We start from the raw sequence: 144,179 nt of genomic DNA, 5'->3' as shown, positions 1-144,179 counted from the left end.
AAATTGCATATGTGCTCGATTGGAGACAGATCTAGTATCGATCATCCCTATGCAAGGTATGTGGGCGAGCGTTATCCTGTTGGAGAACACCCTCTGGAATACTGTTCATGAACGGCACCATCAACAGATCGAATCACCAGCTTTACGGACAAATCTGCAGTATACAGGGTGTTACAAAAAGGTACGGCCAAACTTCAGGAAACATTCCTCACACAGAAATAAAGAAAACATGTTATGTGGACATGTGTCCGGAAACGCTTAATTTCCATGTTAGAGCTCATTTTAGTTTCGTCCACTTACGCTCAATGGAGCACCTTATCATGATTTCATACGGGATACTCTACCTGTGCTGCTAGAACATGTGCCTTTACAAGTACGACACAACATGTGGTTCATGCACGATGGAGCTCCTGCACATTTCAGTCGAAGTGTTCGTACGCTTCTCAACAACAGATTCGGTGACCGATGGATTGGTAGAGGCGGACCAATTCCATGGCCTCCACGCTCTCCTGACCTCAACCATCTTGACTTTCATTTATGAGGCGTTTGAGAGCTCTTGTCTACGCAACCCCGATACCAAATGTAGAGACTCTTCGTGCTCGTATTGTGGATGGCTATGATGCAATACGCTATTCTCCAGGGCTGCATCAGCGCATCAGGGATTCCATGCGACGGAGGGTGGATGCATGTATCCTCGCTAACGGAGTACATTTTGAACATTTCCTGTAACAAAGTGTTTGAAGTCACGCTGTTACGTTCTGTTGCTGTGTGTTTCCATTCCATGATTAATGTTATTTGAAGAGGAGTAATAAAATGAGCTCTAACATGGAAAGTATGCGTTTCCGGACACATGTCTACATAACATCTTTTCTTTATTTGTGTGTGAGGAATGTTTCCTGAAATTACAAATAAATATACTTTGTTAAACAATGGTCGTTTTCTTCCCCTTAGCCCTGCGATACAACGTGCAGTTACGTCAGCATTACACGTGCCTTTTCTATAAGATAGATGCATTTACACTTCATTAAAAGTGTTGAAATTTGGTCTCCCCACTTAGCATCAGACAGTGGAGTGGTCTCAGTGGTAGTTCTGTGGCCGTCGCAGCGGCTGGCTCTGCCCCGTATTTCACAGCGCAGTGCGGACGGGTGGCCGACGGGCTTAGTGTTGGACGCCTGTGCAGACGTTCTGACGGAGGAAGGGGGCTCTCCCACGCTTTTTCATCTAAATAAAGACATAAACATCCTTATCCTATTCCCATGACAAATGCTTACACAGGACAAGTGGGATGCGACGATGGAGGGTTGGGAAATTGTTTAAACTTTGGATAACTGCTGTCTTAGCACGATCTGTCTGTCATTTTTCGTCAGGACGTAATTCCAGACTTAGAAAATGAAAGCTGACAGCCATGCAGGCTGCACCAATATCCGTAGTACTGATATCTTGACTTCTGACGTCATACAGTGGGGCAAAAACAGGTAATCTGGAAACCAAGCTGGCTGCACCATTATTCTCAGGTCAGCCATCTTGGATTATACAGGGTGTTACAAAAAGGTACGACCAAACTTTCAGGAAACATTCTTCACACACAAAGAATGAAAATATGTTATGTCGACATGTGTCCGGAAACGCTTACTTTCCACGTTAGAGCTCATTTTATTACTTCTCTTCAAATCACATTAATCATGGAATGGAGACACACAGTAACAGAACGTAACAGCGTGACTTCAAACACTTTGTTACAGGAAATGTTCAAAATGTACTCCGTTAGCGAGGATATATGCATCCACCCTCCGTCGCATGGAATCCCTGATGCGCTCATGCAGCCCTGGAGAATGGCTTATTGTATCACAGCCGTTCACAATATGAGCACGAAGAGTCTCTACATTTGGTACCGGGGTTGCGTAGACAAGAGCTTTCAAATGCGCCCATAAATGAAAGTCAAGAGGGTTGAGGTCAGGAGAGCGCGGAGGCCATAGAATTGGCCCGCCTCTACCAATCCATCGGTCACCGAATCTGTTGTTGAGAAGCGTACGAACACTTCGACTGAAATGTGCAGGAGCTCCATCGTGCATTAACCACATGTTGTGTCGTACTTGTAAAGGCACATGTTCTAGCAGCACAGGTAGAGTATCGCATATGAAATCATGATAACGTGCTCCATTGAGCGTAGGTGGAAGAAACTAAAATGAGCTCTAACATGGAAATTAAGCGTTTCCGGACACATGTCCACATAACATCTTTTCTTTATTTCTGTGTGAGGAATGTTTCCTGAAAGTTTGGCCGTACCTTTTTGTAACACCCTATATAATCAGCACAAGTGACCTACTTCCACCAATAGGATGAGTGTCCATTTTGAATTTATCAGCAATTTATACCTAGAGCAATTGGACTCTGAGATATGATGTCACAGATGTGGGGGAAAACCTCCAGATATTTTGAGTTTACCGCCAGTTTTTCAATCTCCCGCCATTTTATACATAGGGCAACTGGCCAAAGTCAGAGGATTCACGGAGAGGAAGAGGACAAATTCTGACCACTGGTGATGTCATCAGAAATTTGACAACAATGAATGTAGCACATGTACCCCCACAGCTACACTACTTACAAAGATAACATTTCTCCTATTCGAACAAAGCATTCTCTTTTACATATACATTACATAAAGTGAAAATTACATGGAACGTAACATATTTACAGAATACATTCAATTTGTTCACGTTTATGTTTACAAAATTAATTATGTACAGATTATACTAAATCATTGCTACATATATCGTCTATCATTGAAAATACGCTGTGTTACTTTGGGGCAAAGAAAATGTCTGTTACGGTACGAAATGTTTCAGTGAGCTTTTCTTGTCCCAGATTGAGCCTTTTAGTGTTGCTGCTGGTGCTTAGCATTTATGAGTTATGACACCGGTACAATTCAGTCATTTTATGAGAATTAGTTTAAAATGTGTGTGAAATCTTATGGGACTTAACTGCTAAGGTCATCAGTTCCTAAGCGTACACAATACTTAATCTAAATTATCCTAAGGACAAACACACACACCCATGCCCGAGGGAGGACGCGAACCTCCGCCGGGACCAGCCGCACAGTCCACGACTGCAGCGCCTAAGACCACTCGGCTAATCCCACGCGGCGAGAATTAGTTACGACGAATGCTTTGGTGAGAATTGCGAGAATTAGTTACGACGACTGCTTCGGTGAGAATTACATATCATACATTAACTGTATATTATATTATGTGTATTTTAGTAGCTTTTAGACTAGCCTTTGTCTTATTGAACTGTTGGTTCAAAAATGTTCAAATATGTGTGAAATCTTATGGGACTTAACTGCTAAGATCATCAGTCGCTAAGCTTAAACACTAGTTAACCTAAATTATCCTAAGGACAAACACACACACCCATGCCCAAACTGTTGGTGACCTGAAGATATTTATGTAGAACAAACCCGGTTGTAACATTATAAACGTACCTAAAATACAGCTGTGGTGGTTTTTATGCATACGTATGGTTCAAATGGCTCTGAGCACTATGTGACTTAACTTCTAAGATCATCAGTCCCCTAGAACTTAGAACTACTTAAACCTAACTAACCTAAGGACATCACACACATCCATGCCTGAGGTAGGATTCGAACCTGCGACCGTAGCGGTCACGTGGTTCTAGACTGAAGCGCCTAGAACCGCACGGCCACTCCGGCCGGCGATGCATACGTATAATTTAATTTGTTTTACTGCATTTAATTTCACTATTAGTTCCAAACATACATTTATTCACACAATCTCAAACGCTTCAGCCAGCACAGCTGCAGTCAGAAGCTCAGAAAAGGGGTTTCTCACGCATAACAAATATCTGCGACAGAAGCAGATTCCTAGCATATCGGACGCTAGATGCTCCACGTTCCAAGGCAGGAACCATATAACCCGAAGGAGGGAATGGCGCGAAGCACTACACTGGCGCACCAAGAGATGAACTTTATGTATGCAGAAGGGAAACCCAGGAAGGAAACAACTTCATTGAAGCTGTTACTGAAATATCCCTTGCGCATTTTAACATCAAAGTTGTTCAAAACTGTTTATTAATAATTAATACCAGGAGAAATAAATAGTTGTTAGGACTGTGGCGATGACTGAAACTACTTTAACATGAATTGTGATAGTCTGAACACATGCAGTAAAATCTGAAGATCAAATATCATCTGATAATCAAGAAAAAATCGGTAGTGCATTGGGTGGGGGGGCGGGGGGGGGGGGGTGCGAAAGTATCCGTATTGTTACACAAGCATAGCATTTCAAGAATAAGGTCGTAGTCTGAAAGAAAGTAATATCTGAACTCCATAATTTTCGAAATGTTGAAAGTATTTCTGTGATTCACGGCAATATGACAGACATGTCAGCTCGCATACACAGAGTGCCCGGCCGAACGGCACTACGATAAGTAGCAACCCTGACAGAGCAGAACAAGTTTGGGTGTCAACGTGTGTTGTTTGCAAGCTGAATTGTGATATACTGCCTGTACAAGTTTGCAGCGAACCTTTTCGTAATAAATCTTCCGTACAAGGCTGCAGAACCAGTGCAATTTTAGCTGCATTCTCACGTAAATATTGGATGATGGGACGTACGCTGTGCTCGCAGTTGTGGCTTTCATATTTATCGCATCTGGGTGATTTCTTTGCGGAATTTTCAATATACGTACACTTATCAAATTTCATATTGTTATACCTTTCTCCTTAATGGCCGTGGAACGAGTTCACGCGTAAGGATAATAGCACACCAGTTTTCGAACGGCCGCACGCGTGCACAAATGGGAGATAATGAAATAAGCTCCCCCAGTATTGAAAACCAGTTACGGCTTCTCTGAGCGAACAAGGGAGCAGGCCGTGGTGAAACTGCTATTAGATTTCCCATCGAAAACGCTGCGGAAATAACGCTTTCTGTACTTAATATTTATCGAGAATCTCTCGTGCAATTAATAATTTTTAATCCGCCTTGTAGCTGCGGGGTCAGCTCGGCAGAGTGCTAACCCAGAGGGCCTGGGTTCAATTCCCGGGCGCGTTGGGGATTTTTTTCCGCTCAGGGACTGGGTGTTGTGTTGTACTTTCATTCGTACCTTCATTACTGACACGAAAGACGCCGTCCACATCGTCACGAATACAATGAAAATGACGCTCGTGCCCTTATCGTTCTCACCTGTGTTCAACTGATGCCGAAATTAGTAGTCGTACGATTCATAGAGAAACTGGAATACCGAAATCAACTGTTCTGAGGATTTTGAAGGCACATAAGTATCATGCGTATCATATCACACTGACATAGTCATTAACGCCGAAAAATATGCCAGTACGCGTGTGTTTCTGCCAGTGGGCCTTGGAAATGATAAGAGGGGACAATGATTTTTTTAAATACGTAATGTTCACCAATGAAGCCACGTTCAAAAGCAATGGCAAATTAAGTCGTCATGATTGTCATGATTGGTGCTCTTTCAATCCACACTGGCACAGACCCGTTAAGAATCAAGACAGGACCGTATTTTTTTTTTTTTTACCAAGATGTCACTACGGAATCTTATTTACAACTTCTCCACGATGATTTGTTGGAGCTAATGGAAGATGTTGATTTAGAAACTAGGCAACGAATGTGGTTCCAACAGGACGAATCAGCTCCCCATTATGCTAAAAATATGCGGAACGTTTTAAATTTACGGTGCCCTGGTCGGTGGATAGGACGCGGCAGGCCAATTCAGTGGCCTCCACGTTCACCAGATCTTATACCTCCTGATTTTTTCTTGTGGGGTTCTTTAAAAAATATTGTTTATGAAAGACAGCCCACAACCCGAAACGATATGAAGCAACGCACTCGAAGAGCGTGTGCAGTCATACCACGGGATGTGCTGCTCAAAACTGTGGACAACTTTCACAGACGATTGACTTTATGCATTGAAGCAAATGGGGATAATTTTGAACAATTTCTTCGAGACTGATTTCATTAATTAAGCACCCCAAATTGTGAGAGGCAAGGGGACTCACACTAATGAAGCACCCCAACATGTGAGAGGCAAGGGGACTCTCACTATTGAAGCACCCCATGGGAACATCATTCTACTACGTACTTACGTACATGTCGTTGTTCCTGGGTAACGCTAAAAGTAGGATACAGTACATTTTGCACAAAAATAGCTTAGTTTGGGGTAACGAAGGGATAGGAGTACATTTTTTATCGATTTGATGCACCTTTCTCAGATAATTTTAAGTAAATTAGAGTTCTTCCTCAATTTTACATTTTTCTCGATTTCAGCGCCATTTGTCAATGGCTTAAAAAAATGTTTCAGACAAAACTTGATTACTTTTTTTATGGATAATCCGAATCTGCAATAAAAAATGTGTGTTTCCATTTAAGATTTAAAAGTTGCACCCCGCCCCACCCAAGGGGGCGGGGGCTGGAGGTCACGTGTAGTATTATTTGATGACCCCCTTTGAGCTTACGAACTTGTCTTAACCACTATTTTTACCCGATGCATAGTTTTCGAGATAATCTCATCCGAAACTTCAGATGGACCACTATATATATATATATATATATATATATATATATATATATATATATATATAGGGGGAGTCACCTAACATTACCGCTGGATATATTTCGTAAACCACATCAAATACTGACGAATAGATTCCACAGACAGAACGTGAGGAGAGGGGCTAGTGTAATTGGTTAATACAAACCATAAAAAAAAATGCGCGGAAATACACTCCTGGAAATTGAAATAAGAACACCGTGAATTCATTGTCCCAGGAAGGGGAAACTTTATTGACACATTCCTGGGGTCAGATACATCACATGATCACACTAACAGAACCACAGGCACATAGACACAGGCAACAGAGCATGCACAATGTCGGCACTATTACAGTGTATATCCACCTTTCGCAGCAATGCAAGCTGCTATTCTCCCATGGAGACGATCGTAGAGATGCTGGATGTAGTCCTGTGGAACGGCTTGCCATGCCATTTCCACCTGGCGCCTCAGTTGGACCAGCGTTCGTGCTGGACGTGCAGACCGCGTGAGACGACGCTTCATCCAGTCCCAAACATGCTCAATGGGGGACAGATCCGGAGATCTTGCTGGCCAGGGTAGTTGACTTACACCTTCTAGAGCACGTTGGGTGGCATGGGATACATGCGGACGTGCATTGTCCTGTTGGAACAGCAAGTTCCCTTGCCGGTCTAGGAATGGTAGAACGATGGGTTCGATGACGGTTTGGATGTACTGTGCACTATTCAGTGTCCCCTCGACGATCACCAGTGGTGTACGGCCAGTGTAGGAGATCGCTCCCCACACCATGATGCCGGGTGTTGGCCCTGTGTGCCTCGGTCGTATGCAGTCCTGATTGTGGCGCTCACCTGCACGGCGCCAAACACGCATACGACCATCATTGGCACCAAGGCAGAAGCGACTCTCATCGCTGAAGACGACACGTCTCCATTCGTCCCTCCATTCACGCCTGTCGCGACACCACTGGAGGCGGGCTGCACGATGTTGGGGCGTGAGCGGAAGACGGCCTAACGGTGTGCGGGACCGTAGCTTCATGGAGACGGTTGCGAATGGTCCTCGCCGATACCCCAGGAGCAACAGTGTCCCTAATTTGCTGGGAAGTGGCGGTGCGGCCCCCTACGGCTCTGCGTAGGATCCTACGGTCTTGGCGTGCATCCGTGCGTCGCTGCGGTCCGGTCCCAGGTCGACGGGCACGTGCACCTTCCGCCGACCACTGGCGACAACATCGATGTACTGTGGAGACCTCACGCCCCACGTGTTGAGCAATTCGTCCACCCGGCCTCCCGCATGCCCACTATACGCCCTCGCTCAAAGTCCGTCAACTGCACATACGGTTCACGTCCACGCTGTCGCGGCATGCTACCAGTGTTAAAGACTGCGATGGAGCTCCGTATGCCACGGCAAACTGGCTGACACTGACGGCGGCGGTGCACAAATGCTGCGCAGCTAGCGCCATTCGACGGCCAACACCGCGGTTCCTGGTGTGTCCGCTGTGCCGTGCGTGTGATCATTGCTTGTACAGCCCTCTCGCAGTGTCCGGAGCAAGTATGGTGGGTCTGACACACCGGTGTCAATGTGTTCTTTTTTCCATTTCCAGGAGTGTATGTTTTTTAACACAAACCTACGTTTTTTTTTAAAATGGAACCCCGTTAGTTTTGTTAGCACATCTGAACATATAAACAAATACGTAATCAGTGCCGTTTGTTGCATTGTAAAATGTTAATTACATCCGGAGATATTGTAACCTAAAATTGACGCTTGAGTACCACTCCTCCGCTGTTCGATCGTGTGTATCGGAGAGCACCGAATTGCGTAGAGATCCAAAGGGGAACGGTGATGGACCTTAGGTACAGAAGAGACTGGAACAGCACGTTACGTCCAGATGCTAACACCTTTTTATTGGTCTTTTTCACTGACTCACATGTACATTACCATGAGGGGTGAGGTACACGTACACACGTGGTTTCCGTTTTCAATTACGGAGTGCAATAGAGTGCGTCCCGACATGTCAGGCTAATAGATGTTCAATGTGGTGGCCATCATTTGCTGCACACAATTGCAATCTCTGGCGTAATGAATGTCGTACACGCCGCAGTACATTTGGTGTAATGTCGCCGCAGGCTGCCACAATACGTTGTTTCATATCCTCTGGGGTTGTAAGCACATCACGGTACACATTCTCCTTTAACGTACCCCACAGAAAGAAGTCCAGAGGTGTAAGATCAGGAGAACGGGCTGGCCAATTTATGCGTCCTATTCGTCCTATGAAACGCCCGTCGGAGGTTTCAAGCGTCAACTTTAGGTTGCAATATCTCCGGATGTAATTAACATTTTACAATGCAACAAACGGCACTGATTACGTATTTGTTTATATGTTCAGATGTGCTAACAAAACTAACGTGGTTCAATTTAAGAAAACGTAGGTTTGTATTAAAAAACATACTTCCGTGCACTTTAGTATGGTTTTTATTAAACAATTACACTAGCCCCTCTCCTCACGTTCGGTCTGTGGAATCGGTTCGTCAGTATTTGATGTGGTTTACGAAACATATCCAGCGGTAACGTTAGGTGACTCACCCTGTATATATATATATATATATGTGTGTGTGTGTGTGTGTGTGTGTGTGTGTGTGTGTGTGTGTGTGTGTGTGTGTTTACGTACCGTAAATATTATAAGATATGTAACCGATGTCTGTCCAAACGTGTTTTAGAGTGTCGTATGAAAAATTTAAGGAAAATATTTTTGCTAAAATGCTTTCTCTTTTTAGATGGTATATACATAATGCGTACTCACAAAATGTGTAACTAATGTCCGTCCGAACCTTTATTAGAGAATCCTTAAAAATTTGAGTAAATCGCTTATGAATTTGTCATGATATTTGTTAACGAAGTGAAACTACGACTTGTCTATATATATAAATATACACATAGATGAAAAACGATGTTGTTCCCGTTATACCACTCTGAGGCACATCTTAAGTTATCTCGGTCTTTTTCAACGAGTCCTCAAGCAAGATAACAAAGATACTACGTCCAACCTACAAAAGAACAAAAAAAAAAACCTCAATACAGTCGAAAATTTCTTTCGATACCCCATACGATCGCACTATCGATGGTGAGATGCTTCTTTTCGGAAGTCAGTAAATACTACCATTTATTACATTTGTTTTGGTATCTCAAATTCCCAAAACACGTTGTAATGGTGTGTTAACGTTAGATGAGATACTCTATACACAGCCAGTATTTTAATTTTTAATAATATAATAAGAACTCAAGGATTTTGATTCCAGCTCCATGTCAAGAAGATCGTTGCAAGCTTTTCTATCTTTAAAATGGAAATAAGGGTTGCAGCTCGAAGGTCTGACATAGAAAATGAGAGGAGAAGGTATTTACCCCCTTTCGGGATCACCGGTCGTTTTAGCTTTTAAAACTCTGCCTAGTTAACTCTAAGCCATCCCTTGCGGCCTAATTAGGATCATTTCAAATGAACGTCTAATTTTCACTAGAGAAAGCTTATCGAAAAATCGCCTCCAAAGGGTGTATCTGAGTCTCGTTAGCAATGACGTATGGTAGCGGGGCACAACAAGGAAATTACACACGGCCGCACGGGGGCAGTATGTAATCAGGGCCGGCCTTGGCGTTCTTGATGTATGTTGCACATGATCCGCGCCGCACCTGCCGCTGATTACAACCCAGACCGCCTAATTACAGGCCCTCGCGCCGCCACCGCCGACGACTCGAATTATGGACACCGTGTCGTCCTCTGGCGCACTCCGCGCTCCACAAAAAAAAGAGAAAAAACAGGCCGGCTACTTGTGGCCAACAGACCTCGCGTGGGCGCCCTTCGCTATTGACTTAACGGCCTCAGCGTTTTTAATTACCAACATCGATACGGTGAGATCGGGGAGTCTAACGAAAATAGTAGGCAGAAAAGCAGGCAGCATACATTCCAGAATTCTCCACCAACATTCTCTGATGGGAAAAAATAAATCGCCCTACCTTTTAGAAGTTCGCTGCGTTTCGAAGTTACGAGGAGAACACGACAAGTGACATAACTCGATTTCGCGGAACCTTCACTCAGTGGAAGAGAAGCCAAAATAAGCGAACACAGATACACGACCGTTTCTGAGAAAATGATGGTCAAAATATTCTATGTTATTTGCAAGTCTTTTAGCTCTTGATTATCTCTGCCGAAATGATGGCACAGTAGCTACCGTCGCGGCGTCTAGCATTTTACGCCCCGTGTTCGAAACCCGATAGTTTTTATTTATTTACTAAGTTTTCTTCATTTATCTACCCTGATTCGTAGATGGTTACTAAACAAATGTTTCTTATGAAGTTATAGGATGCAAGGGCATTATATTAATTGTAAAATTACAGCTGGGTTTCGCAATAAGTGTCATACATTTATTATACAATGTATGCATGTGTGGTATTTTCAGGGGTCATCTTCTCTTTAAATTCTCATATTCTTATGCATTGAAGAGCAAAAGGAACGGGTGCACCTGCCTAGTAAGGCATCCCAGATATGCTCAAAAATATTCATGTCTGTGGAGCGTGGTGGGCAGCGGAAGTGTTTAAACTCAGAACAGTGTTTCCCTGTAGCAATTCTGGAGTGTGGGGGGTCGCATTGTCCTGCTGGAATTGCCCAAGACCGTCGGAATGCACAATGGACATGAATGGATGCAGATGATAAGACAGGATGTTTACGTACGTGTCACGTGTCAGAGTCGTATCCCATATCACTCCACCTGCACACGCCCCACGCCGATACAGAGCCTCCGCCAGCTTTAACAGTACCCTGCTGGCATGCACGGCCCATGGATTCATGAGGCTGTCTCCATACACGTACATGTCCATCCGCTCGATACAATTTGAAACTAGACTTGTCCGACCAGGCAATGTGTTTCCACTCATCAACAGTCCAATGTAGGTGTTGACGGGCCCAGGCGAGGCGTAAAGCTTTGTGTCGTGCAGTCATCAGGGGTACACGAGTGGGCCTTCGGTTCCGAAAGTCCATAACCATGATGTTTCGTTGAATGGTTCGCAAGCTGACACTTGTTGATGGCCCAGCATTGAAATCTGCAGCAATTTGCGGAAGTGTTGCACTTCTGTTATGTGGAACGATTCTCTTCAGTCGTCGTTGGCCCCGTTCTTTCAGGATAGTTTTCCGGCCGCAGTGATGTCGAAGATTTGATGTTTTACTGGGTTCCTGATATTCACGGTACACACTTGAAATGGTCGTACGGGAAAATCTCCACTCCATCGCTACTTCGGAGATGCTGTGTCCCATCGCTCGCGTGCCTACTACAACACCACGTTTAAACTCACTTAAATCCTGATAACCTGCCACTGTAGCAGCAGTAACCGATATGACAACTGCGCCAGGCACGTTTTGTCTTATATAGGCGTTACCGACCGCAGAGCTGCATTCTGACTTTACGTATCTCTTTATTTGAATACGCATGCCTATACCAGTTTCTTTGGCACTTCAGTGTATTTCATTCTTATCTAAATTCTTATACTGATTCTTGTGTTTATTCTATAGTAAGATTTGGTGCATTGCCTTGGATGATACCTGTCATAGAAAAGTTCGAAACATAGAAATTCCGAACAGCAGGAGCAATGTGCGAAGTACGGTTTGCCAGAGTGGCATTTCTTCGTATGAATCTCAGTTGTGAAATAAAACTCGTTAACGCTGCTGAAGATTTAACGCGTTGGCTATAATTTCGCGGCAAATCACGCATAACGAATCACTTTATCAAAAACTGACGCACACAGTTGATTATGAATCAAGATATACCTCTGGAATTTCAAATAAAACGATTTCAAATATTTTTTTGCATTCATATTTCTTTTTTTCCATTCATTCACCAGACATACAATCAGGAGACGAGTGTAGTAATCTTCTGCATGAAAAACAAAAGCTCTCTAAAAGACACATAGTTTACCTCGAAAACTTCGACCGTCACTTTTTCAGAATGTCTGAGAATCTACATATTAGCCGACACACGTGTTCACTTATTTTGACTCCTCTTCTACTGAGCACATTTTCTGGGAAATTGGGTTATGGCTTTTGCCTTGTTGTCAGCGCCAGAAGTGCGCGATGTGGCGTAAAGGTCAGCGCGGCAGTCTCATTCGATAGGACGGCTGTTCAAATATCCATTACGCTGCTGATCATTAACGTTGCAACTCCATGAGGAATAAAAAACAACTAAACTTAGCCTGTTGTGCTTCTACAGGGTGGTTTTGCTACATGGGGACAACTTCAGGGAACGATTTCTTAGGGTATAAGGAGCGAATATAGGTTGTATGGGAACATGGCCAGACATGCGTTCCAAGGAAGGTACACCCACTTGAAAGTGGAGATAAAAGATCTTTGAAAGTATAGGTTTCATTGGCTGAAAGCACATATGACAAAGATGACAACATCAGGCATGTAGGAACATCCTGTTTGTACTAGTGTGTTACTGGCATGGTGGCAGTCGACCATCAGTACCGTTTCATCATGACTGTGAGGGCGGGGATTACTGGCGAACGTCTCGAGGGATTGTCTATATCTACATCTACATACGTATTCCGCCGGCCAGTGTACGGTGCTTGGCGGAGGGAGCCCTGTATCATTACTAGTCATTTCCTTTTCAGTTCCACTAGCAAATACAGCGATCGCAAATACAGCGAGGGAAAAACGACTGTTAACATGCCTCTGTATGAGCCCTAATTTCTCGTATCTTATCTTCGTGGTCCTTACGCGAAATGTATGTTGGTGCAGTAGAATCATTCTGTCATCAGCCTCAAAGGCCGGTTCTCTGAATTTTCTCAATAGTGTTCCTCGAAAAGAACATCACCTTAACTCCCGGCATTCCCATTTGAGTCCCCGAATCATCTCTGTAACACTGGCGTGTTCTTCGAGCCTAAGGGTAACAAATCTAGCAGCCTGCATCTGAATTGCTTCGATGTCTTCCTTTAATCCGACCTGGTGCAGATCGCAAACACACGAGCAGTACTCAAGAATAGGTCGCACCAGAGTCCTATATGCGGTCTCCTGTACGGATGAAACAAACTTTCCCAAAATTCTCCCAGTAAACTGAAGTCGACCATTCACTTTCCCTCCAACAATCCTCACATGTTCGTTCCATTTCATATAGCTTGCAGATATTTAAACGACGTGACTGCCTCAAGTAGGACGCTACTAATGCTGTATTCAAACGTTAGGCATATTGAAACGTCCCCTTAGAAAAATTATACATGACTGTCCTTAAACTGACACACAATATTTTTTAGCGCAACGCAATCAGACTTTCAGTAATCCCTACAAAAGAATGGCCCTGACTAACATTAACCTATACCTTTCACAAATCACTTACCTCACCAAAAATCTTCGTTACTCGAACTACTGCAATACAGCGAGCGCCACTACTGCCAGCTAAATAAAAGATTCAAACTACTGAAGGCACTAACTACTGATAGGCATAGTTAGCAAATGAAAGATTTTGATAGAGAACAAACAATGTATTTACCTTAATAGTGTTGAAAAATCATAATATACATAGCAGTTCATGACATCCAGTCTTACAAATTTCAAAACTCCGCCATTTCTCTCCCCACATCCACCACTGCTGGCGGCTCACCTCCAACTGCGCAACGCTACGCGCTGTTCACATCCAGCTGCCCAACACTACAATGGCAGACAACAATGGAAACTAGCCACAGACTGCACACAGCACAGCCAGTGATTTTCATACACTACGCTACGTAACGTTGCCAATAAGAAAACATAAACAGCCTACTTACAATATCTCTAAAATACTAGTATAGATACGATATTCCCCATAGTCTGGTGTGTTTTCGTATGTGCTTTCAATCATTGAAACGTAAATTGTCGAAGGTATTTTATCTCCATCTTCAGTGCGATGCACCTCCTTCGAAATGCATTCCCGGTCATATGCCCGTATTACCTTTATTACTCCTTATTCTCCCATGGATCGCTTCCTGCAGTTTCTCCCCATTTATCAAAACTGTCTGGTATAATATGATAGGAAGAATACACGATTAAATTTTCAGGCAATTTAGGGGTAAACACGGTGAGAAATTTAGCACACATGACTCCCATACAGTATACTTGGAAGAATACACGATTAAACTTTCAGGCGACTTAGGGGTATACACAGTGAGGAATTTAGCATACCTGGCGGTAACAACATCTTTAATCCGGCTGGGCATCGAGTCTAACTGAACTTGCATACTAGGCTGCTTGCTACCTGCAGAAGAGCCAGAATTGCCTTTGCCTAGCCTTAAGTAAGTGGTACTGGATGTAGCAGAGCATAAAAAGTAGCTTATATTTGTTATTTATAGCTAGATTAACATAAAAAATATAGCCTGTGTTACAGTTGTTCAAAAAGTCAAGAACTATGTCGTAGGTTAAATGGAAACAATACAACCGTTTTTTCTGTCTTAGCCTAGCAAGCACAGATGTACCCCTGTCGCTTACCCCATGATGCCAACCGGATCTACAGAGTACACCGCATTTTTCTTCATCTGAAATCTGGTTACAGGGCTCGTATTTCTGACATTATATTAACTGAATGTTCGCTCTTTATGGAACCAATCATTTAAAAAAAAATTTCTCATTTCATTTTAAAACAGCTCTTCGCATTTTCCACCACTGTAAAACATTTAACGTATTTCTTATGTTTATCTCCCAAAAAACTCACCACTGTAAGCCAGTTTTTAGGCTCATCCGCATCTATCAGTGCATATTTAACGACTGGCAAGGACGGGCTACAATAAGCCTGAACCATAGGATACCAGTTACAATTTGACGCTGCCCCTGGTAAACATTCATCTCTTATCACTTTTTAGTTTTCTGTAGTTCATCGCTATGTGTTACGCAGTTTATTAATGTAGTAACATATTTTATTTTCTGTTTAGACAGTTCTTCCTATCTTATTTTCCTTTATTGGGCTGTTGACAATGAATATGAAGGCGGAAGCGATACAGTCACAAAAGTATTTTGCTAGTTGGTGGCTACGTCTACTTTTATTGTTCCAACTGTACTCAGTGTTACACTCACTTAACATGCAAAGCACGAGTACTATGCAAAGTGTCAGACATAATTTGGACTCGGCATATATTTGTTAGGGTCCGAGATATTGAAACAATGCTTTCGGCAAGTGACAGTGTACTGTGATGAATGACTAGCATAGGCGTACATAACCTTTCTGTTTATTGAGACAATGTACCAAAAATTTATAATGGAATGGTACATAATTTCAATGGCATTCTCTAGCTCTTTAAGTGTGAGTATAGTTGTACAATGCTTGCTAATATTTACTGTTAAATATTTCAAAAAAACTGCCGAGAAACGTACAAAATGTGAGGCGGAACGAGTTGTCTGTTGGACAGGTTATGTTTACACAGCGCTGGAGATGAAACAGCGCTGCGGATTTACATTTAGTACGCTTCCCGCTATTTTGGGCAAACATTAACAAGCGTTATATCGCTATGTTTCTTTGTTTTCAGCTCCATGGCTAATGTAAATTTCACACTCTGTAAATTTTATGTCTCAATTCTGATGAAAACCAAAGTCAACGTCTGATTTCCCGTTGCTTCTTGTATTTTTTAAAGGTAAATAACCTGCTATGACACTTTTCTTACATGACTTCCACTCCACAGCATGTAAATCTCAGAGCAGAGATAACATTTGTATTGAAAAAGAAAACAAGTACTAAAACGACAATACAGTCCGACTAAAGGGTGTAGGCTATCTATGGCTCTTACAGCAGTGAGACAGAAAACGTAACAAAATGATCGGGTTCTTTAAAAATCAATTATCGACGAGGAAGCACTGGAAAAACGTCAGACTTTCAGTAGCTTTCGTGTCACCTACAAAAATTACTTCATTAAGATTAACGCCTAAGATGCGATGTGTAGCACGATTGCAATAATTACCTAACGGAAACCTGGGAAAGAGATCCTAATAAAATTTTCTATAGTGAAATCAATTACTAGGTTGTTATGAGGTTCAGTGTCCTGTACCTCGAGAAAGAAGCGTCTTAAACTAATATCGACTATGGAAATGTATTTCTTTAAAAATATTAAAGGATACTGTGGTGTCACCGCCAGACACCACACTTGCTAGGTGGCAGCCTTTAAATGGCCGCGGTCCGTTAGTATACGTCGGACCCGCGTGTCGCCACTGTCAGTGTTGGCAGATGGCATCTACACAGGAGGACAATGCAACGTGCCACACAGCTTGCCATGTACGTGCATTGGTAAAAGAGCACCAACATGATTTTATAGTACTCCTCAGTCCATCAAACTCCCCGGATTTAAACCCAGTCGAGAATCTGTCGGACTACTTCAATCAGGCTGTTTGCGCCATGGATCGTCAATTGAGAAACCTAGTGCAGTTGGCAACGGCGCTAGAGTCGGTACCCTCCAGTACCTCACTGACTTTCTTCTTTCACGTCCCACAGAGATCTGCGCTGCAAATTTTGATTAATCACGCTTTCGCTGTTGGTCGCATTAATTTTACTGGATAGTGAACAATGAACGAGGAAAACAGTAGCAGATGAGAGGAGGTAATGGAAAGTCTAGATTTTAGACATTCCAGCAAGAGGAGCTGGGATCTGCTGCGAAAATAAGGTGGTACTACTGCTCCGCAAAGGCCGTACCTTTTTTCTAGTCCATCTTATATCCCAACTGTCCTGAAACAGAACTTCAAAATCTAACTAAAGACAGCTGAAAAGAAAGAGATTTCCAGAAACCTTTAACTATGTAGTACTTAATCATCCAACCAAAATGGACATTGTTAAGCAAAATTAATAGGTACATCGACTACAGCGTCATTAAAAGTAGTAGGTCAGACACAGAGGTCATGCGTTTACTCGGGGCGTCGAGCAGCTGTGTGTCTCTCGGACGTCGCGGAATGTCAGCTACTTCGGCAGTCTCACCGTGGTGAAAGTGCTATGGAAAACACCTCGAGCCAAATTAAAATACACAATATATTATCAAGTCCTGTGGCGACAAAAATTAGTCAGACAAGAAGATTCATTACCCTCACTTTGATTAATATAGCTTTCGGAAAGGTATTAAGAGATCGGGCATCAACAAGCTAATGAACACAGGAAAAGTGGCGGGACCTGAAGAGATCCTACCAGAATTCTTGAAGGTGGTGGTGGTAAGTTTCTATGGGACCAAACTGCTCAGGTCGGCGGTCCCTAGGCTTACACACTACTCAATCTAACTTAAACTAAATTACGCTAAGGACAACACACCCACAACCATGCCCGAGGGAGGACTCGAACCTCCGACGGGTGGAGCCGCGCGAACCGTAGTAAGGTTCCCATAGTCCGCACGGTTACCCCGCGCGGCAATTCTTGAAGGATGATGATGATGATGTTTGGTTTGTGGGGCGCGCAACTGCGCGGTTATCAGCGCCCGTACAAATTCCCAACCTCTGCTCAGTCCAATTTCGCCACTGTTATGAACGATGATGAAATGAGGAGGACAACACAAACACCTAGTCATCTCGAGGCAGGTGAAAATTCCTGACCCCGCCGGGAATCAAACCCGAGACCCCGTGCTCGGGAAGCAAGAACGCGACCGCGAAACCACGAGCTGCAGACAATTCTTGAAGGAACTGGAAATTTTAGGCAGAAGTAGGTTGGCCAAACTCTACTTCAGAACGGACGCATCCGCTAAGATCTTGAAAGAAGCAAATGTTATCGTGGTGCCGAAACCCGGATAGACAGGAGAATTTCAGATCGGTATCCCTGCTATGTACATCCTAAAAATTATTCTAGAGAATAGGATTGATATGACTAACTCCACACGTCGAAGCCATCTATCCTACACGACTAGTAGTTTTTAGAGTGGATATAAGTTGTTGTGATCAAGTTTTGTCCATCCCAACCTATACTGAGAAATACGATATTGGAGTTCCTGTGTTATTACAAATTACGATGCAATGTTCCTTCGGACATCGATGTGTGTCCGAAGGAAGAGGCACTGCGACGACTATAGCCATAATGAAATACAAGAAATGTGTGGTGTCAACGCTAGACACCACACTTGCTAGGTGGTAGCCTTTAAATCGGCCGCGGTCCGCTAGTATACGTCGGACCTGCGTATCGCCACTATCAGTGATTGCAGACCGAGCGCCGCCACACGGCAGGTCTAGAGAGACGTCCTAGCACCCGCCCCAGTTGTACAGCCGACTTTGCTAGAGATGGTCACTGACAAATTACGCTCTCATTTGCCGAGACGATAGTTAGCATAGCCTTCAGCTACGTCATTTGCTACGACCTAGCAAGGCGCCTTTATCAATTGCTGTTTATCTTGTGATGTATGTCCCGTCAAGAGAGATGTACACCAATTATGGATTAAAGTTAAGTATTCCAGCAGCAACGTACCTTATTGGCTATATTAATTATATTGTCCTGTTCCAGACCTCACGCCAGCCTGCGTGAGCTTAACGCATGCTTTTCGGCTACCAATCATAGTGGCTTGCCTGTCTTGCCAAGTCACAACAAAATGCATTCGCATTTGCGAATATGAAGAACCATCAGATGTATAATGGAATCACGGCAATGAAAATGCATGCATGTCCAAATGAACATTGCATAGTAATTTGGAATAAAACAGGCACTGCACATTCGTATTTATCCGCTGACACCAGGTAAGCGGCTATCAAGTAAAATGTCTTCCTTGTACAAGAATATACATAATGGATGTACGATGTACAGGTTGTAGACACATGGTTGACAATATATGGAAGTTTGGGTTTGGCCGTTAGTCGTGCTCTGATGGCCTAACGGTAAGGTGACCGCACTCGATAAGCGGGAAATCCGGGTTCGAGTCCCGGTCCGGCACAAACTTTCATTGTCGTCATTCCATTATACAGCTGATGGTTGTCCATATTCGTAATTACGTATACATTTCTTATACGGAGAAAGGTTTCCAACAAATAAATAAATAAATAAAAACCGGCCTGGTTCTCCATAGATCCTACTTTACTGTAAGATACAGTATGGACTGTTTCAGCTAACTGGAAGTATCAAATGCAGACAGACTTCCACCGTACTCAAAAGAATGTGAACACGCAAAAAAAACAAAGGTTTCACTTCCTGGCGTGAAGAGCAAGAGCCGGCCGCTGTGGCCGAGCGGTTCTATGCGCTTCAGTCAGGAACAGCGCTGCTGCTACGGTCGCAGGTGCGAATCCTGCCTCGGGCATGGATGTGTGTGATGTCCTTAGGTTAGTTAGGTTTAAGTTGTTCAAGTTCTAGGGGACTGATGACCTAAGATGTTAAGTCCCATAGTGCTCAGAGCCATTTGAACCATTTTTTGAACAGCAAGAGCAAGGTTCTGAATAACGGCCTGAGACAGAGTTCTGCACTAGCACTCATTCTTTTGGCCTTGTATATCTCTGGCATGAAAGAAACCAGTTCGAGTAAATTTGTGTATGCGGACGACCTATACATGCCATTTCAAAGTGAAAATTCTAACAAACCGGACAAAATACTGATTGGAAACTTCGAAATTCTGACCACCTGCTACTCTAAGTAGCATCTACATCCAAACATTAAAACAATGTCCAGCATCATAATTCATGTTAAGAACCGAGATATAAAAGGATAAACTGAAGTTCTCTATGAATGGCCAATGCATCAGGTATGAGGGTAAGGCTGATTACTGTGGAGTGAAATTTGATGGCACATTAATGTATAAGTAGAAGATACAAAACAGAAACTAAAATTCTGTTTTGTTATCCTGGCGAAACTGCAAGAAAGACATAGGGTTATGGAGCGAGCACATTGTGGAGTTCAGCACTAGCCCTTGCCACAGCATGTTTGAATACTATTCGGCTGTCTGGATGAAAAGTGCACACGTGGCTAAAGTGGAAGCCCAATTGAAGGAGACGATGCAGATGATCTCTAGAACACTCAGAACCATCATATGTGCTGGCTCCCACTCCTAACAAACATAGAGCCCTCTGAAATTAGGAAATAACAGTTAGCCACAAGAGCATATAGGAAAATCCTAGAGACCCAGAACTCCCCATACGCTATTATCTAACCTCTACAAACAGATTTAATTGTAGATTACTTTTATGGAAAATTTGGAGAAGGACTACAAGACGCCAACACACGGCAGCTTGGAAACAACCATGGACCTAAGTCTACATAAAAATCGAAATTCTTTGGACGACTCCAATGATGGATTCAGTCTTCCGAGGAAACGGTGGACAACTTTGAACCGTGTCACAACGAATGTCAGTAGATGTAAATAATTAATGAACAAATGGGTTCTATCAGACTGTCCTGAACGTGTTGTGAAATCCTATCAATGAACCATTCACTTGTATGTGAACTGTTTGGCTATGAAGGTAAATTGCAGGGCGTGCATACGCTCCCTGACTCAGCTATATATTGGCTCAAAAACATTAGTAATATTATATAGTATTATAATAATACAGGTAAAGAATATTGCTGTTCAGTACAGAGCTATAAGAATATTGTCATTAACACAGTATGTGATGACTGCCTTCCAAAACGCCAAATGAGTGAGTAGGTGGAACTGATATCTAACAGTTAGTGATTATGTAAGATGGCAAAAACTATGCCCCTTACGTGAAGTCATTAAAGATCACCTAACTCACGTTGAGCGAACAGTAGGGCTGAACAAAAATGACTGACAAGGCATAATGCATCTTGTAGAGGGTATAGTATGGACGTATTGGAGTAATTGATGTCGGGTGATGGTTTTAAAATAATTCACACGACATGAAAAATTTGTGGCAACGCGTCGATATACTGGATGCTAGTTTATCCCAGGGAAGTATTCAGAACTGACCGTGGCCGGCGGGGGAGCGGCGAAGGGAAGCGACTATAGGCAGCTTAGGGCGGCTCAAGCTCTGAGAAAGCGGTAACGGGGTGCGGCCTCCAGCTGCCTTAAGATGAGTGACAGTGAGTGGGTGGTTGACCCCATGCTGGTGTACCAGGAAGCAGACGGAGAACTTGTACGCCTGTTGATAAATGTCCGTCATCCCGTTTTCAGTGAAACATACGAGAAAGCCGCGCAAAGCTACCGTGGAGCCGTCAACGGAGGTCAAAATATGCATATTCGAGACTATAGCAAATTCACGCTGAATTCATGATCCAAAGAGTCTGAAGTAAATCAGGTGAAGAGTGACAGAATGAAATACGCCGGCCTCTGATGGGAACATAAGACCAAGGAATTTGAAGTACTCTCCTGGGAGTCAGAATTCCGGAAAAATTGGTGTTTCTGCAGATGCTAACCTTGATGGGTGGCCTGGGAGGAGCTAAATAGCAGAAGTTGAGAGGAAGGGAAATTTTCTGGGAATTTGTTCACTTCCCAGAGCAGGCATTGGTCGGCGCTAGGAAGCGACGCATAATTAACGCGACTTGCGCTGCAATTGGCGTAATTGATTTTGCTGGAGGGGAAACCAAAGCGAAGAGCGGACAGTGAGAAGTCTCCGTAGTGGTCTTCCATTCCCAGCTTGCCCAGAGTGCGGACGTGGCGTCCTTTACTCAACTTGCCTGAGAGAGAGTGAGCATCTCTGCAGTTTAGGACTTAGCAAACGGAACGATTGAGCTTGGAGATAGAAAGTTTTCGTTCAGCTATGTACTGAGCAAGATAGCTAGAAGTGAATAGATGAGCGCAGCCTTGCAGCACCACGAGGTCGGCCAACGTCCGCATAACGACGCCGCGCCGCCACGCTGAATTCGGTGATATTGCGCCCGCTCCAGCCACTGATTAATTTGTTGGATCACGTCAGCAAAGTTTCCACGAGGGTTTCATGGGCCGTGTATTGTAGAATTCTTCTCGCACTTTGCATTACGCCTGGGTCAGTCGATAGGAATTGCTTTTGATTTATCGCGCTTGACTCCATGCAAACGCAATTTATTACCACTGCCTGTTAGGAGAGTCATGTAATGTGATGATTGAAGGTCGTGAGTTAAAATAAATCTGTGCTAATCGACTGCATCTGTTATCAATCAAGTAGTTGAAATCCCAAGTCACTTTCTTAATTAATTTTATGTTCAACATTTGCATCTGGTGTTCAATAGCTGACTATAACATCAATGTGCACCCCTTTTTAATTAAAAGGATCAATTCTGAATCAATTAATGTCAACACTGCCACTGCAGTTCATTCAGGAGTCACAGGGCCTTATTACTTTCTCTGCGTTATCCGACATTGTGGCAGTTTTGCACTCTCTGTTGATCTGTTAGTCAATTACCTGGGGTGAACACACACCAAAACCAGATAAGTGATGGGTGGGGTGCCACATATGGCGACCCTGCCAGAATACGATACTTCGGGATTTGCTAGGAAGTAGTCTTAAAAAAGGAAATTTTTCCATGTGATCCATTGCTTAGCCATTTTTAATTGAAAAACGGTAGCATTAGTTACAATAAGTTACATTGTCTTCTTCATTTGCTGTCCTTTCTAATTGAAAATTTTAGGTGCCTGTTCATTGTATTTGTGATTTGTTGGAGTACTTATGATGTGCAGTGCTGTAATCAGCCGATACTGGTCACACAGAACACAATCATTGATACTTGCCTTTTTGCCTTTTGGGGGAATGCTTCATGAACTGTTTGTCAGGTCACTGCTCACACCCAGTGTATCAATTTGTGTCCTGACATATGTTTTGCGTTATCTAATTATTGAGAGTAAGGGGTACCTGGGTTTTGAGTTTTCATGTAACATAAAAGTGCATATGATAACGAGGGGAAAAGCCAAGAAAAACGAAGAATATAACCAGACTGTTACTCGGGAGAACATGGGTGATAGTAGGGAAAGCTCCAACGATGAGTGTGACGAACGCAAGTTGCAACTTCGTGAAACTGGGTCTCACGACTGGTTTAGTCCACTGAATAGCAATGACGTTGATTCAGGCAGTGATACTGAGGGCTCAGGTGACGCAGGGAGTACAGGATTAATCCAAAAGTATGGAAGATGCAGCCTAAGAAGCCAGAGTGTGTTGGAACAAAACGGTGTCCGGCCATTATCAAACGATTCATTCACAAGTGATCCGACGGGGGTGCGGAGACGGTACTTGTCTAGATATCGAAGGGTTCCTCAGAACAGAGGAGAAGAGTCGCATTTTCAACCACAAAAGAACGAGGATCAAAATGCGGCTACTCTCAAAAATATTATGGACCTGTTGCAACAGATGCAAACAGTGAACTTAGAGCAGAGCGCAAACCTTAATGCCGAAATTAAAAAGGCGAATTCGGAGTTGAAAGAGCAAGTAAAAGAGGACGTAAAGAATCTCGGCGTCAAAATAGAGAAAAAGATTGCCATCATCAAACGAACGGCAATTGAAGCCAAAATAATTGCGAAAGGTGCAAGGAAAATTGAGAGAGAAACTCGGGACTCCACGCAAAGCACGGCAAAAGTAGGAAGGGTCATGTTATCAAGGCTACAAAGCCGGAAAAAACGTGTCGAAGAAAAGCAACAAGAGCAACCGGACACAGGGCCTAACGAGATGTTGAAAGAGGAGGTGGCGATATTAAAAAGAAATTTAGAGGACGACGTAAAACGTCTCATTACAGAGACATCAGGAAAGGAGAAGGGTGTAATTACTGCGTCGACTGAACCGTCACTTGCCGGAACACAGATAACCGTTTCAAGGTGTGACAAAATTGACACTATAAGCAACGGGAGCCACGCCTTCATTCACAGCTCTGAGGAAACGACACAGGTAAACACGGACAGCGCGCAGCAGTCCAGTGAGCACAATTGCTGTCGGCTGATTAGATGTACCGAACAACTGTCGAACATACAGAGGGGGAGAGATGACGATAGCGTGTCGGAACGAATTAGTCCACGTCCCGAAGTTCATACAATTCGTTAAGAACGGGCGAAATGACAACTGGAATGATGACCAGTTTGACTACAAGCATTTTGTATCAGTCCGAAAGTTCCATCACTACAAGGACGAAGGTAATAGGTTGCATCCAAAAACTTTTATGGGACAATTCGAGTTATCTTTGCCCCCACACTGGCCATTGATGTACCAGCTGGATTTTGTGTGCTCCCATATGGAAGGCGCGACCGCTGAGTACATGAGAAATGTAGCGAAGACGAGCGTCTCGTTCGAAGAATTCAAAAATGCCTTCTTGGGCAAGTATTCGTCTAAATAAACCCAGGAAAGGATCAAACAAGAAATTATGATGTCCGGATATATGGAAGGGGCAGGGCACCGGAGTCCAGTCAATTTTTTTGAAAATATTACAAAAAGGAACCAGGACCTAGACAACCCATGTAGCAGTGCGGAAATCATCAGATTAAGCAACATGAAACTTCCCATCTCGTATCAAAAATTCCTGACCGGTCGTTGTGGTAGCGATACTGAGATATTTAAGGGCATTCTGCGCGAACTGGAATTCGCACTTCAAGAGGAGTAGGTGCGGGAGAAACGCCGACAGGGTGAACAAAATAACAACCGTCGCAATATTGGACCCCAGTGGGATAGTAGATGTACAAGACAACTTGCTTCACAGTCATTCACACACACACAATCAAGGGATAGGGAATCAAGATAATATGGACAGGATCCCATCACCATTCCTAACTACCAATTCCTACGACTAACGCGGTGTTGGCCAACCCGACTACATATTTACTATTTACTACTTTTTACCTCTAATCTTGTTTTTTCTTCTGAATTCCCTGTGTGGCAGACGTCCCTCTTATTATGCCTGCGAACATGTATAAAACACAACAAACTTAGACATCTGTAAGTCTTACCAAGATTTTTGTTGGAAGTTTGGATAGCGTCCTTTGTCGTGTTCTATTGCGACACCTCTTCTCTCGTCTATTTTCTTCCTGTTTTCTCCTTTTGTCACAAATGGTTTTATAAGGCCTGTGAACATGTTTCGGGTTAGCAATGTCACAATGGCACAACACAAATATAGCTCACTGCTCACACTCGCAGTTGTTACACTATCTTGGTATCAACAAGTATTCCTGGCGTATTAATGCTGTTGTTCGCTCTGTAGATGATTACATCCGGTTCATTTTAACATACACTGGGTGCGCTAATTCACGCAACTGCGCATACCTGTCCACCTCTTACGTATTCAGGAGCATACGAGATGCGTCGGTGCGTCCTCGTAACGACCTACTGGACTGACCACCTTAAATATGTTCTCCAATGACGGAGATACAATTACGGGGAACCTTTCTGTAATTTACAGAGTTCCTAATCTATCTTTTCCTAGGGGTATGCCCAGAAATACTTGTTTTCCATTCTTTAATCATGTGTTTTTACAAAATAATCTAGTGCACTTCGCTTTCACAACATCGAGAGGCGAGATATCGTTATTAATAATAAAAACACAAAATATAGGCACATATAAACGACACATTCTACCTCTAAGATCAGTACATACACGAACAAACAAGACACTCTAGCAAAAATCCTTATTCTAAGCCTATATTTACTACGTCCGCGCTCTGGTCTAGTCATTCGTAATCCTGCCCGTTAAGGTGGGATGGACCAGACTTCGGAGAGCGGACTTCGACCTCTTCCTGGTTATTATTTTGGTAACCATTATTCCTGTTCCTTCCCGATTGCTGATTACCGCCCCAGGTCCTTTGTGATTTACTATGTTGCATCGGAGAGTGTAGCTCTTCTTCCATGTACAGTCGTGCTCAAAAGTATCCGAACGACCTGAATTGCATTTCGCCTGATTCGCATGCATCGCACATAACGCAGCTGTCTATCAGGTCCTCTAATCGCTCCTTGGTACAGTCGTTTGACTATTGAAAATGGCTCCAACTAGCCACCACTAGAAAACTCGGCTCTGTATCGCAATAATTCAAGATGTGAAGTAATAACACGATACTACAAATATCAAGGAACACCTTATCACAGATAAGACTGTCCTTAAGGCTTGTAAGCTCACATTTATTGCAATAAAAGACGTACCTGAAATGTTACCACTCTCATTATTACGTCAGATACGTAATGCACGAAGTAAGTTCGTCGTATTCATGATTTCCTCTTCAAAGTAACATACCGTACTTGTTATTTAACACAAAAAATATAAAACATTTGAGTTATTCACGAGCAGCTAGTTGAGAATACGTATGAACTTCAAATGACACGACGAACCGTCTCGTTCTGCATTTTGATTCAAACCCTGGTCATGCAGACTAAGATTTCGTGACTGACGGAAACTAACAGTCATTCCTGACTAGGCATACAGAGAGTGATATACCTCGATTTTAGACAGTATCAGTTAGCAAATATCAACTTTAAATTACATAAAGTAAACATTTTTTACGGACGCGAATTCCTACCCAGCATCTATTGTCCCTGTTAACGAACTACGAGAGGTGTTAAATATTGCTTCTTCACAAGTAACTTACTTGAAATGCCGTGATGTAAAGCTTTGTGTTGGACAGGGATTCGAACTCAGAACCTAATCGGATTGTTATCGAAGCACAATCAACTGTGACACATCGGATTTTCTCGGCAGTAGCTAGATGTTTTAACTGAAATGACGAGACGAAACATTAATTTTTTTCCTTCCCAGGACTCCAACCCGGAACCTATGGCTGTTATTTATTAGAGAAAACGAACGTTAAATATGGGTTTGTTACATCAGCAGCGACATGTCAGCATGTTTGAACTAGAAATAATATGACGAAGAGTTCAATGCTGACTGGGAATCGAACCCCACACGTACCGTTGTTGACTACTCACAAAGAGACGTCAGCTACAGAATTTTTCTCCACCAGCTGCTCGGACTAACATCCTTGAACTTAGAGTGATCTCTCAAATAGTTCTGTGTCTCACTGGGAGTCAAAAAGTCAGATATCGTTAGTGTTGACAACGAATGAAAATGCATTAAAAATAAAAATGATTATCCATCAGCAGATAGGTGTTCTCATACTAGAGCTTGATAATACATAATGAAAACTTTAGTGCCGGGCCAGCATTAGAACCCATTCACGCGCAATGTGTGGAGATGTTGAGGAATCTGCAGTTTTGAACAAACAACAAATTGTAGTTGAGCTGTATTGTCACGAAGGGATCAAATTCCGCGTTAAGGGCGGTCTGAGATGCATTCCAAGTTCAGAACCAATTTTATCGACATACAGAAGCTCAAATAAAGGATGGAATAAGGGTCCTGTGACCCTACATAGCGTTTGTTCCGTCACTATAAATAAATAACTAGTATAAGAAAGGTTACTGGTCACAGAGTTCCCACATTTCGAAACTCCTGACTTTATTGTGGGGCAACTTAACGACTACTTGGTAGAGAAGGAATATCATGTTTAATGTGAATTTCAGACCACAATGCCATTATACCTTCTTCACTTGGCGTAGCCAGAAGAGAATAGAATCTGTCTCTCCCTATTAAAAATCATGGGCAGAAGTTAGAATCGAACCCATACCATCAGCATAGGAAATTATCATCAATCCAACAGACAACCAAATCATCTTCTGTACGACTTATTTTCTTTCATAACACCGTTGCGGCACACTCTATGAGAATTCTGACACAAAGGTTCCCTGTAGTGGTTTGCAGCATGTTCAGTACATTCATTTACTTGCTTGACCGAATCGCCATGAACTAGGTGCCTCGGCTACCCAGTGCATACATTAGACTCTATCTTGTAATCACCTACACAGAGCTGCCAACAGTGTAGGATGCAGAAATTTAAAGAGGAAGCGTTCCTTTCCATTTGAGCTACTCTATTGCGCTATCTGTTCGTTGAAAACGTCATGCAGTGCAAAAGATAAGCTGCAACTGTCTGTCTCTCAGAAGTCTAGATCCGACCATATGCATTATCTCACAGCAATGTGAAATGCGGAAGATCTGGTGGAACTATTATTGACTTCTGGAGATGCTGTAGGTAGATGACAGCTAGTAGCGTCACGGTAAGTGTCACGCACCGTAGATAAGACGTCGTGAGTTCCATTTCATTCGCTGCTATATTTTTTACAACGCAATTCTGCTGTCTGCTGAAGTTACCAATTTAATGGAACTTTGAACATAATTACCTTCACTTCTCAACACAAAATAGCCGCATGTGGAAAAAGGGCTAACTTCTGCGACATTTTGTTCTTTTCAAGTTTAATAGACGGCCAGGCAGCAGATGCATCCCGAAGCTTTTGTATTATGCATGGGGAGAGCGCATCGTGCCAAAATAGTCAGAAAAGTATTTTCTACATTAGCTGTCGTCTGGTAGTGGAATTTTATTCTTCTTCAAACCATGTTTGACAGCTTTAACTCAGAACGAGTTTTCTACATGCATGTAATCAATAAACTGCATGTGCAATGTCAGACTGTTATAGATCACATCAGAGAATTCGCATATATCGTTGACGATTAATTTCTCTCTCATGTTTAGTATTGTTTTAACAACATTAAAAGGAACCTTACGAAAACTGTGCACTGTATTAAAAGAAATGAAATAAAACTACACACGATAACCTTAATACAAAAGTCTGTTTTGATAAAACTGAGTATCTGTACACAAGCGTGCCTCTATCGGCACGAATTAGGAAAATACTACTCACTTAGATTTCAATTGAGTCTGTGTTTGATTGGTATGCTGTGTCATACTCAACAGGTATGCAAATGTGGCTTATGTATTCCTAGAGGCCCAAAATTTGCTTGTCCGCAGCAGAACGAGGCGTTACCCGTTGTGCAGCATTGTAAGTTTTTCACCATTGCACTATGAGCTGAAAGTATTTTCTTGCGATTTCCTTATCGATGTTTGATCTGACTGCTTGTAGTTCTTTCACAGAAGGGTTAAAGAACTTTACATTCAGCGAGCCTGGAACCGCGAACCATAACAGTCGCTTTTTCAGAGGTCAGCACGTCACCACAGAGCTAGCAAAGAGGTATGTGTTGCGCATTTCTCTTACGAGGCCAATAGCTTCTAGAACTCGTAAACTGCTATTTAAAGGACGAGTTTAGTTGCGATTTACACATGCAACGACTTTCCTGGGCTTAAAACCGTAAATTTACGATCTTTTGTTACACCTGAAGCGATAATAACTCAGATTATTCAATGGAAATGACAGGAAAAATCGAGTGAACTTTGAGGCTTAATTCCGTGCACACCAGGAAGTAACTCGTCGATCACAGAGTTACCAAATATAACTTGCCTTGTTGCCAAATCACAGTTACAGTAATAGCAGGAAGAAGACGAACCGATGTAATCCTACAGCGGGCTGGGAAGTGACCACAGTTGGCCTTTCAAAGACGCGGCTCCGGCGGCCTGGAATACGTAATACGTCTGATTCGCAATTCTGTTACCAGGTTTAGGGACTGGAGCGTAGTTACTAATAATACTCAGAACTGACTGCAAACTAAGCATCATAGATCAGTAACTCTCATAGTCGTTTTTATATTTCTTTCGTAACTGTACTCAAACCTAAGAAACTCATTCACAGAAGTATTCGTGCCTCGCCGATAGTCGTGCACACCAAAGAAATAAAAAAAAAGAATGTGTGTGTGTGTGTGTGTGTGTGTGCGAGAGAGAGAGAGAGAGAGAGAGAGAGAGAGAGAGAGAGAGAGAGAGAGAGCAAGAGACAGAGAGAAAGAGAGAGAGAGAGAGAGAGAGAGAGGGAGAAATGAAGATAAAGAAGAATGAGTGAGAAGGTAATAAATTGTTGTAAAGAAATTGAATACCGTTATGTAAAGAAATCTTTCATTAAAATAACACGTTCCACATCATTACGAAGTTTCGTATTCATGATCTTTGGAACTAGTACAGTGTATATCCACCTTTCGCAGCAATGCAGGCTGCTATTCTCCCATGGAGACGATCGTAGAGATGCTGGATGTAGTCCTGTGGAACGGCTTGCCATGCCATTTCCACCTGGCGCCTCAGTTGGACCAGCGTTCGTGCTGGACGTGCAGACCGCGTGAGACGACGCTTCATCCAGTCCCAAACATGCTCAATGGGGGACAGATCCGGAGATCTTGCTGGCCAGGGTAGTTGACTTACACCTTCTAGAGCACGTTGGGTGGCACGGGATACATGCGGACGTGCATTGTCCTGTTGGAACAGCAAGTTCCCTTGTCAGTCTAGGAATGGTAGAACGATGGGTTCGATGACGGTTTGGATGTACCGTGCACTATTCAGTGTCCCCTCGACGATCACCAGTGGTGTACGGCCAGTGTAGGAGATCGCTCCCCACACCATGATTACACTGTTGGCCCTGTGTGCCTCGGTCATATGCAGTCCTGATTGTGGCGCTCACCTGCACGGCGCCAAACACGCATACGACCATCATTGGCACCAAGGCAGAAGCGACTCTCATCGCTGAAGACGACACGTCTCCATTCGTCCCTCCATTCACGCCTGTCGCGACACCACTGGAGGCGGGCTGCACGATGTTGGGGCGTGAGCGGAAGACGGCCTAACGGTGTGCGGGACCGTAGCCCAGGTTCATGGAGACGGTTGCGAATGGTCCTCGCCGATACCCCAGGAGCAACAGTGTCCCTAATTTGCTGGGAAGTGGCGGTGCGGTCCCCTACTGCACTGCGTAGGATCCTACGGTCTTGGCGTGCATCCGTGCGTCGCTGCGGTCCGGTCCCAGGTCGACGGGCACGTGCACCTTCCGCCGACCACTGGCGACAACATCGATGTACTGTGGAGACCTCACGCCCCACGTGTTGAGCAATTCGGCGGTACGTCCACCCGGCCTCCCGCATGCCCACTATACGCCCTCGCTCAAAGTCCGTCAACTGCACATACGGTTCACGTCCACGCTGTCGCGGCATGCTACCAGTGTTAAAGACTGCGATGGAGCTCCGTATGCCACGGCAAACTGGCTGACACTGACGGCGGCGGTGCACAAATGCTGCGCAGCTAGCGCCATTCGACGGCCAACACCGCAGTTCCTGGTGTGTCCGCTGTGCCGTGCGTGTGATCATTGCTTGTACAGCCTTCTCGCAGTGTCCGGAGCAAGTATGGTGGGTCTGACACACCGGTGTCAATGTGTTCTTTTTTCCATTTCCAGGAGTGTATATATATATATATCGCACATGTGTGTACACAATCCAGACACTGGACTGGGCCAGACCTTGTTGAACTGTGTAAAGATGACACTTACACCATGCACAATATAAACGTCCAGAGGCAGTGAAACAAAAAAAAACCTTTATTTCACATACAATTGAATGAGAGCAATCACTATCAACTTCACAAAATGTTACACGAATATTGTTCATATATGTTTTTAGTAATTTAAGTCGAGTAGGGATGGATAACTGAGAGTGAATGGACCTTACGTTATAATTGCGGGTCTTGCCATTCAAATGACAAGCACAGAGGTGCTTAAAAATGTGTATTTGCCTTTGCAACGAGTGTCCTTGTAATAATGGTAGTTTTCTTTTGAGTACTCTGACCAATAATTGTCTCAGGAATCGGCAGAGATTAAAGTAAAATTAGACTAAATAATGACCATGTCTTTAACAGTAAATCCAGTCATTGAAGGTACCCTAGGAATGAGTGGGAGTTTGCATCAGAGAGGAGGCAGTGGTAATCAATCACCCATAACTAATCACACGAACAGATTAAAATACCAGTTATGGAGATATTTATTTTGTACCACAGGTGGTAACACCATAGGAGTCATCACCTGTACTACAAAACTGATTTGAATAGAGGGACTATGTAAGATGGCAAGACCTATGCCCCTTACATGAAGTCAATAAAGATCACCTAACTCACGTTGAGCGAACAGTAGGGCTGAACAAAAATGACTGACAAGGCATAATGCCTCTTGTAGAGGGTATAGTATGGACGTATTGGAATAATTAATGTCGGGTGATGGTTTTAAAGTAATTCACATGACATGAAAATTTGTGGAAATGCATCAATTAACTGGAGGATAGTTTATCCCAGGGAGGTATTCAGAACTGACCGTGGCCAGCGGGGGAGCAGCAAAGGGAAGCGACTATAGGCAGCTTAGGGCGGCTCAAGCTCTGAGAAACCAGTAACGCGGCGCTACCTCCAGCTGCCTTAAGATGAGTGACAGTGAGTGGGTGGTTGACCCCATGCTGTTGTACTGGGAAGTAGACGTAGAACTTGTACACCTGTTGATAAATGTCTGTCATCCCGTTTTCAGTGAAACATATGAGAAAGCCACGCAAAGCTACGGTGGAGCAGTCAACAGAGGTCAAAATATGCGTGTTTGTGACTATAGCAACTTCACGCTGAATTCACGGTCCGCACAGTCTGAAGTAAATCAGGTGAAGAGCGACAAAATTAAATACGCCGGCCTCCGATGGGAAAGGAGGACCAAGGAATTTGAAGTACTCTCCTGGGAGTCAGAATTCTGGAAAAATTGGTGTTTCTGCAGACGCTAACCTTGATGGGTGGCTTGGGAGGAGCTAAATAGCAGAAGTTGAGAGGAAGGGAAATTTTCTGGGAATTTGTTCACTTCCCAGAGCAGGCATTGGTCGGCGCTGGGAAGCGACGCATAATTAATGCGACTTGCACTGCAATTTGCATAAGTGATTTTGCTGGAGAGGAAACCTAGGCGAAGAGCACACTGTGAGAAGTCTCCGTAGTGGTCTTCCATTCCCAGCTTGCCTAGAGTGTGGATGTGACGTTCTTTAATCAACTTGCCTGAGAGAGAGTGAGCGTCTCTGCAGTTTAAGACTTAGCAAACGGAACGATTGAGCTTGGAGCTATGTACTGAGCAAGATAGCTAGAAGTGAATAGACGTGCACAGCCTTGCAGCACCACAAGGTCAGCCAACGTCCGCATAATGATGCCGAGCCACCACGCTGAATTCGGTGATATTGCGCCCACTCCGGCCACTGATTAATTTGTTGGATCATGTCAGCAAAGTTTCCATGAGGGTTTCATGGACCGTGTATTGTAGAATTCTTCTTGCACTCCTGGGTCAGTCGATAGGATTTACTTTTGATTTATTGCGCTTTACTCCACGCAAACGCAATTTATTACCACTGCCTGTTAGAAGAGTCATGTAATATGATGATTGAAGGTCGTGAGTTAAAATAAATCTATGCTAATTGACTGCATTTGTTTTCAATCAAGTAGTTGAAATCGCAAGTCACTTTCTTAATTAATTTTATGTTCAACATTTGCATCTGGTGTTCAATAGCTGAATATAACATCAATGTGCACCCCTTTTTAATTAAAAGGGATCAATTCTGAATCAATTAATGTCAATACTGCCACTGCAGTTCAATCAGGAGTCACAGGGCATTATTACTTTCTCTGCGTTATCCGACATTGCGGCAGTTTTGCACTCTCTGTTGATCTGTTAGTCAATTACCTGGGGTGAACACACACCAAAACCAGATAAGTGACGGGTGGTGTGTCACAATACGAAATTCTGTTTCATTCACTTGTATATAAGACTCGCCACTAATCAACCACTCATTATTACATCACCCACCACACGTCTCATTTAGCCTGCAGAAGTCGACACCTAATATTACATCGATATCTAGACGTCTTGAATCATGTACCATGTCAGCATGCTCGTTGAACAGGTTGCCTCACACTAACAGTATGCTTGAGGAACTTAACGTACAAGCGAACTGAAGTTTTCGCCAAAGTTATCGGTTACATCAGGAGATGAATCTGGTGAGCGATGAAAGAATCTAATTACCATTTTACCGAATTACCCCTAATAGTGAATCTTGCCGGCCGGAGTGGCCGTGCGGTTCTAGGCGCTGCAGTCTGGAACCGAGCGACCGCTACGGTAGCAGGTTGGAATCCTACCTCGGGCATGGATGTGTGTGATGTCCTTAGGTTAGTTAGGTTTAATTAGTTCTAAGTTCTAGGCGACTGATGACCTCAGAAGTTAAGTCGCATAGTGCTCAGAGCCATTTGAACCATTAATCATACTGAATCTTGCCCAAACAATCTCACATGAAGCTTCAGTTTCTAGCTCGATCGATTTGAGTTTCTTATCCGCTGCAACAAGTACACCATCTCCATTTCCCAATTAGCCTATCGTTACCATATACATTTAAATGTTCCCCAGAAATCTCACTGCTATCAGTTTCAGGCTTCAATTAGCTTCCTGTACCTAGTATTATGTGAGCCTCACTGCATTTCAGGAGCACTTCGAACTCTGGTACTTTGTTGACAATGCTTCGGCAGTTATCCACTAGGAGTTTAATAATCTCACCTGTGGGAGGCAATCTTTCAACCTTACACTGATACTTCTGGGTTTCTTACAGCTAGCGTTATCTGGATTGGATGGGGAGTCGCCTAATCTAAAAAAACAAAAAAAAACTTGTGCAATCCACTCACAGTCAACTGCCTGAGAAGCAGCCTCTGATGTGTAATGCACATTGTCGCACTTCGGGCGACTCTACAGTTCTCAACCCTACGGCGCAAGTGCAGGAAGTCTCAGCCTAGTTTGTCACAGGATCTTCAAAGTCTCTAGTTCAGTCGTTCCACTCGACTCAGAACCAATCTGCCAGTCTCTGGAATGATCCAACTACAGCTTCAGAGCTCAAACAACAGGCATCATTTGTTCCAACGTGCACCACTATCTGCAGTTTCACCTTGTTCATTGAATGATTGCTGTAATAGCCTCTTCAAGATGTTTGATGAGGCTCCCAGGTGTACACACAAAGTGCACCTGGTGTCCTTTCCTGTCCTTTTCCTACCATTTGCCTAAGAGGTACATCACTCATCGTGCGTTTGAACTGCCGACGATTAATAGACTCCTAACCTGTCGCGTTGTCTCCTCTTGACACCGGAAAAACAGGTTTCTCCAAAACAGGTTAAGTTAGTCTCACTGGCTCAGTTTCAGTTTCAGTGAAAGACAGCTCCTAGACCTTACTGGTTAGAGGAATCGGTATGACACCCTGAGTCTTCCATGGTCCCCGTCCACCCTGTAAAAGAAACCAAGATCAACGATTTAAATGCCGCTAGCAATCAAGTGGATGGGTAACGACAGATCCCGTACCTTCTGGAAAGGAGACAGGATCCACAGGAAGGGATAGTACTTGAGGTATTTTTGGGCGATATCCAGCTGCTTCTGAACGTCACCAAAGTCATTCTTTGTTCGAGAACAGCATTCACAGTGGGGCTGCTATTTGGCTGGCGCAGTGTGTTACAGAACATTGAACAAACTGAGCCTGCTGATTATCTTTTAATCTGTTGAGCCAAAAAAGTACTAATTTCCTATGAGAATTGAAGCAAGTACAGAAAACGAGATTTCTGTTAAGCCAACAGAAAAACCTGTAGCAAAAATTACTAGTTTCCTGAAACTTTTTGAGGTTGATTCTAGTTCTTATCAGTCTCGAAAATAGAGTTAATTTACGATAAATGTAGACATTACAAACTGCTTCTTAAGGGAAAACTAGATGTAACACAATATGTTGGTTACAATATCTGCTACAGTAATAATCACTAACGCCGATTTACTATAAATTAAATTACACATAGGACAATGGCAACTATCGAAAATTCTCAAAAATGCCCATTTATTTACATTAATATACAACGAAATTCGGGGTGATATATTCTATAGCAGTAATTGGGAATGACAAACGCTTATTTGCTACGAAATAAGTTATTCAAAGCACTTGTACCGATAACTTACGAAAGTGTAGCCCTGCAAGTGCACGAAAATTCTCAAAAATAACCTATTTCTCACTTAATCAGGCAATGAAATTGAATAAGGATTATTTTGAACGAAGATAGGCCTAATGTTCTCAAAAAATTTAAAGATCACAAAACAATTTTTTGCCTATAATAGATTATAACAGTACGAGTTTATCGAGGTACTTCCGAAAGTTTGATATTTCGTAATATATCACCATACAAGCAGTCATTAATACAATGAATGAAAGACTATGCAGAAGCGGCGCGAACAGCAAAATACGCGGATCTAGTATTTCAATTCGGCACACGAATCTTGCACACGCGGCCTCACATGAAAGGAAATTTCGAAGTCAGTTTTTAGACATACATAAAGGTGGCAATTGCACGGACTTTTTATTCAGTTGTTTCTGTATCAACTTCTACACTGGCGTACCCAAGCAGAACACAGAAGCGTGAGTTTATCTCAGTCAAAATCGCGAAAATTTGCAGCATCAACAAAGCATGTCTTGTGCCTGTTGCAGCTAATTGTGCAACATATTCCTCTTTGCAAGTTCATCGTTATATTTAAAAGCAAAGAATTTTATACAATTTCTACGTCAGATGCACAAAAGTTAAGTAAAGCACATGATAAAGGATATCCTCGTCAGACTTCTTCGTTTACAGTTATTTCCTTGATTTTGGTTCATTACTTCTACATCAATGTTTGTTTTAAGATAAAGTCTTTGAACACAAATTAACCACACTGAAAATAAGAGAAATACGTATCTATTTACAGCGAGAACCATCTTCGCAACCAGCAATTATGAGGAATGTATACGACTATGTTAAAGAAAATTCCTCCCACACTTCAGTTGTTACTACGAGAGAAATAATCAATTTTGAAACCCCCAGGTTCCGATATATATTTTCGGTGCACGTTAAAATATTACATGGGGCAATCAATTACTAAGCGAAAAAGGGAAGACCGAAACATAAAAGGAGTATACATATGGGATGTGGAAAGGAAACGAACTTTAAGACAATACTATGAAAAGGAATGGAGAAGTAGATGAAGATGCGATTTCAGGTATGACAGTGTGAAAAGAATTCGACAGAAAACTGAAAGATCTAAGAACAACATGTAGAACAAAGTGGGAATTATATCAAAATGTTAGAAGTAGTCACATTCGAGCTACAGTAGGCCGTTACAAACATTAGTGTAAAGTGCTTAAAATGTCATTACTAAGGCAAAGAATATGTTGTACGCAAATAGACTAGCTGATTCACAGGATAAAATTTAAAACATGTGGCCAGTCGTGAAGGAAGTGTCTGGTCAGCTGCACAAGATCGAGGATATAAAGTCAGTACGTAGTAATAATGTTTCCGTTACTAATAAGTCAGATATATGTACGGTATTTAAAATCACTTTCTGTGCGCAGCTGGTGAATTAAATAAAAACTTAGTTTCCACAGGGAATCATATAATTCTCTTGGGAAATGCCTTTCCGAGACTGATATCTGTAATGCTCCTCTGTGATACTGACAAGGGAAGGCTGAGTCAATAATTATATCACTGAAAACTAAGGACTCTCATGGATAAGATGGAGTATCTAACAGAATACTAAAGTACTGTGCTGCACAAATTAGCCCTTTACTTAGCCGTATTTACAGTTTATCCTTTGGGAATGGTCAGTTTCCCGAACAATTAAAGTATTCAGTTATAAATGCGCTTTACAAAAAGGAGAAAGTGATAACGAACACAATTTTAGACCTGAATGAAATGTTCACTCTGCAGCGGAGTGTGCGCTGATATGAAACTTCCTGGCAGATTAAAATGATGAAACTTTCCGTCTGGAAACATCCCCCAGGCTGTGGTAAAGCCATGTCTCTGCAATATCCTTTCTTCCAGGAGTGCTAGTTCTGCAAGGTTCGCAGGAGAACTTCTGTGAAATTTGGAAGGTAGGAAACGGGGTAATGGCGGAATTAGAGCTGTTAGGACGGGTCGTGAGTCGTGTTTGGGTAGCTCAGTTGCACAGTCGGCCTTAGGCTGTGAAGCGGTACGGTATGTCCCAGTCCCTCCAAGTCGCGTTTCTGGGTGTGTTGTTGTTTATCGCGCTACCACGCTAGTGTTTAGTGTTACGGTTACGTTCCTGACATCCGATGGCTCTTTCGTATCGGAAAGACACGATCAAGTTGCAGTTCGACACTACTTACTCTAGACTCAAGGCCCAGGAAGTAGAGAGATTTTTACGCGACGTGATGTATATTGATCCGAACGAGCTGCTAGGTATGCACTTATCTATTGTCTCCAGCGTTGTGTATCATAGGTTCACTGACGATGAAGCATGTGACAGACTTCTCAGACGCTCGACGGAAGGTTATCGATTTTGCCACTCTGACGGAAACGTGGGTGTGGTGACGCTTGAACGTCCTAGATAGGGAATACAAAATGTGCGTGTGTTTGAGCTACAATTTGAAGTTCCAGCGGATTTGGTCAACCTCGTTCTTCGACCCTATGGCACAGTCCTCGGCCATACGACCGAGAAATGGAAGACATTCGAAACTTACCCTGTCCTTAACGGGGTGCGACAGGTCCGTACTGAATTGCATCGCCATATACCTTCGTATCTCACTATTGCTGGTTGCAGGGCGATAATTATTTACCACGGTCAGCCGAGGACCTGCTCCGGATGTGGACAGTTAGGATACACGCGTACCGAATGCCTGCAACGCCGTCTCGTGCAGACACCCTCAGCCGATCAGATTCAACCGTCGATAGCGACCTCTATGCCGATTAGGTACGTTGCGGTGGCGAGACGGGAGACGCCAGCTGTCTCTGACGACCCTTCTGTACTGGTGCAAGCCTTGGAGGCCCTTGCAATAGTTCCTCAGAAGCTCCCAGCGCCTTTCAGCGCCGATGCTTCTGTTACCCTCTCTTCGGGCCCAGGCTCACCGCTACAGTGACAAGCCGACGGTGCGGTGGTAGTCGAAGAACAGGATGCAGCGTCCTCACCATGCCCTACGCCGGAAACAGAGGTGAGAGTGGTTCAAATGGCTCTGCGCACTATCGAACTTAACTTCTAAGGTCATCAGTCCCCTAGAACGTAGAACTACTTAAACCTAACTAACCTAAGGACATCACACAGAAGTGAGACAGCGTAAACAGAAATCGCCTGAGCACCATAAGAAACGGCGCATAACAACCGACGCAATAGAACAGCCCGAGACGGCAACGATGGATGATGAGGTGCGTCAGCCGATAAACCGTACTGACACGGGCGATACTAACGTACCACACGGCTCGACGTCTTCTCGCGCTACCGGTGGGTCTGCGCACTGTGGGAATGCGAGAGGTTACGGACGCCCCGACCCCAGGGATGCACCCACAACTACGTCTGCCTCTCGAGACCCATTGGTATCACCGTCCCTGGGAGACTGGGAGATGGAGATGCAGGGTGCGTTTCAGGACCTTGACGATACACCGATGCCGTTGGCAGCGTCTATGTTGCCGGCGACAGACGCCTAGGCCGGCATGACCCACAGCCGTCGCTTCCTATCTCTACACCATAACGACGCTCCACACGATGACTACTGTCCAGCTGCAATACCAAGGACATAGCCCGCGACTTGATGGAACAGGCATACCGCCGCGCCACGATCAATGTCAACTGCGCTACTTCTCAGAATGAAATATTCACTCCGCAGCGGAGTGTGCGCTGATATGAAACTTCCTGGCATATTAAAACTGTGTGCCCGACCGAGACTCGAACTCGGGACTTTGCCTTTCGCGGACAAGTGCTCTACCAACTGAGCTACCGAAGCACGACTCACGTCCGGTACTCACAGCTTTACTTCTGCCAGTATCTCGTCTCGTACGTTCCAAACTTTACAGAAGCTCTCCTGCGAACCTTGCAGAACTAGCACTCCTGAAAGAAAGGATATTGCGGAGACATGGCTTAGCCACAGCCTGGGGGATGTTTCCAGAATGAAGAATACTGGCAGAAGTAAAGCTGTGAGTACCGGACGTGAGTCGTGCTTCGGTAGCTCAGTTGGTAGAGCACTTGCCCGCGAAAGGCAAAGGTACCGAGTTCGGGTCTCGGTCGGGCACACAGTTTTAATATGCCAGGAAGTTTCATATCAGCGCACACTCCGCTGCAGAGTGAAATTTCATTCTGGAAACATTCCCCAGGCTGTGGCTAAGCCATGTCTCCGCAATATCCTTTCTTTCAGGAGTGCTAGTTCTGCAAGGTTCGCAGGAGAGCTTCTGTAAAGTTTGGAACGTAGGAGACGAAATACTGGCAGAAGTAAAGCTGTGAGTACCGTACGTGAGTCGTGCTTCGGTAGCTCAGTTGGTAGAGCACTTGCCCGCGAAAGGCAAAGGTCCCGAGTTCGAGTCTCGGTCGGGCACACAGTTTTAATCTGCCAGGAAGTTGCGCTACTTCTGTTGTCAAAACTCATCTGCTGCAAGATACGTTACGAGCTGCGGATGTAGATGTTGTTTTCCTTCAAGAAGTCCAATCAGGACTCTGTATCGATACTTACAAATATGACGCCTACACAATGCCTTCAGATGTGGGTGGGGGAGGTACGGCAATTCTACTGAGGGAAGGGATTATGGCAACTGATGTCTCCTATATCGTCGGCCCAGGGAGTCGCACTCACGATTGGTACAGTTAGTTTGGTGAATCTGTACGCTCCTTCCGGCACCGACAGAAGGAGAGAACGCAGCACCTTTTTTGCCGAAGACACAGCTCTGCTCTTCCAGGGCAATGCCGACCACTTGGTAGTACGCGGAGATTTCAGTTGTGTGCTCAGACCATCCGACCAGGTGCCGCACTATAGCACCTGCCCAGCGCTTCAGGCACTTGTAAAGGACTCGGCTTTGTGGGACATTTGGGTCATATAACACGGCGACCGAAAGGCATACACCTACTTAACTAGTCATTCCGCGAGAAGTTTGGATCGAGTCTACGTCACACGCTGCCTGCGGTCGGCAGTTGTCGACGCTGAGATGTGGCCGGCAGCGTTCACGGATCACCTAGAATATGTGTGTACTCTCACCCTCCCCCTCCAATGCGTCCTACGAAGTAGAGGTCCGTTGTGCCTCAGTGTGGCCCTTCTTGATAAGGTAAATTGCAGACGCGAAGTTAAGTCCACATAGAGCAAATGGCCCCAGCGATTAGCTGCCTACGGTTCCGTACTTCAATGGTGGCTACGGTGTGTCAAACCCGCCTTGTGCCGAACATTAGCCAACGATGGACGAGATAGGGCGCGCTGGTATACTGCGACCACTGATTTCTACTACACTGCGCTTCGTGAACTGGCTGTGAAACCGCTGTCGCCGGAGCGACAATCGGCAGAACACCACGTCAAGACACAGTTGCTACATATCACCGCCGTACGTCTCGCGGACGTGCGGGTGCGAGCGAGGACAACTGATGATGTTAGTGGAGAACGACCTTCCCTCCACCATATCATTCAAGACAGAAGAAGACGCAAGAGGCAGCTCATTACGGAGGTCGAGACGGAGGATGGACGAAGAGTTGACACGCAAATGAACATCGTCCGAGCTTTCACACAGTCATATACACTTCTATACGAGCGAGAGTACAACATGGATTTAGGAGTCATGGAAGTCCTATCTGACCTACTTGTCTCTCTGAACCCACAAGATGATGCTACGCTCTTGTCGGAGGTGACTTTGGAAGAACTACGAGAGAGGACCTGACGGACTCCCTCTTGAATTTTACAAAAGGTTTTTTGATCTCATGGGCCCCATAAGGGTCAGGATGTACAGAGAACTCCTGAACCCCGATTTTCAGGAACCATCTGAATTCACTGAGGGTCTCTTGATTCCGGTGACCAAACTCGGAGGAGACTGTCACACACTTTATTTTCGCCCATTGACAATGTTAAACACCGACTACAAGCTGTTGACACGTATCCTCCGTGGGAGGCTCAAGTCTACGGTAATGCACACTGATCAAACCTGCCTCGAAGGCAACACTAATGTGTTTACGACTTTAAGCACCTATAGAGACTTGGTGGCACTCATGCAGACATGCCGCCTTCACGGCGAATCTTGTTGCTCTGGATTTTCACCGTGCTTTCGATCGCGTTGAACATTGTTTCTTGCGTGAAATTATGGAACACATCGGTATCCCGCGCATGATGACATCTGTTGTGCTTCGTTAGGTCTATGGGGCGGTCACGGCTATCGATCCGCCCCCGTCAGTGTCAACTGGTCCGTCAGACAGGGTTGTCCTCTTTCTGCCATGTTTTTCGCCTTCCAGTCAGCTCTTCATGGATTGCGGAGACGCTTGGAAGGCCTTAGCCTCCGCTCCATGACCTTTCGATGTGGTGCATTCGCCGATGATTTCATGTTCTTAGCATGGACTGGTGACGAAATTCAAACGGCGCTTTCGTGGCTCCAACAGTATGGGGCGATGGCAGGCAGTGTGATAAACTTCCGGAAATCACGCTGCATGAAAGTGGGACGAGGCATGCCTGCAGAACTGGATGTCCCCCTGACAAAGGTCCCCATGCTCAAATGTTTACGGATATCGCTCCATCGACAAATACACCGCACGGCGGCCTTTACGTATCGTAAGGTCTCAAGACGACTCCGCATAGATGCTCGTCTCAATACATTCAGACCATTGGACATTTTGCAACGCGCTCAATACGTCAATGTGTACATTGCTTCTCACCTTAACTATTAAGCCCACGTATTACCGATGACTGACACGATGTTTTCCAGGATACAGGCAGTGTTGGACAAGTGGTGAACGCTGGAGCCGTTTTTGAGATCCGTTTTGTTACTCTTACTTTACCCTTCCACAAAGGCGGTGTTGGACTCACTCACGTCAAGCACAGAGCGTTGGCGCTGTACCTTCGCTCAGTGTGGAAACTATGGCTTTCACCAACAGACAGTCTTTCTGGCCTCCTGATAGCTGAGGTGGCCCCACACACGCTGTGCCCACGGGTACCTGCTGGACATTTATCGCCCTCGCTATCACATATTGGGACGTTTCCCGTGTAGCACAGCTATATGTTGGGGGTTATACCGGAGATACGGAATCCGACAGCAAAGACTTATTATAGTGTTTTCCAACGCTGAAATCCGGCTAACGACATTGTACGACGCCACTCCACGGTCGCCTGGACGCGGGTTTGGCGAGCCATCAACGCTCCCTTTCTGTCAACTTTAGTGTAGTCGACGTGGTAGGTCGTCACTAACTAGAAATCGACCCGATGAAGGCTACATGCCATTCACCTAATTGACGACCCCATGTGCCCTCGCTGTGCGACGGTAGACACGGACGAAAATAATGGCTCTGAGCACTATGGGACTTGTGGTCATCAGTCCCCCAGAACTTAGAACTACTTAAACCTAACTAACCTAAGGACATCACACACATCCATGCCCGAGGCAGTATTCGAACCTGCGACCGTAGCAGTCGCGCGGTTCCGGACTGCGCGCCTAGAACCGCGAGACCACTGCGGCCGGCAGACACGGACGAACACAGACTGAACTATGGCCCCGCACGCGAGTGCTGGAAACTGATCCGCCGCCCCTATGTTTCTATTGTGCCCCTGGACCTCTTTCATCCCGACTCTGTCTATTTCCCGGTGACCCGGATGAATGCGGTCAATTGGATACGAAGAATAACGATACAATACCTGTACCGCGTCGGCGAAAAGGAAGTCCTCGATTAGTGGCAATACATGATCGACGAGTTCCAGGTCTTAAAGAACAGACAAGAGTACCGGAACCTTTTTGCCAACTATTTGGGATCGTCATTCATTGACCCAGAGCCCAGCTGGGGTGTGCCGCGTGTGACAAGAAATTGACTTGCAGACGTGATGTTTCCACGATTCCCCTACGGTAACAGAAACAGTATCTGACTGTGTGCAGCGGCCCCGGGCGTTCCAGTGATTGATGACTGGTGACGTCGATTGCAATGACGACCGCCTGTTACTGGCCGACCGCTCCTATAAGGTGATCCCAGCGGACCAGATGGCCCTTTTTAGTTCACATTGTCGGCATAATAAAAAAAAAGTTTGCCGAGCACTTGCCAACAACAGGCAAAGGTCCTGGGTTCGAGTCCCGGTCCGGCACACAGTTTTAATCTCCCAGGAAGTTTCAAATTTAGACCTATTTCTATGCCATCAGTGTTCGCTAAGTTATTGAAAAGGATAATTGATCATTTCATTTCACATAATTTGTTGCCAAATGTACGGTTTGGTTAAGAAGAGGCAGAACAGTTGAAAATGTTATATTCTCTTTTCACTGTGAGGTACTACATGGATTAAACCAAAGGTTTCGAAAGCTACGCATCTTTTTTGATTTAACTAAAGCATTTGATTGCGTTGATCGCAAAATTGTGTTCCAGAAGTAGGATCATTATGGAAAACGGGAAGTAGCTCACAACTGGTTCACCTGTTACTTTTGTAAGTAGGCTGTTTAGATTTTTTTTTTATTGGTAACGCCACGTAGCGCTCTGTATGAAAATCACTGGCTGTGCTGTGTGCAGTCTGTGGCTGGTTTGCGTTGTTGTTGGCTATTGTAGTGTTGGGCAGCTGGATGTTAACAGCGCGTAGCGTTGCGCAGTTGGAGGTGAGCCGTCAGCAGTGGTGGATGTGGGGATAGAAATGGCGGCGTTTTGAGAGCTGATGATCTGGACGTGTGTCCATCAGAGACAGTACATTTGTAAGAATGGATGTCATGAACTGACACTTAAATCTATACTCGATGTTAACACATTTCTCTTCTTCAGAAACGATTTCCTTGCCATTGCCAGTCTACATTTTATATCCTCTCTACTTCGACCATCATCAGTTATTTTACTCCCTAAATAGCAAAACTCCTTTACTACTTTAAGTGTCTCATTTCCTAATCTAATTCCCTCAGCATCGCCTGATTTAATTTGACTACATTCCATTATCCTCGTTTTCTTTTGTTGATGTTCATCTTATATCCTCCTTTCAAGACACTGTCCATTCCGTTCAACTGCTCTTCCAAGTCGTTTGCTGTCTCTGACAGAATTACAATGTCATCGGCGAACCTCAATGTTTTTATTTCTTCTCCATAAATTTTAATACCTACTCCGAATTTTTCTTTTGTTTCCTTTACTGCTTGCTCAATATACAGATTGAATAACATCGGGGAGAGGCTACAACCCTGTCTCACTCCCTTCCCAACCGCTGCTTCCCTTTCATGCCCCTCGACTCTTATAACTGCCATCTGGTTTCTGTAAAAATTGTAAACAGCCTTTCGCTCCCTGTATTTTACCCCTGCTACCTTCAGAATCTGAAAGAGATTATTCCAGTTAACCTTGTCAAAAGCTTTCTCTAAGTCTACAAATGCTACAAACGTAGGTTTGCCTTTCCTTAATCTTTCTTCTAAGGTAAGTCGTAAGGTTAGTATTGCCTCACGTGTTCCAACATTTCTACGGAATCCAAACTGATCTTCCCCGAGGTCCGCTTCTATCAGTTTTTCCATTCGCCTGTAAAGAATTCGCGTTAGTATTTTGCAGTTGTGACTTATTAAACTGATAGTTCGGTAATTTTCACATCTGTCAACACCTGCTTTCTTTGGGATTGGAATTATTATATTCTTCTTGAAGTCTGAGGGTATTTCGCCTGTCTCATACGTCTTGCTCACCAGATGGTAGAGTTTTGTCATGACTGGCTCTCCCAAGGCGGTCAGTAGTTCTAATGGAATGTTGTCTACTCCCGGGGCCTTGTTTCGACTCAGGTCTTTCAGTGCTCTGTCAAACTCTTCACACAGTAGCTTATCTCCCATTTCATCTTCATCTACATCCTCTTCCATTTCCATAATATTGTCCTCAAGTACATCGCCCTTTTATAAACCCTCTATAAACCCTCTCCTTCCACCTTTCTGCTTTCCCTTCTTTGCTTACAACTGGGTTTCCATCTAAGCTCTTGGTATTCATACAAGTGGTTCTCTTTTCTCCAAAGGTCTCTTTAATTTTCCTGTAGGCAGTATCTATCTTACCCCTAGTGAGATAAGCCTCTACATCCTTACATTTGTCCTCTAGCCATCCCTGCTTAGCCATTTTGCACTTCCTATCGATCTCATTTTTGAGACGTTTGTATTCCGTTTTGCCTGTTCATTTACTGCATTTTTATATTTTCTCCTTTCATCAATTAAATTCAATATTTCTTCTGTTACCCAAGGATTTCTATTAGCCCTCGTCTTTTTACCTACTTGATCGTCTGCTGCCTTCACTACTTCATCCCTCAGAGCTACCCATTCTTCTTCTACTGTATTTCTTTCCCCCATTCCTGTCAATTGTTCCCTTATGCTCTCCCTGAAAGTCTGTACAACCTCTGGTTTAGTCAGTTTATCCAGGTCCCATCTCCTTAAATTAGCACCTTTTTGTAGTTTCTTCAGTTTTAATCTACGGTTCATAACCAATAGATTGTGGTCACAGTCCACATCTGCCCCTGGAAATGTCTTACAATTTAAAACCTGGTTCCTAAATCTCTGTCTTACCATTATATAATCTATCTGATACCTTTTAGTATCTCCAGGATTCTTCCATGTATGCAACCTTCTTTTATGATTCTTGAACCAAGTGTTAGCTATGATTAAGTTATGCTCTGTGCAAAATTCTACCAGACGGCTTCCTCTTTCATTTCTTCCCCCCAATCCATATTCACCTACTATGTTTCCTTCTCTCCCTTTTCCTACTGACGAATTCCAGTCACCCATGACTATTAAATTTTCGTCTCCCTTCACTACCTGAATAATTTCTTTTATCTCATCATACATTTCATCAATTTCTTCATCATCTGCAGAGCTAGTTGGCATATAAACTTTTACTACTGTAGTAGGCGTGGGCTTTGTGACTATCTTGGCCACAATAATGCGTTCACTATGCTGTTTGTAGTAGCTTACCCGCACTCCTATTTTTTATTCGTTTTAAACCGACTCCTGCATTACCCCTATTTGATTTTGTATTTATAACCCTGTATTCACCTGACCAAAAGTCTTGTTCCTCCCGCCACCGAACTTCACTAATTCCCACTATATCTAACTTTAACCTATCCATTTCCCTTTTTAAATTTTCTAACCTACCTGCTCGATTACGGGATCTGACATTCCACGCTCCGATCCGTAGAACGCCAGTTTTCTTTCTCCTGATAACGACGTCCTCTTGAGTAGTCTCCACCCGGAGATCCAAATGGGGGACTATTTTACCTCCGGAAAATTTTACCCAAGAGGACGCCATCATCATTTAATCATACAGTACGTCTGCATGCCCTCGGGAAAAATTACGGCTGTAGTTTCCCCTTGCTTTCAGCCGTTCGCAGTACCAGCACAGCAAGGCCGTTTTGGTTAATGTTACAAGGCCTGATCAGTCAATCATCCAGATTGTTGCCCCTGCAGCTACTGAAAAGGCTGCTGCCCCTCTTCAGGAACCACACGTTTGTCTGGCCTCCCAACAGATACCCCTCCGTTGTGGTTGCACCTACGGTACGGCCATCTGTGTCGCTGAGGCACGCAAGCCTCCCCACCAACGGCAAGGTCCATGGTTCATGGGGGGGAAGGAAATAATACTGGAGGTAGTTGTTGAATTTATGCAGGTTGTTTGAAAATTCCCGTTACAAACTTCTTGGACTCGTAGAGGTAAGCGAGTACACAATATTGAGTAGGAACCCATGTCCAGGAACGTACCGTTTCCATTCTCAGACGGTTTCAGTTCAGATGTTAACTAGTCCACATCTGCCGAGTGAAAGAGAACAGTCTCAGAGCTGCTTGTCCTAGTATGCAATAAGGTAGACAGGATGACGTGTACTAATTCAGACGACCACCTGATGTTCTACTCCTTCAGTACTGTTCTGTACATACAGTATGCTGGGCTCTTTTTTGTTTTACAGTAATGTAAACACGTAATTTTTAAGTGTTAATACAAGCTAATGTACTTAAGTGATAAATGGCTGTTTCGTTATGTTTCCTTTCTAACTGTTATCTAGTGATTTTACTACGCTACGCCTAATTAAATTCCTCAAGCATGAGTGCCTGAATTAAACATCTGAATTGAAACCATAGTGGAACATAAACGTTACGTTTCCGTACATGGGTTCCTATTCGAAATATTGTGTAAGTCCCATAAGTTTGTAACTGGGATTCCTGAACACCCCATATTCAAGTATATTCCAAAAACTTTCGTCGGAAAATATTACAAAATGGCTACATTGCACCCGTTCTCCCGACGCATGTTGAATTTGAGGCGAACTGCGGCACGCACGATAAATAGTGCCAATTTGAAAGTAGAAAAAAGAACAAATCTATGTAGTCTGCACGAGTGTGGCTAGCGAACGACGTAGGGGAATTTAGAAATATTGAATTTGGGTAAATAGCGACTGTTGAAAAAAATCGTTCAATTTGCACCAAAAACGACAGCCAATTGTTAATAAATATTGTTTCAATGAAATATCGAAAATTAACTACATGGTTCACTTAGAAATTTTTATGGATAAATTTTCAAATAAAAAGATTGAAAATTGTTGAAGTTCTGCTGCGTGCCGTTTTGAAAAACTGTGTTCCAAGAAAAACGCGTTTGAAGCTTTAAAATATGTTATAGGCACGAACAAATGAAAAAATTCTACTTTTAGATAACTCTTACCATTAATCTATCCCACTGTGCGGCTGGTCCCGGCGGAGGTTCGAGTCCTCCCTCGGGCATGGGTGTGTGTGTTTGTTCTTAGGATAATTTTGGTTAAGTAATGTGTAAGCTTAGGGACTGATGACCTTAGCAGTTAAGTCCCATAAGATTTCAAACACATTTGAACATTTGAATGTATCCCAGAACTGGCCTGTTATACTGTTGCTCTTGTGATCGAAATAATATCCACTAGTTTATCATCGAACTATTGAAATATCGGTCGTGGCAATTCCATGAACGCACAAAACTTTACAGTTCCGTGTAGCCCTATTCCAAGTAGGCGTATTGCTAGGACGATTCGACGGTTGATTTCATGTGCGCTCCCTTTATTGTATGACAACTTCTGGGCACTTCAGACAATTATTGTCAAGCCTAGGTGATGCACCTTTTACATTTCACCTGTTGAGAAATAACAGGGAAAAAAGCAAGCAAATTTATAATCCTACAGCTCAATCCGTAAATGACGTCAGAATCCAGGTCACTGTCTTTCAATTTCTTAGAAGACGCACTGCCTTCTCCTGAACTGTTCTCAGCCTCATATCTATTCATTGGACGTTATGCTTACATACTGCTTCGACGCCGCGTTGGATACGATATTCTCATACTTTTTCCTGCCCGAGTACACTTTCTTACTACTTGAAAGACAGAACTGTATACTATAAGATCACAAATAACCTATCAAAAGTCAGTACTGCATTCAAAAATTAAAATTAGAAGCGAAAGAATGTCTTTTTCGTACACGTATTGACGCTTGCTGACGCCAAGCTTATTTATTTTTGCTCTGAAATGGTTCTAAATACAATATGTGATCAAAAGTATCCGGACACCTAGCTGAAAATGACTTACAAGTCCGTAGCGCCCTCCATCGATACCACTGGAATTCAATATGGTGTTGGCCCTACCTTAGCCTTAATGACAGCTACCACTCTCGCAGGCATACGTTCAATCAGGTGCTGCAGGTTTTCTTCGGGAGTAGCAGCCCATTCTTCACGGAGTGCTGCACTGAGGTCGGTGAGGCCTGGCACGAAGTCGCCGTTCCAAAACATCCCGAAGGTGTTCTATGAAGGGGGACAAGCATGTAATGGCAGTTTTGGGGAAGGCGGATAGTCATCTTCGGTTCATTGGTAGAATTTTGGGAAGGTGGTTCATCTGTAAAGGAGACCGCTTATAAAGCACTAATACGACCTATTCTTGAGTAATGCTCGAGCGTTTGGGAGCCCTATCAGGTAAGATTGAGGGAGGACATAGAAGCAATTCAGAGGCGGGCTGCTAGATTTGTTACTGGTAGGTTTGATCATCACGCGAGTGTTACGGAAATGCTTCAGGAACTCGGCTGGGAGTCTCTGGAGGAAAGGAGGCGTTCTTTTCGTGAATCGCTACTGAGTAAATTTGGAGAACCAGCATTTGAGGTTGACTGTGCTACAGTTTTACTGCCGCCAACTTATATTTCGCGGAGAGGCCACAAAGATAAGATAAGAGAGATTAGGGCTCGTACAGAGACATATAGGCAGTCATTTTTCCCTCGTTCTGTTTGGGAGTGGAACAGGGAGAGAAGATGCTAGTTGTGGTACGAGGTACCCCCCGCCATGCACCGTATGGTCGATTGCGGAGTATGTCTGTAGATGTAGATATAGGATTCAGGTCCGTGTAGTAGTGCGAGTGAGACAGACGAGAACCTGCATCATAGAAAAACCCAGTAGAAGCCATTTGCGGCCAAGGAAATAATATGGCGGAACTAAGATGGGCCGTAAAGGGAAACATTTGTGAAAATTATTTAATTCCTTAATAATGCAAGGAATGAAGCCACAGTAATTTTAATCCACCATCCTTCATAAATTTTCATGGTGATCCCAATAAAACTTGAATATTAATCATATCTATAATAGTTTAGCAGTCACTGTTAAAGTGAAATTAACAAGTTTTCTAACAAAGACCTGACCGCTAAAATCTGGACGCGTTGGTCGATCTTAACAATCGACATATCATATAGAAGGGAATCATTAGAATGAAAAATGTTGTAAATATCAACTCTGTGACTTTATTTGTTTAAAAGATATAATCAATTTAATTTATCAGTATTAACAGTTAAGCATCAGATCGTCATTTCCTCCACACCAAACGCATTGAACAATGACAGCATGAAACCTTATTGAATCATTAGGTAATAGAATATTTTTTGTAAAGTTTAGTGCTTAATACTTACTTTTGTTCTTTCTTTATTTATGAGAAAGCACATTGGTGCAAGGCTACTGACCGTGACATTCAAAGTTAAGAAGGAAACTGTATAGGTTTTATGTAAAAGAATGTAACGTTTATTATGTAATGGATATTATTGTTACTTTATTTAGAAGGTGAAAGTGGTCAAGCTTTGATTATTTAAATATGTTAAAATGTAAAATAATGTAGAATAAGCTGTAGCTAATCAGATGGACGGCTTCGGGAAAGGGAACTGCCCTAGTCAGTTGTGCGAGGATATGTGGCGCGCGGGAAACGCGGCCGGCGACGGGCAGAGGGAGAGTGCTTGTGCAGACGCGAAAGCGGACAGTTCGGCTGGAGACACCAAAGGGTACAGTTCGGATGCAGACGCGAAAGCGGACGGTCGGTCTGTAGCCAGCTAGGAAGTGAAACGACTTAGAAAATTTCGCGTTGTGTGGTATCGAGGGACTCTGAACGGTGAGCAGCCGTGCGCTCGGTTTGAACTCTAACTTATCGCGTAGATAACTTGTATTTCGCGGAGAGATTGTCAAATGGATATGCGCTCGAGTGTAACAGTAACTCTACATACTACCACTTTCGCTATTAGTTTGCTTTTTGAAAATAAACATTATTCTAACCAAATCGCAACTGAATGGCCTACATCTATTATGGGTCGTTAATTTACTTCCAGATATTATTATTACTGTTATTATATGTTTTGTTAACTCTGTATTTTGCAAAGTTGCCATCAGCCAGGCAATTTAACCAAAGGGTCACAGGTGTCTAATTTAGGGCGTCTAATGCGACACGAGCAGTTCAACCCGTAGACGAGTTTGAGCCAAGACATTTCGACGAAGAGGAACCGCATGTAAGCCCGAACATCTTTAAGATGTTAGCTCGCAATAAACGTGGTATGTTGTAGAAAATTCCAATATTCCATTAGTAAATAATTCCCAGAATCTTTTATATATCAGAGTGCTCTATGATAAACACACTGGCATGAAAAACGCGAGGATTGAAGTTACTTAATCATGGTGCCACGAGCGCTGTTGACAAGTGATGGATGGTCGTTAGTGCATATGATAGTGCTCCACTACGTCACCCCAACTCATACCACACGTGCTCAATGGGATTTAAGTCGGGGGAACTGGCAAGTCAGTCCATTCGGTGAATATCCTCTCGTTCCAAGAGCTTCACCAACTGCGCAGTTCGATGCGGTCGTACGTTATCATCCAACAAAATGAAAGTCATGATCGATTGCACCCCTGAAAAGACGCACATGGAAAAGGACGACAACGTTGACCGGTGAGCCTACCGTGTTCAAATATTTCGAGGTCACTACAGCCACGCAACATTATGCCTCCTAACACCATAATACCTCGACTACCAAAATAATCATGTTCGACATGTTCCTGGATCCATTACCTATGCTAGAATGATGAGAGGTAGGAGGGAGATGAGAAGGTCGAGCAATAGACGAAGAACCAGCAAAGAATGGAATACAAGATGCATTCTAGTGGGAGATCTAACTGTTGTTGTTCAAATGGTTCAAATGGCTCTGAGCACTATGGGACTTAACATCTGGGGTCATCAGTCCCCTAGAATTTAGAATTACTTACACCTAACTAACCTAAGGACATCACACACATCCATGCCTGAGGCAGGATTCGAACCTGCGACCGTAGCAGTCGCGCGGTTCCGGACTGAAGCGCCTAGAACCGCTCGGACACCGCGGCCGGCTAATTGTTGTTGTCAGTGAGATGGCTAAAAGTAAACGTAACAAGGAGAGGGAGACCGAAGATCTGCACTAGGGCGACTGATATTGACAAGTCCTCCCACAGAGACCAAACGCACAGTGTTACACTATTTATTTAATCGTATGGCTAGGGCCCCCCATCGGACAGACCGTTCGCGGGGTGCCGGTCTTTCAATTTGACGCCACTTCGGCGACCTGAAGTCGATGAGGACAGCACAACACCCAGGCCCTGGGCGGAGAAAATTCCCTGACCCAGCCGGGAATCGAACCCGGGCCCAGAGGACTGACAATCCGTCACGCTGACCATTCAGCTCCCGGGGGCGGACAATGGTACACTGTAAAGATGGATCTGAAAAATAATGAACATTTCTAGATTTAAATTCAACCACGCTTGCTACCGATACTACTTCATAGGACTCACGTCGTACCATTAGCACACAGTGACTGTGGGAAGCTCCAGGGTGACAATCACATATACTTTGGTTGCCCTGGGCACGAAACGGAATGGGTTTAGACATTTGCAGATCTTTTAAACTGAAACGAGTGTTTCCTCCAACGTAGTGATACATTTTGCAAGAAGTGACTGTAGACATTTGTAAATTTCTCATGGAATTCCTGTTAAAAATTTGTATTATTATGCAGTCGACTTGTGTGTGTGTGTGTGTGTGTGTGTTTGTGTGTGTGTGTGTGTGTGTGTGTGTGTGTGTGCTTTGCTTATTTAGATAGAAGTTTGTTAACCTCAGAGGCAAGACCTGTATGTCCATAATGTTTAGTTAAGGGTTATCGTTAATGTTCAGTTAAGCGCTGTCGGGCGTGGCCGGCACTTGGATGGGTGACCATCCGGACAGCCACGCGCTGTCGCCATTTCTCGGGTTGCACTCAGCCTCGTGATGCCAACTGAGGAGCTACTCGGCCGAACAGTAGCGGCTCCGGTCCAAGAAAACCATCATAACGACCGGGAGAGCGATGTGACGACCACAAGCCCCTCCTATCCGCATTCTCATCTGAGGATGACACGGCGGTCGGATGGTCCCGATAGGCCACTTGTGGCCTGAAGACGGAGTGCCTTTTATCGTTAATGTCGCAGTCTTCTGTGTTTTGACTGTCTCATTAATATGTGGAAAAGACAAATTAATGACTTCAGTGGACAGGCAACCCTATAATTTGTTATTGGCTGTATTGCTGTACACAGAAGTAAATAAAAAATTGACATTACAAACAACTTCTTTATGAAACATCAAAGTTTTTTGTATTTACCGTCCTGATGTATACACATAAATGATACAAATAAAAAATAATAATTAATTACAATGTAGATATACTTAATCGACATAGTTTACTCTAACAAAACAGAGATCTCAGCGCAGAGTCACCATTGTGGAGAGGGACAATTCAGTCCTTACAAATCCTGTGCACATGGGCATTATCACTGTGCAATGAATGGTGCATTTGGTATTTGCTAGACGTTGACAGTGGAGGTAAGCAGTGGTGCTCCACGCAGGAGCACCGACTCTGGCGATGGTCAGCCATTTGCGACTGCTGGAGGTTCAGGAGACAACTCTGGCGTAATCCGCTGTCGTCTTCTCACTCCAGTGAATACGTTTCTTCGGCTTCCAAAGCGCAATAACTAAGTTCTCCACTATTCTCGCCTCCAACTTAACTTCTTTATCACACTCATCAGAAAGAATAACCAGCAACATGTTATGCTTTTTAGATTGTTTCTCTGACATCGAGGGCACACGAAATCACCATATTCTTGCTCCGTAGATTACTAAAAACCTTCTATCCATGTTTCTCGATCACTGGATACTGGCCGACCGCTCTGGACGAGCAGTTCTAGGCGCGTCAGTCCGAAACCGCGCTGCTGCTACGGTCGCAGTTTCGAATCCTGCCTCGGGCATGGATGTGTGTGATGTCCTTAGGTTAGTTAGGTTTAAGTAGGTCTAAGTCTAAGGGACTGATGACCTCAGGTGTTAAATCTCACAGTGCTTAGAGCCATTTGAACCACTGAAGACCAAGCGAGGTGGCGCAGTAGCTAGCACACTGGACTCGCATTCGGGAGGACGACGGTTCAATTCCGCGTCCGGCCATCCTGATTTATGTTTTCCGTGATTTCCCTAAATCGCTCCAGGCAAATGCTGGGATAGTTCCTTTGAAAGGGCACGGCCGCCTTCCTTCCCCATCCTTCCCTAATACGATGAGACCGATGACATCTCTGTTTGGTCTCTTCCCCCAAACAGCCCAAACCCAACCCAATGAACCACTGGAAACCAAGGTGAATTCCTCAAAATCAAGTCCTCAGACTCGAGTAGGTATGGGAATGAGACGAGAACGGCCTTTGGGGTCTGTCAAGATGAGGATGTGAAGCTTTGAGTGAACCAAGAATTTCCGGTTGCGAGTAGTGCACAGGAAGCAAATTAGGGATTTCCCTGAGCTATGTTCTTTTCAGAGAGGCAATGCACAGCGTCAACTCTCTCTTACTAAAATTTTTAAGACGTCTGTGTGAACTCCTAATTACAGTATCGGTACGCATGCGCTACCTAATGTGTTCCAAAACGCCGTGAGTAGAAACGAGATTTTTCCGGGCTGATAGAAATATAGGGTGACGTATTTTCGATAGTCCTTAGGGTAGGGACCTTTTGTATACCCAGTAGAAGGATCGTCTTACTGCAACTATCCTACAGTATGGAGTGCAAGTTTAAATGTTACACACTTCCTCCAGCTTAGGCAATTGGAGAAAATCGCTTGGCTCTTTTTGCATCATATGTTGTCTATGAGGCGCATTAAGGGGTTAATGGAGGCACCATTTAGTTCATGAGCGGTTCCTGAGAAAACCCGGAAAACATGGTTTTTAGGTACGAAAACCGGGCCGCGAATTCCAAGACGGCTATGCACAGCAAATGCCTGTAATTTTTACGATACATTCCTAAGATCCCGATCTCGAACAGTATCGAAAATTTTATCGACATCTTCATCCGTTTCTGAGGTACAGAGCTTCAAAGTTACTCTACTTGTACACGTAAAATACGCACTAACATCCTGTGTGAGGCGAAAACGTAGTTTATACAGTAACGTAACACGGAGAAATATGCTGTAAAGAGTCTCCATTATCAACAGAAGGATCCTGGGAATGCCATATTTTACTAATGAAGCACACACAAAATTTTAGTGCATATAAAAATAAAATCCGGTATGAGATGTAAAATTATATAGTTTTGCGTTATTTAATTTCATATAAATGAACTATCAAAATTTTACTGACTCATAAAGTTCTTTTTATATGAGAGACATGCCCTGTTGTCACAGGGAAAAGAAGGGAACCAGCGGAAAAACGCTCCTAATGGGGCACAAAAAAGGCGAATACGCTGCTGTTTATTATTAAAAGACTGTCTGAAAAGTGAGTGCCAGCTGCCTCATCCTGTCTTCCTCAGCACCTTCAAAAATTTTCCCCAAAATTTTGGCATGCGAAAATATTCATACTTTCTTATGATGAGAGAGAAGGAGACAGACTCAGTGCGAAAGAGACGGAAGAGTAATAAATACTGGAAGACAATATATACAGAGAGTGAAGGAGACAATGGAATTGTGAGAGGAAGAGAAGGACACAGTGATAGTGGAACAGTGACAGAACTGTGCTACGGAAAGAGTGAAGGAGACAGTGCCAATGGGAGAGGAATAAAGAGAAGGAGAAAGAGTAAGAGACAGCAGCAGAGGGAAGGAATGAATGAGATAGTAGCAGTAAGGGACAGCTAGAGGGATACAATGACAGTGAGAGGAGCAGTAGTAGTAGGAGAGAACGAGTCGGGCTGTGGTTGTGAGGCAGGAGACAATGACAATTTGAAACATACAGAGAGATAATGACAACGAGTTAGGATGAATGAGTGAGTGTAAATGGGCAAGTGGGAGTGGATGGGTATCAGCGACTTGCAGTGATGGACTAGTGGGTGTGAGTAAGTTACAGTTAGGGTAGGTTGTGGGAGTGAGAAAATTTTTGGAATCAGTTTTAAGGGCGCTGGGAAGGTAGAGCGAGGTAGACGGTAACCCACTTTTAAGTCAGAGTCTTTTAAAACAGGAGCATATTAGCCTTTTTTGTGGTCAGATAATAGGATTTTTCCGCTGGTATCAGATTACTTGGGTGCCAATGATTTTAATGTTTTATCGAAAAAACTCTTATTAAAATATCGTCCCTTGGAAAATTATTGAGCGCAGCTAAAACTGTTTCTGTATTCATTCACGAAGCCGATGTAGAAACTCTGTTGCCTCAAACTCTCTAATACTAGCAGTCATAGAATGTTGCTTCCATTTAGATATGTTGTGGAACAGCTACCAACCGCTATATTTATGTCAGATCAGTTAATTTTCCTTTCCATTACCAGGTGAGACGGATTACTGATATTCTGCTCGATTTTTCTAAGAACCCACTAATTTAAGAAAAACCAATCACCCAGTAAATAAGTAAAAGCAATTTCGAAATTTGCATTCTATATTGCAAATATTAATGCCACTCTAATTTATTACCTGTTATTTTCATCGGAATATACTGATCATGGTAGAATAATATCTCTCGGTTACTTTCATATTAGTTCATACTGCGCATTCCCATTATTTGTGTCACTGTCATCACCAATACTTGTTATTTCAATCGGTATATACTGGTCATGGTAGATTAATATCTCCCAATTACTTTTATATTAGTCTGTGTAACGTAGTCTCATTATTTATGCCATTGTCAATACCATATCGACTCCACTGTTGTCTCCGCCAAACTCTATCTAACGTCTCATGTAAATACTGTGTATCTTCGCTTTGTAGTGTCTGATATGTCATTTTATGTTGAAAAATGTTACGACAATGTCAGATCACACTATTCATTTTCCATGAGCAAATCATTATGCGATTCTCTTACTAAAAGCAGATGTGACGATAAAGATAGACTCAGCGCTATATTTTGTACTACGTTGAAATGTAAGATTTTCGAGAAAGGAAATAAAAGATTTCACTGCACGCACATGGGCCGTTCATTTAGTCTGTCGTTTTCAGACGTTTACATTTCCAATTTTTTACATTTATAGCCCGCTTTATTACTCTGCAAATGATAAGTAATTTGTGTCATTAGTTTATAGCAGCTAAGTGAAGGTTAGTTTACTAGGAGAGGGATGGTAAAACATGCGGCTGTGCCCTTTTTGGGAATCATGGTAACCAAATCTAGTAATGAGACCAGTGAGACTGGGTCAACCAGTTACATCGATCAAATGCTAATCTAGACAAAGATGTGTAACCGAGCGAGGTGGCGCAGTGGTTAGCACACTGGACTCGCATTCGGGAGGACGACGGTTCATAGTTCGGCCACCCTGATTTAGGTTTTCCGTGATGTCCCTAAATCGCTCCAGGGAAATGCAGGGATGGTTCCTTTGAAAGGGCACGGCCGACTTCCTTTCCCGTCCTTCCCTAATCCGCTGAGACCGATGACCTCGCTGTCTGGTATCCTCCCCCAAAAACAACCCAACAACAACAAAGATGTGTAGCTTAAAACCTATTGGAAAACATTAATGCAAAGCTTACAAGGTTCGCATGTAGAAGGTTCTCGTCGAAAATTTCGAGCTAAAGCAGAGCAAGTAAAGTGCAATAGGCCCGTGCGTCTGGTTATGAACTGCAAAAGGAGGGAAGAAGGAAAAGACGGAAGAAGCAGCATTCCATGAGATTTATGTTACACGTGGGAAAAAGCTAGCTAGAAAAAAAATCTGTTTAATTATAGAACACGTGCTCTGAAGAAGCAGGAAAATCTTACACTTCCCTTTTTATGAGGCGGCTATGGAGTAGATTGTTGTTATCAAAGGGGTCCAAATAAGCTCACCGGAGAAAATATTAGTTCCCCCTTAAAACAGCATACTGGCCGCTTCGGAGCGCATCAGATACAGTACAACTGGTATCGGACGGTCGTGTAAACTTTCACAACTTAGTCATGGCAGTGAAGTGATGTCTTTGTGCCATTCGGTTTTATGGAATTAGTGCAGTAAAATGGGTCGACGTGATAAGAGCGATCGTATTTGAACATGCCCGCACAGAGAATAAAGTTGTCTCATTTGTTGTTACACGGACGTGGACTGTCCGATCTGTCAATTAGGAATGGTGTGCCCCTAGCAGCCGTTTGACATTGCGTAAGAACAGTGGTTGTAAATAGATCCTAACCTACAAGAACCGGAACGTGTGTCACTCTTTATCGATGACAATCGGTCTCAAATCCGGCTGTAAGTCCATCCCAATCTGTTGTCAAGCCAGCTTTACGCAGAAAATTGTATGCAACGGACATGTGGAGTCGGGTGCCTCGTGAAAGGCCGTTTCCCACAGCTGCACTGCAGCACATAAGGCGGCACCTAAAAGGTAGGCCAAAAAAACAGAAACTGGACAGCAGTTGACTAGAGTCGTATAGTTATGGTTCGGTGAGTCCTATCTCCGTAATTTTATAGCCTTACGGGATCTAATCATCAAAGAGTGGTTATAGCTAGATATGGTATACTTGAAGAAACGTAAAAATGAAGGAAGAAAGACTTGGGTTTAACGTCCCGTCGACATCAAGGTTATTAGAGACGGAGCACCTCGGAATAATTCAAGGGTGGGGAAGGAAATCGGCTGTGCCCCTTCAAAAGAACCATCCCGGCATTTGCCTGGAGCGATTTAGGGAAGTCACGGGAAACCAAAATCGAGATGCTCGGACGCGTATTTGAACCGAAATCCTCTGGAATGCGAGTCCACTGTGCTAGCCAGTTGGTTGAATAAAATTGTGGACTCTCTTCCTCGCCGAATTGTGGTCATTATCAAAGCTAGAAGTGTTAGCGTGATTTCCCCTGGACATGTCTCTTTTCTCGTGCCGAGTACTTATATTTACCCTACCCCACCACCCCTACGAGTCTGAATCATCACAATGGAAAAATCCTAAATACGCTCTGAGACAAAAAAAAAAAAAAAAAAAAACAGAAAAAAAAGAAAGTAACAACGCACCAAGAAGGAATTATTCGAATGGGACGAAAATCGGTACATGCGACGTACATGTACAGACATACAAACAAACCAAAACACTTTAAGAAAAATAGCGTGATTTATTCAAGAGGAAGTTCTTCACCAATTGAGAATTCCGCGTTGGTCCACCTATAGCCACTATGAAAGCTGTAATTCCGTTTGGCACTGATTGATAGACTTGTTGGATATCTTCCTGAGGTATATCGTGCCAAATTCTGTCCAACTAGCGCTTTAGATTGTCAAAATCACGAGCTAGTCGGACGGCCCTGCCCAAAATGTTCCTGACGTTCCCAATTGGGGAGAGATCCGGCGACTTTGCTGGCCACGGTAGGGTTTGACAAGAACGACCATAAGCAATAGAAACTCTTGCCGTGTACGGGCGGGCATTGTCTTCCTGAAATGTAAGCCCAAAATGGCTTGCCATGATGTGCAACGTAACGGGGCGTAGACCATCGTCGACGTACCAGTGCGCTGTAAGGGTGTGATGGTCTTTGGTGCCATTTCTTTTCATAGCAGGATCCGTTTGGTTTCCATCAGCGACACGCTTACAGCACAACTGTAAGTCGACGATATCCTACGCCCCGTTTTGACGCTCTTCATGGCAAGCCATCCTGGACTGACATTTCATCAAGTTAACGCCTGCTCGTATACGACAAGAGTTTCTACTTCTAGTCTTCGTGTTTGTCAAACCCTCCTTTGGCCAGCAAGTTCACCGGAGCTCTCTGCTATTGAGAACATCTTGACTATTATGGACATGGCCCTCCAACCAGTTCGGGATTCGACGATATAATGCTACAGTTTGGCAGATTTGGCACGATATCCCTCAGATGAACATCCATATCTCTATCAAGCAATGCCAAGCTTGTATCAGAGCCCATCGTGTTATTATTGACTTGCTCAATTTGTGACGATGTTTCTCTTGAATAAATAATCCACTTTTCCTGCAATTGTTATTATTACTTTGTCTGCACATGCACACCACTGAATCACTAAACAATTTCCGCCGCATTCTGATAATTCCTTCATGGAGTGCCTTTTCTTTTTTTTTTTTTACCTTCTTTATTTACACTGAAGCGTCAAAGAAATTGATATAGGGATGAGTATTCAAATGCAGAGATATGTAAAGAGGCAGAATACGGCACTGCTGTCTTCAACCCTATATAAGACAAGTGCCTGGCGCAGTTGTTAGATCGGTTACTGCTGCTACAGTGGCAGGTTATCAAGGTTCATGTGAGTCTGAACGTGGTGTTGTAGTCGGCGTACGAGAGATGGGACACAGCGTCTCCGAGAAATAGGGATATTTCCCTTACGACCATTTCACGAGCGTACCGTGAACATTTACGAATTTGGTAAAACATCAAATCTCCGACATCGCTGCGGCCGGGAAAAGATCCAGCAAAAACGGGGCCAACGACGACTGACGGGAATTGTTTAACGTGACAAAGGCCATCCCTTCCGTAAATTGCTGCAGATTTCAATGCTGAGCCATCAAAAAGTGTCAGCGCGTGAACTGTTCCATGACACATCGTCGATATGGGCTTCTGCAGTTTAGAGCCGACTCTTGTACCCTTGATTACTGCCCGACACAAAGCTTGACGCCTCGCCTGGGCACGTCAACACAGATATTGGACTGTTGATGACTGGAGACATGTTGCCTGGACGAACGAGTCTCGTTTCAAATTGCATCGAGCGGTTGGACGTGTACATGTATGGAGACAACCTCATGAATCCATGGCTCCTGCAGGTCAGGAGGGGACTGTTCAAGCTGGTGGAGTCTCTGTAATGATGTGAGGCGCGTGCAGTTGAAGTGATATGGGACCCCTGATACGTCTAGATACGACTCTGACAGGTGACATGTACGTAAGTGTCCTGTCTGATCACCTGCGTCCATTCACGTCCATTGTGCATTCCGATGGACTTAGGCAATTCCAGCAGGACAGTGCGACAACTCACACGTTCAGAATTCCTTCAGAGTGGCTCCCGGAACACTATTCTGAGTTCTAACACTTCCGTTGGCCACCAAACTCCCCAGACATGAACATTATCTGAGATGCCTTGCTACGTGCTGTTCAGAAGAGATCTCCACCGCCTCGTATCTTACGGCCCTCCAGGATTCATGGTTTCCCTCCAGCACTGCTTCAGCCATTAGTCGAGTCCATGGTATCTCGTGATGCGGCACTTCTGCGTGCTCGCGAGTGCCCTACACGATATTAGGCGGGTGTAACAGTTTCTTTGAGTGTATTTTACCACAGTACTTACTCGACATTCTCCACCATCCCTAAGAGTTTTAAGTATCATTAAGTACAGACCCTATAAATGTTTGTTCTTTATCTGCTGACATCTCCGAATACGGTTTTACCCCACGATATGAACGGTTTGTCTCATACTGCACCTCTGCACACGTTACACGTCCCCTCTGAAGAGAAACCGTCATTTTTTGACGCTTAATTTGCGGCTTCCTCCGTAATACGGAATTAACGACGAAAACAGAGGAACAAGAGGAAGATCACCGTTCACATTTCATTCGGCTCTCGACAAGTTACCCCCGCACGGTTCGCGGGTGTTTTATGGCATCCATCTAACGCACAAGTGTAATCCCAGAGGCGCGGAACTGAAATCGTTTATTTGGACAATAAAAATATAGTACAACTGGACGGGCAATTTAAATTTAGCGTTGAGTCGTTAGCCGACATTCGCTCGGAATAAATATCGGCGAGTGTCGGGAAGAGTGGGACACAGGTAAGCGCGGCTGGCGGCAGCTCGTATTTATGGCGGCTATCAGCGCCGCTCCACTTGCCGCCCGCGACCCAGAAATCTGCTAACCGACACCCGCTGACGGCCGCCGGCTTTATCATTACACTCCGTTCGCTCTCCGGCTCCGCCTCAGGCACAACAAATGCCCGGCCAATATGCGCCACTCGCACAGACGCACATGTCTGCGCCTCTACACCCTGACCACCGTGACGATCCTGCCACGGGCGTCACCAATGAGTCATTCGACGGAAACGAGCTTGGCAGTAAAATACGATAAGAGAATAATTATATCTCATATATTCTGTTTACAGCCGGAGGTTTCAAAAACAAGAATATTAAAATCCTCCATTTGGTGCAAAATAATTGTTGTTTACATACACTATGTGATCAAAAGTATCCGGACACCTGGCTGCCGGCCGGAGTGGCCGAGCGGTTAAAGGCGCTACAGTCTGGAATCGCACGACCGCTACGGTCGCAGGTTCGAATCCTGCCTCGGGCATGGATGTGTGTGATGTACTTAGGTTAGTTAGGTTTAAGTAGTTCTAAGTTCTAGGGGACTTATGACCAGAGCAGTGGAGTCCCATAGTGCTCAGAGCCATTTTGAACACCTGGCTGAAAATGACTTACAAGTTCGGCGCGTCCTCCATCTGTAAAGCTAGAATTCAATATGGTGTTGGCCCATCCTTAGCCTTGATGACAGCTTCCACTCTCGCAGGCACACGTTCAATCAGGTGCTGGAAGATTTCTTGGGGAATGGTAGCCCATTCTTTATGGAGTGCTGCACTGAGGAGAGGTATCGGTGTCGGTCGACGAGGCCTGGCACGAAGCCGGCGTTCCAAAACATCTCAAAGGTATTCTACAGGATTCACGTCAGGACTCTGTGCACGCCAGTCCATTACAGGGACGTTATTGTCGTGTAACCACTCCGCCACATGCCGTGCATTATCAACAGGTGTTCGATCGTGTTGAAAGATGCAATTGCTATCACCCAATTGCTCTTCAACAGTGGGAAGCAAGGAAGTGCTTAATGGTTCAAATGGCTCTGAGCACTATGGGATTTAATATCTGAGGTCATCAATCCCCTAGAACTTAGAACTACTTAAACCTAACTAACCTAAGGACATAACACACATCCATGCCCGAGGCAGGATTCGAACCTGCGACCGTAACGGTCGCGCGGTTCCAGACTGAAGCGCCTAGAACTGCTCGGCCACTCCGGCTGGCAAGGAAGTGCTTAAAACATCAATGTAGACCTGTGCTGTGAAATTGCCACGCAAAACAACAAGGGGTGCAAGCCCCCTCCATGAAAAACACGACCACACCATAACACCACCGCCTCAGAAGTTTACTTTTTTCGCTACTTACGCTGGCAGATAGCGTTCACCGGGAATTCGCCATACCCACACCATGCCATATCGGATCGCCACATTGTGTACCGTGATCCGTCACAACACACAACCTTTTTTCCACTGTTCAATCGTCTAATGTCTACGCTCCTTACGCGAAGCGAGGTGTCGTTTGGCATTTATCTGCGTGATATGTGGCTTATGAGCAGTCGTTCGTCCATGAAATCCAAGTTTTCTCACCTCCCGCCTAACTGTCATAGTACTTGCAGTGGATCCTGATGCAGTTTTGAATTCCTGTGTGATGGTCTGGATAGATATCTGCCATTACAAATTACGACCCTCTTCAACTGTCTGCGATCTCTGTCGGTCAACAGACGAGGTCAGCCTGTACACTTTTGTGCTGTACGTGTCCATTCACGTTTCCACTTCACTATCACATCGGAGACAGTGGATCTAGGGATGTTTAGGAATGTGGAACTCCCGTGTACAGACGTATGACACAAGTGACGCCCGACCACCGGACCGTGTTCGAAATCCGTGAGTTCCACGGAGCGCCCCATTCTGCCCTCTCACGGTGTCTGATGACTACTGAGGTCGCTAATATAGAGTACCTGGCAGCAGGTGGCAGCACAATGCACCAAATATGAAAAACGTTTTTGAGGGTGTCCGGATACCTTTGATCACATAGTGTAGATGAGATCCATCAATCCATCTGTAAGTGAAATTCAAATACTTTTTCCGGTTTTCAGTGTGTAAAACTCATACATTGCAATGGTGTTAAGAAATATAAAACTTTTTTCTCAATGTATGATCTTGAAAATCGGAAAGATTTAAGGCCTAAAAGAGCAACTAATAACACTTTCGCGCGCCGGAGATCATCGCCTTCTGTGTCTCGTGTGTGTGACGACGTTTAGTGTTTTTGGTGTCCGCCGTCCCGCTACTACGTTCACTTGTGCCGTCGGATTCATCAGTGTTCTGTGCGCCGTGTCAACGTGTTTTTGTGTTGTTATCGTCACGTGTGAACGACTCCATGTTTTTTGTGTCTCTGTGACCTCTCTCTTTTATCCATCACTATGTTCATAATCATTCTTCGTTCTTATGCTTTTGTGAACACTATGGCTGAAGAGCGGCGTAGTGTGCCGCTGCCAGCCTGCCTGCTTTGTACAGGTATACAAATAACAATAAAGAAAAAAAACTAATAACGTGGGTCAGGATCTCATGTCTGGTGAGAGAGTGCTCAGTGTGACTTTGCTGGGCGCGACTTTTTCTCTATAGCGGTGATGCTTCTAAATACCTAACGATGTTCTCAATCTCATCTTCTGATCTGTGACTGGTACTGTATCAACAAATGAAATAATGATTCTCTATGTGATATCGCTGTTATACAGCTTCAAGTTGAATTACGGTGAATTACATTGTCTGATGAAGAGTATCCGGTCACCCCTGTGTAACGCAGGTGTTAAGAGACGCTGACCCGCCAGCGAAAAAAGAGGCGGGAGTATTGTGTCGCCAGTAATAGCACAATGGGTCGGTAAGGATAGCCTTAGTAAGATTAACAAAACGCTAAATGTGAAAGAATACCAGCACGTTTTACAGCATTTCGTACAGTGTTAGTAGAGGAACAATTTGGAGACGATGATTGTTTGTATCAGCATGATAATGCACCCTGTCATAAAGCAGCATCCGTGAGGCAACTGTTTGTGGACAGTAGCATTCCTGAAACCCACTAGCCTGCCCACAGTCCCGACCTGAACCTAAGGAACACCTTTTGGGTGAGTCAGAACGTTGACCTCGCTCCAGACCCCATTGCTTAACTTCACTACCGTCTCTGGTTTCGGCTCTGGAGGAAGAATGGGCTACTTCCGCCACAGATATTCAGACACCTTATTGAAAATATCCTCACCAGAGTTCAAGCAGTCATAAAGGCGAAGAGTGGATACACAATGTATTGAAGTCCACTAGTCCCTGTCCACATACCTTTGATCAAACAAACAATGTATCTGCGTACACGAATACGATGGATCTCCCTCCCCCCCCCCCCCCCCAAGAAAAAAAACAAAAATCTCAAAATGAGTAACAGTTCAAAAAGATAAGTCCAAAGTATGATAAAAATTGAGGAAAAATACTGAATATACAACACCGCGTACAAAAAACTTTACAACATTTACTCCTTTTCTTATTGTTCTTCTTCCTTGCTTATGAAGTTAATGGGATGCCTTTCCTCCATCCTTAAAGGATGAACACTCCTCTTCTCATCCCTAAACGTCTTCACCATTTCTTTTTGTCTCTACCGCTCTCCTCTGAAATCTTCAGCGTTATATTTCCTTTCTGTTCCACCTAACTCATTTGAGGTAGTGATGTTGTAACACATATTTTCGACCTATTTTGTATCTGTATCGGTATTTCTATGTCAGTTTGTAGTAGTGCTTATGTATAATGTTGTATCTGTCTGGGAAATTCTTTGACTTTGTGTGCATATTTCAGTTACGTGAACTTTTAAACGACGTTGTTTAGCTTATGATTGTGGATTTAAATAATTATTGAAATGATTGTTATATAATGTAATGTGAACGACTCGGTCCATAGTTATGAAACGTACTGTTGAATGTAAAAGATGTGGGAAAGCCTCGCAGCTACGGAAATAGCCTGGCGGAGTGGAAACAGTGTGGTTGGCGTGCAAGTGGCAACTCGTCCTCTGTGACGGGTAAGGAGTCTGGGCTGAGCAGTGCTGGGGTTAACACCTCTCTAGCAACAGCGGATCATTTTGGCTCATATTTCTGGAGTTTTGAGGCCAGAAGAGCGTAAGGGCAGTATTTATAGGCCTCGGATGCTGCATTTGATGATACCATTATCACAGCATAGTTTTTGGCACTCTAAATATAATACCGACTCTAAGAATATATGTAGCAGGGCGAGGCCAAAAGTATTGCTGTGACTGCATCGCCGCCAGTTTAACAGCCACTACAAATTACGCCACCAGTACCACCAGCTTTCCAGAAAATTTTTTGTATTTGGCACTCTGTAAATGAACAACTTATTTGTGAAATTTGGTTGATTTTATAATAATAATTGTGCTGTTGCTAAAAACTATATCTTACACCCGTGATTATCCCAAATCACAAAAATGAACAGGAATCCTATCGTGAATTTAATTCCGAGTGTCCTAATTTATTATGACACAGTGGTTGAACTTGAATTTAATGTTGTGTTGTCATTTGCACAGCCAATTATACTTTTCAGTAGGTCAACAGACTACTTATGAAAGCACATTTGTTATTTAAAGAGTTATAGTTTGCTGTGCTTTACTTAGTTAATAATTAATGATACGAATACTTATTATTTCTCATCCATACTGGTGCAGTTTTCTTCTACATCTACATCTACATCCATACTCCGCAAGCCACCTGACGGTGTGTGGCGGAGGGTACCTTGAGTACCTCTATCGGTTCTCCCTTCTATTCCAGTCTCGTATTGTTCGTGGAAAGAAGGATTGTCGGTATGCCTCTGTGTGGGCTCTAATCTCTCTGATTTTATCCTCATGGTCTCTTCGCGAGATATACGTAGGAGGGAGCAATATACTGCTTGACTCCTCGCTGAAGGTATGTTCTCGAAACTTCTACAAAAGCCCGTACCGAGCTACTGAGCGTCTCTCCTGCAGAATCTTCCACTGGAGTTTATCTATCATCTCCGTAACGCTTTCGCGATTACTAAATGATCCTGTAACGAAGAGCGCTGCTCTACGATGGATCTTCTCTATCTCTTCTATCAACCCTATCTGGTTCGGATCCCACACTGCTGAGCAGTATTCAAGCAGTGGGCGAACAAGCGTACTGTAACCTACTTCCTTTGTTTTCAGATTGCATTTCCTTAGGATTCTTCTAATGAATCTCAGTCTGGCATCTGCTTTACCGACGATCAACATTATATGATCATTCCAATTTAAATCACTCCTAATGCGTACTCCCAGATAATTTATGGCATTAACTGCTTCCAGTTGCTGACCTGCTATATTGTAACTAAATGATAAGGGATCTTTCTTTCTGTGTGTCCGCAGCACATTACAATTGTCTACATTGAGATTCAATTGCCATTCCCTACACCATGCGTCAATTCGTTGCACATCCTCCTGCATTTCAGTACAATTTTCCATTGTTACAACGTCTCGATATACGACAGCATCATCCGCAAACAGCCTCAGTGAACTTCCGATGTCATCCACAATGTCATTTATGTATATTGTGAATAGCAAAGGTCCTACGACGCTCCCCTGCGGCACACCTAAAGTCACTCTTACTTCGGAAGACTTCTCTCCATTGAGAATGATATGCTGCGTTCTGTTATCTAGGAACTCTTCAATCCAATCACACAATTGGTCTGATAGTCCATATGCTCTTACTTTGTTCATTAAACGACTGTGGGGAACTGTATCGAACGCCTTGCGGAAGTCAAGAGACACGGCATCTACCTGGGAACCTGTGTCTATGGCCCTCTGAGTCTCGTGGACGAATAGCTCGAGCTGGGTTTCACACGATCGTCTTCTTCGAAACAAATGCTGATTCCTACAGAGTAGATTTCTAGTCTCCAGAAAAGTCATTGTACTCAAACATAATACGTGTTCCAAAATTCTGCAACTGATCGACGTTAGAGATATAGGTCTATAGTTCTGCACATCTGTTCGACGTCCCTTCTTAAAGAACGGGGATGACCTGTGCCCTTTTCCAATCCTTTGGAACGCTACGCTCTTCTAGAGACCTACCGTACACCGCTGCAAGAAGGGGGGCAAGTTCCTTCGCGTACTCTGTGTGAAATCGAACTGGTATCCCATCAGGTCCAGCGGCCTTTCCTCTTTTGAGCGATTTTAATTGTTTCTCTATCCCTCTGTCGTCTATTTCGATATCTACCATTTTGTCATCTGTGCGACAATCTAGATAAGGAACTACAGTGCAGTCTTCCTCTGTGAAAGAGCTTTGGTAAAAGACATTCAGTATTTCGGCCTTTAGTCTGCCATCCTCTGTTTCAGTACCATTTTGGTCACAGAATGTCTGGACATTTTGTTTTGATCCACCTACCGCTTTGACATAAGACCAAAATTTCTTAGGATTTTCTTATATGTCAGTACACAAAACTTTACTTTCGAATTCGTTGAACGCCTCTCGCATAGCCCTCCTCACACTACATTTCGCTTCGTGTAATTTTTGTTTGTCTGAAAGGTTTTGCCTATGTTTATGTTTGCTGTGAAGTTCCCTTTGCTTCCGTAGCAGTTTTCTAACTCGGTTGTTGTACCACAGTGGCTCTTTTCCATCTCTTACGATCTTGCTTGGCACATACTCATCTAGCGCATATTGTACGATGGTTTTGAACTTTGTCCACTCATCCTCAACACTATCTGTTCTTGAGACAAAACTTTTGTGTTGCGCCGTCAAGTACTCTGAAATCCGCTTTTTGTCACTTTTGCTAAACATAAAAATCTTCCTACCTTTTTTTAATATTTCTATTTACGGCTGAAACCATCGATGCAGTAATCGCTTTATGATCGCTGATTCCCTGTTCTGTGTTAACTGTTTCAAATAGTTCGGGTATGTTTGTCACCAGAAGGTCTAATATGTTATCGCCACGAGTCGGTTCTCTGTTTAACTGCTCAAGGTAGTTTTCAGATAAAGCACTTAAAAAATTTCACTGGATTCTTTGTCCCTGCCACCCGTTATGAACGTTTGAGTCTCCCAGTCTATATCCGGCAAATTAAAATCTCCAACCAGAACTATAACATGGTGCGGAAATCTACTCGAAACATTTTCCAAATTATTTATTTTCCCAGTCTATATCCGGCAAATTAAAATCTCCACCCAGAACTATAACATGGTGGGGAAATCTACTCGAAACATTTTCCAAATTATTCTTCAGGTGCTCAGCCACAACAGCTGCTGAGCCAGGGGGCCTATAGAGACATCCAATTACCATGTCTGAGCCTGCTTTAACCGTGACCTTCACCCAAATTATTTCACATTTCGGATCTACGTCAATTTCCTTCGATACTATTGCACTTCTTATCGCTATAAACACGCCTCCCCCTTCACTGTCAAGCCTGTCTCTGCGGTATACATTCCAATCTGAGTTTAGATTTCTTAATGAGCATAATTCTTCAAACCATGTAAGTTTAAGGGTCCTCATGCATTAGGCTAGTTAGTTAATGAAGCAATGCAAAGGCTCCTTCAGAGCCAGTGTAGTTAGATTTGCATTCTGTTTAGCTGTGTCAATCCGAGTTTATTCTAATGAAAGGCATGTATTAAGCAACAAAGTTATAGATTATGATTATAGCAGACTCTCTGATTTAAAATCAGAATCATTTTAAGCTTTCCCCTGTTGAGTATTGCTACTAGTTTCATGTGTGTCGGTAATTTGCTTTATAAACTGTTACACCTAGATCATTTAAGTTACTGTTCACTATCTCATTGGCCATTTATTTGTTTGTAGGACATTTATCTGCATGGTGAGGCTACTGTATTGTAGCATGAACAGATATAAGGTAAGAGTTTAGTGTATGTGTCAAGGAAGATTAGGTTAACCTTAGCACTGCCTCCTGCTTCATCGTTTTGCGTGACAAAAGAATGCCTAATCAGGCTGGCGACCGGTTTCAATATGTAATGTTACTACTTGGTTTTGTGATGCGAGAACGTCTGTTCCTGAGCCATACGTTTACTGTTGTTTATACTCTGCTGGAGAGTTTCGGAAACGAATCCCAGTTTGAATGCTCTGTTTCCATTACTGTCAAAGTCTCAGTTCGAATTTCCAAGGAGTTCTGATACTGAGTATGCTATCTACACTTCCAGTGAAAATGTGCTTAATTCATTAGACAAACAATTGCAGGCAACTGGTATATTTTGTGATCTGTCAAAGGCATTTGACTGTGTAAATCGCAATATCCTTTTAAGTAAATTATAATATTATGGTGTAACAGGAAATGCTGCAAAATGGTTCAAATCTTATGTCTCTGACAGGAAACCAAGGGTGTTATTAGGAAAGAGACATGTAGTAAGGTATCAGGCATCATCCAACTGGGATGATGCCTGATGGCTCTTCGTTTTGTTTGCTGATGATACAAACATTTAAATAAATAGCAAATCAAGTGTAGTCTTAGAAAGATAGGATAATAAAATATTTGTGGACATTAATCACTGGTTCCTAGCCAATTCTTTGTCACTAAACTTTGAAAAAACACACTACATGCAGTTCAGAACTTGTAAGGAGTGTCCCGCGAGTATATGCCTAACATACGAGGACAAGCTGATAGAAAAAGTGGACAGTGTTAAATTCTTGGGATTACAGCTTGATAACAAATTCAACTGGGAGGAGCACACCACAGAACTGCTGAATCGTCTTAACAAATCTCTTTTTGCAATGCAAATTGTGTCAGACATATGGGATACAAAAATGTAAAAGCTGGCATACTATGCTTACTTTCATTCCACAATGTTATATGGGATTATTTTTTGCCGTAATTTATCAAGCCAAGCTAAAGATTTCCGGGCACAAAAGCGTGCAGTAAGAGTTATAAGTGGAGTGAACTCAAGAACAGCCTGCAGAAGCCTGTTCAGGGAACTAGGGATACTAACTACTGCTTCCCAATATATTTATTCCTTAATGAAATTTGTCATTAAAAATATATCATTTTTTCAAACTAACAGCTCAATTCATGGCATCAATACTAGAAATAAGAATAATCTTCACAAGGATTTAAAGTCACTTGCTCTTGTACAAAAAGGTGTGCATTATTCAGTTATTCAGGAACACACATTTTCAGTAACTTGCCAGCAGCCATAAAAAGCTTAACAACCAATGAAATTCAGTTTAAGAGAAGCCCAAAGGATTTATTGGTGGCCAACTCCTTCTACTCCATTGATGAATTTCTCAGTAGAACCAAATGATTTGTGTGTGTAATATATAACTTCTGCATAGTTTCAGTGCAGTAATGTGTTCATTGTAAATAAGTGAGTGTGTGTGTGGGGGGGGGGGGGGGGGGAGTACAATCTAGCTTCTGCACCATTTCAGTGCAGTAATGTCTTCATTGTAAGTATGTATTGTAGTAGTTCTACTACATTATATTAGAACAAATAAGCCCATGGTCAAAATTGACCAGGTTTCGATACTACTAGGAGCGTCGTCTTCAGAATTAAACTAACTGTTTTAAAACATGATAGGCATATAAGACATTAATAAACTAAAGTGTGTACTGACTGGAAAGAGATGTCAGTACACACTTTAGTTTATTAATGTCTTATATACCTATGATGTTTTAGAACAGTTAGTTTAATTCTGAAGACGACGCTCCTAGTAGCGTCGAAACCTGGTCAGTTTTGACTTAATATTTGTGACCGAGGGATTATTTGTTCTAATATAATTCTGACACGCTCACTGAACCTTGGCAGCTATGTTCAAAGTTCTACTACATGTATATTACCTTATAAATAAAAAAACTTTTTATATTAAATTCAGTGAATTAGTGTTTGTAAAATGATTTTTTCATATAGTGTTCATTAAAAAAATGATGGAAATTCCACTTGGGACCTGTGGAAGATACGTTAGCTTATTTGTTTCAGTTGTAAATATTTGTCATGTATTATTGTTTTCCTGACATGTTCTACATCCTGGAGGACCTCCTCACTACGGATCAGTTGTAATGAAAGTAAATCTAATCTAATCTAGGTTATCTCACGGCCACAACTTTCAAAAATTCCTCGCGGAGCTATAACGTTAGCATCGATTGCCGGTTTAAGGTGGTCGGTGGTACCGTTACAGTGTGACTTCATTCTCATATTCTTTGTGTCATGATGTTCATGACTGCTGCAGTTTTCGTTCGGTTCACGGCTGCATAGTCAGCTGACTGAGCTGTATTTGCTTGCGCATGCCATTGTCTACTTTTAGTCAGTCTTATTTTGCGGTTTCAGTGCAATTTAATTAATATTCCAAGTTTTTATTGGTAACAGAATGCGCTGCAAACTCATCGATTATTCCATTATGATGGTTCTGTCTTCGGATCTGTGGACCACAATATTTCTCTTGATTTTCAGTGTATCATCTGTATCATCCCAGATATTCTACCGCTAACAATTGCTTCCTTTTTTGCCGTTAATAGCTGCAACTTAGTTAAGTAACGCACACTTTCTGTGTGCTGCTTGGGAAGTCAGTGTCAGTACCTTTTCTGACCTACTTGTCAGGCAGTTATGCCCTCCTCTCATCTCTTGCCAGCAATAAACCCTGTGCCTAAGCAGGTAGGAGTAATTCCTCCTTTTCCCTCTCAGAATCCATATTTTACTTTCGTTACTTGTAAGCAGCCTTTCGTCTCAATTGTTTCTTCATCTCTGTGTCTTGCTTCGTACGTTGCTGGTACCCCAGTGTTTCTCTCTTTCCTCTCGCCCATTACATATTTAGTTCTAGCGTTCTTGGCAGTTGTCTGTATGATTATGTTCCTCACATTGAAAATACTTTTAATACTGACACTTGTTGAGGATTTAGGAAACTACGACTCTTCCTTTACCGTTTTATCGTATCTCCCAAAATCCGAAAGCCTGCTCGGGTTGCCTTTGTTCAACGGAAGACATTCCTCCTGGAGTAATGTACTTTCTGTTGTGCAGGCCGTTCCAGGAGCCAGAACGCTAGCTGGTTGTGACGACCTGTGCCTGTCTAGGCTACCGTTGTTCGGCCCACGCCAAATTCAGAGAGGGAATAAACCTATGATAACTCCATTTACTTGATGTACAAGTGCTTTCGGCGGCTTCTCAGCTTTTTCTCCCTTTTTAAAATCAAATTGCTCTTCTACCATCACAACTGTGCACCGATTTAACGTGTATCCCAGAGTCGGGACCCTTACTGAGTCCAGTAATGTGGAGCGAAGCGAGCAATGTATACTCAAACTTAACACATGTTTCAGATGCACAAAGAGAAATGAAATGATCGTGTTGCATTGTTGGCCGGGAAGCCCCATTCGGGGAAGTTCGGCCGTCGGGTTGCAAGACTTATTTCACGTAACGTCACATTGGGCGACTTGATGTCAGTGATGATAAGGACAACACAACACCCAGTCCACGAGCGCAGAAAATCTCCAACCCGGCGGGGAATGGAACCCAGGCCCGCTGTGTGGTAGGCAAACCCGTTACCACTCAAATCTGGAGTTTGACCTAACCAGTCGATGCACAGAAAAGTTACTGCAGTGGGTCCTGTCTAGTCATCACTATTGTCTTATGAGATACAACAATAATCCCGTGTGGCTCAACGACCTGTTGCAGGTCTTTCAACCTATCTAACCAAATCCAGTAAACCTACCGGGAGAAGGTAACCTACAGTTTAACGTGGCATCCGAACTACGTCTCGTTCCTGGCGAATCTTCACACCATTGAGAGAAGAAGACGGAACTTGCCCCCGTAATCTTCAGTTTCCAGGTACGACCAGATGTAATAAAGATTTTAACAAGCATCAATACTGTCACCTCTATATACTTGCGAATTCACAGTTTCACCAGAAAAGACATGGACGTCAATATATCAATCCAAATATATTCTATCTGTACACAAGAGTTACCAATTGAGAAGGCATCCATTTCTCGAATGTTTGATAATGAAAAAGGTCGTAAGTTTCGACATCAAATCACTACAACTCATGTGTTACAAGCGAACTGGGGCTCATCCACGAAGATGACGGTTCTCCATTCACGTGCAGTGCACGTGGTGCTATGCCCATTCAAGCCACCCCCCACTTTTCTGTTACACACGTGGTTGGGAAACTCGCATCCATACGTCCCACCTCCATGAAGCGATCTGTTAATAATATTGGCTACTGAGACATAGAGTATGGCTAGGAGGATGACGAGATCATTAGGCGTTTTTAATACGTTCTTCAATATTTCTTCAAATTAAATGCTAATTGTAAACTTTGTGCTCTTCTAAAAAAATGTTGTAAATCTCACACACTCGTAGATTTATGACAGTTTCCTTAAAGAAACAAAATAATAATGACGGTAAATATAAAGCAAATATCCTTCACCCAAGCAAGCGCTTACTGAATAAAAAGCTACTTTAGTTACTTAACCCATACCTAGCATACGTAACGACAGCAGATTCTTACCTTCATCGGGAGATATATCGGCCCTAATTATTCCCACAGCTGTTGAAGGACGTGGGAAGGAGGAGGGAGACAACCAATAACTGCTTCCAGATGGTCCAATAAATTTTAGAATAGTTTACGATTCTGCATTATTGCATTTTTCGATTGTGCTGTTACAGCTAGTTGAGCGTACGTCTAGTCATGTAGCTCATAGCGTCTCAGTGCCATTCTTGTTAGAGCTGTTGTGGATTAACGACTATCGACAATATATTGTGAACAACCTGAGCAGTAAAATTTTCTTAATAACGTTCAGCTAGAATGTAACCGTATTTTTAGCAAGGTGGACGTATGGTCTCAAACGAGGACACAGTTTTCCAGCCAGCATATGGCTTTCCCAAGAGGGAGCAGAGCGTCGCGCTCGAGGGTCATTCAGGAAGACTTCACACGTCTGAAACAAGCAGAAACGTGGAAAGAATGAAAAACTGATTGGCAGCGAGTGTGCTGAGCAGTGAACTGAATGTGACGTATTTCATCGAGCGCTAAATTGTAGTCCATGAATGGAGCACCCCGACAATGGCTCTTGTTAAACAGCGCTCTCTGTTAATGCATTTTTTATCCGACTCGACAAGGCATTCAGAACTTCGGCTGACTCCCCCTCTTCATATCGGAGACTGTACAACTTTTTTTTATCTTTTGATTTATGGAATCAGCCCAAATCTCCCAACTTTAACACTACGCACATCATTCCGAAATCTAAAAAGGTCTGCATAAAATATATTATAGAAATGGTAGCAACTCCATTGAGAACAGGAGTCAGATGTCTGTTGTTGCGTAACCTCCTAAAGTAGCTGTTTTGGAAATATAACAATTAAAACAACATTAATACAACTAATACATAACTTAACGAAAATGTGGCGTTTCTTTACCCATAGGCTACGTACTTACACGATTCACGCAAATTATGCGTTAACAGTCATTAAATACATTTATCTTCTTTCTTCTTCTACACTACAAGACTTAGGACTTTGTGCCTGTTCGTTCTTCACTTTTCACTGCCACCTCGTTCAGTGTCTTCGTACGTCCCGTTTTCCTCTTGGCAGTTACAGGTAGGCCAAACTAGGGATTCTGTCTGCACTCATGCTTTGTTGGTAATGTTTCCATAATATTTTATTTTGTTCAATCTTTTCATTAATACTTTATATATCTAGTTCATTACTGGGATTATCATTTCTTGTATGGTCTTCCCTGATAACACCTCCCACTTTCATAAGAAATATCAATTCCGCTGCTTATAGTTTGTTGTTTATCACTTTTTTAGGTACCCATGACTAACTTTATCGTAGTAGTGCAGGAGTAGTCATGGTTTTATAAAATTTTAATTTTGTCGCCGGCCGCGGTGGTCTAGCGGTTCTAGGCGCTCAGTCCGGAATCGCGAGACTGCTACGGTCGCAGGTTCGAATCCTGCCTCGGGCATGGATGTGTGTGATGTCTTTAGGTTAGTTAGGTTTAAGTAGTTCAGAGTTCTAGGGGACTGATGACCACAGATGTTAAGTCCCATAGTGCTCAGAGCCATTTTAACCATTTAATTTTGTCTCCTTCCGTATTTTGTTCTGTAATGTTTTGCTTATCATTCCGCATATTGAACGATATTTGTTAATCTTATTTTCCTTGTTCTTGTCCACGTCATAGCTTACATCGCATACTAGGAAGTTCAAGTTGGAGAGCTGCTCAAGTGGCGTACTATCTATTATTATTTTTGAGCGTGTGGGGTTTTTCTCATTCTCTTTTTTGTTGATATTCAAAGGTTATAGTCTCTGTTCCCTGATTGATGTAATTTATAGACTGCTCTTTCTAGCTCAGCTTCACATTCTTCCGAAATGGTAACGTCATCTGCGTACGTAAGAATATTAACATATTTATTTCTATTAATTTCTATATCCTGATATACTTCCTGTCTCCAATTTTTAATTAGATCATTTATATATACATCAAATAATGTTGGTGAAAGGCGGCAGCCTTGTTTGTGTCCCTTACTGGTAGTGATTTCTTCAGATTTATTATCATCAACTATTATTGTTTTTTTCTTTAATGTATAAGCTTTTTATAGCTTCAATAAGATGTCTAGGACGTCCAGCTTTAATCAATATGTCCCATAGCTACGAAAGAAGCTTTTTCGAGATCCGTAAGAGCTACATTTGTGCCTAAACTGGATTCTCGTCGTTTATCTAAAATTCTGTTTTTTATATATATAAACAGTATTATCACTGCATGGTTGGCCTTTTTGGAATCCACATTTTTCTTCTAATATGAGAATCTGACTTATGGTTCTTAAATGATTATTGATTATTTTTGAACGCATTTTATAGGCTGAGTTTAGGAGATTAATTCTTCTATAATTTTCACAACTGTTCCTTTGACTTTTTAAAAGTGACATCACTTCTGATATTTTCCAAGAGTTTACGATATTACACTAGTGCTAACCTTCATTAAATGAATGTAATAATTTAAAATCACATAATGGACCAGGATATTTTAAAAGTTCCATGTTAATATAATCTGGTCCATATGCTTTCCTGTTTTTCATACTTTCTGTAATACTTGATGTTCTTTTATTTCGCCTGGTTCCACTGTAATATTATGTGATGTGTCCCTTCCTCCTTCTTTAATTCTGGCTATTCTATTCGTCACAATTTTTTAGAAAATTCTTCCTATTGATCTTCGCTAATGATATTTAGTTCTGCAATATCTTTCTCCGTTTTGTTTAAATGCTTCATTAGTTTATACGCAAACGTCTGTCTTCCGTATCTTGTTCTACTTTAGTTATATGAGACATATGCCATGCAGTATTTAATATTTTTCCATTATTTTTCTATATACTGAGTCTTTGGAGTGTCTGACAGATATTTCTATAGCCGACGTTGATAAAATTTCGTAATAATTTCTTGTTTCTGCTGGTACATCATCTTAAATACATCGTCAAGCTTCGTTCACTTTTTTTTCCAAACTGCTGAGGTCATCGGTGCCTAGGCTTACACACTACTTATTCTAACTTAAAGTAACTTGTGCTAAGGACAAAACACACACCCATGCCCGACGGAGGACACGAATCTCCGATGGGGGAGCCGTGCGGTCCGTGGCAAGGCGCCTCAAACCGCGCGGCTACCTCGCACGTCTTTGTTTGTCTTCATAGACAAAGTTTCTTCCACACTGTAACTGTTATAGTGATTAAATAGAGATCAGAACAGATATCGCTTCCTCGGTGTATGTGCACACTTTGAAACTGATTACATATCCTGTAGTTTGCAATTACGTAGTTTATTAAAGATCTATAAGCTCGATAGAGTTACTAGTCTCCTACTGAACGCCTCCCCTGGTGGCGACTGTAGGGATGCTGGCCACATGTGGTGGGTACCAGATGTGGAGGGTACCCGGGGTGAGCCAAAACTAGTATCAAAGCCCCGATGGTTCCGTATGTCAGAGGCAGTACCCCTATAGCTTCTGTTCCACATGTTGATGGCGGCTGATTAATATCCTTTGTGGTTAATAACCATAGCTGTATCACGGAGCATGCTCCACTTGAGGTTGATAACCTCTGACAGTCAAACATAAAAGAGAAATGAGAAATACAAGAGAAGATTCATTTGATTCTCAGGCAAAGAGTTATGAAACAGTGCCCACAATTCGAAACATGACTTAAAGTAATTTTTAAAATGATAAATTCAGGAACTGATTTTAAAGAAATTCTCCACGAATAGCAACTTTAACTCTGAAAATCACAAACAAGATCTATACTGTCATAAACGCCCATTCCCCTTCCGATGAGAAAAATTTTCTGCCAAGAACTATGATAGAAATAAAAAGAATCTGGTATCTTTTGGATCAGACAATAAGTCAAGTCAATAAAAACAATGTAAAGAACTTAGTAGGGGCTTGTAATGCCCTACTGGGAAAGGGAAAGAAGTACAGATATATAATTGGAAAATGGTCTCCACATAAACAAACTAACAGAAACGGACAAAGACTCTTTGAAATTTGCAGAACGCATAGGCTCATCTCTAAATCTACATATTTTAAAAGAAAACCAAGCAAACTTATGAGATGGAAACATCCTGGTTGGACAAGAGCAGAGTGGCAGCTGGACCGTGTCTGCATGGACAAATTCTTTCATAAAGAAATTCGAAATATTAAAGTACTGAGAGGAACAGACACAGGTTCAGACCATTATTCGGTTAAAATCAAAATCAAATTCACCCCATTAAGGAAAAAAAGACAGCGAGCAATTGGAGATGCAAGGAAGTATGATCCACATAAATTAATCACAAATGACAAATATTAGAAAAACCCTCAAAAATCAGAAGTAACAGATAATCTAGAGGAACTAATACCAATTTCAAAACAACATGCTCAAGAATCGGCCACAGCAAACCTACGTAAAAAGCACGCGTGGTGAACTACGGAATGTGATGAAATTCATGATCAAAGACATCAAGCTTGGACAAAATTTCGGACTCACAAAATAGAAGAAAATGCAACTAACCTCAAAAACATCCGTAGTAAATTCTCTCAGACTATCAGAAAAACATCGCGGCAATATCAAAAGGATCTACTGAGTTCCATTGAAGAAAGCTACTATAAAACCAATTACAGAGATTATTTCAAAGCCTTTGATAAACAATTACGTAATTATGGCCCTCCCACACTATTGCCGAGAAAGAAAGATGAAATAATAGCCGATTACGCAGAAATAACAGCAGAAGCATTCAACGAGCACTAGAACTGTGACGAGCCTGAAAATCTCTTAACAAGAGACACAAGCATCGCTGTAAAAACCAAACCAGAAAATATAAACCCACCTACTGTACAAGAAATATAAATTGCATTTAAAGAAATGAGAAACTACGGAGCATGCGGTGAAAATCAAGTGTTCGCAGAAATGTGGAAGTATGCTGGTAAAACAACTCACATATCTTTACATATAATATTAGAAAAAAATTTGACATCAGAAAAATTACCAGACGAATGGACCGCAGCTATAAGTAACCCACTTCATAAGAAAGGATACAAAAGAGACACAGACAATTATAGACGAATTTCGCTCTTGGACTGTACCTACAAGATTTTTTTAAAGATTTTACACAATAGGATCAGAGAACAACTGGGTAAGAAACTGTGGATACCAAGGAGGCTTCAGACCTTGGAGAACCTGTACCAAACAAATAATTACTCTGAAATTAATCATGTTTTATTACCGCAACCGAAACAAGCCTCTCTCAATGGTATTTATTGATTTTAAGAAAGCATATAATTCTATCAATAGCCTCTCACTGTTAAAAATGTTGAGAGATTTCGGAATCCATCCAAAATTAATTAAACTGATAGAACTCACATTAACAAATACAAATTCGAAAATTAAGTTCAGTAGAGATCTTTCTGAATCATTCCTGGTAAAAACTGGTTTAAGGCAGGTAGACGGCCTGTCACTACATCTTTTTAATTGTGCCCTTGAATATATAATGAGAGAATGGTACAAGGAGAATCCAAAGAATGTTAAGGTTGGGACGCAAAAAGATACATAAACTTGAACTGTTTAGGATTTGCTGATGACCTCGCCCTTCTCGCGAAGAACATTCAAGAAACCAAACAAAAAATACAATCAATACAGGAAATAGTACAGAGTATTGGCTTTAAAACCTTTTTTGAAAAAACAGAAATAATGCTAACGGAACCACCACAGGCAAACAAAATTAGGATTGGAGAACACGGCATAAAAATTGTTGAAAAGTTTAAGTACTTGGGAGAAATAATAACACACAACCTAAATGAGAAACCATCATGGCCGAGTAGAATAAACAAACTGATTACAATACATCATGTTACCAAGATCACATATAACAAAAATGCCTCTCAATAGCCACAAAACTGAAACATTGCGAAACAGTAACACAGCCGCAAATAACATATGCTAGCAAAACTATATTAAAAACAACCACCACTGTAGCAATAGACAGAATACTTAAAATAGAAAGAAAGGTAGTCAGCACATGTATAAATAGAAAACTCCAAAAAGGTGGAATTCGGAGAGTAGCTTCAAATGAAACAGTTTGTAAAGAACTAGAAACATAGGAAAGTACAATGAAAAAGAAACGGATCTCTTTCGTGCGGGATTTGATGAGGAAAACAGAAAATAGAATTATCAGAAGAATAATTGAGAAGTTATGGAATAGCAAGAGCGGCATTAGATGAGCGCAGAGATCAAGGAGGATATGATGAAATTACAGATTACGATGGAGGAATTGAAAGGCAAGACAGACGCGCTCAAGATACTTCAGGACAAACATATCACACAACAATTAAAAATTGAGAAACAGAGAATGGGGAGCGAGATTTCGGATGAGGAGAGAAGGGCACCGTCTGAAAGAATGAAAAAGTATTAGGCCAACAAAAAACAGAAGATCCTAATTCATAATATTGACTAACGTGGTCCAACGTTGTCCATAAAATAAAATAAAAAGATCTTTAACCCCTATCACATCATGTAAACTTACGTATAAATTTTTTACAAAAAAAAGTCTTACGTAATCTTAATCAGGTTGAACGTTTCAAACGTCTAAGTTCTGAAAGTCATTAAATACACTCAAATAATATTGATAGCCACATTTTGTCTGGCATACCGCTCAGTTCGTCACAGAGGACACCAAGTAGCAATATCGCTCATTTATTTGCACGTTGAACAACGGAAAACAAGTTAATTTTATACCACAGTAAGTATTGACTTTCCTTTATGTAGCAAATTTATGCGTTAAGTTTTTGAAAGGAAAGGAAGGAAGATTGGATTTCACGTCCCGTCGACATCGAGGTCATTAGAGACGGAGTACAAACTCGGTTAGTGTTAAGGCTGGGGAAGGAAATCGGCAATGCCCTTTCAAAGGAACCATCCCGGAATTTGCCTGCAGCGAAGTAGGGAAATCACGGGAAACCTAAATCTGGATGGCCGGACGAGGGTTTGAACCGTCCTTCTCCCGAAGGCGAGTCCAGTGTGCTAACCACTGCGCCACATCGCTTGGACGTTACGTTTTTCATGTAGCAAAAGACTGTGATAGTTCTGTGTGACGTCAGAGGGGCGCCTGTATGTAATGGTCTTCAGCTGAAAGTAGTAACATTGTTCACAGACCTCTAACTGAAAACCTTAAGCGGAAACTTAAATCAACGACCATTATAGTTATAATTTTCCTTTACTGTTCACTTCCTTTGTGAGAATATAACCTATGATGTACGATGTGCGACTGAAAAATGGCATCAGTCTGTAAGCAAGAAGACAGAGAGAAGACCAAACCCCAAAAATAACTCTCTTGTGAAAAGCAACAACATATGGGTCGGTAACAAACTCCGACGAAGTGCGGTGTCTTAAGGCGACTTCGTGCCGTTTCTCTTAAAAATTCTGGACGACTTACAGGACGTTTAGCTGAAAATACTGACGTTGAGTTACGTTCCCAAAAGCCGTTTCTCAGCAAAATGCATTCTATGATGCAGCGGTACATACAGGTGCTGACGTGCACGTGGCAGTAAACAGTGCAACGCGACCTAGGACTCCAGCTATACTCTGATCAGCCAGAACATTATGACCACCGACCTACTATCGATAAAAATCACTTTAGGCGATAGCAGCGTCACCTGGCGGGGAATGACTGCTAGTCAAACATAAGCACGTCGTAGTGAGCGTGCTGTTCGTGTGTAGAGTGGGAAAGGTGCGCGATATATCTTAATTTGACGGAGGGCAGATTGTGATGGCCCGGACGCTCGGCACGAGCATTTCGGACGCTGCACGACTTATCGGGTGTTCGAGGAGTGTTGTGGTGAATGCCGAAACTAAGGTGAAACCATGTCCAGACGTAGTGGGGTAGGGCGGCCACTTCTCATTACAGATGTCGGACGTCGCAGGTTGGGCAGACTGGTAAAACAGGACAGGCGGCGAACTGTGGCGGAACTAACATTAGACTTTAATGCTGGGCAGAATACAAGTGTATCTGAACACACCGTGCACAGAACACTCGTAACGACGGGCCTCCGCAAGTGACGCCTCATGCATGTGCCAATGTTAACACCACGACTTCGGCACGTACGACCGAAATGGGCATGTGCCCATCGGCACTGAGCATTGGTGCAGTGGCAGAGCGTTTCATGGTTTGATGAATCCCGATATTTTCTCCACCATGCCGATGTGAGGGCGCGAATCCTTCGTCTTCCAGGGGTAGAGCTCCTTGACACATGTACTACGGGATGCAGACAAGCTGGCGGCGCTCCATCTTGTTCTAGGGAACAGTCACATGGGCATCCATGGATCCAGTGGAGCTCTTGCGAGGCACCATTACGGCCAATGCGTATCGTACACTGGTTACAGACCACTTGCACCCCTTCATGACGATCATGTTTCCCTATTGCAGTGCATTATACAAAAAGATAATGCGCCATGTCACAAAGCCTGGAACGTGATGGCGTGGTTCGAGGATCACAGTGATGAGTTCAAATTGATGTGCTGGCCCCCTAACTCGCTAGATCTGATACCGATCGAACACATCTGGGATGTGAGTGAACGTAGCATCAGAGCTCAATGTCCTCCTCCCTGGAATTTAGGGGAAATAAGTGACTTGTGTGTGTAGACGTGGTGCCAAATCCCTCCAGCGACCTACCAAGGTCTCATTCCTTTCATGCCATGATGCGTCACCGCTGTTATCCTTGCCAAAGGTGGACATACCGGCTATTAGGTAGATGGCCCTAATGTCCTGGCTGGTCAGTGTATACAGTATATGATCAAACGTATTCGGACACACTTAGGTGCTGCGGAATTGACCACGAGATATCACGAGAGGTGGACCAGCCAGTATGAAAGATGGGGAGAAGCAGTAAGAGCACAGTGGGTCGGTCAGGAGAGTTCACTGACTTTGAAAGTGGACGAGTCAGTGGACGTTTGAGGTCTGCAAGTAGGGTGTTGTGCTCGATCATACTCGCCCGAGCCTACCACGCTGAGGCATGGCTTGTCAGAGTACGAATGCTCGAAGCGGACAGGCTGTGGTCGAACGAGGCGCCGAAGGAAGGGCAGAGGCCGCCCCGTCTTCTCGCCTCACCACGCTACTGTTGCGATCGCTAAGTAGAAGCTGTGTGTGTGTGTGTGTGTATGTGTGTGTGTGTGTGTGTGTGTGTGTGTGTGTGCGTGCGTGCGTGCACGCTGGTGTCCCTCCTGACACATTCCCATCACCTAATTCAATTACACCCACATCACTTTAGTTATGTTGTACACACATGCCTAAGTGATAAAGACTAATCACGACATCATTGAGATCCATAAGAGAAACCAGCTTTCTTTAGGCAATAACGAAAATTTGGAAACAGTTTGGAGTTTCACAGGGAAACTATGTAACTACCAACATTTATCGGTCTCGTAATGAAAAATCACATTGCTGTTTTATCCCGTTCTACACAATTCAACTTGACCATCTAAGAAATTAAAAATCTAAAAGGAACATAATTGACTCCAAATTATTCCCTGTTTCGGATCAAGTTTGCTTCGGCCGTTCGAGATAACGTTACTATACCGTGCAGCGTGTGAATTTTGACTTTCTCATCTGTGAAACAGAGACAGTGGTCCTTCAGCACTCGTTCTATATTATAGCTGATAGTCGATAACACGACAGTTGTACTTTAGTGCCGTAATATCGGTGACACTCACGGCTGATTTTTTTCAGTAAAGCGTAATTTTCATTTTCAGCATACGTAGCATGTATTAAACAATGAAACTGGTACTACACTTATTTGAACGTACCATTCTATCTTCGGGACGTGTATTACAGTAATTTTTCAGTTTCTGCACTCGTAACAAAACAAACTGTATTGTTGGAAAATTCTCACCTGCCAGCATTCCTATTGAATCTTGGAATGGTGGCAGTCCTTTTGCAGTGTTGCGGTCGTACCCAATAAGTTTTTCAGAGACCCCTCTCGCCGGAAGCATTTCCATGACTTTATCGTATTGCCGAACTACTAAATGTAACATTCTAATCAATCTGTTCCACCTACTCTCCGTGTCTTACTTCAAGCTTGTCTGTATCGGATTCACGTAGCCAGTTTCGTCTATGAAACGGACAGTATCTTTGACTATATAGCAGTATAAGTCACTGCAATCTCATTTATCAAATAATCGTCATCCAACATGTGTCTCAGGATTGTGTTCAAAATATGTGTAAGCCATCCATAATGACGAAAGGATTCTATTGACTTGCATATATTAGCGTCTCCGTCATTAAAAAACGAAATCTTATTTAAAATGTTGGTCATTTACTGCTGACAATTTTGAACAATGTTTACTCGATGTAGTTCTTCTAAACTCCCGAGATTTATTCTTCTCCCATAATCGAGCTGTCACCAATACCATATTTCTCAGTGCGTAATTCTGATTAGCATAGTGCGGTGTAATAGATACAGGGTAACACGTTTTCCGATATGCATCGGTCCATATATCCGCTATACCTCCACATGAATTCACGCCTACAGCCTGCTTAATGCTGGCATCAAACTCGCTCGTATTTTATCGGCTTAACTTCCAATGTTTCGTGCTACCGTCATAAGTTGAGGCAAAATGTTGGAGAAGTCTACATGTCCCCAATTCTGAACCGACGTTTACAGGTACCTAGCATAAAGCGCGAAATCCTACTGGTGTTAATGTACATGGATGAAGATCTCTGGCACTCATTTCTGCGCACGATTTTAATTACTGAAAATTACACTGAAACTGGTAATATTTCATAACTGCTAATTTGTCGTAATCTGAAGACATGTGCCTTCAGATGTGTGGTTAAGACAGGAGAGCAGAGCACTTGTCGCATTACATGTAGCTTACAGCCTTGTCAGTCACTAACGGAAATGTCTCCCCAACAATGTTACGACCAATGTCTTTCGCACTTAGGATATATTCTTTCGAATCAACTTTCGCTTTCGCATTCTCCTTCATCACACCTTCACGCGCCATGATACTAAAGTTGGCGAGTGAGCGGCGCTCGGATAGCTATAGTAGACAGCCGGGCAATTCGATCATGTGACGCTCGAACGAGCTTCGAAGAATTCGAGTGCACTTGCCTCCCCGGAGCCAAGGCGGTTGTATAGACATCTGCCGGACTTAAGCGGAACTACATGCATCAAGCAGTTTGAGTGAGCATAAACATCAAATGTAGACCTCCACAGGACGTCACCAGAGCAACAAATCCATTAGTGACATTCCAACTCTTCTAGAGCTGTGGAGCTCGAGTGTTGGTCATGTGGAAACGCGAAAGAACAAGCACAGCTGAACGAAGAACACGCAGATCTCATGTACCGATGGACAGGGACTGGCGAGCACTACGGAGGGTGGTTGTAGAAAGTTGTATAACATCAATGGAAGAAATCACTTGTAAGTTCCAGCGCAGCTACCACAATGACTGTGCATAGAGAATAAAAAGAATGGGGTACAATGATCAATAGGCTCCTCGTTAAAAGCCACACCTTTCGGCAATCAGTTCTAAGGGACAGTTGAGGTGGTGTAAAAAGGAACGCCGCTGGACAGATGATGACTGGAAACAAATGGTTTGAAGTGATGAATCAGGCTGCACCCTCTGGCACTCCAATGTAAGGTTTTGGGTTTGGCGAATTCCTGGAGAATTTAACTAGCCATCACGTGCCAACATCAAAGTATGGAAGTCGTTTCTTTTTTCTTAAAAAAAAAAAAGAAAAAAGAAATTTCCACCCTTCGACTGTCTAATTTCGGCTTTATAGTCATTCTCAAGTGCATGTTGAAATGTCGAAATATGCCTTACCCATCTGTGACATGTCATGTTTTTTTTTTTTCCTTTATTGTGGTTTCATCCCCTGCCCCATATTGGCAGAGGAAGGCTGGTGGTGGCACAATTCGCCGTTCTTCAGCTGAGTGACATTACAGTTAATAAAAAGATGGAACGGTATATATAAAATGCGATAAAAAGTGCTACATAAGAATATAACAAGGGGAGACAATGGCAGTTAAATATACACTTAACATGGAGACATTCATTGTGTGACACAGTTAAAAAATCTCAACATTAAGATAAAAACACAGCTGGCAATGTGCGTAGCATGTAGAGTACACCAAAGTCACAGACACAGGATAAAAGTTGGCTACATTATTAAAAAACATGCCAGAACGATGACATTTTAAAACCACTGCACGAGATGGAGCACACATACGACGCAGAATAAAAACCAGCTGGGAGGAACCTGGCTAGGGAGGGGGAACCTTAGATGAGGAAGAGAGGGGTGAGGAGGGGGGAGGGGGGGAGGGGACTGGAGAGAATGGAATGAAAAGAAAGAGGTGTCAGGGGGCACACCAAGGGGCAAGAGACGGGAGGGAGCGTAGAGAAGTGGAAGGAGTACTCCAGAAAGTAAGGGGGTGTAGGAGGGAAGAGAAAACCGCTCAGAGGAAGGGGAAAGGAGTGGAGAGGGAGCCCAAACGGGGGGGGGGGGCATGGTGGGATTAGAGATGGTAGGAGGGCTAAATATCAGGGCGAAGATCATCATCCGGGAGGAGTAGGCGCTGGAAGGTATGTTGGTAAAGGAGATGGTGGGCATGGAGATGGAGAGAGGGTGGGACACAGCAGTAGAGGCGTGGCAATGGGCCACAGGTAGGGAGGATAGGAGACACCAGAGGGTGGGTGTGATCGAGTATGCAGACGATGTGCAGGTTGCAGATGTGTTCAAGGAGAAATTTGTCCTAAATAACATACCTCTTTTTCCAACAAACAGCTCAGTTCATATATACAATACCAGGAACAAAAATGATCTTCACGGGGACTTGAAGGCACTTACTTTGGTACAAAAAGAGGTCCACTACTCAGGAACACTCATCTTCAATAATTTACCAGCAAACATAAAAAATTTGGTTGCAAATAGAGATCAGTTTGAAGGGAGCCTGAAAGACTTACTAGTGGCCAACTCCTTCTACTCCATTGACGAATTTTTAATAGAAACAAATGGTGTATTGTATATATTCATACTATTAGTATTGTTATTTCAGCTTTTTTAAAAAAATTGACATGTTTCACATCCACGAGGACCTCCTCAGCACGGATCTATAGAACAAAAAACTAATCTAATATAATCTAGAAGATGTGGGAAAGGGATGAGGTCATATAGGATCCGTGTGGGGGACAGGAGGCGAGTACAGAAACCGTGGCAGAGCGCATGGCGTTCAAGGATTTGGAGGGCTTTATAGAATCTGTGTGAGGTGGAAATCCAGGCAATGCTGACATAACAAAGGATGAGATGGATCGAGGGTTTGTAGGTGTAAAGGATGGTGGAAGGCTGTAGGCCCCATATTCAGCCGAACAGGAGTTTCAGGAGGCAGAGTCTATTTTTGGCTTTGTGTTGGATCGTAAGGAGATGGGGAGTCCAGGTGAGGTGATGGCTGAGGGTGAGGCCAAGGTACTTAAAGGAAGGAGTGAGGTGGACAGCATGACCAGAAATGGTAAGGTTAAAGTTGTGGAGCCAGAAGGAGGGGGTGTTATGCCCTATGGTGATTGCCTGGGCCTTGGAAGGGTTGATGCAAAGGAGACACTGGTTACACTAAACAGTGAGCTGGTAAAGGTGGGATTGAAGGGTATGTTGGGACAGTTGAAGGGCAGTATGGAGGGCTAGGAAGACAATGTCAACAGCAGATTGGAGGAGGTGAACAGGCAGGGGAGGCTTGGGTATATCTGCAGTACACAGGAGATAGAGGTGAGAGGAAAGAATTGAGCCTTTGGGCACACCCATGGTGGGATAAAATGTACAGTAGTTGGTACTGTCGATAGTGACATAGGAGGGACGACAAGAGATGAAGAACGAAATTGGTGGCAGGGCATAAGTCTGGAGTTTAAACAGGAGCCCAGGATGCCAGACACGGTCATTGGTGTTTTGGAGGTTGAGGGAAACAAAGATAGTAGAATGGTGGGAGTTAAGCTGCAGCGAAGGATGATAGCTAAGGTTAAGGAGCTGGTCGCCAGCTGAGAAGGAGGGCTGGAAGCCACACTGGGTGAGGGGAAGGAGATGGTGCTGGTCAAGATGGTATTGAATGTGTCAGGAGAGGATGGACTCAAAGACCTTACCGAATGTGGAGGTGAGGCAGATGGCACGATAGGAAGAGGCATCAGAGGGCGGTTTGTTGGGTTTAGGGAACAGCAGGATGTGCTAAGTGTTCCACAGGTCAGGGTGAAAGCCAGTGGAGATGATGACGTTATACAAGGTAGCAAGGGCAGCCAGGAAAGAGAGGGGGGGATTCCTTGATGTAGCAGTAGGTGACACCTTCATGACCAGGTATGGTGTTGTGTTTGGAGTGATGTATGAGTTTGATGTTGTGTGTTGTAATGGGAGTGTCTACATATGAGAGTGGTAACTGATCCAAGTACTGGAAGTTGGGTGCAAATGGGAGGATGGAGGTATCAGAGCGTTCAAGGACTATAGAGAAGAGGGAGTAATCGAAGTGCAGATTGTCGGGTATGGAAAAGACCTCAGGCAATTGGGAAGCAAATTGGTTAGTGTTACTGAGGTTGTCAGGGAGGGGACCATCGTCATGGAGAATGGGTAATACAGGGAGGGATGGCTACCAGTAAGGCGGTGGAAGGCAGACAAGTACTTGGAGGAGTTGACAGGGAGGGTGACGTTGACTCATGTGCATGTCTTCAGACAGTCCCAGCATTTCTTGACTGTTAAGAAAAAACCCCTGAAATGTGTTTTTGTAACTGTCGATGGCGGAGTAGTGTATCCCAGTCATGGTTGAGGATGAAGAAGCGGTAGAGCCTATGGGATTCACAGAGAAGGACCGCCTGTGGAGGAAGAGAAGGACAGTGATGGTGGATAAGTTTGGTTGGAAAGTTGGCCTCCACATCATCAGTATTAGTATTCTGGAGGAAGGACGAAACATAGGTGATGTCAGCGGGATGGTGAAAGATAATGGGTGGCTTTCGACCTGTGAGGCATCCCAGTCAGCTCAGTGATAGTCATGGATGGATTTCAAGAGTGGTAGCAGGGCAGGAGGCAGGAGGTGGGAGATGGGCTGAGGAGATGGTGAGAAGGACTGGGAGGTGGTCGCAATGGATGTCGAGATCTGCAGCAATCACATAGGTGGAGCAGGTGCGGTCAATGTGGGAGAAAATTTCGTAGAGGAGAGGAGCTGCTGGATGGACATAGACAGTGGCACAGGTGACGATGAGGGAGGGAAAAAAGATGCTGAGGATGAGGTGTTCAGTCGGGTCATTGAGCAGGGGTTGTGGTCAGACAGGGAGAAGCTTGAGGTGGCCAACAGCGGCCCCATCTCACACTAGGAGAAGGAGAGTGTACGTGCAGTGGAGAAGGTAGGGAGAGGTGCGGACAACATGGTGAGGTTGAAGGAATGCTTCATTAAGGATGAAGGAGTCAACCTGGTGCTGGGATAGGGTATGCATGAAGAGGTATTTTTTGGCAGGGAGGGAGCAGATGTTTACGTAGAGGAGACAATATAATTGGCATGCCAGGCTGAGGAGGGGGAGGGAGTGGAGGGAGGAGGAGAGATGCTTAAATGAGGGTGTCAAAGTGGGTGAAGGTGAAGTGAGACTGGTTGTGGGAGCATGTGGCGTAGGTGCTCAAATGGAAGATAGAGTGTGCACCAAGGGTGATCTGCTGGAGGGTGTGGAAGGGGCATATATTCTGGAGGATGGTGGTCAGGAAATAGATGATGTCTTTGGCTGCAGGAGGTGGGAGGAGGGAATTGTTGGGATGGATGGGCTCACTGATAGAGCAAAGAGGAATCGTGAGCTCGGGCTTAGTGGGGGGGGGGGGGTGTTTGGCCTTGCATTTGGAGGAGTAGGTGGGGTGGGATTCACTTCAGGTGTTGTAGGAAGGAGGAGAGGCAACGTTAGGACTCTGTTTGAGGAAATGGGAGGGTTTACAACGTCGGCAGGTCGGGGTTTTTTTGCAGTTTTGGATGAGGTGGTCATTGTAGATGAGGCAGCGTTGGCAGTAGTAGGACTGAGGACGGGTACAAGGGGGTCAATGGGGTGTCGGCAGTTAAAATTCAGGGCTCCCTGAGTGAGGAGGTGGTCTATGGAGGAAGCGGAGTATATCATCACACACATCAGGAAAGTAGGGTCAGAGCTGTTATAGATGTATCAGGCTGATCAGATTTGAAGGGCATTGTGGGCATTCAATTCTGCCGACACTTCCGCCTCCACACCACAGGGCTGAGCGTTATGATCACGACCGTGAGTGTTAGTGGGCGACAAGGGGGTTGGGGGTAATGGGGACAGGAAGAGGCAAGGAAAGGTGTGAAAGATGTGTGTCAGTCAAAGGTGATATGGGGAAGTTTCCAGAGGAGGTCAGTGTGGAAAGAGCGAGAGAGAGATTTGATAAGAGTGAAGTCTCTGTGGGGTATAATCTGAGCAATGGGGGCTCTGGGGATATACTTGCAGATTTCTAGCATGAGGGTACAGGCATCGACATATTTGGGATCAGGGTGGGAAAGGGTGAATGTATGAAGTGCGGGGCCTGGGAGTGTGGGAGGAGGGGTGGTGTCAATGAGGGGAAAGAGAACGAAGATGAAGACGAGGTCAACGAGGAGATGCAGACAGGAGGACAAGGCGGAGAGGGTGGTGGCGGCGGATACGACAGACAACGGTGGCGGGCTGCTGCGGCGGTGGCGAGTGGACGGCAGCAGACGCCGACGGACGGCAGCAACAGCAGGCGGCGACGCAGCAGACAGAAACAGGGGGAGTCTCCAAAGCGTCGATTTCGCCCTTGAGGGTAACAGCAAAAATCTTCCGGTCTGGAAATTGTGGCACTCCAACCCACAGGATCGACATGTCATCGTCAGAAAAAAGTATTTCAGGTCTTATTGATCACTTGCCATATTACAAGATCCGAGTACATACCGAAGATACATAATATGACTGACATTGAACACAGTGAAAAACCATTAACACAGTATGGCGTATGTTCCTGTTAAGTGCATTCGCCACTTTTGTTCATCAACTGACTATAACAGTGCGGAGGTGGTGTTAGGATATTTTGGTGTTTCTCGTGGTTAGGGTGTGAGCTCCTTCCTGCGCTTAAGAAAAAACTAAACGCAGAAGGATATGAACACATTTCATAGCATAGTACTCCTTACAGTGGCGGAACCGTTCTCGTAAGACGACTGTATCAGCATGACAATGCGACCGGTCATAAAGTAACATCTCTGAGTTAGTTGTTTGTGAACGATAACATTCTTAAAATGGATTGACCTGCCCAGAGTCCCGACGTGAATGCAGTGGAGAATCTTTGGGTTGGGTTACTGCAAAGTTCAAACCGTCATGAAGGTGAAGAGTGGACACATCCCATATTAATGACCACTAATGTCTGGATACTTCTGATGAGATAGAGTATAATAAGGAGAGTTGGTAGAAGTACCAGCTGTAAGTTTGCAAATAGACATGAGGCTTAAAGGGCTCCAGAATATTGGCGAAAAAGGAGCATACGAGGGTGGTTTGAAAAGTTCTCGGAACAGAATAGAAAACAAGTACTTACATCACTGAAACTTTTTTTTCTCAATGTAGTCTCCTTGTGGATTAATGCACTTGGTCCAACGATATTCAAGTGTCTTGATCCTATCTCGGAAATGAGTTTCCTCCAGGCCTGCAAAATGGTTCAAAAAATGTTCAAATGTGTGTGAAATCTTATGAGACTTAACTGCTAAGGCCATCAGTCCCTACGCTTACACACTACTTAACCTAAATTAGCCTAAGGACTAACACACACACCCATGCCCGAGGGAGGACTCGAACATCCGCTGGGACCAGCCGCACAGTCTATGACTGCACACAAAATAGTTGTCAACTCCGGCTATCAATTCTTCATTTGAAGTGAATCTTCGTCCATCAGTTTTGAGAAGAGATAGAAGTCTGACGGAGCTATATCTGGTGAATAAGGCGGGTGTGGCTACAATTCATACCTTAGTTCGTGTAATTTTGACATGGCAGTGGCACATGAATCGCGGCACCCATCTTGCAGATAATTTTTTACATTTCTAATTCCTCAGTTAAAAAGTGATATACCCTGTCAGACGACATCTGACAAGCGTGAGCAATTTCACACACTTTCAATCGGAGATCCTCCATGACCATTTTGTGCATTTTTGCAATTATTTCTGGATTAATGACGCACCTTGGCCGACCACTGCGCGGATCATCATATAAGCTCTCCCTACTAAATTTAAATTCATTTGTCCGCTTGGCAACAGTTTAATATGAAGGAGCAGAGTCCCCCAGTGTATTCTGGAAATCGGCATGAATATCCTTTTCTTTGATACCTTTCTTTACGAAGTACTTAAGCACTTCTCGAATCCCGATTTTTTCCATCTTCGCAAACCACTACGCGGGAACAACTACAGAGCCACGTCACCGCCACAGCTCTCTTCCAAGAGCACTGACGTGGCACGTGTTTACAGGTAACAGTCCAATGAATATCACGTGAGCAACTCGTTGGCTTGCGCTGACCTCTCGTGGTAATTCCGAGAACTTTTCAAACCACCGTCGTATCATAATCCTGGGTTCGGTGTGGGGCGGCAGTGGGGTGAGTGGGCCTGTTGTGGGATTGTGAACCACTGAGGGCTACGGGGGAGGACGAAGCCTCTCCGTCGTTTCTCGGTCCTTGGTTCAATACACAATACAATACGCACACACCATATATCTTCAGCTGGTAGGTAAGGCCAGTTCTGGCACAGTCTGCGCTGTTGCCAGACTTCCTGCGTTTTCCTCAGCCTTATGTCAATCTGAGCCTGCACGAGCTGCTGTTCACAGCCAAGAAGAAAGGTGCTTGTTCTCTCTGCAGGTCCAATCCTGCATGTAGAAACTGGATGTTTTGCTCCTGGCAGTCTGAGCCTGAGTGGGTTGCTACTCACAGTCAGGACAAAAGGGTTTTGTTCCCCTGCAAGACAAATCCACTCTTTTCCACATACGATGTTTTTTCCCCCTATCAATCTGAGCCTGTTGGCTTTTCTAGGATATATAAACATATTTTCCACCCTACAGATAGTAACCAGTCTGAGCTTGCCTATGGGACATGCTTTCAGTGATATGAAAAACCACTTAATCTATTCCCCTCCACCTATTATTCACTCAGATGTGTAGGGACCTGTTGGGCTATATTTATAGCAGTGCGGTCAATTGTTCTAGGCACAGAATGCAAAATAGCCATTCAAGATAGCCTCTGGGTTTGCCTCCCGATGTCAAAAATACTATTTGTCCTAAGTTAAATCCAGATCCCTTTTGACATCACCTTATGATTGGACCTATCCACTTGTGCTATGCTGCGAATGGATAAGGATGTTTATGTCTAATTTAAACCTACACCATACCAGGGTTGTCTTTTTCAGATGTCTCCAGACATGCCAGTCCTAAAGTCCACTATCAGCTGTGCTAGAGCACAGGGGTGCAGGACCATGGTTGTTGATGTTTGAGATGTTGAGCATGGATCAATGGTGCTGGTTCTTATAAAGAACTGCTAGATATATCTACCATCAAGATTCTTGACCATCATTGGCTGAACTTGACTTCCTCAACTCACAGAAGAGTGAATGACATAGACGCAATTGACATTGAAAATACTGATAAGCAAATGTTTACTTACATAAAAATGTCCGTCTTCATTCTCAAAGTATGTAAGTTGAAGGGGATCATTGCTGTCAGCTGCAGTGGTACCTCAAGATGAATCAGCAGGGACGAGCAAAAATGTCTACCGAACTGGGATTCGAACCCGGGATCTCCTGCCTATCTCTGCACGCCTCACGGCCGATCCGCATGTAATTCATATAATATTCACAAAGTATTACACAGTGGAAGAATGAGAGATATTGATGTTACATTTCTAAAAGTAAACTATTGTGATTCCTTGCTTTACTCACAATATTGTTTATTTCCCACATATAAAGTCATTGGTGATCTAAAAGCTCCTACAGTTATGAAGGAGAGAATAGTACACTCACTTCAGAGGGAATGCTTTACAAATTCTGAACACTATATTGTTTTTGGAGTGTGTGATAGGTATGAATGTATTTACGTTGTAGAACTGTTTCTGTTTCGCTATAAGAATCTGTTCGATTGCTACATTAAAAATGTATTATTCAAATTTTCACACAGTGTGCGTGCCAAATGCAGTCCAGTTCCATTTGGATTTCATTATGGCAGATCCAGCAGTGAAAATGTGATTTTCCAGTGGATTTGTTTCAAATACCTGCTCCGATTGCAAGAAACTGCTATTTGCAAAACATAATACTGTAAAAAGTATGGACGATGATACTGAATCTGCATTAGATTCGTATATTTCCACTGCGATAACAACCCAATTTCTCTGTGAAAATGGTTTTTTATAATAAATTTTTATATATTGTTTGTTTTTCCTTTCATCCTACCCCTCATTAATATAACATAACGATAAAGTAATTTTAGACAGTTTTAGGTTTGTGTGTGTTTGTGTGTGTGTGTGTGTGTGTGTGTGTGTGAGAGAGAGAGAGAGAGAGAGAGGGGGGGGGGGGGAGCGAAGGAGAGGGGAGAGAGAGGGAGAGAGAGGAGGGGGGGAGAGAGAGAGGGGATGATTACTTTTCATGAGACAGATCACAGATATTTACAGTGTTTTTAACATATAAAATACTGAGATTAATGATTACTTTCAATGTGAGAGGTGTTCAAGGAGTCTAGTATTTGATGTTCGATATGCAGAGAGATAACATGTTTGTAAAGTGTGCTGTATTTGACGTATGAAATACAAATACACTATTTTGTGTGTATGGTGCATATAGACCTTGGGATGAGTTTTAATATTGTGCCAGAGATGTGTTTATGCACACAATCATGTTTTACTTTCAAAGCAATAATATAACCTTACTCAGTTTTTATAAGTCGTAATAATAATATTACGCCAGAGGTATGTAAATATCTTTTGCAGCTAATAGTTATCTTCAGAGGAAATAATGCATATCTTTCACTTTCAAGCTGACGTTGAGTAATTATCTATTGCATATCTGTCGCATCATTTTACTGCTACACTCTGAGTTGCTGGAAAGAGGAGGGGGCGTAGAGCTCAAAGCAGAACTATTCGTTTCCATTATCCTGGATTTTTTTAGATGGTGAGAAGGGGAGGGGGAAGAGCCACGTAATTTGACACAACTTTTGCAGAACATTTTAATACTACACTTTAGCTGATTGGAAATGAGAGGCAGGGGCGAGGGGTATAACACACATCTGAGCTAGTTCCCCCATCTTGGATTTCTGATTAACTGTTTCATTTTTAATACTTCGCTGTGTTTATTTGGAAGCAGGAGGACAAGGCTGTCGCATACAGTAAATCTGAACTAGTTCCCTCAACTTGGATTTTTTGATTTGGTGGTAATAGGAGGAGGAGAGGGAGGTGAAGGGTTGGGGAGAGGTATAAAGCACAACTGGGGTAGATTGATTTTTCTAAAATTAACTTCATTGTTGTTGGATGTCTCATTTTAATATTTCCCTGACACTTGTTGGAGGAGATGAAGCCTAATTCAGAAACGAGCTAGTTGGATTTTCAAATTTCCCGCGAGGTTTTGAATTTCTCGCAATTTTTTTTTATTTCCCACCATCCGTCATCTTTCTTTTCTAAATTTCCTCCCATTTTCCGCCATTTTATACATAGAGCAATTGGTCTATTTAGAATTCCCCAGAATTTTTTTGAATTTCTCACCACCTGCCAGCTTGGACTTTTTATTCTTTTTTAATTTCCCATCAAAAGCGACGGCGCTGCCACGACCGTAGTGCCGACTAGCTGCAGAAACTGGAAATGTGCGCCAAATAGTTGGTGTCTACACTAATGCCATTGTACGATGAGGCAGTACTCGCCTTTGTTCCCCAGGTTCCTGATGTGTACATTTGCAGAGCTAATAGTGTGTTGGTAGAAGTTCCTTGCAGTTTCCCGATACCAGTATTCGGTCATGGTACATCAGCCAATAGGTGCATTTCGCATGATAGAAGTCCCAAAGAAGTTATAGAGCCAGTTGCAGAGACCGGTTCTGAATTTGTAGCAGCAATAGGACGTGGGTGTTGGCAGCATTGCCCAAGCAGCTGCTGCATACTCGAGGAGAGGTCGTATTAGGAACGTATAGATAACAATAATGGTCTGTGTGGAGAGCTTACAAGTGGACTGAGAACTAGATATCGGTCCCGAGTCATCCAAGGACCCTAACACTTCTTCTATGTGCTGGCACCATATTACACGTCTGTCCAGCGTAACGCCAAGGTATAGGATAAATGATGCCCAGTTTATGGCTGTTCCCCTGACGATGATGGCAGCAGAGTAAGGTGTGTCCATTTCATTGTAATTTCATTCTAACGAGCTGCATGATCACCGATGGTATATGTTCTTTCGGACATGTCCGAAAGAACAGATACCATCTTCAAATATATATAGTCAAGGCTCACCGGCCATTTGGCAAGACGGAATGGCCGAGCGGTTCTAGGCGCTACAGTCTGGAACCGCGCGACCGCTGCGGTCGCAGGTTCGAATCCTGCCTCGGGCATGGATGTGTGTGATGTCCTTAGGTTAGTTAGGTTTAAGTAGTTCTAAGTTCTAGGGGACTGATGACCTCAGAAGTTAAGTCCCATAGTGCTCAGAGCCATTTGAACCATTTTTTTCACCGGCCATTTAACCATGTTCTTCTGTGCGGATGCACAAACAGTGTCCGAACTCTTACGGGAATCGGCAGTAAAGCCGCGAGTAATGAGTATAATGGGCAGGGGCACTATGAATATAGTGCGGGACAATAAGTTATGAATGTGGGTCTCACGGGAGGGGTGCCAGAGATAAGTCCCTGCAGTTGCACTATCCTCTGTGTCGTCGGTGGCTCAGATGGATAGATCGTCTGCGATGTAAGCAGGAGATCCCGCGTTCGAGTCTCGGTCGGCGCACACATTTTTCAACTGTTCCCGTTGACTTATATCAACGCCTATATGCAGCTAGGGGTGTCCATTTCATTGTAATTTCAATAAATTTGATTTTTAGTTTTTCATTTCTTTAATTCAAGAATTTGAAAATTAAATTGCTATCGTAATCTATTCATTGAGGGACATAGCCTTACGTTAAAGGTTTAACACAATGAGTCAAGTACAAAAGTTACAAACTGTGTCTTTGTCTTGAGGCAGAGCGGCTCACAGCGTTCAGATGAGAATAAGAGCACTTAGCGACATCAACAAACTTTTAAGTTAGACGGGAATTCGATTGTTTAAAGCGGAATAGAGGTATAAAGGATCCAAGAATCGATCCAATACATTCCAGTTGTCAAGGAACCGTCTTGGAAATTATGGTGGTTAGCATGTTTCGATCACAAACGTGGGGCTGCTTCTGGTGCTACGCTTTGCAGCGTTATAAATATGCTCGATTGTACTGCTTTGTAGAAACCACTACGTTGCCGAACCCTTGATCGATACCCTTGAACAGATTCTTGGTCGCACCATCACGACGTGGTTCCCCGTAGGCACCAGTCGTGAGTTTTATTACTGCGAGCCGGTGCTTCTCTTCCGAGGGCACGTCCCCTTTAGTGGGGTAATTTGCTCGAGTAACTACCTGAAGCGGCTTGTCAAGCGCTAAGTGGGTAACTTGACTGGCGACAAACAGTTTGACTGGTGGAGGTGAGGAGGGGGGTGGGTCAAAGACAGTTTCGCGGTCACAGATGTTTGATAATGAAGGTACATTCTGTTGACAAGCAGAGTTTCTAAAATGCAAAAGAATTGCTAAGAAGCCCCGTCTTCTGCAGGCTTTTCTGGAGGGATGTACCGACGAGGCAACTAACATCACTGCCTCTGTACATTCGCATCAAGTTAATTATACCAATTAACCCCCCCCCCCTCCCACTCCAAGATCCTACTCCTACAGAATACGTGTCAAGTGTGTTGATCACTGCTCTGTCTTGTAATAGCTGCGAATTCCGAGCTGGCGTTCGAAGACGTGCCATATGTGTTCGAACAGTGTTAATAACCGAGTTTTTTGGGGGCCCAAAAGAAACAAATGAAATTTATCATCATATTTCAAAAGCCACTGTAATTCTCTCCTGTCCTGTAGGATGGTCAGTTCTTCTTTTGAAAACAGCCTCATCTGTGAAAGAAAATATTAGAAACGATAGGATGCAAATGATCATCAGGAATTCTGACGAAAACTACAGCGGTAATAGTAGCTGTAATTATCACTAGCACCATGCAACCCCAGGTGATTACTGTCTATTAGCATACTACTGGAACTGCCGACCTGTCAGCGCCCCGCAGTTAATGTGTAGAGTAGTATCCATGTGGAAGACGACGTAACCTCACATGATACGGAGATGCAGAGAGAGTAAAACGTGTCGTGGTTTCGCAGAGGGCTGTCTGTTATGTGACTAAAACGTTTTATCCCTCACACCTGACTAATTCCAACCGTGTGGTAGTTGTCAAGTGTCACATACACCATGTGATGAAAAGTACCTGGAAGCATGTTGTTAGTGGACATCAAAATGGGGTGTGTTCACCATTTCCTTTTATGATGCTTGAATTCTCCTGGCGACATTTTCATTGAGGTGTCTGAATGTCTGAGTAGGAATGGGAGTCCATTCTTCCTCAAGAGCCAAAACCACAGAAGGTAGGTATGTTGGACGCTGGGGTCTGGAGCGTAGTCTACTCTTCCCAAAGGTATTCCACTGGGTTCATGTCAGGTCTCTGGACAGGCCAATACATTTCAGGAATGTCGCTGTCCACAAACCATTGCTTTATAGATACAGCTTTATGACATATCGCACTGTAATGCTGAAATTCTGATACAAACTATCAACGTCTCCAAACGGTTTCTCTTCTGTGCCGAGTAAATGCTGTAAAATGTGTTCCTATGACAACAAACAAAGATTTAATTGTTTTTGAGTCAACTAGAATTTACGAACCGTCCTGGATCAACCGAAAGTTGCGATTCCACTTCCATTTGGGTAACATTTTTTTCTCCGTTGCCATGTACTGGATTTATGACTTGTATTTAAGTACGCTTTACACTGAAGATTTTCTAAAATGTATAGTTTCCAAATTAGTCTAGAATATATCAAAATATTTTATGAGTTATTATGTGGAAACATGAAATTATGGAACACTGGCCGTCATATGGGTAATCAGAAAAATAAGGTAGCAAAGAATTGATATCTTTAAAAGTTGTAATTTGTATTCGTTTCATTTATACAGTTTGTAATAAACGCTGTATGTATTCGCTAAAATTCTACATTTATTTAGAACTATAGAAGACCGCAGTTCGTTGTTCCATAGAGAAATAGTACTCAGTGTACTTGAAAAAATGTATTTCAATTTATATATATATATATATGGGATAATTTGAAAATTCTAAATTTAATTTTAGGAATATATATAATAGTTTCTTTTGTAACTATTTTTATTCTTAGATTTTTTAATCACAAAAAATTACAGTTTTGCTTAGATTTTTCACTTATAAAAACCGGATGCCATTGTAATATTTACCTTGATTAAGAGACGTCTAATACATTAGTGAGAACAGCGTTATGTTGCATATGCGGCTCAATACACTCCAACTGGTGAGCAGATGTCGCAGTTAGTTTTTAGCACTCGTACGTGACGCATCGCGAATAGTATGTCTTTTGTTATGACTAACTGCACACGAACAAATTTCATCTGTGTTAAACGGAATGTTGTTTTTCATTATGTGTGACAAGGTAATTGTGAAATAAATCAAGAAGAATTATCAAAAAATAGTGGTTTTACTGGCTAGCAAATAATCCAAGAATCTATTCATCCACAAATTAGACGACAGTTGCCAAATTCTCATGGAATATCAGATGAGTATACAGGGTGAGTCACCTAACATTACCGCTGGATATATTTCGTAAACCACATCAAATACTGACGAACCGATTCCACAGACCGAACGTGGGGAGAGGGGCTAGTGTAATTGGTTAATACAAACCATACAAAAACGCACGGAAGTATGTTTTTTAACACAAACCTACGTTTTTTTAAATGGAACCACGTTAGTTTTGTTAGCACATCTGAACATATAAACAAATACGTAATCAGTGCAGTTTGTTGCATTGTAAAATGTTAATTACATCCGTAGATATTGTAACCTAAAGTTGACGCTTGAAACCTCCGACGTTCAGTTGCGTGTTGTAACAAACACGGGCCACGGTCGGCGAGCAGCATCTGCAGGGACATGTTTACGATGACGACCGTGTTTACGAGTGTGGCTGTAGTGCACTGTTGTGGTTTGGTCTAGCTGTCGCAGTGTCCGCATGTAGCGCTTGCTGCTATTGTTATTCTGCATTCGTCTCCGCACGCAGGCCAACTGTAGTACACCGTGTTACCAGACCTCTGTGATAGTGCAGTGTTGTAGGAACTGTGACCATGGTGTATTCGAACTCTGAAAAGGCGGAGATGATACCCATCTATGGCGAGTGTCGACGAAATGTAGCTGAAGCCTGCAGGGTGTATGCAGAACGGTACCCGGGCAGTGAGCATCCAACGTGCCGCACATTGCAAAACATCTACCGCCAACTGTATGCAACTGGTATGGTCGTAGCACGCAAACGGGTCCGTAACAGGCCCGTCACAGGAGAAGCGGGTGCAGTTGGTGTGTTAGCTGATGTTGCCATGAACCCACACATGAGTACTCGGGACATTGCGAGAGCCGGTGGACTGAGTCAAAGTAGTGTCATCCGCATACTGCATCGTCACCGCTTTCACCCGTTTCATGTGTCGCTACATCAGCAATTACATGGTGATGACTTTAATCATCGAGTGCAATTCTGTCAATGGACATTAACAGAGAATGCATTGCAGTTCTACCTATTTACCGATGAAGCGGGTTTCACAAACCACTGGGCAGTGAATCTACGGAACATGCATTACTGGTCCGTGGACAATCCTCGCTGGCTCAGACAGGTAGAGCAACAGCGACCGTGGACTGTAAATGTATGCTGCGGAATCATTGATGACCACCTCATTGGTCCTCACTTCATTGCAGGGGCCCAAAAAGCTGCAACATACATCGCGTTTCTACAGAATGATCTGCCAACGTTGCTCAAAAATGTCCCACTGGAAACGCGTCGACGTATGTGGTATCAGTATGATGGTGCACCTGCACATTCCGCAATTAACACTAGGCTGATCCTTGACAGGATGTTCGACGGGCGTTTCATAGGACGTGGAGGACGCATAAATTGGCCAGCCAGTTCTCCTGATCTTACACCTCTGGACTTCTTTCTGTGGGGTACGTTAAAGGAGAATGCGTACCGTGATGTGCCTACAACCCCAGAGGATAAGAAACAACGTATTGTGGCAGCCTGCGGCGACATTACACCAGATGTACTGCGGCGTGTACGACATTCATTACGCCAGAGATTGCAATTGTGTGCAGCAAATGATGGCCACCACACTGAACATCTATTGGCCTGACATGTCGCGACACACTCTATTCCACTCTGTAATTGAAAACGGAAACCACGTGTGTACGTGTACCTCACCCCTCATGGTAATGTACATGTGCGTCAGTGAAAAAGACCAATAAAAAGGTGTTAGCATGTGGACGTAATGTGCTGTTCCAGTCTCTTCTGTACCTAAGGTCCATCACCGTTCCCTTTGGATCCCTACGTAATTCGGTGCTCTCCGATACACACAATCGAACAGCGGAGGAGTGGTACTCAAGCGTCAACTTTAGGTTACAATATCTGCGGATGTAATTAACATTTTACAATGCAACAAACGGCACTGATTACGTATTTGTTTATATGTTCAGATGTGCTAACAAAACTAACGGTGTTCCATTTAAAAAACGTAGGTTTGTGTTAAAAAACATACTTCCATGCATTTTTTTATGGTTTGTATTAACCAATTACACTAGCCCCTCTCCTCACGTTCGATCTGTGGAATCGATTCGTCAGTATTTGATGTGGTTTGCGAAATATATCCAGCGGTAATGTTAGGTGACTCACCCTGTATATCTTTGGTCTTTACTAATCATCAGATTTGATTCTGAATGACTTTCCTTTCCTTTATGTCTAAATGAACTAAAGTAGCTAATGCATCGACTAAAAAGATTACATAATATTTATATAAAAAAGTGGATGAACATTGCGTAGTTTTGGAAAGAGGGTCATTAGAATACCCTTCCTCGCTAGCGTTTTCTTAAGCGCCACCATGAAAAACATCAAAATAATCTAACACTATCTCAGTACTTCAATATTGATACTACAGATGACGGTTAGTGGCGTTCTATTGGCATTTTCCAAACATAATCCGTTCCATCGGAGTGCCAGAGGGTATAACGTGATTCATCACTTCAAACCACTTGTTTCCAGTCATCTGCTTTCCAGTGGAGTCGTTCTTTACACTTCCTTAGCACTGATTGCAGAAATGTGTGCCTTATCACGCTCTGTTCGATGACTGTAACACATTCTTTTTAAATTACAGCTTGCGGTCATTGTGGTACCTGGGCTGCTATTGGCAACTTGGAACTCACGAGTGATTCCTTCCACCGATTTTACTTGACTTTCTACAGTCACCCTCCGCAGTACTCCACGTTCCCTGTCCGTAATTACATAAGATTTGCGTGCTCTTGGTTTAGCTGTGGTTGTTCCTTCGCTTTTGCACAACGCAATCACATCAATAGTAGTCGACATGGGCAGCTGTAGAAGGGTTCAAATGTCACTGATGGCTTCCTTACTCTGGTGACATCCAATGATTAGTCCACGCTATAAGTCACTGAGCTCCCATTCTGCTGTTATTGCTTCTATACCGACAACACAAGACTCCCTGCCTCCTTTTACACTGACGGGTCCGCCCTCTCGTGACACCTCATGTTCAGTTCCGCATTACACGGGGGTTTCCGGATACTTTTCATCAGATAGTGTACATAATAGTGACATAGGGTGAAACCAGTCTCCACCGGCAAAATTTTGGAGGTTGTTGACAGATATCTTCTGAGTATTTGGCTCGAGGGACCCTAGGTGTCTGGTGTGTCGTTACTGAGCAATTGCGTCTGCACTGCGCAACAGAACTGAAAGGTTACTTTTTCGAAACCCATAATTCGCAGCCATTGCAACTCATAACTTCGAAATTTGGCTCAAAGTTACGTACAACCTTCCTCTCTAACAGTGAAAAAGCCTGGTGCCCTGTGATGTCATCCTCGGGCTCGGCAACTCTTCAGACAGCAAGGTCTCGTCAGACGCGAAAAAAAGGCCACAGCTCAGAAGCTCATGTGAGCTGTAAGGTTGTTTAATGATGACACATTGCCACCAAATTTCATAATAATTCTGACCAATGCCACCGTGGACGTGTCACACGATGAGAAGGTCGTCACGGCCCCTCTTACCCACATTTCATCCGTTCTTTTGAATCCTCTGCGATAGGGGTCAGAACAGCGACGTCCTGCGTTGAAATCACGCAGTTTTCTAATTAATGGCCGAGGGAAACAGTCTAGACACACCGACACTCGGAATCGGCACGAAAAGACCTCAGCGGGTGGCATAAAGGGCGTCAATGAAAACAACCCTTTCCATGGGACGTTAATTCCCACACATTTCGCGGTCGAAACGACAGTTCGCAGTGTAATGAGCATAGGAAGACGTTCTTCACAACCTTTGACACTGGAGGCATACGTTTCAACCATTTTCTAAGGACATCGTGAGACTGCATTTCATTGGACGTGACAGCACCCGTGTGGAACGCAGCGCGACCGAAATTTCTGCTCTTGTGTACAGGTTGGAACCACTAGGGACCTTTCAAGACCCTTCGAAGAAATTTGAATGTGATCTGAAGCAGATAAGGCTGCTTATGCTTTTCCAGAGCACTGGGCGATGTTAAAATGGCAGATGCGTGAATAGAGCGGCAAAGGATCCCTAAGAACACGCCCCCACCCCCTCCCAGTCTGGCGAAACCCATAGTGGCACCCGGCCCCCTTTCCTGATCAACTTGAAATTGCATTTGCACAGACAGAACCTGTGACGACGTCGCTTGTAGTCGGTAATCGCTTTGACAGTTTCCAACTGCGGAGGGCATACTATCAGGGGCAAGAGCAGCACTGTGGTGGTGAAAGAGCAGCAGCGTAGCCTGCCTGCAGGCGCCTGGTACACTCGTCACGGGTTCTGTCTGTACAAACGGATTTTTAAAATTCGCAATAAAGGCGCGCGGGTGCCATGGAGGAATTTCTCCGAACTGGGAGGTCCTCAGAGGAACCCTTTCCCGATTTGTTCACTCATGTGTCAATGTCGTTCAAAATGGTTCAAATGGCTCTGAGCACTATGGGACTTCACATCGTAGGTCATCAGTCACCTAGAACTTAGAATTACTTAAAGCTAACTAACCTAAGGACATCACACACATACATGCCCGAGGCAGGATTCGAACTTGCGACCGTAGCAGTCCCGCGGTTCCGGACTGAAGAGCCTAGAACCGCACGGCCACCGCGGCCGGCGTCAATGTCGTATCCCCCCTGATCACGCCATGGGAGGATACAAAATAGGAGCGCTAAAAAAAGCATAAAAGCATTACCTGTTTCAGATCAAGTTCATATTTCGTCGAATGAATTGAACGGTCCCTCTTGGTTCCACCCTATACACAACTGCAAAAATTGCGGTGGCACTGCGCTCCAAACGGGTGCGATCGCGTTCTATAGGGTTGCAGCCCCACGATGTCCTTAGAAAAAGACTGAAACGTGCGAAAGTGTCAGCATGTCAAACGTCTTGAAGAACGTCTTCCTGTTGTCATCGCACTGCGCCCTGCCGTTTCGACCGCGAAAAGTATGAGAATCAACGCCCCATGGAAAGGGGTGGTTTCTTCGACGCCACTTATGCCACTCTCTGAGGCCTTTTCGTGTCGATTCTGAGAGGGAGTGTGTCTGGAATGTTTTTCTCGGCCACTCAAAAGAAAACCGCGTAATTTCAACGATGGGCGACGCGGTTCAGACCTTCATCGCACAAGATTTAAAAGGAGGGGCGAAATGGGGTTAAGAGGGGCTGTGACGTCCTTCTCATCGTTTGATACATATACGGTGGCGTTGGCAGAATTGTGGTGAAATTTGGTGGCAATGTATCATAATTAACCCACCTTAGAGCTCACACGAACTTCCGTGCTGTGACCTTTTTTTTCGCGTGTGTCGACACCCTGCTGTTTGAAGAGACGCCGAGCCCAAGGGTGACGTCACAGGGTGCCACGCTTTTGCATCATTAGAGAAGGTCAGAAGCCTGAATAATCACCTTTTGCAGTGCGTTCCGCCGCGGGACGTACAGGAAGAGAGTCGATGAAGTCCTAGAAGGTACCGACAGGGATGTGGAGCCAGGACGACACACATGCTATCGCCAGTTGCGCTACGTTTCTTCGTTGAGGAACAACGTCACAAACAGCCTAGTCGAGATGGTTCCACAGATTATCGATTGGGTTTATATCCGGGGAATCTTGTGGCCGTGGGAGTGCTCTTCGAAATATGCACGTAAACTGCAAACTGTGTGGCAAGTTGCATTGTTCTACTAATAGATGCCTTCGCACCGATGCAAAACAAACTGCATTTCGGGGTGGACATGGTCCCCAAAGACAGATGCCTATTTGTGCTGATACAGTGTACCAAAAATGGCTCTGAGCACTATGGGACTTAACATCTATGGTCATCAGTCCCCTAGAACTTAGAACTACTTAAACCTAACTAACCTAAGGACAGCACACAACACCCAGCCATCACGAGGCAAAGAAAATCCCTGACCCCGCCGGGAATCGAACCCGGGAACCCGGGCGTGGGAAACGAGAACGCTACCGCACGACCACGAGATGCGGGCTACAGTGTACCTTCCAGAATGACTTGATCACCCAGGAAGTACCTCCGGCCTGGACCTATCCGACGATTGTTGCAGGGTTTTACTTTCAGACATTCCACGCCGTACACGCCAACGGCCATCTGCCCCATGGAACATGAAACGTAGCTCATCTCAAAAGTTTAGCTGTCGCCACTCATAATACGTCCATTTGCGGTACTGGCGTGCAAAACGGGGCCTTTGAGCCCTTGTCCACGACAAGAATAACCGCCGGCCGCCAGTCCGGCAGATTGGCCGGGTTTGTAGTGACACGCTGCTTCTTATGAGTGCTTGTCCACGGGAAGACATGGCAAAACGACCGGCCCGGCTGCCGGATGCACCTCCGGTTGCCCATTGCATAGCCGGCAGCGGGACGGTGCGCCGGGTTCTCAGTTGGACATGGAAGATGTCTGCGTGTCCACGAGCCGGCAGCTCGCCGGGTGCCGGGAGAGTTAAGTCGCGCCTGGAGCCGTCATACGTGCTACCTGTTGACTTTCAAGACGAATGCTGAACTGAATATTGATTGTGAAGTTCTGATTGCGTTGGTGGAGGAACGACCAGTCCTGTGAGATAAGACAACCGAAGATTATAAGGATAGACGACTGACTTTGGAAGCTAGGAAGGACGTGTGTACACAACTTAAAGAAGATTTTAAAACACTTGGAGATAAGGAAAGATATTATCTAGGTGTGTAGTTTAACTTCATCTCAAATTTATTTTGTTTCATTTTCATTATACACCACATTGCTTCCCTCTATACTATTGTTTGTTTCACATAAAATATGAATACATTAGGCGAACTTATACTGCCACGGAATTTTCCCATTTTCAGAAACAAAGTAATTAGTGAACTGATTTCTGATAGTGTTCGCTGACACGCCACCTCGTACTGCTTGTGTACGTGGCAGTTCTTGCAGGTCAGAGTCCACATCTATAGTATCAGCGCGCAGAGTATTAATACCCTCTTCTTTATGGATGAAATTTTGTAGAACAGTACAAGCCTTCACTATGTCAGTCGCAAAATCAGCGGAGACATTTAAAGGTCGGTGAAAAATCCTCCATTTATTGGCCATTATGCGAAAAGCACACTCTACAAATTGTCTTGCTTTGCTTAAGCGATAGTTAAAAATACGCTTAATGATATCAAGATCTCCCCCACCATAGGGACGAAGTAAATTATTATGCAATGCAAACACTTCATCTGCAACGAAAACATAAGGCAATTCCCCTCGAATATTTTGGAATACCCTAGGAGGAGGTAGGTTCAGTGTGTTTGTCTGCAACTTTTTCCATAAAGACGTTTCTTTCAAAACACTTGAGTCACAATCTTTACCATAAGCACCGACATCCATATAAATAAAATTATAATTTGTATCCACTACCGCCATCAGGACTAACGAATAATAGCCTTTATAATTGAAAAAAATTGATCCACTTTCTTGTGGTTTGATAACTCTGATATGTTTACCATCGATGGCCCCTACGCAGTTTGGAAATTTTGCAGTATTTTCAAACTGACGCTCTATATTCAGCCAGTCATTTTCCTCCAGAATGGGCGTATATGTGTTATGCAATAACAACCACATCTTCATACAAACCTCACGTACAGTTCTAGTAATTGTCTTTATTCCCAGTCTGAAACTGTAATGGAGATCGGTGAAAGTATTTCCTGTTGCAAGGTACCTGAATTGAGAAAAACATATGGGTTTGATTCTACTCCGGCTTTCTTTTCTCTTCAGGAAAGATGGTAGTAAAAAAATGGTCAAACATAAGAGATAACTGGATGAAATGCCACAGGAAATTAAACAAAGGAAATAAGAGCGGCTCTGAAGCAAGCAAGAAGCGGAAATAAGTATTTTATGAGCAGCTACATTTTCTAAAAAAAATAGCAGACAGACGAGAAAATTCACCAAATATGCCGGATAATAGTGCCGACGTAAACCCCGCTGACAATCAGTCTGGAAAACATTGTCACTAAGGAAAAGAAAAACCGCAGAAAAACAAAACAGCTACAAATGAGTTGGTCAGAAAAATAATTACTACCATTGACGCCTCTATTGAGCAGGTCCACAGTAGAAGTATGTCTTTTTTTAGGGGGATTGCTCCAACTGTAGATAAATTTAACGATGATGATATCGTAGACTTCCAGTACGAAGTCATGAAATTACTAAAAAGAATTAGGTCGAAACCACAAAACAGAAACATGCATCAGCAATCTGCCCAAGATTCCTGGAAGTATGCCTCACAGAAATATCAAACCTTTGGTGGTACACCATCGTACCATACACCAAGGCCAAATCAAGATAGCAACTATTCGGCGTACACCTCTGCAGAACACTATCAAGTATCAACTTGTACAAGGTCGCCTAATGAAGACATGTCTTTGGAAACATATGCCAGTCCTGCATCCACCGTATCCAAGATTCCCGAGACATTTGATTTTTGAAACTAATTCTAAATCGAACATTGTTTGTTTCATCTTAATGGAAATAAGAAAACCCTATTCACTGTCATTCTACTTTGTTTATCAAGAGCGGTTTTAAATTGTGTAGTTAATTTTTGATACAGAAAATTAATAGTTTCTAATAAGTAAATTTCAATTGTGTACTTACCTCAGTGTCACTGCAAGCATTTCAGTAGGAGATATGCAGTTTCGCATATTGGTGTCTTCAGCCGGCCGCGGTGGTCTAGCTGTTCTAGGCGCTCAGTCCGGAGCCGCGCGACTGCTACGGTCGCAGGTTCGAATCCTGCCTCGGGCATGGATGTGTGTTTAGTTAGGTTTAAGTAGTTCTAAGTTCTAGGGGACTGATGACTATAGATGTTAAGTCCCATAGTGCTCAGAGCCATTTGAACCATTTTGGTGTCTTCATGTTGCAAATGAGTTTATAAAATTGACAGTAACTTGTCAAACGTTGTTTTTCACATCCTGTAAAAATTAAAGTGCTTTGTGTCGTCCTGTCGTAGTTTTTCATGTAGCGTACTGAAGGCACCAAATTTATATGACCTTGCAGCATAGGATGCACCCAATACTTCCTACGACGGCGCTGTTTCTTTTTGTAAAAATAATATAGTGCAACGAGAGTGAAAAGGTCGCTGTTATCCATCCTACTGCTCCGTTGCACACAACTCAACTGCAATATTTCCGGCGCCGTCTCCGTGGACAAGGGCGTCCGGTTTTCTACCAGCCGGCAAAACGCCGGTTCGGAGAATATTCTTGTCGTGGACAAGGGGCCTTTGTCGTAGAATAACAGCAATCAGCATGGGTGCATGAACGAGGCGTCTGTTGCGGTGGCCCATATGCAGCAACGTTCGCTGAATGGTCGTTGAATTGACACAGTTTGTCCGCAGCTCGTGGTCGTGCGGTAGCGTTCTGCCCGCAGCTCGTGGTCGTGTGGTAGCGTTCTCGCTCCCCACGCCCGGGTTCCCGGGTTCGATTCCCGGCGTGGTCAGGGATTTTCTCTGCCTCGTGATGACTGGGTGTTGTGTGATGTCGATAGGTTAGTTAGGTTTAAGTAGTTCTAAGTTCTATGGGACTGATGACCATAGATGTTAAGTCCCATAGTGCTCAGAGCCATTTGAACCATTTTTTTGACACAGTTTGTAGCCACTTGGTTCGTCTGGGTGGTCAGTTGCTGAACAGGATTACACGGCTATTCGCCTGTAGCCATCTCCGCAGCCGTCGTATACATGTCATGCACGACCTGTGGTACACCACAGTTGGCTCGCTGCCGGTTTTGGATAGTGCCATTTTGTTATGCACGTATAATCCATCCAAGGCAGCGCGCAAAGGGTTTGCAAACTTCGCCGTTTCAGAAATGCTTCCAATCTTGGCCCGAAAGTCAATAATTGGACGTCAGACAAATCACTCCGTTTCCGCATTACGACAACGACTGCGCTGTTTTCCGCAGCTGCACAACGCGCACTGTATACCGTCCAATGCTAGTGCTGCCAACTGGCCCCTGTAAGTGGTTATTGCTCATTGACGACGAACATAGGTGGTGGTCACATTAACATGACTCGACCGTGTATTTCTAACTGTATTGTACTGAAAATACAAATGTCACTGCTATGCGCTGAATGTCATGTTTGTAAATAAAATTGTTCCTTTTACTCTCAGTAATTACTGTTGACAACAGAACTACCCACTTTACCCTTCGACATGAAGCTTTCATTCAGTACTACGCTGCTCTGTCTCGGGTTTCTTCTTCCGGCAGTGTTAGTTACACGTTAACAGTTACAAATAGCAGTAACGATGTGTTGACGGATGAATAATTGTCCATTATGCTTCTCGTATATGGGTCCACTGAACTGAATGGAAGAGAGGCACAATGATGCTAAACTGAGTTGTTCCAGCAACGACGACAACCATCTCGCAGTACTTTTGCATCTAAAGATTGTTGCGTTACTGTGTTTTTCGTATCGTACCAAGCTAAGTAAGTCACAGTTAAATTATTACTCTGTGACAAGCTACTGGACACCATGGGTCACTTAAACTACTCGTAAAACTCTCAGAAAATGTCCCTGAACAGATACCACACTTTTGTCGTGAGCGTTCGGATTTACCCTGAATATGCTAACTGCAGTTCTTAACAATAGGAAGTGGTCTTCAACCGCTTTCTGACTACTGTCTCCTAGATGGGAGTGTATTAGTGGGTGATCACACACAGATGTACGGATAATATGGAGTCCCACATCCTGTGATTCCTCAATAGAAATGCTAATCTTTTCGCACAGATGACAGCAGAACTTTGTGACGCTCGCTATGCAAGTGCGAGAGTGGAGAGGCTCCAGCTCTTTAATAAAGACATACAGACATAAATAGAATAGACCCATACGAACTTCATATGTCACTCTGCCCACACCTATTGTCAAACGCAATATATGTTTTCTTGTGCTCCTGTCGACCTACATGGCGACTCGTTAGGTTATCCTTTGCATAGGAATGGACCAGAAATTAGTAGTAGTGATAGTAGTGGTTTTGTTCATCCGTAGATCAATTTTACAAGGATTCTGCACATGTTAGGATATTAAAATTGAAGAACAACAAAAATAATATAATTCAAGTGTGCTGACATTTACATACTTAGAGGTGAAGTCTGACAAGGATCGCTTAGGAGTCGGCTGTGGCCTTTTAGTATGGACCATCCCGGCGTTTGCCTGAAGTAATTTAGGAAAACCACGGAAAGCATAATTCAAAGTGGCCAGCCGAAGATTGGAGCCTCCATCCTCCCGAATATAACGCTAGTCTGCTTCAAGTGGTACTTCCTCATTCGGTTATCCCTTGTGCACAACACTAGTTCGCAGATATGTTATTTAATAATGGAAAACGTTGATGCTACACTTCATTTCTCACTTTCAGTCACTACACACATTATTTACACGTTATTTCATAACACACGCGCAGTCAGCTGACATCAGGGCCATAGCGACGATTTTTGTTTTCTGTTTTGTTTACCGCTACTTCTCATTTGCTATTCTGAAAAACTAATTCAGTATCTCTTTACAATGAACGAGGTGATAAGTTCAGAAAGAGGTTAAGGTGTTAGCGTTTACACTGCATAGCCTTTGGAGTAAGATTTTCCAGATAAAACGGAAAAAATAGTGTGTAAGTGTTATGCGAAATGATAGATTTTTATTATCATTATTATTCTTTATAAATGTTACATGTTTTACAAAAACGCTACACTCTGTTGTCTAAGCAGCCATTCACTGTATAGAATGTATTGGTCAACAGGTACTTTTTAACTGCCTTTTTAATAAGTCCGTTTTAATAATCCCATTAAATTCCTTTGGCTATTTGTTACACATTTTATTCCTTGGTAGAATTGCTGTTTTGAGCTTTATACCTATACTTTCTTATTAATGTAAGTTCAGTCTAGCTCTTGGTCGATGGTCATGGACAGAGAGATTTGTACAGAGATTATGAATGTTTTTTTGATGTGTACAACTCATTAATAAATGTACTCATATGGTGCAGTTGAAATCTCCACTCTTTTGAACAGATTTTTACAATGAGCTCGACTACCTTGTATGGTTAGTATTCTTATAGCCCTTTTCTCTACTTTGTAAACTGTGTTCCTATACTGTGCTTTTGTTGCCCATAAAAGAATTTCATAGCTCAGAACTGAATGTTCATATGAATACGATGAAACTCAAAAACACGAGCTGCTACACACTGATGACAAAACTAAGGGCACAGCATGTTGATGACATTCTATTCGCTAGTATCTTTGTGTGGTCACACCACATCAAGTGAGAGTCAATAATCATTCCTGCAAATTTTGTATAAGTTACACAGTCAATAAAGAAGCCATTACATTTATTTGAACAGTGTCATTTTCTCTCTTCAAATTGAAATTCATGCCACCTGTTTTCTTTATGCTCGAGGCCACTTCATTACTTATTGACCAATTGTAAACTTCCTTGACCGTTTCGTTTGCATCCTCTGCAAGGAGTTCTCTCATTTCCTCAGGGACTATAATATTGCTGTCATCAGCAAAACGAGTTTTTAGCCATGTCTAACACAACATGGACAGTCATTGATGTATGTCAGGACCACTGTTGGTCCTAATATGCTGTCCTCAGTTAATATGCTTTGGTTCTCATAAGTGTTTCACTAAAATTTTAGCCTTATTTGTAATAAATGTTATCTCTGCCGTTTGTACACTTTTGGCTAGATAGAATAAGAGCCAGTCATTAGATATGCCTCTTATTCCTAATAATCCTAAGAGTCTAATGGTCATTAGTATCAGAAGCCTGAGAAAATTCTAAAACTATGCATGTGACACACTCATCTGTGCCAAGAGCTTCAAATACTACTCTTGCGAGCTCTAGTATGGCTATTTTGTACTTCTACCACATTGACTGTGTAAGAGACGTATGCCAACGGTGAACAGTACGTTTAGGAACTCTGCATGCTAGAGGTCTTACGAGAAGCGACTCATGTCCTGAGTCGCCGATCTCTTTAACGCAGAAATAAAAAACTCTGAAGTTGTGCAGGTAGCGCGTTGTCAAGCTAAGGAACGCTAAGGCGTAATTTAGTTAATGATACTTCTTAAATCCTACATCATTATTTGGAATATATAAGTAAATTGCGCTATGAATAATTCTTGTAAATTCTTATGGAGAACTCTAGCTCTTCACGCGGGGAGATCGCCCGATGGAAAGATGGCACCAACGTTCTTCGCTATCCATGCAAGATACAGCATAGATACTCGAATAACTCACGACAAACTCTCTACAAGCTCCAGAATTATTTTTTAGTGATAAAAAATGGGTCGGTTGAATTACAGTTCGCCACTCAACTGAGTAAGAATTTCTACCCGCGACAGTTATAAATATCAAGTTCTACACGCAGTGGACGGGATAAATAGGTTTTACATGTCATTAGGCCCGCGACCTTAGAAAAACTCATGTTCTTAATATTATTGCACTATAAACGAATTTATTCCTGACAGGATCGCTCTCTTAGCAGTCGCAGATCACAGCACAGCCATCACAGCACATACACACATCAAAAAAAGTTTTCCATCACCTTGGTTCCGAGAGTTCAGGAGCCTGTACAGAAAATTGGAGTACAGATCAACATAAACATCAAATCTTCCATTTTTATTTCTCATGAAAACCACCCATTGCATGTTGCACCACCATACAGCGAGACCATCAGAAGTGTTGGTCCAGATGGCTGTACACACCGGTACCTCTAATACCCAGTAGTACGTCCTCTCGCATTGATGCGTGCCGATAATCGTTGTCGCACGCTAGCCACAAGTTCATCAAGGCACTGTTGGTCCAGATTGTCCCGTTCCTCAACGGCGATTCGGCGTCGAACCCTAGGAGTGATTGGTGGCTCACGTCGTCCATAAACAGTCCTTTTCAATCTATCCCAGGCATGTTCGATGGGGTTCATGTCTGGATAACATGCTGGCCACTCTAGTAGAGCGATGTCGTTATCCTGAAGGAAGTCTTTCACAAGATGTGCATGATGGGGGTGCGACTTGTCGTCCATGAAGACAAATGCCTCGCCAATATGCCACCGATATGGCTGCACTATCGGTCGGAGGATGGCATTCACGTTTCGTACAGCTGTTACGGCGCCTTCCGTGGTCACCAGCGGCCTACGTCGGCCTCACATAATACCACCCCAAAAGCAGGGAACCTCCACCTTGCTGCACTCACTGGGCAGTGTGTATAAGGCGTTCAGTCTGACCGGGTTGCCGCCAAACACGGCTCCGACGATTGTCTGGTTGAAGGCATATGCGACACTCGTCGGTGAAGAGAACGTGATGCCAATCCTGACCGGTCCATTCGGCATGTTGTTGGGCCCATCTGTACCGCGCTGCGTGATGTAGTGGTTGCAAAGATAGACCTCGCCATGGACATCGAGACTGAAGTTGCGCATCATGCAGCCTAATGCGCACAGTTTGAGTCGTAAAACTACGTCCTGCGGCTACACGAAAAGCATTATTCAACATGGTGGCGTTGCTGTCAAGGTTCCTCCAAGCCATAATCCGAAGGCAGCGGTCATTTACTGCAGTAGTCTGCCTTGGGCGGTCTGAGCGAGGGATGTCATCGACAGCTCCTGTCTCTCTGTATCTCCTCCATGTCCGAACAACAGACGCCTGGACACTTCCCTTATTGAGAGCCCTTCCCGGCACAAAGTAACAATGCGGACGCGATCTAACAGCAGTACTGACCGTCTAGGCATAGTTGAACTACAGATGACACGAGCCGTGTACCTCCTTCCTGGTGGAATGACTGGAACTGATCGGCTGTCGGACACGCTTCGTCTAATAGCCGCATCTCATACACGGTTGTTTACATCTTATGGCGGGTTTAGTGACATCTCTGAACAGTCAATGGGACTGTGACTGCGATACGGTATCCACATTTAACGTCTGTCTTCAGGAGTTCTGGTAATCGGGGTGATGCAAAACGTTTTTGATGTGTGTACATTCACTAATGAAAGACGTCATCAGCAATACATCACAATTTGAGAAGAATAGTGATGTCCATATCTACAACACGTGAGGAAAAGATAACCTTCTTCACGCATTAGTAAAGCTGTCAGCGGCTAGGAAGGGAGTTCAGTACATACCAATAATTTTTTTATCATTTTTCCAACAACATAAAATATTTGACAGGTAGCAAAGTAAATTTTAAATCTAATCTATAATTTTCTACTAGACAACTACTACTCAATGGACAAAATTTTATTTAGAAACAGGTAACCTTGAAAACAACATCAAAAATTGTTTTTATGTGTGATTTCATGAGTAGAACTAAAAAATAATTTGTTCCTTAGTTTTAACACTAGCCATGCATTCAAAATTCCCTGTAAACTGACTCGTTCCACATCATTACGATAAAAGAATCTTTTAAATGATCTATGCGACATGTAACTAACTGACCAACCACGAAACTGTGCTCCAGATCCTCATTCTACCCTATTCGCCTTCTTGCGAACACAGAACTCACTAGTTTAATTTGTTAGCGATAAACAGAAACACGTCAACGTTAATACATAAACAACAATCCCAAATGTAGTTTCACTCCATCACCTTTAGTGAGTCAACTGTAGATATGGCAGGAGATCTTCGTGACGTAATTTAGGATATAGTTAAGCACTTAAAATTCAAGTGCTAAATCGGATGACAGAACGATTTTATAATGATTAACATTTACAGTGAAAAAAGACTATCAAATATAATTTTTTATTAAATTATTATACATATATATATATATATATATATATATATATATATATATATATTTTACAGGGTTTTGCATTGATCGTGACCGGGCCAAATATCTCAGGAAATAAGCGTCAAACGAAAAAACTACAAAGAACGATACTTGCCTAGCTTGAAGGGGGAAACCAGATGGCGCTATGGTTGGCCGGCTAGATGGCGCTGCCATAGGCGAAACGGGTATCAACTGCGTTTTTTTTTTTAAATAGGAACCCCCATTTTTATTACATATTCGTGTAGTATGTAAACAAATATGAATGTTTCAGTTGGACCACTGTTTCCGCTTTGTGATAGATGGCGCTGTAATAGTCAGAGACATATGGCTCACAATTTTAGAGGAACAGGTGGTAACAGGTAGGTTTTTTAAATTAAAATACAGAACTTAGGTACGTTTGAACATTTTATTTCGGTAGTTCCAATGTGATACATGTACCTTTGTGAACTTATCATTTCTGAGAAAGCATGCTGTTACAGCGTGATTACCTGTAAATACCTCATTAATGCAACAAATGCTCAAAATGATGTCCGTCGACCTCAATGCATTTGGCAATACGTGTAACAACATCCCTCTCAACAGCGAGTAGTTCGCCTTTCGTAATGTTCGCAGATGCATTGACAATGCGCTGACGCATGTTGTCAGACGTTATCAGTGGATCACGATAGCAAATGTCCTTCAACTTTCCCCACAGAAAGAAATCCGGGGACGTCAGATCCGGTGAACGTGCGGGCCATGGTATGGTGCTTCGACGACCAATCCACCTGTCATGAAATAGGCTATTCAATACCGCTTCAACCGCTCGCGAGCCTGTTGCCCGGACATCCATCATGTTGGAGGTACATCGCCATTCTGCCATGCAATGAAACATCTTGTAGTAACATCGGTAGAACATTACGTAGGAAATCAGCATGCATTGCACCATTTAGATTGCCATCGATAAAATGAGGTTCAAATGGTTCGAATGGCTCTGAGCACTATGGGACTCAACTGCTTTGGTCATCAGTCCCCTAGAACTTAGAACTACTTAAACCTAACCAACCTAAGGACATCACACACACCCACGCCCGAGACAGGATTCGAACCTGCGACTGCAGCAGCAGCGCGGCTCCGGACTGGAGCGCCTAGAACCGCACGGCCACCGCGGCCGGCGATAAAATGAGGGTCAATTATCCTTCCTCCCATAATGCCGCACCATACATTAACCCGCCAAGGTCGCTGATGTTTCACTTGTCGTAGCCATCGTTGATTTTCCGTTGCCCAGTAGTGCATATTATGCCGGTTTACGTTACGCTGTTGGTGAATGACGCTTCGTCGTTAAATAGAACGCGTGCAAAAAATCTGTCATCGTCCCGTAATTTCTCTTGGGCCAGTGGCAGAACTGTATACTACGTTCAAAGTCGTCACCATGCAATTCCTGGTGCATAGAAATATGGTACGGGTGCAATCGATGTTGATGTAGCATTCTCAACACCGACGTTTTTGAGATTCCCGATTCTCGCGCAATTTGTCTGCTACTTATGTGCGGATTAGCCGCGACAGCAGCTAAAACAGCTACTTGGGCATCATCATTTGTTGCAGCTCGTGGTTGACATTTCACATGTGGTTGAACACTTCCCGTTTCCTTAAATAACGTAACTATCCGGCGAACGGTCCGGAAACTTGGATGATGTCGTCCAGGATACCGAGCAACATACATAGCACACGCCTGTTGGGCATTTTGATCACAATAGCCACACATCAACACGATATCGACCTTTTCCGCAATTGGTATACGGTCCATTTTAACACGGGTAATGTATCACGAAGCAAATACCGTCCGCACTGGCGGAATGTTACGTGATACCACGTACTTATACGTTTGTGACTATTACAGTGCCATCTGTCACAAAGCGAAAAAAGTGGTCCAACTAAAACATTCATAGTTCTTTACGTACTACACGAATATGTAATAAAAATGGGGTTCCTATTCAAAAAACGCAGTTGATATCCGTTTGACCCATGGCAGCGCCATCTAGCGGGCCAACCATAGGGCCATCTGGTTACCACCTTCAAGCTAGACGAGTTTCGTTCTTTGTAGTTTTTTCGTTCGGTGATTATTTCTTGAGATATTTGGCCCGGTCACTATCAATGAACCACCCTGTATATATATAAGAACACTTTCGCATTCCATATAGGAGAACAGAAAATAATCTTTCGATGATAACAAGTCCTACACACAGCACAGCAGTGAAAATTGCAAGGAAACAGGCTTCAATAAATAGTCAGATTGCGTACTAAAGAATACTAACACAGATACACAATGTTCTTGGACTCACAATGCCTTAAATGATACAGCTGTCAGAGCCATCTACGTTTCTCTTATAGATAATCGACAGCATCTGGAAGCATACGCGACATTACATCATTTCTCCGTAATGAAAGAAGTGATCGTATGGCATTATTGGCTGGCGGACCCATCTGACATTGCACAGCCGCATGGTGGAAGTCATTCTGTTTGACACCACATCGGCGACTTGCGCGTCTTTCTGATGAAGGTGAGATTAAATGATTAGGGCAACATAGATACCCAGTCGCAGAGCGAAAAAAATCTCCTACCCGTTCGAGAATTGAACACGGGATCCCGCGATGAAGAGACCGACACTAACAACTAGTCGACGAGCTGCGAATATACAATGACGGAAAAAAATCGTAGTACCAAGGAGTTGTGCGACATAAGCAAAAGTTGGTAGGCGTGTTTCTGCATCTGAAAGAGGATGTGTATTAAATTTCCAAGCCACATAAAAGTGCCGCTAGTAGGACTACTATGAGGAGGAAATCAGGTTTGCTTTAAATACACGCTGTAATGATCGTGACAGTTACCTTTGAGATTGGGTGTGGTGAGCTGATGTTAGTCACCAATGGAAAGACCATCGCATTCGAGGTACTGTTCTGGCGCACCGTACAGTATCAGCAGCAGCAATCTGAGCAACAGTTGGCACCACAGTGACACACGAACTGTTAGAAATCGGTTACTTCTAGGACATCTCCGAGCCACACGCGCTGTGGCACGCATTCCACTGACGACAAACAACCGCCATTTGCGACTTCAGTGGTGTCAAGCAAGAGCTTACTGGGGGGCAGATTGGAGGTCTGTCGTGTTTTCTGAGAAACGCTGGTTCTATCTCGGTACAAGTGACGGCCGTATGTTGATTAGAAAGAGGCAAGTTGAGGTCCTGCAACAAACCTATCTGCGTGCTACACACACAGGACATAAACCTGGAGTTATGGTCTGGGGTGCGATTTCGTGTGACAGCAGGAGTTCTCTCGTGACTATCCCATGCACCCTGACTGCAAATCTATACGTCGGTTTGGTGACTGAACCTGTTGTGCTGCCATTCATGAACAGGATTTTTTTTTTTTGAGCTCTATGGGACTTAACTTCTAAAGTCATCAGTCCCCTAGAACTTAGAACTACTTAAACCTAACTAACCTAAGGACATCACACACATCCATGTCCGAGGCAGGATTCGAACCTGCGACCGTAGCGGTCGCGCGGTTCCAGAGTGTAGTGCCTAGAACCGCTCGGCCACCCCGGACGGCTCATGAACAGGATCCAGGGGTCCTTTCCAACAGGATAACGCTTGCTCACATATCACTGTTGTAACCCAACATGCTCTACAGAGTGCCATGTTGTTACCTTGGCTCGCTAGATCACTGGATCTGTGTCTACCCGAGCACATAAGGGACGTCACCGGAAGACAACTCCAGTGTTATTCACAAACAGCATTAACTGTCCCTGTGCTGACCGATCGGGTGCAGCGGGCATGGAACTCCATCCCAAAAAAACTGACATCCGGCACCCGTACACACAGTGCTGCATTCAACATTCTGGCAGTTATCCCGGTTATTAACGTACCAGCGTTTCACATTTGCAATAGCTTAGACCGACAGGAAGTGCTAAATGGCTAAACAGGGATGGCTAGAGGACAAATGTAAGGATGTAGAGGCTTATCCCACTACGAGTAAGATAGATACTGCCTACAGGAGAATTAAAGAGACCTTTGGAGAAAAGAGAACCACTTGTATGAATACCAAGAGCTTAGATGGAAACCCAGTTGTAAGCAAAGAAGGGAAAGCAGAAAGGTGGAAGGAGTATATAGAGAGTCTATACAAGGGCATTGTATAGAGGACAATATTATGGAAATGGAAGAGGATGTAGATGAAGATGATATAGGAGATACGATACTGCGTGAAGAGTTTGACAGAACACTGAAAGACCTGAGTCGAAACAAGGCCCCGGGAGTAGACAACATTCCATTAGAACTACTGACAGCCTTGGGAGAGCCAGTCCTGACAAAACTCTACCATCTGGTGAGCAAGATGTATGAGATAGGCGAAATACCCTCAGACTTCAAGAAGAATATAATAATTCCGATCCCAAAGAAAGCAGGTGCTGACAGATGTGAAAATTACCGAACTATCAGTTTAATAAGTCACAGCTGCAAAATACTAACGCGAACTCTTTACAGACGAATGGAAAAACTGGTAGAAGCCGACCTCGGGGAAGATGAGTTTGGATTCCGTAGAAATATTGGAACACGTGCAGCAATACTGACCCTACGACTTATCTTAGAAGCTAGATTAAGGAAAGGCAAACCTACGTTTCTAATATTTGTAGACTTAGAGAAAGCTTTTGACAATGTTGACTGGAATACTCTCTTTCAAATTCTGAAGGTGGCAGGGATAAAACACAGGGAGCGAAAGGCTGTTTACAATGTGCACAGAAACCAGATGCCAGTTATAAGAGTCGAGGGACATGAAAGGGAAGCAGTGGTTGTGAAGGGAGTGAGACAGGGTTGTAGCCTATCCCCGATGTTATTCAATCTGTATATTGAGCAAGCAGTGAAGGAAACAAAAGAAAAATTCGGAGTAGGTATTAAAATCCATGGAGTAGAAATAAAAACTTTGAGGTTCGCCGATGACATTGTAATTCTGTCAGAGACAGCAAAAGACTTGGAAAAGCAGTTGAACGGAATGGACAGTGTCTTGAAAGGAGGGTTAAGATGAACATCAACAAAAGCAAAACGAAGATAATGGAATGTAGTCGAATTAAGTCGGGTGATGCTGAGGGAATTAGATTAGGAAATGAGACACTTAAAGTAGTAAAGGAGTTTTGCTATTTGAGGAGCAAAATAACTGATGATGGTCGAAGTAGAGAGGATATCAAATGTAGACTGGCAATGGCAAGGAAAGCGTTTCTGAAGAAGAGAAATTTGTTAACATCCAGTATAGATTTAAGTGTCAGAAAGTCGTTTCTGAAAGTATTTGTATGGAGTGTAGCCATGTATTGAAGTGAAACATGGACGATAACTAGTTTGGACAAGAAGAGAATAGAAGCTTTCGAAATGTGGTGCTACAGAAGAATGCTGAAGATTAGATGGGTAGATCATATAACTAATGAGGAGGTATTGAATAGGACTGGGGAGAAGTTTGTGGCACAACTTGACTAGAAGAAGGGATCGGTTGGTAGAACATGGTCTGAGGCATCAAGGGATCACCAATTCAGTATTGGAGGGCAGCGTGGAGGGTAAAAATCGTAGAGGGAGACCAAGAGATGAATACACTAAACAGATTCAGAAGGATGTAGGTTGCAGTAGGTACTGGGAGATGAAGAATCTTGCACAGGATAGAGTAGCATGGAGAGCTGCATCCAACCAGTCTCAGGACTGAAGATCACAACAACAGCCCGCGCTCACATTAACCTGTGCTCTTGCAACCTTAATCACTTAAATATGTTACCTAGACAAAAGTAGTCCCGAAATTTCATAAATCTACATTAATTACATTTTAGAGTTGCGATTTTTTTCCGTCAGTGTACCTCTGAACAATGCCTTCTACTACCATTCTCCTGGAATGTCACACAGTACTGGAATGTCACACAGTGTTTAAATTTGATGTTTTCAGAAAATTTGTAGAGGAACAGTGACATGCTGGTTAAAGTGAGTATCTTAGTATCGCATCAAGGAAAAATTCTTGTCACCATATCGCATACGAGACATCATCGAAGTATACTTTCTGTCCCATTTGAAAACGACAAAACAACTTAGCGCAGTAACGATTGCTCTCTAAGTTTTTATTTGCTAATAAAATGTAAATGCGTCTCCTCATCTACCTGTTCATAGTGCATCACATATGTGAGAGAAAACACGTACTGCATACTAGTTTACTTAAGAGCTACCTTTAACATGCAGCGGCATTCAGAGCTCTTCATCGCTGTTCGTTTCGGCACACTGTAAACCTGTAAGCCTGCTTTCATTCTGCGGGATTAATCCGCAGTGGCCGCAAATGAATCATACAAGATATCGGAAAGCAGATTTAGCGTTTAATTAGGAAAACGGAATCTGCTGCATTTCGATAGCAAACGCGTCTGGTTCACGGCTGCAAAACACGTTTCTGCGGCGCTGGAACACCCGAGCGGAGTTAATACGCTTTTCAGACAACCGGGATCCGTTCGCGGGCGGGAAATAATTTATTAACGCCTGTGAGTGCAACTAGAGACGTCTTTGAAAACCTGTAATTGAGCAATTACGCCTAAGATAAAGGAGCTCCACATAGCGACAGTCAACGTAGCTTCTGTCACTCCGAGAGTCGGTTTACTTCATCTGTGGCCTGCCCGTAACGTAATCAATACACTTTATCATACGGAACATCTCGTGTACAATTATAATTACATTGTGCGGTTTCTAGATTTTACAGCATGGTTTCTTTACTGGGCTTGAATTTTTACTCCGAAGATAACAATTAAAGGCTCATGCTTTACATTTTGCGTTGCCCTTGTCCTTTTGTTTTATTTCCCACATGGTCTTTATCCCTACTGTTACAGGTTCTCGCCGTTTGAAATGCTTAATTGATTTTCAAATGTTATACAATTTTTCTCTTCCCTAAGTCATCTCGTTAATTCAAGGTCAGCTCCAGAGTTTTTTCTCATCGTGTAAATATATAACAATCGTGTCTAATTACTAGCAAGTATTTCCACTAGGGATGCAGCTTCCTCAATCGGAAATGATTTGTTTATTTGCGCGCACCGTACACGCTTTCATTGCGAAGAATGAGTTTCGTGTTTAAAGTATAGCAATAATGACGTGTAAGGCTTAGCGTTGTTGACGCATGGAGGAGGGTCGTTCGGGTACCACTGTTCCCGCCATTTCTGTTCTATTCGATCGAAAGTGGTGAGAGGATAGTCCGACAATTGCTAAGCTTCCGTATGTGATCGAATATGTCTGCCATTGTAACTTCGCGAGGTGTATGTTTCACGATGTAATATGTTCCTTGATATTTTCGTGACCTATGACCAAGTGAAGTTTGGAGCCACACAGGAAAACATGAAACTTCTAACACAATAGACTATGGCCAGCAACTCCTCCTCTATATAAGGGTACCTGGTGCCATACTTTTGTACTTAATTGGATGAAGGAACGACGTGTAAATAAATGCAAGAGGTTTCGTAGCATCTGGTGATTATTTAAACACACAAGATAAAACTACTTTTACACGCAACATCGTCGTGAATATCATAAAGTTCACGTAGCAACTGGCCCATAAAGAGGCAAAGACTTGATCTACAGAATATTCTTTAAACTAAACAAAGGCAACAAACCTTTGATCAATGAAACATCTGTTTCCTCAACTCTATTGTGAATCAAATACAGCGTGTACTGGAACGGTAACTGCGCTAAACTAAGCGTAACCACTAGACCAACTCTACTATTCACTTATTTTCAAATATGGCTTGCCAAGTTTGTAATTACAGAAATGTAATATCTCGTCTTCCAGAGCAGACACACAGAGAAATAGTGTATATTTCATATCTACAAATCCAAGGATGCATTCATGCATCACTCTCCCTCCGTCTCATTGCAGTTCAAAGTAGACACGCATGTTACTACACCATAACACACATAAGCAAAATGCACAATCCCAGTCGCCAGAACATAGACGGGTAGAATAGTCTGAAGGATGCATTGTTCCCTTAGAACTTGCAAGCGATGCAAATAGTAACCGTGTCTTCAATTATCATTCGGTGAATCCTCGCTCTCCTCAAGGTCTTACACTATGTGATCAAAAGTATCCGGACACCTGGCTCTAAATGACTTACAAGTTCGCGGCGCCCTCCATCGGTAACGCTGGAATTCAGTATGGTGTTGGCCCGCCCTTATCCTTGATGATAGCTTCCGCTCTCGCAGGCATACGTTCAATCAGGTGCTGCAACGTTTCTTGGGAATAGCAGCCCTTTCTTGGAGAGGTATTGATGGCGATAGCGAGGCTTGGCACGAAGTCAGCATTCCAAAATATCCCAGAAGTGTTCTATAGGATTAAGGTCAGGACTCTGTGCAGGGATGTTATTGTCGTTTAACCACTCTGCCACAGGCCGTGCATTATGAACAATTGCTCGATCGTGTTGAAAGATGCAGTCAAAAAAATGGCTCTGAGCACTATGGGACTTAACATCTATGGTCATCAGTCCCCTAGAACTTAGAACTACTTAAACCTAACTAACCTAAGGACATCACACAACACCCAGTCATCACGAGGCAGAGAAAATCCCTGACCCCGAAAGATGCAGTCGCCATCCTCGAATTGATCTTCAACAGTGGGCAGCAATAAGGTGTTTAAACCATCAATGTAGGACTGTGCTGTGATAGTGACACGCAAAACAACAAGGGGTGCAAGCCCCCTCCAAGAAAAACACGACCACACCATAACACCACCGCCTCCGAAATTTGCTGTTGACATTACACACGCTGGCAGATGACATTCACCCGGCATTCGCCATACCTTCACCCTGCCATTGGATGGCCACATTGTGTAGCGTGATTCGTCATTCCACATAAAGTTTTTCCAGTGTTCAATCGTCCAATGTTTACGCTCCTTACACGAAGCGAGGCGTCGGTTGGCATTTACCGGCGTGATGTGTGGCTTATGAGTAACCGCTTGACCATGAAATCCAAGTTTTCTCACCTCCTGCCTAACTGTCGTAGTACTTGCAGTGGATCCTAATGCAGTTTGGAATTCCTGTGTGATGGTCTGGATAGATGTCTGCCTATTACACATTACGACCCTCTTCAACTGTCGGCGGTCTCTGTCAGTCAACAGACGAGGTCGGCCTTTACGCTTTTGTGCTGTACGAGTCCCTTCACGTTTCCACTTGAAACTGTGGACCTAGGGATGTTCAGGAGTATGGAAATTTTGCGTGCAGACGTATGACACAACTGACACACAATCACCTGACCACGTTCGAAGTCCATGAGCTCCGCGGAGCACCCCATTCTGCTCTCTCACGATGTCTAATGACTACTGTGGTCGCTGATATGGAGGACCTGGCAGCAGGTGGCAGCACAATGCACCTAATATGAAAAACGTATGTTTTGGGGGTGTCCGGATACTTTTGATCACATAATGTAGCTAAGATAAACCAGTGCAGCAGAAGCAGAAGTAATTACACGGGGAATCGACGAGTGGGTACAAAATATTCCAGCAAAGATTGTTCGCAAGTAACACATGCATAAAACATGATACAAAGAGATTGTAAAGTCACTTACATTAAATCAAGTCTCTATCATCTATATCAGCTGCTCCATTTCGCTACAATTTGCTGAAATTATGACTTCTCTATACACAACATTTTACGTGAAGGGTATCACGCAACATCCGACGTTATCCACTACAACACATATGTATATATCATGAACAGCAATGAACCTGTGTCGCTCCCTTGCAGTACCGCTGATGGTGCTTTTATGTCTGACTATTTCGTCCCATTAAATACACTCATGATCAGAGAAAAACAGATCACCAGATCACAGGAGATGTATGAGGGCTATTCTGAAAGTAAGAAACGATAGGTCGCGAAATGGAAACCACAGTGAAAATCAAAAGATCTGAGAATATATGATTTCGGAAATGCATACACGTGTGGTTTTGTAGTTATTGTGTGTTGTTTCGTTTCTGTGTGCGTGTTTCCTGTGCTACAAACGTCAAGAGTAAAGAAATTTAGCTCCAAACGAAAGTTTCGCGGTAACCTGTTCCAAACACAACTGAATAATACACATCAGTTGCTTCAAAAGTTGCCCGCGGAAACTGTGTCTACAGGCACTGCTTTTAAACGTAAACATTCGCTTTCTTAATGTAATAAGAACAAGCCTAGTAGTACTGTGAGCAGTAATATCGACGGAAATGTTATTGTGAACCTATATATGCTGTAAAGACTTTTGAGGAGTGCTGTGAAATGTAAGTACTGCAATTGTGAAGATATTATTGACGTTTCTGGGGACATTTCAGCAAGGAAGGGTCTTTCAGGTCGGTTAGTGATTGCCTGTAACTCGTGTAAGATGCACAGTGATACTATGACATCGCCAGCACTGATAGTCGACGTTACAGTGTAAATATTGAGCTTCCTTATGCAATGCGATGTATTGGAAGGGGAAGAAGAGCTGCCCAGACTTTTTGTGTAGTGATGGATTTGCCTCCATCCCCACTGAGGTTCGACAGATACAATAAATCGTTACATAATGCTTTATGTGGTGTAAATGAACATTCAATGAAAAGAGCAACAGAAGAAGCAGTAACCTTGTCTGAGACTACAGACATTGTAGCAGCATTTGATGGATCTTGGCAGAAGAAAGGTCATACTTCTCTGAATGGGGTTGTAACTCCCACATTTATTGAATCTGGTAAGATACTAGATTATGAATGTCTAACAAAGCACTGCCATGGTTGTTCAAGTAAACTTATTGGCACCCATGTTTGTGTAAAGAACTCTGATGGCCCAAGTGGAAACATGGAATCGAAACAAGTACTAAAAATTTTTAGATCAGAGGTCAGTCGTGGTGTGAGGTATGTTCGCTACCTTGGGGATGGAGACTATAAAGGACACACTATTGTTGTTAATGACAGACCATATGGGGACATTCTGAGAGAAAAGTATGAATGTGTTGGGCATGTACAAAAAAGAATGGGAGCTCGGCTGAGAAAATTATGTAAAGACTCTGTGGAAAAAAACTGTTAGACGGAAAACACATAGGTGGTCTAGGTCGTCTTACAAAAACTGAAATTGATTCTTTGACTCAATATTATGGACTAGCAATAAGAAGAAATGTAGGAGATTTGGAGAACATGAGACGAGCTGTTTGGGCAATATGGTTTCACAGAGTGTCAACAGATGAAACCCCACAGCATGGTTTGTGCCCAAAAGGGGAAGATTCGTGGTGCAAGTACTGGTTGGGCAATGCTACATGCATACAGTATACCCACAAGCATTCCTTACCACTTGCTGTAACGGAGGAAATTAGGCCTATGTATGGGGATCTGGCAAATAAAATTCTACTTAGGAAATGTATGCGTGGTCTCTCTCAGAATGAAAATGAAAGCTTCAACAGCTGTATATGGGAAAGAATACCCAAAACATTATTTGTTTGGCTGACAGTGCTGAAGATTGGTGTAACAGATGCTATAATAACATTCAATGATACTGCAGTTTCAAGGATGAATGTTATGAAGAAATTGAACAATCAGACGAGAAGGAATATGGATTCAACTCTAACTGCTATTTACAAGCGGCGGGTAAACGAAGCAGAGACAGCTGAAGAAGCTGCTACCAAGGAGTCAAGGATAAAGAAAAGAATGAAGCAAAGGAGTATGGAGGATAAGGAAACAGGAGGACAACTGGGTTAAGCAGCTGGAATGTTCTAAACGAGCATAATGGTAAGTTAATAAATCTGTAAATCTTCTTTTGCGATTTACCGAAAACATGAATTTTCATCATTCAGGTATACTTTTCTCGTAAATGACGGAAGTTAAACTCACAAAAATTGGTACAGATATTTAGAATGACCTCCTCTACCTCCCTTGCCTACTATTTCCTGAAAAAATATAACATGATGATGATGTCGGTGATATTTGAGCTATATTTTTAAATATTTTTGTTGTAGTAAAATAAATTACTTGTCTTTTTTGCAGATCAGCATCAGGGAAGGAAATTGGAGGCTTAAAACTCTTATGTGAGTGTTGTCTGTACTCTGACTCTTTTTACAAGCTGTGTAGTCAGTGGTTCCAAAGAGAGTGGTACCGCAGTGAAATAGTGTTCCGTTTTTTACACTAGTATAAATATTGTTTTCAGTGCCAAAATATAATAAATATCTCAATGTTTTTTTTGGGAATGCTTTGACTAATGACCCTAATTGTGTGTAACAATGTTGAGCTGTCTCTCTTTTATAGATCAGTTGCACTATGAGGGTGAAGATAATGCTAATGCAGCCCATTCAGGGGCGTGTCCCCTTAATCGCTTCGTTGCTCCAGCAATCTTTAACACTTAATAGAAGGTAAAACGTTTTTTCGCATAGTCTACATACAACGAAGCGCCAAAGAAACTGGTATAAGCATGGGTATTCAAACACAGAGATATGTTGTAAGTAGGCTGTTAAGGTTTTAATGTTGGTGACGCGACGTAGCGCTCTGTATTAAAATCGCTGACTGCGCTGTGTGCAGTCTGTGGCTGGTTGGACTCGTTGTTGGATTATTAGTTAGTGTAGTGATAAGCAGTTAGATGTGAACAACGCGTAGCGTTGGGCAGTTAGAGGTGAGCCACCAGCAGTGGTGGATGTGGGGAGAGAGATGCCAGAGTTTTGAGATGTTATATGAGCGGACGATATGGACGTGTGTCCGTCAGGAAAAGGAAATTTGTCAAACTGGATGTCACGAATTTTTATATATATGTTATGACTTTTGAACACTATTAAGGTAAATACATTGTTTGTTCTCCATCAAAATCTTTGATTTGCTAACTATATGCCTATCAGTACTTAGTGCCTTCAGTAGTTAGGATCTTTTATTTAGCTGGCAGTATTGGCGCTCGCTGTATTCCAGTAGTTCGAGTAACGAAGATTTTGGTGAGGTAAGTGATTCATGTAGGATAGGTTGTTGTTAGTCAGGGCTATTCTTTTGCAGGGATTATTAAAAGTCAGATGGCGTTGCGCTAAAATATTGTGTGTCAGTTTAGAAATGATCAGAATAAGTAAAGAGAAAAATATCTGAGTACATTCAGTTTTACTCAGCTGTTTCAGTATCAAATAACGTAGAAGTATACCAGCGCAGTCTTTCTTTACATTCAAAGGGGAAGTTTCATATGTCGACCCTTAGCCGAGGATACTGAAGCAAACCCAGCGCTGTATCATGTGTGAGATACAGAGGCGAGTGAGTGCGCCGGGACTTGCCCCAGTTCACTGTTAGTAGCGCCACGTCACCTTAACGCGTCTGTATGCAGCCCACAAGTATTGCATCACAATGTAGTTGAAATTAAAAATCAAAATTTGTGTTTAAAACTTTGTTAAATTATAGTTTAGTGTAATAATGTTCGAAATACCAAGTCTTGATGTTCTAAACTTAACAGTTTACGGAAGAATGCCGTTTTAGAGAAAAATCAGAGGCGCTAAATAATGACGCTAGGAAGCCAGAATTTGGTCAGAAGGTGCAGTTAGAAGTTATAAATAAGAGATGCTGGTTTCCAAATCCATAAAACAAAAATTAACGCCAGAATCCACGTTTTTCGGAAAAAAATCAGAAGCGCTAAATAATGGACTTAGAAACTTGAAAATTAGTTTTATGCTTCAGTACACCCCAAAAATTGTAACAGAGAGTTCACGTTAATCTACCTCTTATAGTTTTTGAGTAATTAAATAAAAACTAATTTTGTAACTAAAATGCACCTAAGTGTTGTAGATTAAGTACTTGAAATTTTAATGATAGAGGATTTTGGTTAAACCAGATGATCAAATATATCAAATAATATAGCTACACAAAGTTTAAGACTTGTAACATAAATAGAAACTGATATAAGTCTTAGCTAAGGTATGGTTCAGAGGTAACAATCTACCGTTAGTTCCACTAAATAAATTCTATTAAGCAAAGTTTTCATTCTGGCGAGCTGAAACTTTCTACGTGCTTTTAAACTGCTTATCTGCATACTAGCAAAAATTAAGAAATTTCTGAAGTAATTGTAACTATATTATTAAAGATTATGTGCCCGAGATAGCGGTCGTTTGTAGCTGCCGCCGTATTCAAATAGAGACAACAGATGTTTTCTCGGCAGTCCGCACCGGCACCTTATAAATACAGCCCCTGAAGCAGTAGGAAGGTTCACTTCGCTCTCAGACACTTTGAGGTCCACGCCAGTTAAACGTCTAGTCGCTCTTTGCCTCGGATGACGTCAGAGCCGAGCTGTGATAAGCGCGTATTTGGCAGTGAAAACGGACAGTGAACTCGCGAGGACTGTACACCGTCCTGGATCATTTAGAATTCGGTAAAATAACTGTTAGTGTGCCGTCCGTGTGAAATTCAATTCCGCGTGGCAAGTGATGAATTTATTTCCACTTTTATGGCGAGCATTAATTTTTGAACATTCATTGCGAACTTTCAATTGAGTGATGATAGTCAGGGCGAAAGACAATCTGGTAGGAAGTTACCGTAGAGGTCGCCTCTGAACTGCTAAAGGCGCTGTTAGATCAGAAAGACTTGTTTTCAATTGAACATAACGCAATTATAAGTGTTTTTTGTGAGAAACTTTAATTAAATGAAATCTTGATTGGAACTTTAAACTTTTACTGAAGTCAGTCCTGATCCCGCAAAGAAATGGGAAATAGACACTTTTATTTCAGTGGGCTGGACCGGAAAGTGGCCGTGCAGACTGGAAACTAAGGTCAGTATGTTTCCCTTCGCTTTCTGGCTGACCACCAAATTAGTTGCCAGGCTCACGTGATTAAAGACGGCATCAAAGCTTTGAACCAGTTAAGTAACTTACTCGCCGCTCCACAATACCTCACTGGAATCTTATGATTTTTTCTTGTAGTTTGAGTAGTGTAGGTATTGTTTATTGCTAGCGCGTAATTGTAGAGAGGATCTCCTTTGTAGTTGTAGTTTTTCATTGTTGTACAGTAAAACAGTTGTGGCATGCGTGTAAATTTGCACCAAATATTTTGCAGCCATGCTTGCAATTAATTAGATATTATTTTCAGTGCTATTTTAATGTGTTTTCATATTTTGCTCTTCAAATTGTGCTTTTCTGTGATATCGTGAGAAATATTTTGACAATTATGACGTGTGAAAAACGTAATACTAGAATGAAAAGTAAACTGAGAAATGACAGTGATGACGAGCGTAGCGTGTAATGAATTAACTAATGTTCAACATAATAATTTGGTAATTGTGCATAGGGTAATGGAGCAGGCAGTAAATAATGGTGTAGACAGCGAAACAGCTAGTGAATAGAGTAGTATTGTCGATCGATCGGTCGGCAGTAGCTCGCCTCAGGAATCCGAAATGGTAGGACAAAATCTTGCAAATAACGTAGATTCAGATTTTGCATCATTACCCTTTTCTCAATCAAGTCAAGATACATTTTCTGCTTTTCAAAATGTGAATGTTACCGGTGCAAATGCACTGCCGAAAAGCACAGAGGAACAGGTTCCAGACACTAATACATTGTTATTGCAATTAATGCAACAAATAAACAAAATCAAAAACAAACGGAACTAAAGATTCAAAAGTTAGACACAATGGAACAAAATCAGAAACAAACGCAGCAACAGCTTCAAAAGTTAGACACCACGCTTGAACAAACACGCGAAGATTTAACTGCTGAGTTACTTAAAATCGAATCTAAATGTCAAAAAGTCTGTAATGACGTAAAAACACAGATTTGTGAGCATTTTCAACCTATTTTTTCGCGGCATGAAAATGCATTACAGAATCACGAAGCAGCCAAACTATTGTTCATGAAATTCACGACACCTAGCAGGCTAAAATTGACTCAGTTGCATCTACCGATTCGGTTACGCAACTTGCAAAAACTCAGGATAGCTTAAAGGGCATAGTAGATACGCTTTCAACACAAATGGACACATTGAAACTTGATTCAGAAAAATACACGGAGGAAATCAGTTCATTATTGGAGAAAGTAGCCGAACTTTCGGATCAGTTCACTAACTTATCTACAAAGGTAGATGATGATCTGAATGACACAAGACCCGTAGCCTTTACTGACACAGAAGAGTATGAACAAATTAAGAAATTTAAATAAAGTCAGAATCAAATCATTACACAGTACAAAAGAGAAATGCGGGAAGTACAAGATCAGTTGACACACGTAATGCAAGGATTACATATTTCAGAGGAGACTCGCGCTCCGTCCCGGGAAGAGGGATTCAGAAATAAGGAAAAGTCACAAAGTAACAACACAGGGTATTTAGGAAATTTTGAAAGAAATTGGCAAGGTGCACCAAATTTTGAGATGGAACCTCCGACACGACGTAACAATGACCGATATGCGACTCGCCGTCATGATGACTTTGACTATAAGCTGTTCATTACTACACCTAAATTCAAAATATTTAAGAATTCCGGCAACGACATTCATCCACAAGCATGGCTTCATCAATTCTTTCATTGTTTTCCTCCCAACTGGTTATTAGAGCACAGATTAGAATTTATGTGTGGCTACTTAGAGAATGAACCAGCTGTAAGAATGAGATCGGTCATTTGCAATTGTCACAATGAAGGAGAATTTTATCATACCTTCCTCTCAGCATATTGGTCTCAAGCTACTCAAGATCGAGTAAAACATAGCATCATAATGGTGAAAAATTTCGAACAATCTGAATTTTCCAGTCTTGTAAAATATTTTGAAGACATGTTGCACAAAAATCAGTATTTGACAAATCCGTACAGTCCCTCAGAACTTATTCACATTTGCTTAATTAAATTGCCGGAAAATTTAAGACATATTATTTTGGCAGGACGCTGCAAAGATGACATCGAAGCTTTTCAGGAACTTTTACAAGAATTGGAAATCGACACAGACTGTCGCGGGACAAGAAACCAGGAAAAAAAAACAATTACAGATCACATCCATCACAATTTCGTGATTACAGAAATAATAACTGGACACGACAAGGGAATTCTTACAATGCAAAGCGTGATCAAAACAGACACCATCCGCATGACAACCATTGGCAGAATAATAATAATTACAGGGAAAGATCACCTCTCCGCGGAAATGACTATGATAGAGACAATCAGAGAAACAGACAATACAGGAACCAAAATAATTATTATCAAGGGAGATAGAATAACTTCAGACGCAACTGTCCACCGCGCAGTTATGATTCCGGGAGAAATTCTCCACCACGTGACCGACAAGAAAGAAACTATGAAAACTACCGACAAGACGACAGACGATGTAATCTTCACAATAGACCAGAATTTAACCAAAATTGGCGTGATTCAAACAGGGCAGGGCCCTCTCGACAAGTTCAAATTGTAGAGGTTAGATCTCAAAATCCCAATAACGACGTGCGACAAGAGACAGAAGACAATGACTCACACCGTTGGCAGGCACAAAACGTACTTATGAAGCTGACGACAAAGCTGCCGTGGCTATTAATTGCGTAAAAATGGAAGACATTAGGGACATCTTACTCCAGGAACACGACGTAAAACAGAACAGCATTGCTTATACTGTAATTGACATACAGTAAATGACGTAAAACTTACACCACTACTTGACCCTGGCAGTCCCATTTCAGTAATTAGTGAAACAGCTTTTAGCAAATGCAACAAATCGAACGATTGTCCCACACTTCCTTTACATAAGATTAAATAAAAAGGTGTCATTTATGAAACTTACCCTTTGAATGTAAAGAAAGAATGTGCTGGTAAACTTCTACGTTATTTGATACTGAAACAGTTGAGTAAAACTGAACGTACTCAGATAGTTTTCTCTTTACTTATTCTGATCATTTCTAAACTGACACACAACACTTTAGCGCAACGCAATCTGACTTTTAATAATCCCTAACAACAACCTATCCTTCATGAATCACTTACCTCACCAAAATCTTCGTTACTCGAACTACTACAATACAGCGAGCGCCAAACTGCCAGCTAAATAAAAGATTCTAACTACTGAAGGCACTAAGTACTGACAGGCATATAGTTAGTAAATGAAAGATTTTGATAGAGAACAAACAATGTATTTACCTTAATAGTGTTCAAAAGTCATTATGTATACGCAATTGTGCAATCACGTCATCAACACAGATTTTCTGTGAACGTTTGGGCAGGCATTGTTGGTGATGTCTTGATTGGGCCCCATGTTCTTCCTCCTACGCTCAATGGAGCACGTTATCATGAGTTCATACGGCATACTCTACCTGTGCTGCTAGAATATGTGCCTTTACAAGTACGACACAACATGTGATTCATGCACGATGGAGCTCCTGCACATTTCAGTCGAAGTGTTCGTACGCTTCTCAACAACAGATTCGGTGACCGATGGATTGGTAGAGGCGGACCAATTCCATGGCCTCCCCGCTCTCCTGCCTCAACCCTCTTGGCTTTCATTTATGGGGGCATTTGAAAGATCTTGTCTACGCAACCCCGGTACCAAATGTAGAGACTCTTTGTGCTCGTATTGTGGACGACTGTGATACAATACGCCATTCTCCAGGGCTGCATCGGCGCATCAGGGATTCCATGAGACGTAGCGTGGATGCACGTATCCTCGCTAACAGAGGACATTTTGAACATTTCCTGTAACAAAGTGTTTGAAGTCACGTTGGTACGTTCTGTTGCTGTGTGTTTCCATTCAATGATTAATGTGATTTGAAGAGAAGTAATAAAATGAGCTCTAACATGGAAAGTAAGCGTTTCCGAACACATGTCCTCATAACATATTTTCTTTCTTTGTGCGTGAGGAATGTTTCCTGAAAGTTTGGCCGTACCTTTTTGTAACACCCTGTATATATATATATATATATATATATATATATATATATATATATATATATATATATATATATATATATATATATTCGTAAATTTGTGACTTCCAGTTTCACAAATTTCCTTTTTCTGACGGACACCCGTCCATATCGTTCGCTCTTATAATATCTCAAAACTCTGGCATCTCTCTCCCCACATACACCACTGCTGGCGGCTCACCTCCAACCGCCCAACGCTACGCGCTGTTCACATCCAATTGCTCATCACTACACTAACCAACAATCCAACAACGAGTCCAACCAGCCACAGACTGCACACAGCGCAGTCAGCGATTTTAATACAGAGCGCTACGTGGCGTCACCAACGTAAGAACCTAAACAGCCTACTTAAAATGCAAACAGGCAGAATTCGGCGCTGCCGTCGGCAACGCCTATGTAAGACAGCAAGAGTCTGATACAGTTGTTAACTCGGTTACTGCAGGCGCAATGACAGGTTATCAAGATTTAAGTGAATTTGAACCAGTGGCGGGGCCGCCCGAATTGCCACCCAGTCCACCAGTCAGCCCGCACGCTATTCATTTCTTCCGTCAGTCGACTCGACTCTTCAATACAAGCGAACGAGCATAAACACCCTTAATGGTCGTGATTCTGTTACGCAAGCGTTGTCTGTTTGTCCTAGATCTGACGATCCTACTTTGCACACGCTGTACAAAATATTTGTTTGTTTACCTCCACCTATTGCTGCTGTAGAAAGTTTTTCAACATTGCAAAGTACAAAGACATGGCTGAGGTCGACAGTGAAGGAGGATCGACTTAATGACTTAGCTGTGTTGAACACTCATCCTGACATTGATTGTCCTATTGACGATGTAATTAAACAATTTTCCAGGAAGAATAAGCGTATAGAATTCACTATTTAAGGAAGAGAACCACAATTGTAACTTTTTTGTATCATAAGATGGCATCGTCTTGTATATGTGCATAATTAGTTTAAATAAAACTTTCTTAAACTTTGCATATGACTTGATTACTTTTTATTACAGTAAAAGTAAAGATAGCTCAAGACAGCTTTAACGCCCCCTCCTTGAGGTTTTTCTCTATCCGTCACTGGTTTGAAAGTGATGTTATAGTCGGCACACGAGCGATGGGACACAGAATCTCCGAGGTAGCGATGAATTGTGGATTTTCCAGTACGACCATTTCACGAGTGTACCGCGAATATCAGGAATCCGGTAAAACATCAAATCTCCGACATCGGTGAGGCCGGAAAAAGATGCTGCAAGAGCGGGACCAACGACGACTGAAGAGAATCGTTCAACGTGACAGAAGTACGACTCTTCCCCAAATTGCTGCAGATTTCAATGCTGGGCCATCAACAAGTGTCAGAGTGCGAATCATTCAAATAAACATCATAAATATGGTCTTCCAGAGTCGAAGTCCCACTCGTGTATCCTTGATGGCTGCGCGACGCAAAGCTTCACGCCTCGCCTGGGGCCGTCAACACCGACATTGGACTGTTGATGACTGGAAACACGTGCCTGGTCGGGCGAGTCTCGTTTCAGATTGTCTCGAGCAGATGGAAGTGTACGGGTATAGAGACAACCTCGTGAATCCAAGGACCCTGCATGTCAGCAGGGGACTGTTCAAGCTGGTGGAGGCTCTGTAATGGTGTGGGGTGTGTGCAGTTGGAGTGATATGGCACCCCTGATACATCTAGATACGAGTCTGACAAGTGACACGTACGTAACCATCCTGTCTGATCACCTACATCCATTTATGTCCATTGCGCATTCCGACGGACTCGGGCAATTCTAGCAGAACAATGCGACACCCCACACGTCCAGAAATGCTACAGTCGGTCCAGGAACACTCTTCTGAGTTTAAACACTTCCACTGCCCACCAAACTCCACAGACATGAGCGTTATTGAGCCTGTCTGGGATACCTTGCAACGAGCTGTTCAGAAGAGATCTCCACCCCCTCGTATTTTTACGGATTTATGGACAGCCCTGCAGGATTCATGGTGTCCCTCCACACTACTCAGACATTATTCGAGTCCATGGCACGTCGTGTTGCGGCACTCCTGCGTGATCGCCGGGGCCTTACGCGATATTATACAGGTATTGCAGCTTCTTTGGCTCTTCAGTGAATAACCGTGTAGGTATTCCTTAAGGTCCAGTGGCGTTTCCATTTCTGAGCGCTTTTAATTTTTTTCTGTTTTACTATGACCTACCTCAATATCTGTCACTTCAGCATTCGTGCGATAGTTGAAAGGAGGAACCATACTACGATTTTGCTCAACGAAACAATTCTGAAGAGTGCATTTAGTAATTCTTTTTCACTGTGTCATCTTCCGTTGCGGTGCCTCTATGATCACGGAGTAGCTGGTTGTATGGATAACATTCATCCGTTTGCTGAATTTACGAGGTGCATTCAAGTTCTAAGGCCTCCGATTTTTTTTCTAATTAACTACTCACCCGAAATCGATGAAACTGCCGTTACTTCTCGACGTAATCGCCCTGCATACGTACACATTTTTCACAACGCTGACACCATGATTCCATGGCAGTGGCGAAGGCTTCTTTAGGAGTCTGTTTTGCCCACTGGAAAATCGCTGAGGCAATAGCGACACGGCTGGTGAATGCGCGGCCACGGAGAGTGTCTTTCATTGTTGGAAAAAGCCAAAAGTCACTAGGAGCCAGGTCAGGTGAGTAGGGAGCATGAGGAATCACTTCAAAGTTGTTATCACGAAGAAACTGTTGCTCAACGTTAGCTCAATGTGCAGGTGCGTTGTCTTGGTGAAGCTGCACACGCGCAGACCTTCCCAGACGTTTTTGTTGCAGTGCAGGAAGGAATTTGTTCTTCAAAACATTTTCGTAGGATGCAACTGTTACCATAGTGCCCTTTAGAATGCAATGGGTAAGGATTACGCCCTCGCTGTCCCAGAACATGGACACCATCATTTTTTCAGCACTAGCGGTTACCCGAAATTTTTTTGGTGGCAGTGAATCCGTGTGCTTCCATTGAGCTGACTGGCGCTTTGTTTCTGGATTGAAAAATGGCATCCACGTCTCATCCATTGTCACAACCGACGAAAAGAAAGTCCCATTCATGCTGTCGTAGCGCGTCAACATTGCTTGGCAACATGCCACACGGGCAGCCATGTGGTCGTCCGTCAGCATTCGTGGCACCCACCTGGATGACACTTTTCGCATTTTCAGGTCGTCATGCAGGATTGTGTGCGCAGAACCCACAGAAATGCCAACTCTGGAGGCGATCTGTTCAACAGTGATTCGGCGATCCCCCAAAACAATTCTCTCCACTTTCTCGATCATGTCGTCAGACCGGCTTGTGCGAGCCCGAGGTTGTTTCGGTTTGTTGTCACACGTTGTTCTGCCTTCATTAAACTGTCGCACCCACGAACGCACTTTCGACACATCCATAACTCCATCACCACATGTCTCCTTCAACTGTCGATGAATTTCAATTGGTTTCACACCACGCAAATTCAGAAAACGAATGATTGCGCGATGTTCAAGTAAGGAAAACGTCGCCATTTTAAGTATTTAAAACAGTTCTCATTCTCGCCGCTGGCGGTAAAATTCCATCTGCCGTACGGTGCTGCCATCTCTGGGACGTATTGACAATGAACGCGGCCTCATTTTAAAACAATGCGCATGTTTCTATCTCTTTCCAGTCCAGAGAAAAAAAATCGGGGGGCCTTAGAACTTGAATGCACCTCGTACATTACATTAAAATTTCTTAGGCGTTTACTTCAGATGGATAGCAAAAATTTTATTTTTTCCTTTATTGAAGGCTTCTCACACTGTTGGCCTTTCGTACATTTGGGCTTCGTTCAGCTTTTATTTGTCAAGAAGGCTTTAACTTAGTTTAAATTGTGATGGACATCTCAATGCTTTTAAAGGAGCTTTCTAAAACACCTGTTGAACCACTGCGAATCTTCCCCATCCCTCGAAACCCTGGTCATTTCATACATGTCTGAACAGTACTGTACAAAATGCATCAATATAATCCATTTATACTTCATACCTTCGTCCCAGATATAAATGTTTGATGTTGTTTGCTCAAGTATCGACAGTCTATTTATTTATTATTACACTTGCTAAGCAGGAAAATTGTCCTCCCTTTAATAGCAGCTGTTTTAAATATGAGTTCACTGAAACTGTAACATTTTTATCGTCACTGATTCGTTCCTTTACGTTAAGCGATTCGAAAAGCTAGCTACTAAGACATCTATGGCTGTTCCCTAACGACTCAGTTTTTTAACTAACTGCTCGAACGTATTTCCGGGAAAGACGTTCAGAGTAATCTCACACGAGTCAGTGGCAACAGTTTTATTCGTTTGACACTCTCATTCTATCTGAGGCAAATTGAAGTCTCGTTCTATTACAGACATGTGACCATAAAAGAAACTGATTGCTATGTTTGAATCACCTGCGGCACAGCCACACAGATTATTTCATCTTTAGTACCTGTAATAACGTCACTAGATTTTTTTGAGTTCATTGCGGCAATAAATACGCAGCCATCATTTACAGCCAGTCTATCTTTGACATTCATATTTCAGTCACAAGATTTCCCTACAACTCATTTTTGGTTTCAACCATATTTCTATTCCTAGTCCGGATGTTATTACTGTCAAGAGCGAAAGGAAGGGCTTGAATCCTGACGTCGGAAAGTACCCTGTTCCTCTTGAGTCTCAGAGAGGGGATCATGTAAACTTAACGTACCTAATCAGCGAACGCAGCACCACCGATAGTTCCAATTGTGCTCTCATTTCTAGACACTATGAAAAGGTTGTAGATTTAATCGAGAATCATGGCACACAGTCTCATGATCATAAGCCTTATGCCACCACTCCTCTCCTGTTGGCCAAGTACTGATCGAACCAGCTACCTCCAGCTGTAGCATCCCTACACTGCCGAGGTTTAAAGACCTCCGTTATGAAAGGAGTGTTTGCTCTTCTGTATCTTGCATTGGTTTCTATGGCTGGATGCCCATCCCCATTCCGTAACGATACCTTCATGTAAGGAGAAGTATTTCGAGCATGCCCTCTGTACAGTGTGTTAACTGTAAGACGGCTGAGTTGTGAGGGGAGTGCGGGGAGAGGAGGAAGCAAGCATTGGCTGTCGAGGGGTGAGGAGCCGTTGGTGGGAAGGGGGTGGGGGACAAGACACGCCTACCAGTTGCAGTGCTGGCACTACAAATTCCGCGTCATGCTTACACGAAAGCAGACGAAAGGCTTGGAAGTAAAACTCACTTTAAATGTTGTTCGTAAACGAAACTGAAATCATCATGTACATTAAAATCTATAAATGAATGTATGTATGTTTGTCTACTATGCGCTCACAAACCATACATCCGATAATTTTGCGAGCATCGCTACGTAATACTGGTTTCCTTCTAACCGCAGGCCTACCGGTAGGGGTTGTTGGCGACTCCCGAGATGAGCCAGCAACTGCCTCTTCACTCATTTTGATAATGTTTAGCACAACTGCACAATAAAAACACGCAGAACAGTACAGCGCAAAACACTAACGAAGGAGACGACAATGGCTACGTTGTAAAACACAGTCAGCTACGTAATATTGGCAGCAGTCGAAACTGCGTGCCTACCGAAGCCTCCCGACGTTTACCGACTTCTACCGATTCAGGACTAGGGAGAGGTCTGCCATCTAAAAGTTTACACACTGTATACACTCCTTCTCGCATGCTTTCTTTTTTTTAACTGTCTATGCGACGTTCACATGGAATGGTAATTGAGAACAGGCTCGTCGTCGGTTCAAATGTGTGCGGCAAACTATATAAAGGCCATACCAAGGCTGTCGGCATACTTAACCAACGGTCGAAAATCTAATCGGTCAGAACATCGTTCAACATCCTGTTTAGGAAGTTGGCGGTCCATGTATCTAGTTCCGCTGTCCACAGGTGGGATACCAGGAGGGGACCAACACAAAATATCAGTCGATATAATTTGTGCAGTAAGCCGCTGTGGCCCAGTGGTTCTAGGCGCTTCAGTTCGGAACCGCGCTGTTGCTGCGGTCGCAAGTTCGAATCCTGCCTCGGGCATGGATGTGTGTGTGATGTCCTTAGGTTAGTTAGGTTTAAGTAGTTTTAAGTCTAGGGGACTGATGACCTCAGATGTTAAGTCCCATAGTACTTAGAGCCATTTGAACCATTTATAATTGGTGCGTCAAACTTGTTGTTCATTACTATGGACATACTTAGCAACTTGTAACGTTTCTCTGGTAGTGTTGTTTGTTCTTTAGCCAGTTCTTGTTGTTTGTTGATTTGTGGGAGGGGACCAAACAGCGATGTCAACGGTCCAGTCGGATTAGGGAAGGATAGGGAACGAAGTCGATGGAGCCCTTTGAAAGGAACCATCCTGAAATTTGTCTGAAGCCGTTAAGGGAAATCAAGGAAAACCTAAATCAGGATGGCCGGACGCGGGTTTGAACCGTCGTCCTCCAGAATACGAGTCTTGTGTATTAGTAACTGCGCCACCTTGCTCTGTGTAGTAGTAGCCGTTTAATATGACAGTATGTTCCTAATGACAGTCTGACTGTTACACAGGAATTAATTAAATCCTTCTATCTGTAATAGAGAAGGCATCAGAATACATATCCTATTGGCAGACCTGATTATTCCTGATACACATTTTAACACTTAGGGACGGTAATAGCTAGCAATACTACAAGTAAACAAAGGAGTGACAGGAATAATGGTCGCTAGATTCATAAAAACAGGTATATTCTTTAGATTATCACATACGTTCACCGTATGAGCATGTCAAGCTCCGAAAAGTAGGCCATGGCGATACACGCACACACATACACACACACACACACACACACACACACACACATACACAGATGGGTCTGGGGGCGCTAAGGTCCAGTGCTTTAGAAGACGGGGAGTGTTTACGACGTGGAAGGAGCACTATGTTCCGTTGCTAACCTGCTCAGGGGTACCGTAAAACGTTCTCTCCGGGTAAGTCAGTGAACCGACAGGGACGGTTCGCTGTCTTTTCAGCTGCCCTAACCTGTGCTGCTCCACACACCAGGACGATTCTCAGCAATGTAGTCGCCGGCGAAAGACTGAGAAGGCCGTTTCGAACTAAACAGCCGTTATCAAGTCCGGCATCCACGTTGATCAAACTATTATTTCATAAACGATTACGACAATCCTTCTGGAACTCGATACCCAGATACAAAAATACCTAGTGATCACTTTAGTAAATTACCTTCTTCTCGCAACAAGTGATAAAATACATAAATTCAGAGATTAAAATTAAAAAGCTATTGAATGATTACTTACAAAAAAATTTAAATGTTACAGAATGTTTCTGTGTATATGTACAAGCCGTCTGATATGTCCCTAAGAGTCAGTTGTAACGGCGCAAACTAACGTATATTTATTCTGCTAGAGGTACTATTTAAAAAAAAATCTTTCTTTCCAAAAAACTTTTTAATTATACAATTTAGCCCACTGCTTTATGTGATTAGTGGGCCGAAATAGTGATACAATAGTATAAGTTGCTATATTCTAAGTTATATTTTAATAACTAGTTAGTATGTAAGCTATGAGGAAAATGCAATGGGCAAATTAGTGTGTTAATTTACTACGAAGCAGGTAACCTAACTATAGACTAGTTACTGAGGCCTACAGCGTTACAAATGTGTCAGTTGAAATATAAACCTACTACAAGCCTTGCTCATTGAGCTAACCCCAACGAGCATGCCCCTGACACTGGGCAGGCCAAGATGTTGATCGCTGCAGGTTTCTAAGGATAGTGTCTGAAAACTAAGTCCTACAACTAAACTTATCCTAAGGTCGAATCAGGTGCGTTGTCCAGATCGGTTAGGTTGCACCCCACTCCCCCTAAGTCCCGAGGCGCGGCGGATTCAAGACTGAGGAAGTCGGCCTTTCCGCGCCCAGGCGGTTTGCGAATAGGGTACCAGACTCTATCGGTGTTTAGGTAAGTCTCTTATAGGTGCTAGTTTAGTTCTCTCAGATAGTCCTTTAAGACTTTCTGTGATACCACGTTAGCCAGTTTGTTAATCGTCTGAAAAGTGTCGTGTTGTCTGAGCAGTCTATATGTGTCATTGTGCGGTAGTTGGTCGCGTAACACTGGGGCCACATCATTGAAAAGGGGGCACTCGTAGACTACATGGTCAGGAGTACACTCCGGAGCACCACAGTCACACGCAGATGTCGCCTATTTTCCCGAATCGACATAATTATGTCTAGTAGGGTCCATGTCCAGTGAGAAAGTGAATTAGTCCCCGGGTTGGTTCGAAATATGTCATTCCCATCCTTTCCCTAACATCTGGTAGAAAATCAAAAGTTCTGCGCCCTGTTTCTTCGCCTTCCCATGAATGTTGCCATAGCTGATCCCCTCTTAACCTAATCTCAACTTTGTTCCCAGCCCTGCTGCCTAAAATTTCCTCTGTTTTCTCCAAATTCCCCTTCTTTGCCCAGTACCAAGCGGCCTGTTCCCGAATTTTGATATCCAATGGGCAGAGCCCCATTATGACTAACAGGGCTCCTCCCGGTGTTCCCGGTGGGGTCAGGGATTTTCTCTGCCTCGTGATGACTGAGTGTTGTGTGATGTCCTTAGGTTAGTTAGGTTTAAGTAGTTCTAAGTTCTAGTGGACTGATGACCATAGATGTTAAGTCCCATAGTGCTCAGAGCCATTTTCCTCCCG

The sequence above is a fragment of the Schistocerca cancellata genome, chromosome 4 (assembly GCF_023864275.1).
Source record: "Schistocerca cancellata isolate TAMUIC-IGC-003103 chromosome 4, iqSchCanc2.1, whole genome shotgun sequence".
Classification (NCBI taxonomy): Eukaryota; Metazoa; Arthropoda; class Insecta; order Orthoptera; family Acrididae; genus Schistocerca; species Schistocerca cancellata.
This window is presented reverse-complemented; position numbering follows the sequence as displayed.